This window comes from Propithecus coquereli, unplaced genomic scaffold (assembly GCF_000956105.1).
Source record: "Propithecus coquereli isolate 6110/MARCELLA unplaced genomic scaffold, Pcoq_1.0 Scaffold142, whole genome shotgun sequence".
Classification (NCBI taxonomy): domain Eukaryota; kingdom Metazoa; phylum Chordata; class Mammalia; order Primates; family Indriidae; genus Propithecus; species Propithecus coquereli.
Genome location: NW_012138525.1, coordinates 3,417,415 through 3,550,694, shown reverse-complemented (window position 1 = coordinate 3,550,694; position 133,280 = coordinate 3,417,415). Strand labels below are relative to the sequence as shown.

The 133,280-nt window shown below is 46.6% G+C and overlaps 5 protein-coding genes across 5 annotated transcripts in view; 2 read left to right on the top strand and 3 right to left on the bottom strand.

Annotated features, from left to right (window-relative positions):
* Positions 1–11,726: 11,726 nt before the first annotated feature.
* Positions 11,727–17,791, top strand: TOR1B (torsin family 1, member B (torsin B)). Its single transcript, XM_012639831.1, has 5 exons — positions 11,727–11,925; positions 12,608–12,873; positions 14,299–14,474; positions 14,942–15,069; positions 15,701–17,791. Exons 1-5 carry the CDS (start codon positions 11,727–11,729, stop codon positions 15,940–15,942), a joined length of 1,011 nt encoding a protein of 336 aa, XP_012495285.1. The 3' UTR covers positions 15,943–17,791.
* A 2,516-nt stretch (positions 17,792–20,307) lies between these two features.
* Positions 20,308–27,714, bottom strand: TOR1A (torsin family 1, member A (torsin A)). Its single transcript, XM_012639830.1, has 5 exons — positions 27,385–27,714; positions 26,450–26,715; positions 24,341–24,516; positions 24,124–24,251; positions 20,308–20,937 (listed from the first exon to the last, which is right to left on the bottom strand). Exons 1-5 carry the CDS (start codon positions 27,656–27,658, stop codon positions 20,687–20,689), a joined length of 1,095 nt encoding a protein of 364 aa, XP_012495284.1. The 5' UTR covers positions 27,659–27,714; the 3' UTR covers positions 20,308–20,686.
* Positions 27,715–29,287: 1,573 nt separating this feature from the next.
* LOC105806662 (chromosome unknown open reading frame, human C9orf78) lies at positions 29,288–35,054 on the bottom strand. Its single transcript, XM_012639861.1, has 9 exons — positions 34,870–35,054; positions 34,442–34,501; positions 33,395–33,446; positions 33,180–33,250; positions 32,280–32,357; positions 31,394–31,591; positions 30,558–30,694; positions 30,353–30,451; positions 29,288–29,880 (listed from the first exon to the last, which is right to left on the bottom strand). The coding sequence occupies exons 1-9, from the start codon at positions 34,950–34,952 to the stop codon at positions 29,789–29,791; spliced, it is 870 nt and encodes a 289-aa protein (XP_012495315.1). The 5' UTR covers positions 34,953–35,054; the 3' UTR covers positions 29,288–29,788.
* Positions 35,055–35,188: 134 nt separating this feature from the next.
* USP20 (ubiquitin specific peptidase 20) lies at positions 35,189–73,681 on the top strand. Its single transcript, XM_012639790.1, has 26 exons — positions 35,189–35,374; positions 46,175–46,275; positions 49,083–49,179; positions 52,855–52,908; positions 53,814–53,876; positions 54,245–54,376; positions 55,468–55,564; positions 56,062–56,131; positions 57,695–57,808; positions 59,171–59,249; positions 61,632–62,076; positions 62,458–62,595; positions 62,829–62,944; positions 63,196–63,368; positions 63,907–64,001; positions 66,209–66,242; positions 66,397–66,442; positions 66,954–67,134; positions 67,207–67,333; positions 67,692–67,861; positions 67,942–68,023; positions 69,011–69,119; positions 70,177–70,279; positions 71,165–71,236; positions 71,595–71,770; positions 72,243–73,681. The coding sequence occupies exons 3-25, from the start codon at positions 49,099–49,101 to the stop codon at positions 71,753–71,755; spliced, it is 2,742 nt and encodes a 913-aa protein (XP_012495244.1). The 5' UTR covers positions 35,189–35,374; positions 46,175–46,275; positions 49,083–49,098; the 3' UTR covers positions 71,756–71,770; positions 72,243–73,681.
* A 9,792-nt stretch (positions 73,682–83,473) lies between these two features.
* FNBP1 (formin binding protein 1) overlaps positions 83,474–133,280 on the bottom strand; it is a 115,504-nt gene continuing 65,697 nt past the window's right edge. Inside the window, exons 5-15 of the mRNA XM_012639789.1 lie at positions 130,602–130,664; positions 130,102–130,206; positions 108,922–109,050; positions 107,557–107,703; positions 103,959–104,156; positions 102,842–103,024; positions 93,387–93,496; positions 88,800–88,932; positions 87,263–87,384; positions 86,816–86,952; positions 83,474–83,657 (exon numbers count right to left, since the gene is read on the bottom strand). Of these exons, the coding sequence (XP_012495243.1) occupies positions 83,479–83,657; positions 86,816–86,952; positions 87,263–87,384; positions 88,800–88,932; positions 93,387–93,496; positions 102,842–103,024; positions 103,959–104,156; positions 107,557–107,703; positions 108,922–109,050; positions 130,102–130,206; positions 130,602–130,664 (1,506 nt within the window). The 3' untranslated portion in view covers positions 83,474–83,478. The remainder of the gene's footprint in view (positions 83,658–86,815; positions 86,953–87,262; positions 87,385–88,799; positions 88,933–93,386; positions 93,497–102,841; positions 103,025–103,958; positions 104,157–107,556; positions 107,704–108,921; positions 109,051–130,101; positions 130,207–130,601; positions 130,665–133,280) is intronic.

Genomic DNA, 133,280 nt, shown 5'->3' with positions numbered 1-133,280 from the left:
AAAAAAAAAAAAGAAAGAAACTGTGTATTACCGATACACAGCACACAAGAGAAGGAGAACACTAAATACCATGAAACCCAGGAAAGACCCTCTGTACAATACAGACATTAAAATTTGGATGAGGACAGGGCTTAATGTAAACAGTTGGCATTTTAAATAACCTAGCCTTTTGAGATTTTTCTAAGTCATTATTTTTCGTAACCACCGGAAGGTTACAGATAGTAAGTGACAGAATTGGGATTTGAACCGTCTGAGTCCTCAGACCTACAGCTCTCCAGCACCCCCTTGAGTCTCCTTGGTGTAAGCACATCAGGTCTCCCCGCCCGGGCAGCTTCCCAGCCCATCAGCGCGGGGACACCTCTCCTTGCAATTCCCAAGGCTCCTTGGGATACAGGTGTGGCCACAGGCGCTGTCTCTGGTCCTGAAAGTCTGAGCCGCGAAAGCCACGCGCAGAGCCCTATCCGCAGCCGCGTCACCCTTCCACACCTGTCCTGGCTCCTCTGCAATTTATGGCGGCCTGCAGGAGTCCAGCTGGTAGTTGTGAAAGTTTGGGGATCATCGGGTGAACAATGTAGGCCAAGCTCCACGAGCACAACTACAGCAAGAGTAAAGGAGGGTGGGAAGGGGTACTGTGAGGGAGGGCTGGCCTCCAGCCCCAGAGACAGGACAGCAGCCACCACGGGCTCAGATGATTTATGAAAACGAAATGTACAGTCTTAAAATAGAATGTGGACCTAAATACCCAGAATCGCCACCCTCTGTAAGATCTCTAACAAAAATCAACTTGCATGGAGTTAATCACTCTAACGTAGCAGTGAACGCAAGAGCCGCGCTGGTACTAGCAAGACAGCACACTTCACGCGACTCCAGAGTCGTCCTGCAAGAGCTCCAGCACCTGACGGTGGCCAAGGATGATGCAAAACTCCCCGGGCTGTCTAGCAGCGTCACAGCAGCTAATCAAAAAGAACCCCAGGCCCTTCCCTCCATTCGATTCAAGGGCAATTTATCTTAAGACACTACAGATGATACTAATTTTTGTCAATTTGAAATATACGTTGTTTTATTTTAAAATTTTAACTTTTTTAAAAGAGGGGGAAGGGGGCACAAGACGGTGTCAGGATCATTGTATCGTGGGGGAGGGGCAATTGCGGGGGTTCAGGTGCATCCAGGTGGCCCAGAGAGCCCTTTACGAGGGGTTTTGGGGGCCTTTGCCCTTGGTGCTGTCTTCTCACCCTCCCTGGATTTCAGAGGCAAATTTGGGATAAGTGATCAAATGAAAATCAGGAAATATTGACACTTTCAAGGAAACAAAATGTTATACAAGTATGTAGAGTAGCACAAACTGGGGGCAGGGGGTACCTAGTCATGACAATCCCCCAGCACATGGCTGGCTGATCCAAGGTCCCCTGACCCAGGTTGGGCCAATCGGATCCTCTCCACCAAGTTGAAAGTGAACCCAGGCACACGGGTGCGGGAAGTTGCCAAACCTGATCCACCTGTGGGCAGTGCCCAAGCAACAAGGCCCCCAGGCTTCTGTCACTGAGTCCTACATACCCGCCCCTGGGACCCTGCCCCTCCCAAGATGTGGTCAGTCAGCATCTTTTACATTTTCACGAGCCACCTGTATTCCTCTAACAAGTCCTGGAAAAGTCCCAGCCAGGGTCAGCTCCTGTTGCTTGGAAACAAAGAACCTCGACTGGTAGAGCAATTGGCAACCATAAACAGCAGGTGCTTGGGGAAATGGGGATTTGGAATTGATCACCGAGCCTAGGTGGAGACAAATGCAGGGAGGGCCCTCCTCTGCCACTGTCCCTCCCCCCCGGGACAGGAGCGTGTCACAGCCAGGTGACGAAGCAGCTAAGCAATACCACCTGGACTCCCCTGGTGACATGTGGCCCCCGAGGGGGGAGCTCCAGGGCCCTGGGAAGCTGCCCCCGCAGGCCAATGCAGGGGGTGGGGGTGAGAGACCCGAGACCCCCTCCCCACACCAGGGTAGGGCAGTGGCTCCGAGCAAGGGAAGTTGAAAGCCATCGAGGGTACCTGGGAATCTCTCTCTACATCTTGCCTACGAGACTCCCAGGCCTTTCTGTGAAGAATTGTCTGGAAAAATCTCCAACCTCATCCGAAAGGCTGAGACCTCTGGCAAACAAGTTCAGGGGCTGATCCTGTGGATGCTGAACTACTCACAGTTTAATTCCACTTCCCAGGCCCTTGGTCGAGAAGGAGCGGGATGTGGACGATCGGAGGAAGGACTCCCCGGGCACCTGGAGGGCGTGGCAGACCCAGAAGTCCAAGTGAGCTTGGAAACGCCCTTGCCGCTCTGCCTTCCCGAAGAGCAAAATTCCAAACTCGCCACCTACCCTGGCCCCAGCCCCTCTGGATCCCAGCCTCAGCCTTGGCCTGCCCTGGCGGAGGGGAAATGTAGGGTCCGAGTGGGACGGAGTCATCACCTCCAGCAGAAACTGTAGGAGTCCACAGTTTTGCATACTCAGGCTATGGGGCCTGAGAGCTATGGGTTCTGAAGGTTATTACCTGGCCAAGGAGGGCAGGCAGGAGTGAGGGGAGTGGGGACACGCAGGAGACTGCATGCGGAGGCCAGCTCAGGTGGACCAGCATCGGGGGGTCAGGCGGGTTTCAGGTTAATTAATGCACACCTGGGCCAAACACTGACCCAGTCCTGGGACATCCAAGGGCCCTTGGCATAAGCAGAGCAGGAGCCTGACGCCGCAGGATGTCCGGGTTCACACGGACTTCCCAAGTGCACAGCATGAGTGCGGTGGGGCGACCCCACGTCCATATGCTTGGTCCTCGCCAAATTCCCTCCTAGATCTGAACCGCCTGGCCTTTCCCATCTGCCTCTCACTCTGGGAAGAAAGGCCAGCTCTCAGCACCCAGCGCGGACCCCCGCGGGAGGGGAAATCGCAGCTGAGGGCATCTGCGGAGGCTCCTTCAACCAAGGCCCTTACTCACCCCCCGGCCACTTCACCCAGAGACATACTGATCATTTATCAAAGTTTTTTTTCTTTTTTTGTATTTTGGGGCACAAGTGAGAACCAAAGTTTTAAAAAACGTATCCGTAGCATTTGGCAAACTGTAACCATTGGAATGATGACTCAATCCAGAATTTTAACACTCAGAGGTTCATGGTCGTAGGCACTTAAAAATTTTTGTTTCGAATTGTTAATTGTGGTAACATACACATAACATAAAGTTTACCACCTTAATCGTTTTTTAACTGTTCATAAGAGTACAGTTCAGTAGCATTAACATTCGCTTTCTTGTGCAACATCACCACCAGGACTCTCTTTGTCTTGCAAAACTGAAGCTCTGTCCCCGTAAAACACTCGCTCCCTAGCTCCCCTCCTCCCAGCGCCTGGACGCCGCCATTCTACTTTCCGTCTCTGTGGGTTTGACTGCTCTAGGGACCTCATGTAGGTGGAACCATACAGGACTTGTTTTTTGTGACTGGCTTATTTCACTTAGCATAGTGATCATAGGAACTTTTGATACACTCTCAGATTTCACTACATATTTCTACTTTTGTTGCAGAGACGTTATTTTATTGCTTCATAATTAATATTGCTTCAAAATTATTTTATTGCTTCAAATATTTATTTTCATGGATGTAGAGTGAATAATTTATCCATTTCACATACAGTCGTTTGAGCATTTCTGCCCAAGTTCAATGTACACATTTTTTAAAATTTTATTTTTTTTAACTGACAAATAATAATTACACATATTCATGGAGAACAGAGTGATGTTTCAATACATATAATTTATAGTGATCAGATCAGAGTAATTAGTATATCCATCATCTCAAACATTTATCATTTCTTTGTGTTAGGAACATTCAATATCCTCCTCCTAATTATTTGAACTATATATTACTGTTAACTATGGATCATTCCACAGTAGTATAGAACACTAGAACTAATTCCTCCTATCTAGCTGTAATTTTGTATCCCCTAACAAATCTCTCCCTATCCCTCCCTTCCTCCTACCTCTCCCACCCTCTAGTATCCTCTGTGCTACTTTTTATTAATACTTCTATGAAATCAACTGTTTTTAGCTTCCACATGAATGAGAACATGCAGTGTTTAACTTTCTGTTCCCAGCTAATTTCACTTAATGCCCTCCAATTCCATCCACGTTACTAAAAATGACAGGATTTCATTTTTTTTTATGGCTGAGTAGTATTACGTGGTGTGCATGTATCCCCTTTTCTTTATCCACGCATCTGTTGTTGGACACCCGGGTTGATTCCGTATCTTGCCTACTGTGAACGGTGCTACAGTAAACATGGGGGTGCAGGTGTCTCTCCAGTACACTGATTTCTTTTCCTTCAGATGAAAAGCTCAGTAGTGGGATTGCTGGATCATATGGTAGTTCTATTTGTATTGATAGTTTCTTGAGGGACCTCCATACTGTTCTCCATAGTGGCTATACTAGTTTGCATCCCAACCAACAGCGTATAAGAGTTCCCTTTTCTCCACATCCTTACAAGCCTTTGGTTTTTTTGTTTGTTTTGTTTTGTTTTATGTAGGGACAGTCTCACTGTTGCCCAGGCAGGAGTACAGAGGTGCAATGATAGCTCACTGCGACCCCAAACTCTTGAGCTGAAGGATCCTCCTGCCTCAGCCTCCCGAGAAGCTGACTACAGGTGTGCACCACCACCACGCCCAGCTAATTAAAAAAAATTTTTTTGTGGATGAGGTCTTGCTCTGTTGCCCAGGCTTGTCTCAAACTCCTGGCCTCAAATGATTCTTCCATCTCAGGCTCCCAAAGTGCTGGGCTTACAGGTGTGAGCCACTGCACCCAGTCAATTTTTGTCTTTTTGATATTAATAATAGCCATCCTAACTGGGGTGAGATGATATCTCATTGTGGTTTTGACTTGCCTTTCTCTGATGATTAATGATGCTGAGCATTTTTTCATATATTTTTTGGCCATTTGTATGTCTTCTTTTGAGAAATGTCTGCTCAGATAATTTGCTTTTTTTGAGAAGAGTCTTGCTCTGTCACCCTGGGTAGAGTGAGTGCAGTGGCTCATCACAGCTCACCGCAACCTCAAACTCCTGAGCTCAAGCAGTCCTCTCGCCTCAGCCTCCTGAGTACCTGGGACTACAGGCGTATGCCACCACGCCTGGCTAATTTTTCTATTTTTAGTAGAGACGGGGTCTCGCTCTTGCTCAGGCTGTTCTCAAACTCCTGACCTCAAGTGATCCTCCCGCCTCGGCCTTCCACAGTGCTAGAATTACAGGCCTGAGCCACCGCGCCCAGCCATAAGTTGATTTTTGTATATGGTGAGAGGTCGGGCTCTAGTTTCATTCTTCTGCATGTGAATATCCAGTTTTCCCAGCACCGATATTAAAGAGACTGTCCTCAGCCTCCCAGTAAAGGCATTTTGTTATTTCTTTTTCTCCCTGTAGTGTTCTCACGCAGTATCTTCATGTTCCTAGAATTTGTGATAGAAAGAAAAATGTATATCCAATCAATAGCTTATGTTATTTTAATGTATTAATAAGTTCTTGGTGACTGGTTCAGTGGCTCACCTCTGTAATCCTAACACTTTGGGGGGGCCAAAGAAGGAGGATCACTTGAGGCCAGAAGTTCAAGACCAGCCTGGGCAACATAACAAGACCGCATCTCTACAAAAAATTTAAAAACTAGCCAGGTGTGGTGGAGCGTGCCTGTAATCCCAGCTACTGGGGAGGCTGAGGTAGGAGGATGGCTTGAGCCTAGGACTTTGGGACTGCAGTGAGCTATGATGGTGCCACTGCTCTCCATCCTGGGCTACAGAGCAAGGCTATATCACAAAAAAAGAAAAAAAGAAAGAAAAGTCTTTGTAATCAATTTAGGAACTACCTCCACTCGGAACTGCCGCCAATCAAAGCATACATTTTATGGCTGAGTAGTATCAGGTGGTGTGCATGTATCCCCTTTTCTTTATCCATGCATCTGTTGTTGAACACCCAGGTTGATTCCATATCTTGCCTACTGTGAACGGTGCTACAATAAACATGGGGGCAAGTTGAATCTACGCTCCCAGGTTATAGCCCTCAAACTTGGCCCAAATAACCTCAGTTTTTTCCTTTAGGTTGACATTTCTGGTATAAATTGGCAGGATTCAGGGTGACGCCCCCTCCAGCCGCCCATTGTTCCCTCTCAGACTTGGGGCCCGGCACCAGCACGAGCCCACTGCGTTCCTCCCGCTCCAGAGATTTCACTGTCTGCACAAGTGTCCTCCCGAACAGGGACCTCCCTTCTCTTTTCTGTTGAGGTCTAGATCGTATTTGGACTATTTTTCAAGCCCTTTCTTTCCTTTAAGATCGAGGGCTTTGGTCTCCGTCTCTGGGCTGGAGATTTGGGTAAAAAGCTCTGCGGAGAACCCCCTTCTCGCCTCTGCCTCGCGGCGAAGGTTCAGGTGAGGGTCGGGGCAGTCTGGCACCGGTGGTTTCACTCTTGTTGGCCTACAATTACATTCATGCTTTTAAAATTGCAGCTGCTTTTCATTGTTTGTAATTCGGACTTTTTTTTTTCATTTGTGACCAATTCCTGTTTGTTCCAAACTAAAAGGAGCATGAGGTGATTTCTCTGACCCATTTGGGTGCTACAGGTGACTAGACTTTGCAGAGGTGTCAGGACTGCTGTCCAGGACACGAAGTGGCCTCACGGGGCATTTCTCACCAAAAGAACCTTTTAGGGACTCTTGCTCATCTGGAAAAGTATAAACGAGAGACAGGTCACCCCATACCTGAGTATCTGCTGCCACCTGGTGGTTGCAGGCGGTCTGAGCCTCGTAAGCGGTGATTCACAGCTCTTGGGTGACACCTTGTGGAGTGGTACTCATAAGCAGCACATTTCCACCCAAAACAAATTTCCGGCCTTGGTCACGTTTGGGAAGTTCCTAAATTATGGGAAATCAAGGTCCAAAATCTGAGCGTTCTTTTAAGGGTCAACCTCCTTTGGAAACACCAGCTGGTTTCACGTACAACACTTTGGAATGCCCTCTTACAAATATCTAGGAAAATGGACCCACATTGAACCAAGATGGTCACAAGCGGCAATGTCCCAAATGCGGGTCCTTTGAAATGCCTAAAATAATTCATTTATACGCACAACTGGAAAAAGCCGGTTTTAGAACCAGACGAATTGAATGGGAGACATATCTTCTGTCTATCCTGGCTGAAATCTGATAATAAGAGATTCGAAAGTGTAACAGAGTAGTCACCCCTCCTCCCGTAGATATGGAAGAGAAATTCTGACACTGGGGAATATGTAACAGAGGGAAAGGCCTGAAAAAAATAAAAAAAGAAAAATATTTTCTGTCTCTTTAAAACATCCTCCATCCCTTTTTGAGAACTAAAGCCTGCATCCCTCTCCCAGGCCAGTGGCTGGAAGGGGCAGGGTAAATCTTTTGTTATCTGTCCAACAGGAGATGGCCCAGCCGACCTGGTAAAGGGAGGTCCTGGGCAGAGGTCACGAGATTCTCTTCAGCACAGACGGGATGATCAGAATCATCAACCGTAGTTGAACAGCAATTGCCTGAAGCTGAGAACCCAGCCTTTAAAAGGTCTGTATTTCTGCTAATTAGTAGGACACGGCATTTCAGGCAGTAGTCTCCATCCTTCTCCTTTGCTGGCAAAGTAATAAAACTTCTCTTTCCTTCTCCTCAAACTCCTTGTTCTTGTTCTTCTGATGCAGCCTCAAGGACAAGTGGCCGAGCTTTTGGTAACAAAAGTATTTTTTAAAAAAGGATCTCTGGCAGGGCATGGTGGCTCATGCCTGCAGTCTTGGCTACTCGGGAGGCTGAGGCAGGAGGCAGGAGGCTCGCTTGAGCCCAAGAGTTTGAGGTTGCTGTGAGCTATGCATTGCACTCTAGCCCCAGGTGACAGAGCAAGACCCTATCTCAAAAATAAATAAATAAATAAAAAGGAGCTCTATGGTCAGAAGTCAGCCTAATTTATTAAAAGCTGATATTTAAGCTCTCTCTATATATTTTAAAAAGCTTTTCTGGTTTTTCTCTTTTGGATCCTGTTTCTGGGATTTTTTTTTTTTGAATGAACGGAAACCCCTTTTTATTGTTTTATTTTATAATTTTATTTTTTTGTATTTTCAATCCATTTACTTTTGAAGCTATCAAATTTTCTCATTCAAGCCTCCTTTTCTGTGTACGTACATGCAGAGAGCCTTCTGAAAATCAACTAAAAGTCTTTGCCTTCTTCAATCTACTGACACTCTTGAGAACACTGGGATGTCTCCAGACAACCACTTTCTCCTGGGAACAGACTTCGGAACCTCCTCCCAAGGACCAGTGTTTTTCGGACATAACAAAATCCAACTCATTTGATCTAAGGTGAGACTTTTATTTGATAGCGTTCATGTCCCACTGCAAATATTTATCTAATGGAAGGTATTCTGTTGCCAGCTTCAGCTGTTTTGCCTCGGCTAGGGGTGTGCCTGGCTGCATATTCCTCTCAACAAAAGACACGACTGCGTACATTTTGTCACACTTGAAGGTGGTCATAACGTTAGGAGAATCCGCAGTTAAACATATAATACTGTCCTTTGGTGAAACCCCTTTTTTTAAAACAAATGTATGGTCCCTCTGCTTCCCATCTTGTTGGCATGATTTTTGCTGAGAAAATGTAAAACTTTATTGGCCTTTTTAAAGCTTAAAATCTCCCCACATTGGCTCTGGTAAGGCTTTTTCTTCTATTGCCTTCCACTTCTGCTCCTTCTTCCTTATGCCATCTTTGATACCACACGTTGAAATACGTAGAAATCTAAAGGGGACTTCCGGTGGCCCTGAGACACCCCTGAGGAACACAGAAAAAGCTGCCACATGCACACACACACACACACACACACACACACACACACACACACTTCGGGGGCTTCTGTCTCCCTCACAGACTCCCAAGAGTTGTGGGCAGACTTCTCTCAGGTTTAAAGCTCTGCTCGCTTTTGCATTGAGTTTCCTATCTCTTTGGCTTTTGGGGTACCAGGGATGACTTTGTATGCAAAAGATAACTTGATCTTTGTGTGTGTGATGCCTGGCAAGTCACATGGCCAGATCAGAGATCACTCTGGCTGCTGGGTTCATCAGGGATAGGCAGAGGACAGGGAACCAGTGAGGAGGCGGTTGTGGTGGTATTACTGAAAGTTCGGTACTTGTCCTCGAGGCCGAATCAGTGAGCACCAAGAACGAGGACAAGTCCTTTGAGGAAAAGGAAAGAGAAGTTTATTAATTTGCCGGCAAAGAGGAGGGCAGCAGACTATCATCTCAACAGACCAGCATCCTGTTTTAAAGCAGAAAAACGGGGATTTTTAAAAGGGGGTTTACAGTGGAAGCTGGGTTCGGGTCTGTGTGACCAGTGTCACATGTCGTGGCTTTGGGCTATTGTTGTTTAACTATAATTGGTGGCTTCCACAGACCTTGACTATGATCTTGTGACAATTCTGTTGAGCCATCTCTTGTGGTTTACAACACTAGGAAACAAACAGCAAAGAACATTTTTCTGCCCCTTTGATTACTGGCCTTGGGAAGGAATACAGATTTAATTCCCCAAATTGCGGGGGGGGAGGGGGAGACAACTCGGAAAACATTTCGTTGCCCTTTCTCTGACCTTTACCTCTGTTATAGTGGTCCAAGTAACCTTGGCACAGGCTTTGCCCAAATTGGTTGAGTTCATCCATCAGCCAATCTGTCAACAAACATTTAATGAACCCTGGCTCTGTGTCAGCCCCAGTGCTGTATGCTGGGGGTACAGCAGGGAAGGGGACAGACATGGTCCCTGCCTGCACAGAGTTCGCAGCCTAGTCAGGGACACAGCCAGGCAAGCAGGCAGCTTATGTCTGAGGAGGTCAGGGATGTGATGCAGAAAGCACAAGGTCTGCAGCGGGGAAAAGCTCTCCTCCTCCATATCTCAGCCGTGTCCTAAAGAATGACAAGTCACCCAAGAGGGGCCAGGCATGGTGGCTCCCGCCTATAATACCAACACTCTAGGAGGCTGGGAGGCAGGAGGATCATTTGAGGGCAGGAGTTCAAGACCAGCCTGGCCAAGATAGTTGAGACCTCATCTCTACAAAAAATAGAAAAATTAGCTGGTTCCTTGTCCTCTGCCTATCCCTTGTGAATCCAGCAGCCAGAATGATCTCTGATGTGACCATGTTACTCCCTGTGTAAAACTATCTGTGGCTCCCTATTACCCCCCAGAAGCCAAACTCCTTACTGCGCTAGCATGGCCTTCACCTTCTAGTCTCTGCCTGGTTCTCCAGCCCCATCTCTCACCACCCTCCACCATGTGAAATACTTTCAGTTCTTCAACCGGGCTGTTCTGTTCTCTGTGTAGACCACTCTACTCCTCACTTTTTGCCTGGCTAAACCCTTAGTTCCCAGCTGAGACAAAAGCCTTCCCTGCCCCACCGTTATGGAAACCGCAAGGGGGTTTCTGCCTAGGTCCAGTTGCTCATCACACGAACATCCAGTCATTGAGATTACGAGGACTGCCAAGGAAAAAGAGACTTTTTAATATGAAAGCTGTCTCGTTGGGAGAAGAGGAGAAGGTGCCTCAAAAAAGGAGGAGCCATGTGCCTTGGCAGATGGTGAGTCTTGGCTCAGGAAGTCTGCCCCGGGCCTTCAGAATCTCAACTCCTTTGTCTTGAAGAAAATCCATCAGTTCTAGGAAACAACTCAAAAAGTCAAGTAGTTAGTTACGGTAGAGCATTATAAAAAACATTTGAGGGTCATTGAAATTTGTTCATGGAGCGGATTACTCCACCTTCCCTGCACTTCCTCCACTCTCACGGTATGGGTCCTTGCTCCTTGCTCTGCCGCCCCCATAACCCACAAGCTCTGAGAGGGCAGGTCCCTCCTGCTGTCTTGCTGGCATCCAGCAAGGGGCTTGCCATGTAGCATGCTGCGTGAAGGAACTCTGGGTTTGAGTGTGGACGCCCCGGCAGGGCTGTCTTGGGGCCGCTGTGTCCGCAATGCTCAGCATAGGCCCAGCACCCAGAGCGCTCATTGTCCCAGGAAAAGGGCAGGCTGGTGGGCAAACGTGAGAAACGCTCATTATAGCTCAGGGGAGTGAAGTGAGGGACGGATGACGAAGCAAAGTCTGGGGGCTCTGGGAAACTCTTAATAAATTAAAACAAACCCGTAAAACCCCGGCGCGGTGGCTCACGCCTGTAATCCTAGCACTCTGGGAGGCAGAGGCGGGAGGACTGCTTGAGCTCAGGAGTTCAAGACCAGCCTGAGCAAGAGCGAGACCCCGTCTCTACTAAAAACAGAAAGAAATTAGCCAGGCAACTAAAAATGTATATATAAAAAACAATTAGCCGGGCATGGTGGCACACGCCTATAGTCCCAGCTACTGGGGAGGCTGAGGCAGAGGAGGATCGCTTGAGCCCAGCAGTTGGAGGTTGCTGTGAGCTAGGCTGACACTATGGCACTCCAGCCCGGGCAACAGAGCGAGACAGTGTCTCAAAGAAAAAAAAAAAAAATCCCGAGGTGGGGTCCCACTGAAGCTGAGTCACCAGATACGACCGGGCCACTCACAAAGATGGCGGCGAACGGCCCCCGCTCCCAGCTCCTTACTGACATGGCCGCCCTAAGGGTGGGTGAGTCTGCGAGTCGGAAGTGACGCAAACCGGAAGTCCGGCCTGCCGCTAGGCCGCCGGGGCGCTCAAGTCGGCGGCGGCAGCGGGTTGCGAGGCAGGGGGATGAGGCGGGCGGAGCGGCTCTGGGGCGCGGCGGTGCTGCAACTGCTGCTGGCCGCCCGAGTGGTGGCGGCGTTTGAGCCCATCAGCGTGGGCATCACCATCGGGGCCGTGTCGCTCCTCACCGGCTACCTGTCCTACAAGGACATCTACTGCCGCTTCTCCGAGTGCTGCCGCGAGGAGCAGCCGCTCAACGCCTCGGGTACGGCGGGGGCGCGGGTTCGAGGTCCGGCCCCGGGGCGCTCTGGGCCGGGCGGGGCACGCGCAGGGGCGGCTCCCGCGTACGCGTCGGGCGCGCGGCATCCAGCCGGCGGTCATCCCGATCGGGTGGGCGGGAGGACGGACGGGGCAGCCTGGCAGTCGTTCACGGGAACTCTGCCCGGACTCCAGCCCTGGCAGCAGTGCCTTCGGAAAGTCTCCAGATCGTGGGACTCTGCCCAAGTACCTTTCTAAATGTTTGCGTTCCTTGGGATCACCGGGCGAAGAGACTGAAGTAGCGTGGCCAGCCTTTCCGCGCCATGTCAGCTCTGTTAAGTAGGTTTCAGACGTGCGGAGTGGCCCAGGAAGCCCACATTTGGTCCTTGGTTTTCTTACAAGCCATCAGGGGTAACTGGGGAAATAGCATGCAGCTGAGTCGAGAGAGTTCATCCTTGGATGAATGAATGTATTTAGCTTCCTTATCGGACACTTCAGTGTTAAGAACGTGCACAGAATGCATTTCCTTGGAAGTGGCATCATTTGACTTTGCCTCAGTGTTGGCCCTGGGGTCTGGCTGAATCTGTCTCTAATCTGTGCCTCTCACTTTGGCCAGTTGGGAAGGTGCTGCTTTTCCAGTACATTTTTAATGTGTGTTTCTTTCTCTGTTCTGGGGCTGGCTCCTGCAGCGCTGAAGCTGGATTTGGAGGAGAAACTGTTTGGACAGCATGTGGCCACGGAAGTGATTCTCAAGGCGCTGACTGGCTTCAAGAACAACAAAAATCCCAAGAAACCACTGACCCTTTCCTTACACGGCTGGGCTGGCACAGGCAAGAATTTTGTCAGCCAAATTGTGGCTGAAAATCTTCACCCAAAAGGCCTGAAGAGTAACTTTGTCCACCTGTTTGTATCGACTCTGCACTTCCCTCACGAGCAGAAGATAAAACTGTACCAGGCAAGAGAACCCACTATTACCTAGTCCACAGGCCACTGGGACTGGCCTGGGCGACCTGCTCACTAGCTCTGGCTTCTGCTTCTCTTTCCTTTGCGTTGCAACAGCCCCAGGCTCCACGGAGTTAAGGCACACTTAGTCCAGGGTGGTTACGAAGCTCTCCTACAACTGTTTTCTTACTCGATTCCAAAATAATCCGGTGCGATAGGGGATATTATTTCTATTAAAAGATGGAGCCAAGAGAGGCGAGGTGATTTATCTTTGTGACTTTGTGGCAGAGCAAGAACTTGAACCCAGATCTCCCAGCTGCATGGTAGCCACCTTCTCCAGTGAGTGAAGGCACTCAGCATTCCCAGCCGAGAGCGCTGTGAGGTGGGGCAGTCTCAGGGGTGTGTTTGGGCGTGGCTTCGTTTAATGCTCCCCACCTATGGTACTGAGTGTCGCCTCTGCATTTTGCAATATAGATTTGAGGATTTTTTTTCTCCTAAACAGTTTTATTCCTTTTGTTTCTCCCTTCTTTCAAGTCCTTGGCGCTGCTTTCTTCAAAGAAAGACTCAGAGAACTTAAACCTTCAGACCATTCTCCTTTTGAGATGTTCTTTCCACATTTAATTTCTATAAAGTTGTCTAGGAAGGTTAATTCTCATTTAAGTGAATGTCATCCTTGTCAAGGTTAATAGTCCTGCTGTTAGGTGGGGACTGAAAAAAGAAATAGAAACTTAACTGAACAAGGAAGTGGAAGTGGGTGTTTGCCATACAAACTGTCCAGGCAGGGCAGATTACCAAAAGGAAGGAATAATTTTCTTGTTTTCCACATTCTTTCGCAAATCTCTAGAAATATAATAAGGTAGACAAGGGTGAGTCTGGGGGAGTTTCATGGTGATGGCCTTTCACATTTTAGGTTTAAGGGCTTGTTGCTTGTGTGTTTTTGTGTTTGTTTCAAGAAAGCATTGGAACAAATGCTTTTCACAAAATGTCATCTATGTCAGCTCCTTTGTTCATTGCACCAGTACAAGGCGTTGGGCTTGGGCGCTGTGCAGGTCTTAATCTAGTTCCTTATTCCTCAGTATGTCTGGTAATATTTGAGATTGAAATCCACAGTGAGATGAAAACTATGGGTTGGTTAACAGTGAATGATCATGGATCTTGTACCTTTTAAACCTTTAAAAAGTCACATTTACCATGTCATTTGAGTTAGGAAAAAACTCCTCTGCTTTTTGGCACTGATCTCTCTGCCAATTTCTACTTTTTATAGATAAGGTTTTGAAAAAGCTAATGAATGGGTTAGGGTGCAGTTTCTAAGAGCTCTTAGTTAAACCCCTGAGAGCTCTGATCTTGCCTTCGGTGCACAAGCAGCAGGGTAGCGCTTCTGCTCCTCTCGGAGCATCCTTTGAGCCTCTGCATCCTATTTCTTTTACGGTGAGTCTAGGACCAGTTGCAGAAGTGGATTCGTGGTAATGTGAGTGCATGCGCGAGCTCTGTTTTCATCTTTGACGAGATGGATAAATTGCACCCTGGGATCATCGATGCAATCAAGCCATTTCTAGACTACTACGAGCAGGTGGACGGAGTGTCTTACCGCAAAGCCATCTTCATCTTTCTCAGGTGAGCAGGCAGCCGTTTCCTGGGGGCACATAAGCCCTCATTCTCCCAATGCTGGGATGAAGTTCTGGCAAGCACCAGTATTTTGTTTGCCAGGACAAAAGTGCCAGCTTGGCAAAAGTCACTTGCCCACTTCTTTATTTTTTGGTTGCCAGTTTCAGCGTGGCACAGAACATGGGCAAACGAAATGAGTGAAAGAAATAATGGCTGATAACAAGCAATTTTATTCACTGTGCGTGTGTTTCTGAGGGTTATAAAAAGCCAGAGCTTTATCCCAGCAAGTTCTGAAGAAACAGATTTTAAATTCCTTCGGGGCAGATGCTTTTTTTTTTTTTTTTTTAATTTTTTTGTCTAGTAGCACATAGTAAATATTCCTTGATTAAGAATAAACCTTAGAGCAGTTTCATTTCCTGGTAAGATACAGAAGTCTTAATATGTGATTATAATTTTTGTTTCTCTGGCAAATTCAGCAACGCAGGTGGGGACCTTATAACTAAGACGGCTCTTGACTTTTGGCGGGCAGGAAAAAAGAGGGAAGACATTCAGCTGAAGGACCTGGAACCTGTGCTGTCTGTGGGAGTCTTCAATAATAAACACAGTGAGTCCACAAGAGTTAAGAGCCCCTTAACTCAGCCAGCAGAGAGCCGTCTCCTCTCTCACTGAGTGTTTCCCAAAGCCACAGACTCCCACTCACCTCAGTGGCTTTGCTAAAATAAAGTAGGGAATTTTCTTAGGGCGATTTTATTCTAGAAACCAGTTAGCAAGGTGTTTAGCTGAGTGTTATGTCAGCTTTTTGCACACTGACAAAAAGAATCTCTGGTCCAGGTGAGGTGGCTATGCCTGTAATCCTAGCACTTTGGGAGGCTGAGGTGGGAGGACTGCTTGAGGCCAGGAGTTTGAGACCGGCCTGAGCAAGAGTGAGACCCTGTCTCTGTTAAAAATAGAAAAATTAGCCGGGTGTGGTGGCCTGCACCTGTAATCCCAGCTACTCGGGAGGCTGAGGCAGGAGGATCCATTAAGCCGAGGGGGGTTGCTATGAGCTGGGCTGATGCCATGGCACTCTAGCCTGGGTGACAGAGCAAGACTCTGTCTCAAAAAAGAAAAAAAGAATCTCTGAAGGGGTAAGGACATGAAGAGAATGTACTGTGGGTCACGATCAGAGCGGCCCCATGAGAGCTTGGCCAAGTGGCCGTGATGGGCAGGAAACGTAGCTGTGTCTCGTTTCGCAGGTGGCCTGTGGCACAGTGGACTGATCGACAGGAACCTCATCGATTACTTTATCCCCTTCCTGCCCCTGGAATACAGACACGTGAAAATGTGTGTGCAGGCCGAGATGAGGGCCCGTGGTTCTGCCATAGATGAAGACATTGTCACGAGAGTGGCAGAGGAAATGACGTTTTTCCCCAAAGACGAGAAAATCTACTCAGACAAGGGCTGCAAGACTGTGCAGTCGCGGCTCGATTTCCACTGAGCTCTTACCCAGATGGTTTAAGAGGCAACAGGGAGGCTGAGCACACCAGGGCCCTGCCTTTCAGAAGCACTTTGAAGACTTCTTCAGGGTTTTGCACATTTGCACCTGTGGACTTTCGGGATAGAGAAGTTTCTAAGAGTTGAAATATGAAAATGTGCTAATCTGTCCCATCCACCTGTCGTTTTGCAACATGACAGAAGTCCAGCTGTTCTTCGCAGTTGAAGATGGACTTTTAAAATTCCCTTCACACTTAACGTTACCTTAACGAAAGTGCCTGAAGACAGCTGTGCGAGGCAGGCCCAGGGATCCTTGGCGACCCATGGAACCCACAGCTCAGCAGCTCCTGGGGGGGCGGCAGCCGAGGCGCATTCGGTCTCCTGCTGAAAACACTCTAGCTGTTTCGTTTTCTTTGCACAGGGAACCTTCACTGACTTGGAGTATTTTCAGTTGGGATAGGTGGTTTCTGCAGGTGCAGATGGTAGCACTCTTTTTTTTTTATCAGATAGCATTCTTATTTCAATTGCCATTTTTAACATCAGTGGTTTTAAGACTGCCTCAAAGCTTTTAGCATTTGGCCAGTTTTAACTCACACCCACGCTAGTCTTTCCCTCTTCCTCGCTGAATTAGTTATGAAAGGTAAAGTTTGTTCAACTGTGAATTGCTAATTGTCAAATCCATGCCTTCTCCCTGTTAAAGAAACAGATAAGGTGATTGCATAGATGGCCTAAGCCGTCTGCTGAATTTGCTCAAATGCAGATTACCCCATCGCACTCCTACTCCCTGCTGAATTGCGTTTTGAAGGGTGGAGCTCAGAGAGACATCTGAACACAGACAAGCTCCTCAGAAATTCTGAACCACGGCCCCTAAATCTACCAAACCACCTAACCTTGGAAAGCAAAATCAGCTGCATTGTTTTTGACAAAATGTTTTGGTAAAGGCTTCTTCAGGCCGAGGGGGAAATTCTACATTTTTCCAGTCTGCGCCATCCAGCGAGGGGAGAGCAGCTACAGAGGCGAGCGCAAGCTGGGCGCCCCAAGCCTTCCTGGGAAACGCGAACAGGCCTTGTCTTCTGATGGTAAAGAACTTCAGGATCAGGGCCCAATGGACACTGGGCAGACTTACTCAACCCTAATTGTGCAAAGAACCACCTTCTCTGACCCCCTCTTTGGCCTTTTCCAGGGCTACAGGCAGCACCCCCGCCCAGGGTCTCTCGTGGGGCTTCTAGCCGGCAGCCTCTGGATGAGGAGAGCAGGGCCCACTGGACCGTCACGGACGTCACAGCGCGTGCACAGCAACCGCTGAGCACTCTTGACCTGTGCTGAACTGTCCCCATGGGCTGGGGGTTCGACCTGAGGCCTCTGCAGCAGACAGGACAGACAGGTCCCTTCCTCCTGTCCTTTCTCTGGCTGCTGATTCCAGCCCTGGTCGTGGGATTCCTCGCCCATCTCACAGTGTCAGCCCCAGCCTGCCTTGGACCACACCTTGTCCTGAAGTTCACTCGCTGCTGGATTTCTCCAGCCATATCACAGAGTGAATCAGAGTGAGACCACTGGCTTTGAGTTTGAGTCCTTGGTTCCCATGGTGAGCACTTGTCTGTTATACTTTATATGTGGGTCAGTCTCTCACTGTTGGAAATCTGCACACCATGCTCATTCTCCATGATTGACATGTGCCCACACTGAGCAGCAGTCAGCTGCAGATTCTGCATTGCCAAAGAAGTGCGAGTACTGTACGCTAGAAATGCTGGAGTTCGCAAGGATGTGTATGTTTTTATAATGTCTTCTGAACCTCAGATAATAGAAATATAGGAAATTGCTAATTTTATAATAAAACACGGGAAGGACATAAAATGGAATAACTGCTTATTCCTTTCTCAGATATTCTTAAATGGCATGAATGTTGTTGAATGTGTGGCAACGTACGGTCACAATCATAGATCAAACAGGGTCATTTGATAAGGATGCCCTATGTGGCAGCGCCAGGCGGGACTGCCCTGATCACTGGGCAGTAAGACTAAGGTTCCACCGAGTGCGACTCATCCTGTGTCCCTCCTATAGTCACAATGCAGCTGCAGACACGCCCTTAGAACAGTGCAGCATTTTCATGTATAAAGTGTGGTAAGAGTGAATTTTTGACATGCAACTGCCATATAGGGTATCACAGTCTGAAAAACACCAAGGGTAAAGCTTAAAATTTTTAGTACATATTCTCAAATTGGAACTAAGTTACATTTCTTTTATAACCTTTTGGATATCTGGTCGAGCAGAGACAAGATTTCCGTTTACAGTGACACGATAAACTCAACACGTGTTGGCCACCTTTGGACTGGTACTGACTGTAGCTTGAAAAGGCCACGGCCCAGCCTCCCCCACCCCTCATAAAATATGGACAAGAGTTTGAATTGACCTGGATATAAAATACTATAATAAAGCCTAGATTTTATGATATGAGATGTCCCTTGCTAACTTCCCCCCCCTAGTTTATTTGGTAACAAAGTTTGGAATAAAGATGTCAACAGCTCAGGTGTTGTTAGACTTACCGTACCCTGGACGTGCAGGTTGGCAGCCTTTGCATCCTACAGAATCAGTATTTACCTTAAAGGCTGTTAGCCCCAAATAGGAAGTTAAATTGGATTAGGTGATGATATTTTCACCAGAGTGATGGACTTTCTAAAAAATATATTCTGAAATTAATGTAGGAAGGAAATTGAGGCACTGGGAAAATACGACTCACCTGACATTCATTCTCCCATCCAAGTTCTAACCAGGCCTGACTCTGCTTAGCCTCTGAGATCAGAAGACATTGGGCGCGTTCAGGGTCTTTTGGCCGTAGACGCTGACATGCTGAACTGATCTCAGATAAGGAAACCTAACTGCCTCGTGTTCCCACCCCAAACTGGTAAATAGCGGAATCCTAGTCATGTTAACCCAGTCTCAGCTCAATCACAGCTAACCTGGTCTGTCTCGTCAGTGAATTGCTAACACCGACCCTCTTCGCAGGACTAAGGATTAGCTGATTTATTATTAAATAGGAAGTTCAAACCCTTCTCACCAACCCCCTTAATTTCTCATCTGAAGGTTCTTGAGCCCCATGAGGCCACCTTCCCAGCTCTGGTTCTCAGCCTAATGCAGTTTCTACTCCACCCCACACTGCCTCATCTACAAAGACTGAACTTAACAAAATTGTCAGGAGACCCGTGTTCCCTAATTAGGGGCTCCCAGGTGCCGGGGCTGCAATTTTCAAATAAGAGGTTAAACCTAATCTGATCCCTGGGGACATGGCAGTCCAGCTTTAGCTCAACACCAAGAGCTTTCTAAGACTTGGAGCCTGGGCCTCCCTAGAAGAACCCCGTCCAGGCTGGGTAGCTGAGAGGCAGAGGGGTCCTGCGTTAGACCTGCAACCGGGGTGCCAACTCAGCTTCTGTGCCTGCAAAGTTGTCCCTACCAGCACTCTGCACAGCAGCCACGCCATGGAGCCCTGCCCATTTGCAGGCACACACGTTACGTAAAACAAGGTAGGTTTAGTCTCCTACAGCTCCGTACTCCTGGCATCTCAGCTGGACTTGAACTCCACAGCTGGTGTCCAGAGCTCCATGAGCCCCAGTAACAAGAGTGCGATTCCCGTGCAGCTGGGCGAGGGGCCAGAGCTGTCCTAGGGTCCTCAGAGTCCTGCATGAGACTTCGTTTCATTCCGACCTGAACTGCACCTGCTCGGTCCTCATCACAGCTTGAGCTCACAGGGCCTTGTGGGGGGGGTCGGGGGGTCTCTCCCCCTTAAAAAATGTATTCACAAGTTTTCACACACAGAATTTTATTGCAAAATGGTATCTGTTTGCATTTAGAAATGAAAACACTGTTCTCAGAAGGGTCAGCTAAGCTTTCCTAGGTTTGGGGTGGGTCCTGATTCAACTTAACTAGCGATAAATGAGGAAAAATGTTTCAATATGGCAAAATTCACCGCGTGATGGTTTGAATCCAGCAGAGAACGCGCAGGGCTCACGGCTCGCCCGGGAGCGGAAAGTGGAGACGGGCCTGCCCCTGCAAAGCCGAGCACTGGCAAGCGCCGAGCTGGAAATACTTTTCTCCCAAAAGACTCCGGTTCTGACAAATGCTCACAGCGTTGCCGCGACCACTCCCTTGGAAAGGACATTGCGGGTTCGTCTGTGGTGCTGAGCGCGTCCTCTTACTTGTCCCTTTATCCAAGCACCGTGCTGCCCCTGGGCAGGTCTGGCCAGTGCTCCAGCCTTGTCCCCAGGAATGCCGTCCTACAGAATCCACGCCAGGGACTCATGCTTGGGCTTTTTTGCAGTAAAGATATCACAGTGTATGTTATAATGACGGGAACATAAAAGACACACAAAGCCAATTACTTAGAATCTGAGAAGTTTCTCATAATGTTAAAAACCATTTTAAATAAAGGTATCACATTTTCAATAAAACTTATTTGTCCCTCCTTGAAACAGAAATACTTGAAATTAAAACATAATTTTAAAAAAATCAGGAGCCCTGGAATGGGTGTGCTGGGAGCTGGCTCTGTCCTCTGAAGGCTCTGGAGGCCTCATGTCCCACCCCTGGTCCCTAAGGTGCGATGGCCTGCAGGCTCCGGGTGAAAACAGCGCCCAGGCGCAGCCCTGCCACACAGCGCAGGGAACCCCCATCCCACTCCTCTCCCAGGGACAGGAGCGGGAGGCGTGGGGAAGGACTGAGTGTCGTTTCTTCAGCTCGAAGCAGTGACTCCCGGGCTGTCAGTCATCATAATAATAATCTAACTTGGTGAACACAGTTTTGCAGCCTTTATCAGAGAAAACTCTCTCCTCTTTGGGGAAAAATGTCATCTCCTCAGCCACTCTGCTTATAATGTCCTCGTCAATTTCATAGCCTCGAGACTGCATTTCGACTCGGATGCACATTTTCAGGTGCTTGTATTCCAGCAGGAGGAAGGGGACAAAATAATCAATGAGGTTCCGGTCAATTAAGCTGCTGTGCCAGAAGCCACCTGGGGAAAGAGAAGAGGTGCTGGTCATGCGCGTCCATCCACGCCCCGCCCACCACACAGCTGCGGGGGTCGCCTCCTGGGCGTCACCCCGCCCACCACACATCTACTGGGTGTCACCCACCATGAGTCTACTAGGTGTGCGCTGTCCCCGGCTGGGCGGGGGCCCTGGAGGTAGAGCAGTGCACCCTGCCCAGGGCAGCGCCGGATCCAGAGAGGAAGGCGATGTTGCCAGGGGACCTCACCAACAGACATCTCTGTGTTGTGACACTTCTGTGACGGCAAAGGGCAGGGTGACGCCACAGAGTGCAAAGGGACACCTGTACACTGTGGGCTCGGGAAAGCCTCCAAGGTGTGCCTTAGCGAGGGCAGGTGGCAAGGGTCACAGCAGGGTGGGGAGGGACACAGGTTCACGGGCTGGCAGAGCCTCAAAAGAGCGAAAGCGAGAAGAGCTCCCAGGGACGGCCTCTACTGGCCACGCCCCTCCATGCTGGAAACTCGCCTGCAGGGCATCTGCGGGACCCAAGCCGGACTCAAGAGTGACGGTGTGTGGAGACAACACCACTATTCCTGGTTCCTGGAACTCCTGAGCCAGGACCTGCTCCCTCCTGAGACGACACGGCACCCGGTGGGTCACCCCTGAGGCCATAATGTGTCTTTGCATGAAACGTTTCCCTTCCACTTTGCCATTTAATTCTGCGACTCAGCTCCCAGATGCCTGGGTGCTTTTCCTTCCCAATAGTGCTTTGCTCACAGCTGGTGCTCAGTAAGTGCTGGGCTGACTGGGCGGGGTGAAGGGTATGGATTGTGAACAGTAACAAGCGAGACAGCTCACTCCTGAAGGCCTACTCTGTGCCGGGTCGCCTTGGGCCTGGACACGGCCCTCATGGGTTTACCATCCCACGTGAGGAGACACTCGCAGACGGTGAACACCATGAAGCGGACAGGCGAGGACAGCAGAAGAACAAGGGCCAGGTGGTCAGGCCAGGCCCGGCTGAGGGCTGCCTCTGAGCAGAGACTGAATGAGGACGACCCGGCCATGCGGTGGCCGGGCTGGAGTGTTCCGGCAAGACAAGGGACCTCAGACTTGAGGCTTTAAAAACCATCTACTGCCCCTCGGCCCGAATGCCTCCCTGGAGCTCCACTGGAAGGTCCAACCACCTGCTCCATATCCCTGCTCAGATGCCCCCAACACGTCATCCTCACTGAACATGCCCGTCCCCAAACACGCCCGTCCTGCCCTCCGTTCCCCCCAACGGCAGTGCCCCCTTCCAGTCCCTCAAGCCAGATCCTTGCTCCTTCTGTCTCATTCCCACATACGACCCTGCAGGAAATCCTCTCGTTTCCACCTTCAAAACACAGCCAGAATCCACTTTGTCTCGCCACCCACCGCTGCCACGCTGGGCTCCCTTCAGTCCACTCCCCACCCGAAAGCCAGCAAGGTCCTGCTAACGCCCGTCCGATCGTGTGGCTGCCTGCTCAGAACCCCACAGGGGCTCGCTCTCAACTTGAATAAACCCATGGCTCACCACGGGCCCCCAGGCTCTCCACGACCTGCACCCACCCCAAATCTCCTCTTATCTCACCTCCCGTTCCTCTCCTGTTCATCCTGGAGCAGCCACAGGGACCCCAAGGACATGCTCACCTCAGGCCCTGGTACCAGGACGTAAGCTCTACAGGACAAGAATTTCTGTTTTTGTGCACTGCTGTGTCCCTACTCCCTGACACCCCGTAGATGCTCAGTAAATATCTGTTGCACCAATGTTCAGCCACCTGCCTGAGGCCTCGGTTAGGGAGCTGCTGAGCCAGGTCTGCCCAATTCCCAAGCTTGTGCTCTTAAATCATTTCGCCACCTCCCACAGTGTGGATTCCAGGAACCTGGCCTCACCTGCCACAGTATTGGGCTAAGGTTTCTGTTTCATATGTTCATATTTTTTGGCAAGCTGAGAAACTATTCAACATATTGCACAAGTTTACATAAAATACCCCACACCGTTCACTTGACTCTAGTATGAATTTCTTGGCGAGTCCGTTTTAAATGCGAACTTTTGTTTTGCCACCTCAGGAACATGAGCAACGGCGTGCACGGCCAGCCTGCCCGACTCCCAGGTTTTAGCCAGTGAGTCAGCCTCCCTCACGATGGCTCTCCACCTCCCAGGGTTTCAGGTCAAAAGTCTGTGATGTTCACGGGAGAAGCAGTGGGCTAAAAGTTAAAAGCTCAGGTTCTGGAATCAGAGACACCTACCAGCTGAAAGGCCCTGGGCCAGCTGCTACATCTCCCAGAGTCTCGGTTTCTCCCCTACCAGGTTATTGTGACAATTACATGAAACATGCAGGGAGAGTGCTTCACACGGTGCCCAGCCACTGTGTGGCTGCTGTTCTTGGGCAACGCAAAGAAAGGGAGGGACCTAACAGGATAATGAGCTGCACACAGCAGCCTTTCTCGTTCAACTACCTACTTTTCTTCTACAAAAAAAATCATTTAGCTGAAGAAAATGGGGGAACTAATTTTCAAGATCTTGATGATGAACAATTTCCCTCTATTTACATTTTTTTGTTTGTTTTGAAACAGGTTCTCACTCTGTGGCCCAGGCATGAGGGCAGTGGTGTGACCATAGCTCGCTGCAACCTCAAAGTCCTGGGCTCAAGTGATCCTCCCACCTCAGCCTCCCAATGAGCTGAGACTACAGGTGCACACCACCATGCCTAGCTAATTTTTAAATTTTTTGTAGAGATGGGCTCTTGCTATCTTGCTCAGGCTGGTCTTGAACTCTTGACCTCAAGTAATCCTTGACCTCCCAAAGTGCTAGGATTACAGGTGTGAGCCACCAAACCCAAACTAAATTTTTTTTATTATAGAGCCAGGGTCTTGCTATTTTGCCCAGGCTAGCCTCAAACTCCCAGCCTCAAGAAATCCTCCTGCCTTGGCCTCCCAAAGTGCTGGAATTACAGGTATAAGCCACCACGCTCTCCTTCTATTTAGAACAGTGCTTCTCAAACGTTAGTGTTATAAAACCACCTGGAGTTTGTTAGCATGCAATCCCTTCAGGAATTCTGACTCAGGAAGAGCCTGAGAATTTGCATTTCTACTCAGCTGCCAGGTGATGGTGACAGAGACACTGACGCGTTAACACTTAGGGTACAGGAGTGTGAACAAGATGGGGTTGAGAAGCAACCCCAAGCACTTACTGTTCTTGTTATTGAAGACCGACACAGACAAGGCATGCTCAATGTCCTTAAGCTTGATTTCTTCCCTCTGCTTGCCACTCCTCCAGAAGTCCAAAGCCACATCCGTGATCCTTTCTGCTCCAGCATTGCTGCAAGACAGTTCCCGTGAGTAAGGACTGGGTTTTCTCCTGGAGCCTCAGCCTCGGAGCCCTTGAATCATGTCCTACCCTGATCTTACCTGAGAAATATGAAGATCGCTTTCTGGTAGGAGACCCCATCCACCAGGTCGTAATAGTCTAGGAAAGGCTTGATGGCATCTATGAGGCCTGCGTGCATCTTATCCATTTCATCAAATATGAAGATGGACCTCGCACAGGCACTCACGTTGCCTCGAATCCACAGCTGTAACTGATCCTGAATTATAAGGGGAAAGCCAACACAAAGTTCTCAGCAAGGGCCATCGTAACAACTCTTTCTACCACTAAATACAATGGCCGCACTTAGAGTGCTGGGTGCTCAGTGCTAAGAACTTCACATGAACAAGCTCTTCTGTCCCTAATGACCATACGTGGGCCATTATGATGCTCTTTTACAGATGAGGAAAATGAGGCAGAGAGAGCTTACTCGACTTGCCCAGGATTATAAAATTAGTATGTGGCAGAGCTGGGATCTGAACCCAGCCCTGACTGATTCCAAAGCCCCACACTTAGATTATAATTCCTGTGCTGAGAGATACCACATAGATGCTATGTCAGAGTTGCTGGCCTTCTGTCATCAAAATGGCAATGTTAATGTTAACACATATCCTGTGTACACCAGTCTTCTTGGAAGAAGGCAGGGGCCAAGTGACGCACTCTCTCATTCAATCCACAGAACCGCCCGGAGCAGGTGCTCCAACTCTCAGATGGGAAAAGTAGTGAACACAGGTTCACTTAAGCCAAGTAGCTTTACTTGAGAGCTCTCACGCTCATGAGCCCGGTGAGGTCACACTTGAGTTCCTGGAACAATGCCTGGAGGTTTCCGAAATAAATTTGTCTAACCAGAAATATTCCACAAGAACAGATATTTCCTTCTTCTTCTGTCCTTGGCCATAAGAACATATTTAGGTATTTCTTATAATACTAAGCAATCACAGTAAGGAGAAAAGACTTCTGGAAGCCTTTTAATCAGAAAATGGAAAATCTATTTAATCTATATATTTTTTTCCCCTCACAGTCAGGTAGGGAAATTAGCTATTTGTTTTCTAAGACTCTGGAAGTTACACTGTAGGTCTTGACCTACTATTATTTTGGTTTTTACTTGGCTACTATGGCACATGGTTACAATGTTCTAGGTGTGTATCTAACGTAAGCAATAATTTTGCTCTGTAGGTACGGACTAGCCTGGATTTACAGAGGAAACTCAGGAAAGCTGAAGTGGTTGCTGAGGCCATGAGGTGAGTCATTGTTTACACAAGGATTCACTCACGCCTGCTGGGCTCCAACAGCCAAGGTTTTCGCGCTCTGCCACCCTGCTTTACATGCAATCGCAGAGAACATGTAATCTAAACACTGTTCATGTAACATTTTACTGTGACCTCCCCAAACCCATCAAGGTAGTTACTATTGTGTACCCTCTTTCATAGATGAGGAAATTGAGGCACAGAGAGGTTAAGTAACTTGCCCAAAGTCACACAGTTATCAAATTAGTGGAGCCACAATCCTAACTAGGATAACCAACTCATCTTGATCTGTTACACAGATCCTAAAAGGCAACAATGAATTTATTTGAACATTTATGTGCCCGGCACCATATTACATCTTGACTGACAGAGCTCATTGAATTCTCACAAGCACCAATTTGTAATGAAGAATGTGAGTCTCAGGGTGGGCAACTTTCCCAAGACTACAAAGCTGCTAGATGGGAGACTTAGGACCCAAATCCAGGTGTGTCTGCCGCCAAAGCCCAGGCTATTAACCAGTGAGTTAAACAGTCAAAGCAGTTTGCAACAGTTATGATAAACGAAATTCAGGCCTCTACAGAAGTGTTTCCTCTTTCACAAAATGAGTAAGATTTGATGATCTTTAATTTGGATTATGTCCATATCTAAAACTCTATGACCCCACTAACTCAACTGAGTATCACTGGGCCTATTTTCAGAAGCCTCCACAGAGCTTCAGTGGTGTGATTGCTCTGTGCATCTCAAACCCTCTGGAACTTCACTTCCCCACCTTTCAAAGGGGAACTGACACGTGGAGCCATTTTCAGGGCTAACTCATTTCAACATGGAATTCCCAAATCCCATCCCACAGCAAAGGAACCTCAAACCTGGCGTCATCCAGGAAGGATTCCAAATGTCTGCCCTTGCCTTGTACAGGGTGATATTCGAAGCATGTGGAAAGTGCAGCGTGGCCACAAACAGGTGGACATAGTCACTGTTCAGACCACCCTCATAAATATTCTCTGCGATGATCTTGCTGACAAAATTTTTGCCAGTGCCTGTCCACCCGTGTAGGGAGAGGGTGAGAGGTTTCTTGGGCTTCGGGTTGTTTATGAAACCAGACACAGCATTTAAGATGATTTTCTTTGCAAGATGCTGTCCAAAGAGCTTGCTGTCCAGATCCTTCTGCAGCGCTGGGAAAGACAAAGCCAGTCAGGAGGGAAAAGAAACAGCTGGCAAAATGTAGCCACATTTACAGGCCCTTGGGAAAGCCAGCAGAGCCAGGTAAGCCCTCTTCATGCACCTTGTGAAACGCTGGGGTACGGTGGGCTCTAAGCACTTGGCCCAGAGGGGAACCGTGGTCCAGGGAGCCCTCCCTTTGCTGGTCCCGCCTGTTCTAAAGCCCTTCCCCATCCTTCCTGAAAAGGCCCCGGGCTCCACTGCAGCTGCCTGCAGTTTGCACCTCTAACCCCTGCGTGGCTCCTCCCACCCCAAGGCAGGGCAGGGACAGAGTGCAGCTTGACCACCTCTGCTCTGCTCCGGAAGGGTCCCCACCATCCTTCCTGTCTCCAGCTAGGAAGGTGGCTGAACTGTCTTCAGAGGACGTTTACAACCGGTCCACCCCCAGTTCTGCTTGGAGAAGCCCAACCTGCAGCTTGTGTCCCCAAGCCTCCGACCAAAGTCCGGCCTGTCTGTGGTCGTGGCCAAGAAGCCAGGCCCCATCCTGCAGCCCGAGCCGCTAGGCTTCCTGGGTCCGGCTCCCTCCGGGCTGGGCTCTGCCCAGGTCTGGCCCTTACCCCCGGACCTTACCCCCGACCCCAGTCCGGCCCTCATGCCAGCCCCCTGCCCCGGCCCCAACCTACCCTCCCGGCTGAGGCTTGGCTTCTGGCTGCAGCACTCGGTGAAGAGGCAGAAGAGGCGCGGGTAGATGTAGCCGGTGAGGACGCCGGCCAGGGCCAAGCCCAGGCTGATGGGCTCCACCGCCCGCACCACCGAAGGCGCCAGCAGCAGCAGGCCCAGCGCGGCCCGGCCCAGCTTCATGCCCGGAACCGCGCTGCCCTGCGCGTTCTCGAGCTTACCGCGCACCCGCGCTACCGCCAGACTCGCGCTTCCGGTTCCTGCCGTCGTGGTGGCCATCTTTGTTTGGGGCAGGCCATTTCCAGACGTCAGAGGCCGCCATCTTTGTTCCGGGCAGAGACATTTTCTGCTTGTCAGTTCTCAGAAGCCCTAGTTGGCCACGGGTTTTTTATGGTTGTTTTTTGTTTTTGTTTTTTTTTAAATAATAGATTTTTTTTTTAAAGAACAGTTTTAGATTTCGAGAAAAGTTGAGAATAGTACAGAGAGTTCCCATATACCACCTCCTGCACAGTTTCCCCATTACTAAAATCTTATTGTACATTAGTATGCTACATTTGTTACAATTAATGAAACACTGTTGCTATGTTATTATTAACTAAAGTCCATAGTTTATTCAGATTTCCTTACTTAATGTCATTTTCTGCTCCAGGTTTCCATCCAGGATACCACGTTACATTTAGTTGTCATGTCTCTTTAGACTCCTTCAGGTTGTGACAGGTTCTCAGACTTTCCTTATTTTTCATGACCTTGATAGTTTGAGGAGTACCGGTCAAATTTTTTGCAGGATGTCCCTCTATTGGATCTTGTTTGACATTTTTCTCAGGATTAGATTAGGGCTATGGGTTTTGGAGGGACGATCGCAGAGGTAAAGTGCTGTTTTCCCAAGTGTAGGCACTATCAACATGCCTTAGCACTGCTAATGTTGACCTTGGTCACTGGACTGAAGTAGTATTTGTCATGTTTCTCCGCTGTAAAGTTACTCTTCTCCTCACCCCTCCTTTCCATACTGTACTCTTTGGAAGGAAGTCACTGTGCAGAGCTCATACCTAAGGAGTGGGGAGTTTTGCTCCACCAGAAATTATTTGGAATTCTTCAGCATGGGAGATTGTCTCTTCTCCTCCATTTATATTTATTTATTAAACCATTTATATGAGGATGGACCCATGGTTATTTACTTTATACTTTGGGTAATAATCTAATACTACTATTTTTTTTTAAATTCGTCATGGTTATCCTTGCATGTTGTGGGGACCTGATAAATGTGTGTTGAAATATTCTGGAAACATTTTTAATGCTCTACTTTTTCACACTGTATATTAAGAGTTTTACACACCTATCATAAGCCAAACGCTGCATATAGGGATCATTCATTCACCCATATCTTTGAGGATTACCTATGTGTCATTATGTGCTATGGCCTAGGGATTCAAAGAAAAATTGAGGCACACCTGGTTCCTGCCTTCACTGAGCTTACATTCTAGTGGAGGAAAAAAAAACATATTTCATTCTACAGATGAGAAAACTGAAGTTAAGAGGAAAAGGGATTTGTCCAAGTACACAGTTGTGAGCAGGACTCAGATCTGACTTCAGAGCCAAACCTCTGTAACCATAATCCCTGCTGTAAGTCGGCCCAGAAGTCAAACGACCTACTCTTTCTTCATCCCAGCCCTGTAAATGCCTCAGGAAAAATGACTTGACAGCCAGCAGGTTGGAGCACATCTATGACTTTTGAACTTAATGAGAAAATCTCTCTCAGTAATTCAGTTCTATATTTGAGCTAACCAAACTCTAGGCTTTGAAAACATCATCTGATGTTGGTATAAAGAAACACAATACAAACAATAAGGTTAGATTCATCTCGTATTTAATAATTAAATTCTAAAAGTGGTAAGAAATGTAGCTTTTGTTTTTACTTTTTTAAAGAAACAGATAACTTAGTAAAAATCAGAAAATACCGGTATCACTTGGATCCCACCCTAGATTTTTTTGCCATCACCTGGACCCACCCTAAACAATCAAGGATGCGTTTCTGACACCCATTTCAAATACGCGAAACTGAAAGACATGATTGTGTATATAATAATAAAATCACTATCTAAAGGGGATTATCACACTATGTACACATAGTTGTTTCCTTCTGACTCAGAATATTAAGAGAAAGTCAACATATTCATAAACAAGTTTTAATAACTCTCACCATAGAGTTTGCCCCCAAATAGGAAAACTACACATTGTTTCATTTCAAAAAGTTACAAGTTTAGTGCTTGGAAAATCCAGCAGGTAAGCAGCCGGACTAATCAGAGTCTGTTTTTGGAACTGCCTGCTAGCAAATGAGCAGGCTTCTGTCCAGGAAGCCTTTCCTGAGAGGGAGGGAGACGAAGGTGCTATTTACATGCCAGTCTGGATGCCTCAGTACCGCCTGTTCATCTTCTTGAACTTTTCATAGTGATAGTCATCAGTGGCCTTCTCGTTAGCAGGGCGCTTGCGGTTAGGAGGGGACCCTGAGAAGGAAAAGAACAGCAAAGGCTGTTGGCCTGCTGGAACCCATTGCTAGACTCTACTGCACACAGGCAAGGACCATGCCGGTCTTGTTCCCCACGAGAGCCCCGTGCCCAACCCAGAGCACAAGAACACAGTATAGCCTCAGTAAATACCTCTTATTTATGAGTAACTTTTAATTTATTTCTGTTTATTGAAAATTTTTAACTTCTTGGGTCTCTGCTGTGCTTGATAGCCCAGTGGATCCTCATGGCAACCCCAAGAGGTAGGTTCTATTACTATCCCCATTTTATAGATGAAGAAACCAATGCTTGGCAAGGGGAAGGCACACGGTCAGGGTCTAGAGCTTGGACTGGAACCCAGATGTCCTGGCTTCAAAGCTCAAGCTCCGCCCCTGCCCAGCCCCACTCTGCCTCCATGGGGCCCCAGAGCACTGACCACTCTGGGCAGCCCTGAGGCCTCAGGTATACTCACGTTCAGGCTCTGGCTTCTCTGTGTCACCCACTCTCAAGGGTCGGGCTTTGGGCTCTTCTTTGTTTCTCCGTATGGGAGCATTGAGCTCCTCATGATAAACTGGACCAAAAGAGACCAGAGGACACATCAGACAGAATATGGAGTTCCCGGGACCTCAATCCAAACAGGGGAAGAAGGGCGGGGTTGCATTTCCTGAGACGCTTACACCGGTTGTGCTGCACATAATTCACAGCCATGTTGGTAGGCACAAAGGATGTCTCACTGTCTTTCTTCTTGTTTTGCTGCTCTGCCAGCAGACGGGCCTTGGCATCCTCCGTGGAAATGATATTTTTTATTTTAGCACTATGGGGAGAAAGAAACCACACCACATTTTAGATCACAGCATCTTTAGTACTCGATGGAATTAAGTGTTGAGGCTGGCAGCCCACCGCTGCATAAGGAAAGCATCTGTCCTAGGGCACAGCTCTCTGTAGTTTACCAAGCACCCGTGAAGTCACATTCTTAAGGCACTCCCATAGCCATCCAAGAACTGGAGTTTTTTCTCTCCTGATCAAGAGGAAATGAAGCCTCAGAGAAGTAAAGAGAACTGCCTAAGTCTTAAAGCTAGTGAGAAAAGAGGGAACCCAGAAGTCTCCTAACTTTCTACTGTACCCAAAGATGATTCTGACCATTGTATTTCTCCCATGACAACCCCCTTTACAGATGTTTTGTAGTTAAATGAAAGGAGGATCATGGGGGAGGGGTGGGTGAGCCTTTAACATGGCTCCTGCTAGAAGAAACCGAAGAATAAAGGGCCTGATTAGAACAACTGAACAGCTGTGAACAAAGGCTAAAGAAACACTTCTGCTTTCATTGGTCAGGGTCCCCTGAGTCTCTTCAATTCCTCTGACCAAGCCTTCAGAGTAACTCCTGGTGACAATCTGCCAGAGAGATTCTAGTTTTTATTTGTAGGTTCCCAAGGACACAGGTAAGAAACTGTGTCTGTAACTTTTAACTGGAAAGCAGAGAGCTCTTCCTTTTGCCTAGGGGTCTGCAACATACTCAATGCCGAGGTCCACCTCGGGGATGCCACTCAGCATCTGGTTGGAAAGCATCTCCTCAGTCTTCTTTGCTGAGGAAACGCGGATGTTTTCCGGAAGTTCATAAAGACAGTCCTCTGCATTCTTTGGCTTGACTTTCTGCTCCTCATGTTCCACAATCCCTTTCCTCTTCTTTAGCTCTGTCTCAATGTACTTCATCCTGAAATGAGAAACCCACAGGTCTCAGAGAGGAACAGGAAGGTCACAGCAGCTGTCTTCTAAATTAGTGGTCCCCGACACTGGCCCATAGACAGGTGACAGTCCACAGAGAAATGAGAAAAATAAAAACAACTTTTTTCATTAAGTTGGAAATTTTCGACTTAAAACACCAACCTATATTGTGAGATTATGTCCTACTAATCTATTGGTGTTATCGCATATAAACTTCTTTGAAGACAGAAAGATGGTGGTTGTTTAACAGCCTTGTTGGCAAAATAACAAGTGGGCGAGTCCATGTTTATCCCTGCAATGTTTGGGGGAAATATTACTAGCCATGGAATCTAAAATCCCAAGAACTACCCTTTTAAAAAACTTAAAAAAAAATTTTTTTTGTAGAGACAGGGTGTCACTATGTTGCTTAGGCTGGTCTTGAACTCCTGGGCTCAGGCAATCCTTCCCCCTCAGCCTCCTAAAGGGCTGGGATTACAGGTGTGAGCCACCATGCTTGGCCCCTTTTAAAGAACTTTTAAGAGGTTTTCAAAGTTCTCAGGCGTGGGAGGTAGGGAGAGAGGGGACAATTTTGACATCTTTTAGACAATTCTAGAAATGTCATCTGTGACTATATATCTTGGACCTATCTGACTAGAGCCCAGCTCCAATCACTCACGACCAGACAGACTGACACTTACATGTCTGCATCCTCATCTCTTCGGTTGGTTTCTGCAGAAAATGAAGTCCCCAGGTGAAGGTCTTCCTCTTCACTGATCCTGAAGGGAGAGAACAATGAGGCAGAGCTTTCAAGTCACAACTCATTGAGGCTGAGTTTTATTTCCTACGGAAAAAACAAGGACACAACCAAAAATTATAATATCTGTTTATGGCTCGGAGAAAATATACGATATGGTATGATATATAAATAGAAGCAGTTCTAGAAATATATGCAAGCAAACTGTTGGCCTCCAGTGATACTTCTGAGGAATGAGTGAGTGGACACAGCTGTCTCTTGGTATCTGTTCTAGAACTCCTTGAGGATGCCAAATCTGTTGATGGTCAAGTCCCTTATATAAACTGGTGTACTATTTGCATATAACCTATGCATATCCTCCCATATACTTTAAATCATCTCCAGGTTACCTATCATTCCTAATACAATGTAAATGCTATGTAAGTAACTGTTATACTGTACCCTTTAATTTATATTATTTTTTACTGTTGTATTGTTTTTTATTTTTTCTGAATATTTTCAATTTGCATTTGGTTGAATCCACAAATGAAGTACCAGTGGAGGTAGAGGGCGGACTGTACTTTTATTTTTTAAACTTTGTAATTGTGTTTTTATACAAAACTTACACATGGGTTTGTAAAAAGTAACGTACTTTTACAGATGGAGTCTTTCTACTGCTCAGCTCTAAGCTAAATTTTAAAGAGTTTTTGTCTTCTTTTGTTTTTAAGTAAGATACTCTTTGCAAAACACAAAGGCTACTTCAGGATGGCCCATGCACACTGCTGCTGCAGGCCCAGCTCTCGGAGGACAAACAGACCCTGGCAGGGACAAGGTGAGTTTGCATCTCACCCTGTTCTGCACTTACTTATCTTTGCCCCTTTCCTTCAGTTTCTTCATATCCACCATACCACCTGTCTTCATTTGAAAGGGATCATCCTGCAGAAAACAAACATAGCTTAGAAGAAGTATCTACACAAATGGCAGTGGAATTTTTTTTTTTTTTTAAAAGCACAATCACCCAACTGAAGAGCAGCCACAGGAAGGACTCCCATAACTGCCAGAGAAGACTCCATAACTTACCACTAGTGTGGTTTCCTCTTGTACCTTCTCTCCCACCAGCAGGGCCACAGCACTAAGCAAAACCAAACGAGGAGGAGAGAGAGAGAAAAACGGCACAATTCAGAGATGAGGAGGAACACTTAGGAGGTTTGCAGGTTGCAATGTTAGTGCAAGGGGGGAATGAGGGGTAGGCAAGAAAGCCAGCTGGAAAAGCCCATAAGAATAAAATGGGGCTCAACGAGCACTGCAGATGTTGGGGTGGGGGATGCAATGGCAGTGAGTGAAGTGCTACACTTTCCTGCAAAGCCATTTGGCATTATCTTGGCCTAGAAATCTCATTTCTAAGATTTTGCCATCAGGGAAAATGCAGCTAAAGTCAAATGTAAGAGAATATCTACTGCTGCTTTATTTGATGGTGAAAATTTACAAAATGACCTACATGTCCCAAAATAGGGGATTTGTTAACAAATTATGGTACATACATCTGGTGGAATATTATTAAAAAGGCCATTATTCTGCCATCCTTGTGAAATAGAAAAAAAGGAGCAATTTTTGAAAAATATTCCACAATATGGGTGAATGCCCACAATATCAGAATGAGTTGAGAATAGCAGGGAATAAAAGTATATATAAAGTTGCTCACAATCTTTACAAAAAAGAGAGAATGAGAGAGAGAGGAAACAAATTGGAAAAAATATTAAATATTAACACTGGTTATCTCAGGGATGGCAGAATTATGGGTGTTTATTTTCTTGATTAAACCTTTCTAAAATTTTCAAACTCTTAAAGATCAACGTGCATTTCACAATTAATCGGATGCAATAATAGCATGAGATAATGACCTGTTTCTGTATCTCTGGAGCACACCCCAAGACCACATGGCTCAGGGCATGTCCTGGTTAAACATCTGCAAAAAACGCTGGTTCCCTCTTCAGGCAGTGGAAGGCGTATAGTGTGTCAAAAGAAGAAGCTATGTCTGTGGAAGCATTTATGACAGCTACCCGGGCGGGGAGGTGTCCGTCATCCCCGCTTCCTCCTACCCCTTCCCCCGTCCTCCGCAGTACCCACCTCACTCCGTTGGGTCTTTTCCTCAAGTTCTGCACCTCTCTGGTCTCTTCTAGTTTTAATCTGAAAAGAAAACGGCAATGCATAGGTAGGCTAAGAGATCCTCCGCGGAACCCAGAGCCAACAGGCAGCTTTGAGGGCATCCCTGCCCCGCTCGCTGTTGACCTGCCAGAACAGTGGTCCAGAGGGCGAGCCTGCGCCTAGACCCACCGGGAGTCAGATCCACTGCGCATCCCGGGGGCATCTCTACCAACCGTGCGGCCTCGGGGCGGCGGCCTCATCCCCCAGAGGTCTCAATTTCTATGTCCGCAGAAGGGACAACAATCCCGGCTCACACTTAATAATAATGTCAGCGAAGGACCTGGGGGGTGGTGAGTGCCCCAACGCAGTCTCTCTTCTCCTGGCCTCTGGAAACCCTGCCCCAAACGCACCGAACCTCCTCTGAGTCCTGCTCATCTTCCTCCGACTCCGAGTCGGCTCGGCGCCGACGGAACGTCTTCCCGGTGGCCGGCATGGTGGCGCAGATCCCGCGGTGCAGCCGCCACTCCGCTGCGCCGTGGCGCGGGATGCTTCCGGCGCGCCGCAGTGCAGTCAGAGCGCCAGTACCGCCTGGCCCCGCCCCACGCCCGCCCGGTCCCGCCCCTCAAACGAACTGCCCGCCTGGCCACGCCCTCCACGTCCATGACGTAAACGTCTCCCGATTGGACGGCCGAGAGGAGGAGGCGGGGCGAGGTGGCCAGATCCCACGGCCCTGCGCTGCGCAGCGGAGGATGCGCTTGACTGACAGGCGGCGGCGGCGCGGCTGCGACGGCAGGTGGGTTCCGGGCCGCAGCCGGCTGCTTCTGGGGGCCGGGCCTTTCCGCACAGAGACGACCCCAGCCCGACTGCGAGCTGGCGGGGCCTGGCCCTGCTAGGTACGCCGGACGTCGCGGTCAGGTGAGCGGAGCCCGGGACCCCTGGCCGCCGGCCCTCTCCCCTCCTCCAGTCGGTGCCCAGGGGGCCACTGGGGCCCTGGCACCCACTTCGAGCCCCTTGGGGGCTCGCGGTTTCTCCGGAACAGGGGCCGCCCATCGTTTTCATTTCTGCCGGGCCTGTCCCAGCGTTGGAAGCATGCGTGTGGCGTCTCCGGGCGCTGACTTTTATCTCCTCAGGCTTCTCAGCCCTGACGTGCATTTTTTTCTTTAGGAACAAAAGATGACCACTTCTTTGCGGTGGCGAATTAAAGTCCCAACGCCGACTGCCCCGCAAATAATGGCCTCCAGCTTCTTCCCAAGGAGAGGCGCGTCTGATGTTTTGAAGCCACTCAGGAGGGTTTGAGGCCGGAGGGCTCCTCCTCGGTGCTTGCCTGCCGCCTCCCTGGACCTTCACGGGTCTTGTTTTCCTCCGTTTGTCAGGAGGACCGTCGCTCTGCCCTCCGCCCCTTCCACCCCAAAGATGCTGTGAGCATAAAGTTTATTTGAAAAACGGTTAGGAGCAAACATTTAGGAAATAACTAAATGCATAAATAGCGGCTTCTAGGACTTTTAGGGACCCTTTAAATAATAACAGTTTTCCTTTTTTTAATATGGACTGGCCCTTTACTTTGAAAATAACTACCTCTTATTAAGAACTTACTATGTAGCACGGCACAGGGCTAAGCATTATTTCATTGGATTCTCCCGACAATCCTAGGAGGCAGATTTAGTTTCTCATTTTACAAATGAGGGTGCGGAAGCTCACGGGCATATGTGTCTCCAGTTTCACAGCTAGAAGGTGGAGCAGGGATCAATCACGGCTCCGTCTGGGCTGCACGGTTGGCACAGAACCTGGCACAGTAGGAGTTGAGTAAATGTTTGCTGCTGCGGCCACTATTACAGCTCTTTGGCCGGGGGGAGGGGCTGATGGAGACAGTTTTTGGTTTCCTCTTCTGGAAGACCATTCTGAAGCAGAGCAGCATTTCTGGAATGCCTTTCTCTGCAACAGTCTCCTCTGAGATTGTTGTTCTCTCGGAACAGCCTTTTGTCTTTGGTCAAAAGCCATATATTAAAAGTCTCAGGCTGGGTGTGGTGGTGGCCCGTAATACTAGCCCTCTGGAAGGTGAGGCGGGAAGATCCCTTGAGCTCAGGAGTTCAAGACCAGCCTGAGCAAAATTGAGACCCTGTCTCTACTAAAATTAGAAAAAATTAGCTGGGTGCAGTGGTGTGTACCTGTAGTCCTAGCTACTGAGGAGGCTGAGGCAGAAGGATCGCTCGAGCCCAGGAGTTTGAGGTTGCTATGAGCTAGGCTAACACCATGGCACTCTAGCCCGGGCAACAGAGTGAGACTTTGTCTCAAAAAAAAAAAAAAGTCTCAAAGTCTTGCTCTCAGCAGACCGGTTCAGCCAAACCCAGATGCACATGGCACTCACTGGACACCATGTCCCTGTCAACTGATGGAGAGCCTCCTTGGAGTTGCTTAGGAACCCAGGGAGTCAATGTTGGCAGCTTTCACACTCTGAGGTGGCTTTGATTTGCCCACCCAGCAGCCCTCCCACCAGGGAGTACTGGACACCACTAAGGAAAGTGCCAGAAGGCCAGCGACATTTCTGGACTCCTCATTTGAAGTCCCAGGGGAGAACATCTGGTACAAATGAGCTGCCCCACTCCTACTCCGTGAGGCCAGAGTGCCCACTGATAACTCCCCACCTGTGCTGTGGCATGCCCAATTGAGTTGTTTGGGAGAGTAATGCTGAAAACATGGCAGTGGTGAATCTAGCAGTGGGTGGCTGTGTTGAGAGACTGCAGCCCCTCTAAGTCTTGCTGGGCCCTTTTAGGTGTGGGATGAGACTGCCTCTCAGAAGAAGCTTCCAGGAAATACAGGTTTTGTGCATTTCAAAGATGAGTCTTATGTTTTAGTTTTGTTAGGGGCTTTAGTTGTTTTAAGGAAATGTATAGGTTTGGTTTGGTTTGCTAGCTCCTTTCTGGAGCCAGATGAAATGCTGGCATATTTCAGGGTTTGGAGAGCATTAATGTCTGAGTGGATTAATGCAAAGTGATACAGTTCATAGCCCAACCATAGATAGTATTTCACAAATGCTTGTTGGACCAATTTATTTATTCAACAGATATTTACTAAGCATTTACCATACGAAGCAGGCACTGTTGTAGGTGCTTGAAATGCATCAGTGAGCAAAAGAGACAAAAGATTTAGTGGAGTTTATGTTCTAATAACTTAAAGTATGTAAAATGTGTTAGGTGATAAGTGCTATGGAAAAGAGAAAAAATAGAACAAGGCAAGGGAATCAGCAGTGGGAGGGAGGATTGGGTCTCAAATTTTAATTAGCGTATTCTGGTTTGTGATTTGGTTGGTAACATGACAGATGAAGCAGTGGACTGAATTATAGGCTCTGGGTCCCAGTTCTGCCAGCTTGCCATGTGACTGTGGGCAGGAGCCTTGCCTTCCCTGAGCCGCCGCCTCTATCACAATCCCTGTTCTGCCATTTACTGGCTTTGTTGCACTTGGTGTGAAGCTCTCTCACCCTCAGCTGCCGGTGGTTTGAGGGGTCTTGAACTTTTTAATTAATACTTTACAGAAGCATGTATGTATTTACATTGAGCTCAAGTCCTGATAGTGGGATATAAAACAGTGATGAAAGAGTCAAGCTCTTAGTGTTTTTTTTTGTTTGTTTGTTTGTTTTTTGAGACAGGATCTTGCTCTCTTGCTCAGGCTGGAGTGCAGTGGTGCAATCATAGTTCACTGTCACCTCAAACTCTTGGGCTCAAGTGATCCAGGTAGCTGGGACTACAGCTGTATACCACCACCACCCTTGGCTAGTGTTTTTTGTTTCTGTTTTTTGGTAGAGATTGGGTGGGGGTGGGGGGTCTCACTATATTGACCAGGCTGGTCTTGAACTTCTGGCCTTAGGTAATCCTACCACCTTAGCCTCCCAAAGTGCTGGGATTACAGGTGTGAGCCACTGCACCTGGCCTTCTTAGCTTTTCATCTTATCAAGATAATAAAGAAAAATCCAGCTGGTTCACATTAGTGTAAAGAGAATACACTTGGAGAAGACATGAACATTCACAACAAATATTTAAAGACATAGAAAAGTTGACAAGTCTCTTTGGTTCCAGTGAGCAGTAATAGATCAATACATAGAAATTTCAGAAAAGCCAATTTCCATTTATAATAAAGACTGACTTGAAACAACTGCAGCTGCCCTCTCGGAAAAGGGCGATTTTTATCATCAATTACTGTGCTCAACTGGGTTTGGACAACTGATCGACAGGGCTTTTGCAGAGCAGAGTCCTTCCTTATGAGGAAGATGAATTATCGAAGATTGCATGGCAGGAGCTGGTAGCGGATCATGATACCTGGAAAGGGAGGATCTGATTTCAGGCCCTAGAAATCATGATTTTCCTGGCCCTTAGTTTCCATATCTATGAATTTAGATTATTCCCAACATTTCTGGGTCTGAATGTCAGTTTCTGCTTCTGCTTACATCCCATAGAGTGTGAGGCTTCCTGTGACCTAGGCTAGTCACTGCTGCCAGCCTGGTGTAGCCCCAAATCCACATCCTCTCCAGTTAAGTGGCTCTTACAGAGCCCAGAGCAGAGGCAGTATCAGGCTTTGGGCTCACAGAGATACCATCCTAGACTTAAGATAGTTAAGTTGAGCAGAAAAATGCCGTGTGAAGAATGACTCAGAACAGGCTCTTGTGAGCAGGCGTCCCTTGGAGTGTGGGTGTTTGGATCTGGGGAGGTGAAGATCATTGCCCATGCCAGGCTGGCTGGGGCTGTTTGGGACATTGTGGAGCCGACAGGTCTGAGCGCTGACTTTAGGGCAGGGAGTTGTGGGTTTGAGCTCTGGTTTGCAGCTCAGTAGCTGGGCGACCTCAGCGAGTTATTCCACCTCTGAGCCTCAGTTTCTCCATCTTTAGTGATGGAGATGGATTTGGCTTGGAATGTTACTCCCTCCCAGGGTGGCTGTAGGGCTCCAGTGAGGTCACAGGTGAGAGCTCACGACTGAGCTGTGGTGTCAGTTCCAGTACTCAGGCCAACAAGGCAGGTGGCAAGTGGGTCAGGCCTGGGCAGATGAGACTTGGAGGTATGTGGGAAGCAAGGCTTGGCCAGGCTTGGAGGGGGCCTGAGGGTTCTGCTTTACGAGTCAGAAGGAAGATGGAGTCTTAGGGAGTTCAGACTGGGTGAAGCGAAGGGGTGAGCTGTGTTTGTGACTTAGAACGGAGAGAAGACAGCAGGAGGGAGAGAAAGGGCATGTGTTCTCAGGGACACCGGGGAGCATGAAGGGGTGCAGGGATGGGCGTGTGGAGAGTGGGATGGCTGATGTGGTGAGGATCTGCGTGGGCAGGGCTGGTGGGCATCCTTGCGTGGGCGGGAGGCTAAGTAGCATCCCCTTCCCTATCCTGAGGGACTGGTCCTCGCTGGGAGGACCAGGATGGAGCCAGCACCTCCTGGAAAGTGATGAGTAATGGCGCGTGTGGCAGCCAGGCGCAGATGCGCTGCAGGCCTGCCCCTTCTCAGGCCCTGCCCTCAGCTTTGCCCCTGTGGGGTGGCCCAGGGAGAGAAGAGTGCCTGCCCTCACTCAGGGTGACGCATCCTGGAAGTCTCACCCAGGGCCAGGAGTGGTGGGCTCTTTGCCAGAGGTACCTGCCTTCCTCCTCGCGCAGGGTCTGGTGGGCCAGGTGCCTCGCTGGCTCGCACAGCTGGTCTGGCTGCGCTCGAGGGGCTTGTCCCCGGGACCTTGTTCTCCCTTTCAGCCTTTGTTCAGTGCCTGCTGTGCACACTGCATTTCTGTGCACGGAGGCACAGGTGGGAAGGGCGTGAAGGCAGACACAACCTGTTCACTTCCAGCTGTGTCACTTCCTCGCCATGTGATGTCAGGCAGTGGCTTCTGTCTCAGAGCCTCGTTGTTGCTCTGTGAGATGAGAAACAGCCATCCTTGCCTGGGAGGGATGGGTGAGCGTTTCACAAAACGTGTGGTCAAAGTGCTGGGCACTGCACCCGGCTCAGCTAGGTCCTGGATCCTGTGAGTGGGTTGCCTTTTCCAGAAGATCCCCTCCTGCCCCCTCCTCAAATGAGAGAAAGGGAATCTTTTAAAAACTTTCTATTTTGAAAAAGAATTTACAGAATAGTTACAACAATAATACAATAGCTGCATGGTGTAGTATGTGCCTACCGTGTAGTCCCAGCTACTCCAAAGGCTGAGGTGGGAGGATCACTTTAGCCCAGGACTTCGAGTCTAGCCTGGGCAACATAGCCCTGTCTCTTAAAAAAATAAAAGAATAATGCAGTGAACTGCCATTTATCCCTCACTTAGATTCAATAATAAGGCAATTAATATGTTTGCCTTATTTATTGTAACTCTCTATTTACAGACTTACTGTTGCCGATGCAGATGAGAGTCAGCTGCAGACATCGTGGCCCTTCACCCCTAAACATTTCAGGGCAATCATCCAAGAATAAGGATGTTACCGTACATAACCAGAGAATGACTTTCATCTGCAGAAACTTTAACGTCGACGTAATACCGTATTTGTTTTCCCGGGCTGCCATGACAAAATACCACAGATGGGGTGGCTTCAACAATAAATTTATTTTCTCACAATTCTGGAGGCCGGAAGTCTAAGGTGAAGGCGTCAGTGGGTTTGGTTTCCCCTGAGGCCTCTGTCCTTGGCCTGCAGATGGCCGCCTTCCCAGCTCTGTCCTTGCCTGGTCTTTGTGTGTGCGTGCGCCCAGCCTCTGTGTGCACAGATCTCCTCGTCTCATAAAGATGCCCGTAAGATTAGATTAGGGCCTACCCCAAAGATCTCGTTTTAACTTGATTACCTCTCTAAAGATGTATCTCCACACATGATTGCATTCTGAGATACTGGTGGTTAGGACGTCAACATACAAATTGGGGGTGGGGCACAATTCAGTCCACAACAAATACTATCATCTAATATGTAGTCCTTACTCAAATTTGCCAGTTGTCCCAATAATATTCTTTGTGGCATTTCCCCCTCCCATCCGTGATCCAATTTTTTTTTTTTTTTTTTTTGAGACAGAGTCTTGCTTTGTCTCCCCAGGTAGAGTACGGTGGTGTCATCATAGCTCACTGCAACCTCAAACTCCTAAGCTCAATAAATCCTCCTCTCTCAGCCTCCCGAGTAGCTGGGATTACAGGCGTGTATCATGACGCCTGCCCGGCTAATTTTTCTATTTTTAGTAGTGACAGGGTCTTGCTTTGCTCAGGCTGGTCCCGAATTCCTGAGCTCAAACAATCCTCCCACCTTGACCTCCCAGAGTGCTAGGATTACAGGTGGGAGCCACTGTGCCCGGCAGAAAGGTGTGTTTTAAGATGTCCAGGTTGCAGCCTTCAGGCTCTGGGCCCACTCAGGTACTACTGCCCCTTCTCTGAAAACCGCACTGTGTAGGCCCAGGGCAGTGCTTGGTGCAGGGGACTGGGGAGCTCCAGGGCACGGAGGCTCTGTCCCCAGAGTGCCCTTGGGGGGCCTGGGGCCTGGGGAGTCTACCAAGGAGGCCAGATGCACGCTCTTCTTATTTTCTTGTTTTAGAAACTTTAAAAATAATTAAAAGTAACCTGTTAGGTTACTTATTACAAAAGCAACGCAAGTTCATTATAGAAAATGCAGACAAGCAAAAAGAGGAAATAAAAATCACTTGACTCTATGCTTACAGGAATGATAATAGTATCCTTTCTCTAGGTGTAAAACACATTATTTCACCAAAATGGGATTTTACTGTAATAGTGTTTTATAACTTTTTACTTTTGATCCGTTCAGCACGTATTTTTTGAGAAGTTACTACGTTCCAGGTGTTTCAGGTACTTGGGATATAGCAATGAGCAAAACAGATACCTGCCCTCAGGGGGCTTATGTTTTTGAGATGAAATAGACATTAGACAAGAAAACAGATAAATGACCAAAATGATGACAGAGCATGCCAACTATGGGTCAGGGTGGACAGAGAGTCTTCCTTGGGAGAGGGAGTAGTGGTGTAAGGTGTGGCTGGGTTCCACGGGGTGGCCACTCTGGTCAGGGGACAGTGAAGCTGACACCTGCAGGATGAGAAAGGACAGAGATACAGTGACCAGCATCTGCTCTGGTCATTGAGTATTTCACTTTATAATAATCCCCCCTTTTTCAAATCTTTTTGATGTTATACTATATCCTTCAACTCTTTTTGTCAAATATTGCCTTTTTGCAGCCGATCTTCCTCTCTCCATCCTAGCTCCAGGCAACCACTGAACTGCTTTCTGTCACTATAAATTAGTTTGCATTTTCTAGAATTTTAAAAAATTGATATGTAATTATGCATATTTATAGGGTACCTGTGAAATTTTGATATGTGCATACCATGTGTAGAATTTCAGGTAAATGGAGTCATACACTCTATTCTTTTTGGTCGGGGTGCTGGGTTTTTGCACTTAGCATTACTGTTCTGAAATTCACCCCTGTCGTGCTTATCAGCAGCTGACCTTTGATGGACGAGTCATATTCCACTGTACAGACATAGCGCCATTTGTCCATTCACCAGTTAGGACATTTGGGTTGTTTTCAGTTTTTATCTGTTTTGATTTAAAATCCTTTTAATCAACTTTATTGAGATATAATTTACATACAATAAAATGCATATACTTCAAAAATATGGTTCATAAGGTTTGATACATGTATAGACCTGATTAAACCCCACCCCAATCAAGATCTAGAACATTCCAGCACCACAGTACAGTCCCTCTTGCCTCTTTGCAGTGTAGCCCCACCCTTTCCCCAAGGCAACCACTGATCCAATTTCTATTGTCTGTTTTGAAATTTTATATAAATAGAATATGTAGTATATATTCTTTTGTATCTGATTTTTTTTTTGCTTAGTTTGATGTTTCTAAAATTTATCCATGTTGGGTATATAGTAGTTCTTTTTTATTATCATGTACTATTCCATGGTATAGCAGTAATTTACTTCAGTTTCCTGTTGGACATTTGAGTTGATTCCAGGTTTTAGCTCTTATGTCTAAAATTGCTGTGAATGTGTACAAGTGTGTGTGTACACATATGCTTTAATTTCTCCTCAGCAGATATCTAAGAGTGGAATTGCAGGGTCACAAAAGTGTATGTTTAACTTTGTGGGAAACTGCCAAACAATTTCCCAAAGCTTTTCGTACCATTTTAACTCCCATCAGAATATGTGAGAATTTGTCACATCTTCAGCAGCACTTGGTATAGTAGATCCTTCTAGTTTTAGATCTTTTAGGGGATGTGAGATGTTACCTCATTGTTTTAACTTGCATTTCTCTGACTAATGTTGTAAAGCGTATTTTCATGAGCTTATTGGCCATTCTTAATTGGTGAAGTAGCTGTTCAACCATTTGCCCATTTTAAAAAATTAGATTGTTCTTTTTTGGGTTATAAGAGTTCTTTATACATTTATAGTTTGAATATAAGCTTTTTGTCAGATATAAGTATCGTGAATGTATTCTCCCTGTCTGTGGCTTGCCTTTTCATTTTTTTAAGTGTCTTTTGAAAAGAAAACAGTTTTAATTTTGATGAAGTCTAATTTATCAATGTTTCTTTTTACTATTAATGCCTTTTATGTCCTTACTCCAAAGTTGCAAAGATTTTTTGATATATTTTTCTCGTGAAGTTTTAGAGTTTTACTTTTTTTAAAGTCTGTGATCCATTTCTAATTAATTTTTAATGTATGATATGAAGTAAGCATTAAAGTTAATTTTTTCCCATGTGGATATCATTGTTCCAGTACCATTTGTTGAAAAGATCATCTTTTGCCCATTGAATTTGCATTGTTGAAAATCAATTAGCCATCTGTGTGCAAGTCTAATTCTAGACTCTGTTCTGTTACATTGAGCTGATACCACACTGTGTTGATTGTCGTAGCTTTGTAGACAGTCTTGAAGTCAGGTGATGTTAGTCTTCCAACTTTGTTCTTTTTCAAAATTGTTTTGGCTATTCTAGGTTTTTGTGTTTCCATATACATTTTAGAATCAGCTTGACAGTTTCTATAAAAAAGCCTGCCAGGGTTTTCATTGAGATTGCCATGAATCTGTAGACCAATTTGTGGAGAACGGACCTCTTAACAATATTGAGTCTGCTAATCCATGAACATTGTGTATCTCTCTATTTATTTAGATCTAATTTAATTTCATGGATAGGAATATTCAATATTAATCATCATTTTTAATGACCGTTTAGTACAATAGTGTGTTGTGTCATTTATTCAATTGCCTATTGTCCATTCAGATTACATCCAGTTTCCCCCCATTTTAAACAGTACTACAGTGAATATCTTTGTGCTGTTTTTTGCACACAACCTTGATTATTTACTTGGAATAAATCTGGAGCCAAGTTAACCCTCTTGACTGTTCTTCGCTATTTGCCTTATACTGTTGGTAATTTGTTGCAGTTGGATGTGGAGTACCAATGACCTAGGCTTGCTTTCAGGAGGCCCATCAGCATGGTGATTTAGAACGGGTTGGCAAACTATGGCAGCTGGCTAGGCTTGTTTTATATGGCCCTCAAATTAAGAATTTTTAAGGATTTAGAAAAAAAGATTGTGTGACAAAGGTTGATGTGACCCATAAAGCTTAAGAAATTTATCATATGGTCCTTTGAAAATTGTCACTCTCAGATTTAGAGCCAGGCTCTGCAGGGGACAGAGCTGATTGCCCCCCCTAATCCCCTCCCATTGCTAACTGGCCAGGTGATTGACTTTGGCCAGGTTCCTTCATTACTTAAAACTCCAGGTCTGTTTCTTCATCTGTAAAATGGCGGTAGTGAGAGTGCATTGAGGGTTGGTAGCCACAGGCTTTTCTTCCTCCTCTTGGGTGTTGCAGAAACTTAAGTTGATTACACATGTGAATCAAGATTGGGCCTGTCACTGTCATCCTAGTCTGGGCTCCAAGGTCACCACCTGGCTCCTGCCCTCCCAGCCATCCAGCTGGAGAGGTGGGGCACATACCAAAGACAGCAAACAAACCCACACACTGCAGCTTAAAATAGTACAGGATTAGTGCCAACCCAGGGCACTTGGCCTCAGCAGAAACAAGGGAAAAAAAAGTAAAAGCCCAGCTTCAAGTGAGGAGGTTTGGACTTTAGAATCTCGAACCCATCATTGTCTTGTGCCTATTTTAAATGTTAGCTTCTAACTGCCTCTCCCCCTTTGAACTGCCCACATCTGGGATAGTGTGGCCCATCAAGGATGGGGGGTAGTGGTGATATGTGGATGAACCTGGTTGGGCCTGTAGCTTGGGGTTGCCTAAGACTTGGGAGTTGGGGGTTCTGAGTAGCAGGGGGTCCTTGAGAGGCTTGAAGGATGATCTAAGGGGCCCAGTGTCATGCATGGAAGGGGCCAGGCCTTCCTGTTCAGAGGGTCAACAGGCTATGGCAGCCTGAGGGGGCAATAGGAGAGGCCCCGAGTCCCCTCCTGCAGACCCTTGAAGGTTTCCTCTCGGGGGATCACAAAGGTAATGTCCCTGCAGTGACTAGGAAAGGTCCGGTGGCCCCTAGGAGGGGCCGACCCTGTTTGCCAGCTCTGCCCAAGCCTTCTGTAGCTGTCGCAGCAGTAATGTGTTTTTACTGTCCCTGCGGATGCACTGGGGAGTGTGTCTAGCACGTGGACATCCCACACAGAGATTCACTTGCCCCTCCTAGGAGGAATTCTGGGCTATTTTTAGCCTCTAGTTGGTGCTAAGAGTGATTTTGAAATAACGGAACTGTGTGATATGCACTGGCTCATCCCCCAGGTTCCTTGCAGAGGCTTCCACTCGCTCTAGACCACGGCAGCCCGTCCCTGTCAGCTGTCGAGGAGGATGCAAGTGCTGGCTGCTGGCTGCTTTACCCAGAGGTAAGCCCACCTCCTCCCCTCAGCTGGAGCCCTGAACACGGACTGAGGAGGAAGTGTGGGTTTTTCTCTTTAGGCGAAATGATGGAATTGTGGTTATGGAATGGGTTTTTTTTTTTTTTAAGTTCTTACTTCTTAGAAAAGTATATATGAATGGAATGTAATTTCACACGTCTGGGATTCGCTACAAAAGCAAGAGGAGGTAGGAGGTTGAGAAGAAGTAAGATTGGCCGTGGTTCTTCATCGATGAATCTAGGGACACGAGAGTGCGTCATACACTTCTGCCTACTTTTGCATGTTTACATTTTCCGTAAGTTAAAAAGAGCAACTGAGTGAGGCCTTAAGAACCTGACGAGCTTGGCCTTAGCTCTGACGTTCCCATCTATGAGACCTTAAACAAGGAGCCCCTGTTTCTTGGTCTGTGAAGTGGGGCTAGTCACAGGTGCCTCAGAGATAGCTGGGAAGGTCGTTAATGAAATAATGCACGAAGGCACTGAGCTCGGTTTCTGGCACCCAGTCGGCCCAATAACTTGTGTTCTGGCCGGGAGTCTGGCTGGTTGACCCCTGACTATTTGGGGGTGGGGAGGGGGATTACAGGAGGATCAGGTGGGCACAGTTTGGCTTCCTTGATTAAACCACTCTTGGTTCCATTTACATTTTTAGTTGGTTTGGAACTTGGCAGCAGTTTGGAACTTTAATCAGTCAGATTCCTGGATATGACTCTGCTAAAATATCAAATAGCTGAAGCATTTGTTTAGTTATGTATTTTTAAATGTTTTTTTTTTTAAATAATCATAGATTCACAGGAAGTTGCAAAAAATTTACCTGGAGGTCCTGTGTACCCTTCACCTCGTTTCCCCTAATAGTAACACATCTTTGATATGTCTGTAGTGCAGCCAGTAAAATGACGTTGGCACACTCCGCAGAGCGTATTCCCATTTGACCAGTTCTGCAGGCTGGTGTGTGAGCTGTGCATGTGTTCAGTTCTGTGCACTTTAGCACACACGCAGATCCACGTAGCCACTGTGACAATCAAGATACAGAGCTGTCCACCACCGAGGAGCTCCCTTGACTGAAACGTTATTTTTCAAGATAGAAATCGTTTCTTTTTCTGATTTAAAAGAGAAAGGAATTACATGCAGTAGAATATCAAGAAAGATACTTGCACCGTGTCATCAGCGATTTATTTTACATTACTTTGTTCTTTCTTATATCATCTTAGTTTTTATCATGAACGTGTATCTTTTTTTGAGACAGAGTCTCGCTCCGTCACCCAGGCTAGAGTGCCGAGCATCAGCCTAGCTCACAGCAACCTCAAACTCCTGGGCTCAGGTGATCCGCCTGCCTCAGCCTTCCAAGTAGCTGGGACTACAGGCATGCACCGCCATGGCCAGCTAGTTTTTCTATTTTTGGTAGAGACGGGGTCTTGCTCTTGCTCAGGCTGGTCTCGAACTCCTGACCTCGGGTAATCCTCCTGCCTTAGCGTCCCAGAGTGCTAGGACTACAAGCATGAGTCACCACGCCCGGCCTGTGTATCATTTCAACAACAGCAACAAAGCTATTTTTTTCATCACTTGAAGCCCTTCACCCCCACACACCCCTATTGATGTTTTGGTGAACACATTTCCAGACCCCTCCAGGTTGCTTGCCTGCCTCTCTGACTTCCTCTTTGCTCTCAAAGGCATTCTCAGGAGGCAGCGCCACATCGCCTGCTTCCCTGCCGGTCCAGTGTTCAACTGTTCTGCAGGTGGGGGCGCCTACAGGAAGTGAGATAGTGGCCTGTTGGGCATTGGCTTGCCAGCGGCTCTCGAGAAGACCTCAGTCTTCTGGCTGCCTTTCCATACCGCCCCTCGTCTGCCTGTCTCTCTAGACGGAGTGAGCTCCCAGACATCGGTTTGGCTTCCTTCTAACAAAGCACCCGCGGTTTTGGATTCTCTGGCATGCAGCTCCATGAACTCAGGCTGGACTCTTGCATCTTTCCTACCAATAATTCTGATCATCGCACCTGATGCTTGCCGGCTACTCTCCCTGTGCCAGGCATCTGATGTACTTTTTTTTTTTTTTGAGACAAAGTGTTGCTCTGTCACCCTGGATAGAGTGCAGTGGCATCGTCATAGCTCACTGCAATGTCCAACTCCTGGGCTCAAGTGATCCTCCTGCCTCAGCCTTCCAAGTACTGGGACTATACGCTCAAGCTACCGTGCCCAGCTAATTTTTCTATTTTTAGTATACACAGGGTCTCGCTTTTGCTCAGACTGGTCTTTTTTTTTTTTTTGAGACAGAGTCTCGCTCCGTCACCCAGGCTAGAGTGCCGAGCATCGTCATAGCTCACTGCAATGTCCAACTCCTGGGCTCAAGTGATCCTCCTGCCTCAGCCTCCCGAGTAGCTGGGACTATAGGCAGGTGCCACCATGCCCGGCTAATTTTTTCTATTTTTAGTTGTTTGGCCAATTTCTTTCTATTTTTAGTAGAGACAGGGTCTCGCTCTTGCTCAGGCTGGTCTCGAACTCCTGAGCTCAAACGATCCACCCGCCTCGGCCTCCCAGAGTGCTAGGATTACAGGCGTGAGCCACCATGCCCAGCCCTGACATACATTGTCTCTGTGAATTCTTGGAGCAACCCACTAGGGTAGCCATTGTCTTCTCAGACAAGGAGAGTGAGGCTCAGAGAGGTTAAGCCATTTCCTTGGATCGCTGGTTGGTTTGTGGCAGACCCTGACTCAAGGCCAAAATGAGCACTTAACCACTGCCTCTCCGCCTCCCACCAACAGTGGCTGCCATTAATGCAGGACTGCTTGTGTCTTCCCATAGGTGAGTCCAGGCCAGAATGGGGGACTCCAGGGACCTTTGCCCTCACGTTGACTCCATAGGGGAGGTGACCAAAGAGGACTTGCTGCTCAAATCTAAGGTAAAAGATCAGACCCTCTGGGGTGGAGGCCCACACCCAGGGCTACTGCTTTCCTGGGGTTTGGATGTTTCTGACACAGCGGAACTGGCTCCCTGACAGTCTCTGCTCAGGCTTTTGTGCAAATGGAAACACTGGCGTCTGTTTGGGGGGCCTTGTTCCGGAGGCTGTGTCTTCACGGCCGTTAATTATAGTTTAGACCAGGCCATTTGGGAGCCGCTGATGGTCTCTGTCCATTAGCTGTTGGGGCGGGTGCCCAGAGCCTCTGCAAAGCAGGGAGCGAATGCTGCTTTCAGAATCCAGGAGCGTGTTGACAAATGTGACCTGAAGAGGGCCCAGGGAGGCCTGAGTGGGAGGCTGAGCCTCTTCTCTGAGTAGGAGGATGTGTTGTCATTGTCTCCTTTTGTTGTTAAATTAAAATTTTTTGGAAAAGCAACACTATCATGTGGTGGAAAAATGAAACAATTTCGGAACATAAATGTCAAGAAATTCCCCCCCATCCCAGCGCCCACCCTCCTTGTCTCACACTTAGGTGATCACATTGTTGGCTTCTTTTGTATCTTTTCCGTTTCTTTATGTGAATACGAGGAGGTATGCGTATTTTAAATTTTGCCCTTTCTTGCATAAAAGATGGTGTACTATGATCGCTGTTTTGTAACTTGCTTTATTCACCTAGCGATGTATTGGAGCTCTTTCAACTTCAGGACAGAGACAGCTTTCTCGTTCTTTGTCTGGAAGTTGCATCATATTTCATCGTGTGGGCACGATAACTGACCCTCTACGGGCTGATGCTTGGACTCTGCAGCTTCTTGCCAGTACAAACAATGCTGCAGCGAATGGCCTCAGAGAAATGTCATTGTGTCCACGAGAGCTATGTGCAGGCACATTCCCAGGAGTGGGCTAATTGGGTCAGATTCCTAGACATATTGCTGAGTCGTCTTTCTAGTCACCTAATGCCGGTCATTTGGCCTCACTGCATCAGCGGGTTCTTGGTGGCCTTTGGCCTGAGCTGGTTAGTCATGGGCCTGGGTGTGGGAGCAGTTCTTCAAAGTGTCCATAGCTGCTTTTGAAGTGATTTTGCGTCTCTCGTGGTGCTGAGTCTGCTCAGCAGAGTGAGCCTTGGGTGCAGGCACTGTCTGATGCTGGGTTTCTTCTGAGTCTAGGGGAGTCTGAGAGCAGAGGGGAAGTGAGGCGGGTGGGAGGAGGAAGGCAGGACGTGGCAGGGTTCAGGCTGGGATTGGCACCCTTTCAGAAGCACGTTAGTGCCTCTGGAGCAGAGACCAAATGTATCTGGGGCACTCTGGGCCTGTGTGTCAGAAAGCACATCTTTGGCACCTCTCTGAGTATCTGGAAAGTTACAAAACAAAACCACTGTTTTAAAATACTCAGAAGAAAAAGGGTATGAGCAGGTAGCTCACAGTGAAATGCAAATGGACAAGAAACTTTTAGAAAAGGATGCTTAACTTTACCAGTGGTCAAGGATATTGCTAATGGAAACAGGATGATACCATTTTTCAGATAGGCAAAAACAGACTGAGCCCATTCACAGCTGGAGAAAATGGACTACTCGTATTGTGATGGGAATTACTGTAACCTTTAGGGAAACAGTTCTGCTGCTGGGAATTTATCCAGCAGAAATGTAAGTACCAGTTATAAAGAGACGGATACAGCAGGATTTATTGAGCATTATTTGTAAAAAGGAAAGACTGGTGGCAGCCAAATACTCATCAAGAAGGGAATGGGCGGATACATTCTGGTGTGTCCATAATGTGAGACACTGTGCAGTTATTGCAAAGATGAGATGTGGCGTCTGTGTACAGACTTAGAAAAGTGACCATAAGTAGGTGACAAATGCATGCTACAAAGAAGTGTATATCGTATGATCTTATTTTTACTAAAAATCCCCCCCCAAGATCTATGCGTATATGTTTGTATTAGAATGAATGGAGGGATGTGCTTCAATTGTTACAGCATATCATATCACATATAGCATATATGTAGCATATGTATCACATATAGCATACAATTTGAATTGCTACAGCCAGCATGTAATACTTTCCTAAATCAAATGACTGAAATGAAAATAAAAAGCTGGGAAGATGGGAGTGAAATGTGAAATTAAAAACTCACAAGCGATTATAATTCAGAAGGCCAGGGGCTGTTCTGAGTCTGCTCAGCAGACAGGCTGATCTCCTCCCGCCCTGCAGCATCCCCAGTGAGACCCTAAATCACAGACTGCAGATCTCAGGCCCGTTGTATGGCATCAGCTGCTTCTCCTCAACACTGTCGAGGGTTCTGTGTTCAGGCTCTTCACAAACACAGCCGGCATCTGCATTTAGCGAGCAGGAGGAGTCCCCCTGGAGGACTGGGGGCCAGCATGGCTACACACAGGGGGAAACCAGCCTTTCCTGGGGGGAGCTTTAAGGGACCTTGCTGCTCAGGGGCCCAGGCTCCTGGGCTTCACCTTCTGACCTTGTTCTGCAACAGTGGTGTGACCTCTCTGAGCCCCGTTTCTCATCTGTGCAAAGGGGATCTTGGTGGGACCTCTGGACAGACTGTGGTGGGGATCACGTGAGCAACGTGTAAAGAACTTGGCTGGAGGTTCGGCTCATTGCGGTCCCTCACCAGGTGTCCGTCTTCACTCTGATAGAGCCTGGCACTGTGACTGCAGCAGAGATCGTCACATAGAATTCATCTCACAACTGATGGGAGCACGGCAGATGCTGTAGGATCTCAGTTGAGGACTGCTGTTCTAGACATGCACAGACAAAATTAGTTAGGGCACAGTTTAAGTTTCTGTAACAAAGAGACCCTGAAATACAGTAGCTTAAATGAGATAGAAGTTTATTTTTCTCTCATAGAACAGACCAGAGGTAGGTAGGGCTGGTAGAGTGGCATTGCCATTCTTAACATGTGGCTTTCATCTCTGAGTCCAAGGTGGTTGCTTCAGCTCCTGCCATCACATCCACATTCCAGCGAATGGTAAGAGGAGAAAGAGCAAGGGTGGCATACAGTTCAGAAATGGCGCACATGACTTTTGCTGTCATCTCATTGGGTAGAACAGCCACATGATCACAGTGGAGGCTGGGAAACAGTCTGTAGCTGGCTGGCCATATGCTCAGCTAGAATTCATGTGTTCTATTATTAAAGCAGGAAAGGGGGAGAAAGGATCTTGGTAGACAAGGAGCAGGTTCTGTCAGAACCTGGGTGTTTTCAGTGGTTGACAGGTATATTGATCTCCTCATTCATAGCAGGCCCTGTAAATTCACAGGGGTAGGTCAAATAGACCATCCCTCTTGCATGGAGTCCAGAGTCTAAATGAGGAGAAAGGCTTAAATAAATAAGTTCCATGGAGGCAGAGTAGAAGAGGTGATGAGAGAGTATATTAAGGGGTCCGTTTAAGTTTTAAATGATTTTATTTGAAAATGTTTTTATAGGCACATAATAAAAATTCAAACAGTGAGATAAAAAGTGCCTCCGTGAGGATCCCGACTTAGATGTGTAAACTGGCGAAGGCCTTTCTGAGGCAGGGCTTTGAAGCTGAGCCTTTAGGGTGTGTCAGCCAGGTGGAGCCAGGTGGAGCCAGGTGTGGGCACCCTCCAGGTGGGAGCAGCCCCTGTGCTCAGCCCCGATAGGCTGCTCACACTTGTTCTTTCTCTCTCACCTTAACTCTCACAGGGAACCTGCCAGTCTTGTGGTGTCAGTGGACCAAACCTGTGGGCCTGTCTCCAGGTAAAGGATCCTTGAGGCCATTGAGGGTACGGAGCTCACTCTGGACTCTGGGTTGGGAACGTCTGTCCCTATGGGCGCTGCCAGAAGCCTTGGGCAGGGACACAGGGCTCCAGAGACAGCAAGTCCCTGGGCTGGACACTCTGAAAGCCATTAAAAATGACAGGATAAAAGCAAGTTGGAGAAGACTCTGGACTGAATGGTCCCATCTTGACAAGAGGCAAGATTCTATAGGGCACATGTATGAGAGGCAACGTGGGCGTCTTGGCTTTGAGGCTTAGCAATCTCTCCCTGGGCCAGTCTGGTCTCTTCCCTGGGCCTTCGTTTCCCCATGTCCCCGTACTGGCACACTGACAGCTGTCCCTGCCTCCCGGGTTGGGGTGTGACTTACAGGACAGATGCCTGTGATGGACGCAGCATGGTGCGAGGCCCGGAGACAATGTCCAGGAGAATCTGGAAATGCTTTGATTCCTTTTACTCTTTTTAATAAGCAGTAGATGTGGCAAAACATGACAGTTTTTTCTGGGAGGTAGAATTACAGGTAATTTTCTCTTTTTTTTTGTAGTATCTTAAAATTTTTCTATACATATGTATTTTTATAATCATACTAAAAATGACTGTTACTTAAAATTTCTTTTTTACCAAACCTCACAAATACAAGCAAAAAAGAGCTGGGGAGTCAGTCTTTGCAGAAGACGCAGGGGCAATGTTTACAATGGCCGTCCCTGCCCAATGTGAGCTTCAGGTGTAGGGACCTGTGTTCCTTTGGGGTGGTAGAGCCTCAATCCCTTGTGGGTCATGTTTGGTAGAGTTGGGGGACACTGACTGATGTTGGGGTGGAGTCAGAGACACTGCTTTGACACTGTGCTCTTCGCCAGTCCCAGTCCCCTCTCTTTTCCTCTCCCCAGGTTGCCTGCCCCTACGTTGGCTGCGGAGAGTCCTTTGCTGACCACAGCACCATCCACGCGCAGGTGAGTGTGGTAGTCGAGAGCATGGGCCCTGCAGCCAGACCGCCTGGGGCTCAAACCCCAGCTCCAGCCACCTCCCAGCTCCATCTGCCTGCTCTGGGCCTCAGTGGCTGGGCTGCAAAATGCGGTAATCATAGCAGGGGTGCTGCAAAGAAGCAGGGGAGTGAGGGTGAAAGCATTTTGCATGTGTACCTGTCTGATAAATGGCAGCCTTTGGTTTCCTGGCTGGAGGGCGAGCAAAAACTGAGCTTCCAGCCTCTGTCCTGACGGGGCCTCCTACTGAGGCTGAGGAGCAGAGGCAGCCCCGGTGCACGCCGGGGCACCTAGTAGGCCAGTGTAACTCCGCCCTTATTTAGGTTCCTTCCCTTTAGGCAAAAAATCACAACCTGACAGTGAACCTGACCACGTTCCGCGTGTGGTGTTATGCCTGTGAGAAGGAGGTGTTCCTGGAGCAGCGGCTCGCAGCCCACCCACCGGGCTCCTCACCCAAGTTCTCGGAGCAGGTAACAGATGCAGCGGGATCTCTTTGGTGGTTGGCGACACTGTCAAGGACCGGGGCAGTGTGACCGGTGCATTGGTGGAACGTGGGTCCGTGGGTCTCAGACGTAGCCTGTTCCCGGGTTGGTGTGTGTGCAGGTGACTTTGAGGAGCTCGTGTCAGCAAATGCTCCCTGAGCCTGACCAGGTGCCAAGGCTCGTGTGAGGCTGTGAGGTGCAGAGGTGACTAAGGGTGGCACCTCCTTCAAGGAGTGCAGAGGGTGTGGGGCAGCCACATGGAAGTGCAGGGTTGGGGTGGGCTCAGGGTCACGGCGTGAGTGTAGACCCTTCCAGACCTTGTGGAAAGGGCTAACAAGGTCACAGCCCTGGCAGTCCCGGATCCAAAATGTTTCCTGAGAGAATCCCGAGTAGTGACCACAGTGCCCTTCTCTGGGCAGCACTGGACAACACCTGGGTGGCATGCTGGCCAGAGAGCAGGAGGGTGCTGTGCAGCCCCTGGGGATGGCAGGCCGGCAAGCCACTCCCTGCAGGGCCCCACGCCCGGCCCCTGGGGAACGGTCCGTCAGCCCAGCGGTCACTTGGGCCCTGGAGTGGCGGAGGCTGGGACGCGGGGACGGTGCGCACGTGCGTTGCCGTCTCCTCCCCATTAGGACGGTCTGAGAGGTGCTAGATAAGTGCTTACTGAATACATTTGTGAACCTGGTGGATATTTCTGAGTTTTTACAAAAGCTATAGAATAATACATACAATACCCTGTTTTTATGTATATACGGCTGTATTAACAGTTAAGTCTACACATATGCATACAGACTATTAACCGTGGTTCTCTCAGGAAAATGGGGTTGCATGTTTTTCTGTTTCTGTTTTTTCCCAAATTATAAATAAATTATTATTTTCATTATTGCAAATAAAAAATACAAGTCAGGGAGTTCCCAGGGTGAGGCCACCAACCCCACAGAGTCCTCTGCTCAGATGGACTGATTCAGCCCGGCGTGGGGCTTCGGGGCTTCCCTCCCTCGGGGTGGGGGGCACGTGGGCCTCTGACCCCAGCCCCTCTCCTTCTCCCTCCCCGTTTTTCCTCTGGGTCTTTAACACAGGACTCTCCGCCACCCTCCCACCCTCTGAAAGCTGTTCCCATCGCCGTGGCTGACGAAGGAGAGTCCGAGTCAGAGGACGATGACCTGAAACCTCGAGGTAACGGCCCCCAGAACGGGGCAAGCTTTGGGGCCAGGCTGGGACAAAGCACCAGGGTCTCATCTCCGTCTCTGCTGGTGCCGTGCTGCCGGGGCCCGGAAGGGCAGGGTGGTGGGTGAGCTGTCCAGCGTGGTGGCGTCCCTCAGAGAGCCGGCCGGCCTAGCTGAGGTCCTGGAGACCTGGCCTTTGTTCCTCTCTCAGCCATGTGACCCTGGGCAGGTGGCCCCTTTGCCCCTGGGCCTCCTCATCCGTATGGCATGGACAGCGGGCCTTGCGGGGTTTGGGGGACAAAGGAGCCTGTCTGTTAAATACACTCAGGTAACTGTAGCCATGTGAGCAGGAACCACGTTAACTTACTTGGAAGATTTCTGGGGTTGAACACCTCCACCCATGTCCTCTGCTTGGGTCCCGGGGGGCTGAGAGCCACAGCTGAGTGTGACTTGCAGGGTCTCCTCCAGGGCACTCACCTCCCCTCCCTTGTCACGTTTGTTCCCCAGGCCTGACGGGCATGAAGAACCTTGGGAACTCCTGCTACATGAACGCTGCCCTGCAGGCCCTGTCCAATTGGTAGGTGTCAGTTGTCTGGGGGTAGCCACGGGGGACTGACCCTGGCCAAGCCCTGGGAGCAGCAGCAGCCCCCAAGCTGTGTTGCACGTGTTGCCCACAGATGCATCAATCCCTAAAATCAGGCATGTCCCAGCAGTCCCTCTTGTCGGAATTTATCCTAAGAGATACCAAGAAAGTTGTTTATTCCAGGATGCTCGTTGCTCTGTTGTTTATTAGAAATAATTTAAAGGCCCAACTGCAAGGGGTACAGATTCATTGTAGCCCAGCCTCACAGTGAATGCAGGGAAGACGGTGCAGGGCGGCAGGTGCTACAACGGAAGGGTTCGGACGCTGGCAAGCGTGGGACAAAGGCTGTGAGGCTGTGTGTGGCACAGTCTCACCATGGGGGAATGTGATTTTTCCTCCGAGGATGAGCCGTCAGCTGTGAGGCCTGGGATGTCCCCTGTGTCTGAAATCACAGGGCACAGTGGCCTCGAGCTCCTGGTCTCCTACCGAGCGGGGATTCAGTGTATATATGTTAAGGGAAAGAGGGAGGGAATGGATAAGTATGCGTAGAAAAGTCTGGAAGGATAAAGGTGAATTATGTTGTTTGCGTATTTATATCTTCTACTTTTCTTACAATAAATGTGTTTTTCTTACGTAACAAGATAACTTTAAAAAACACAAGGGCTGGGTGCAGTGGCGCACACCTGTGGTCCCAGCTACCTGGGAGGGTGAAGCAGGAATGCTTGAGCGCAGGAGTTCAAGGCGGTTGTGCGCTATGATTACACCTGGGAACGGCCACTGCGCTCCAGCCCAGGCAACAGAGTGAGACCCTGTCTCTTAAATAAATAAATACATAATAAGGAAAAGAGGAGTGGGGTGATGTCTTCAGCTGGGGAGACGCCTTCTGCAGAATGGGCCGTTGGAGGAGGAGGAGCTGGTCCCTCTCTTGTTCATGCCACAGCCGTCCCTGGCCTGTGGGCTGCCATCAGGAAATCCGCAGCTAACCTAGGAGAGAAAGGGGGCGTTTTTGTTTCCTGGGGCAGCCACTGCAAAGTACCACAGACCAGGTGGCTTCAACAACAGAAACTCACTGTCTCTGAGCTCTGGGGGCCGGAAGTCTGCCGTCAAGGTGTCGGCAGGGTTGGTTCCTTCCGGGGCCTCTTTCCTTGGCTTGTAGACCCACCTTCTCCCTGGGTCCTCACGTGTTCCTTCTTCTGCGTGCACGTGTATCGGGCGTCTCCCTTGTGTGTCCAAGCTTCCTCTTCTTAGAAGAATGGTCATGTTGGATTAGAATCCACCCTAACAGCCTCATTGTGACTTAGTCACCACCTTAAAGTCCCTGTCTCCAAAGATGCTGACATGCTGGGAGTTAGGTCTTCAACCTCGGGATTTTAGGGGGACACAAGCCAGGCCATACAGGTGGGATCCTCTTAGTCACCTGCAGGCATTTCTGGGTCCAGGGGCCCTCTGTGTGTCCCTGCACAAGCGCTTGGGCTCTTGCTTCCGTACCTAGCTCTTCATAAACAATGCCACACGCCTCTTCCCCTCCTGACCCGGCTCCCTCTCCCCTGCCCCTAGCCCGCCGCTGACCCAGTTCTTCCTGGAGTGTGGAGGCCTGGTGCGCACGGACAAGAAGCCGGCCCTGTGCAAGAGTTACCAGAAGCTGGTCTCTGAGGTCTGGCACAAGAAACGGTGAGTGACGGAGGCCCTGACCTTGGGCAGTGTGTGGGGACCGGGTTTTCTGTCAGCAGCCTTGATTGAGCACTTCCTATGGATTTGGCCCCGAGTCCAGCGCTTGCCTTGCTTTGTCCCAGGTGATGCTTTGGCAAATGCTTGCCCTAGCAAGCCTGTGGGGTATGGCGTGCACCCAACCCTGTTTTACAAATGGAGAAACCAAGGTGCAGAGAGCTTTAAGTATCTTGCTCAAGGTCACTCGGCCTGCGAAAGGGAAGCCAGAATTTGAGCCAGGTGTTGACCCTGGCTGGCAGCCAGCCACTGCGCAGCGTCTGTGCCGAGAGACATGCGTGACCAGTGCTGGGCCTCGGCCCCGACTCTGCACGTGTGGAGCTGGGCCGGGATATCTGGCATGGTGTGAAATGAGTTTAAAGACCAGAAACTTGGACTACATCCGTTTCTCCAGGAAATGTCAAAGTCGGCCATAATTTAAAATGAGTGCATAGAAATGTATTAAGTATAGAAGCAGATTAAAAAACATACAATACAGTGTAATTCCAATTGTGTCAGAAGCCAAGTTTAAGTGTTTACCTGTATGTACTTTTGTTTGTGTTTTCACAGAATAATCTAGAAATCTTTTTTTTTTGAGACAGAGTCTCACTTTTGCCTCGGCTAGAGTGCCGTGGCGTCAGCCTAGCTCACAGCAACCTCAAACTCCTGGGCTCAAGCGATCCTCCTGCCTCAGCCTCCCGAGTAGCTGGGACTACAGGCATGTGCCACTATGCCTGGCTAATTTTTTATATATATATATTTTTAGTTGTCCAGCTAATTTCTTTCTATTTCTAGTAGTGACGGGGTCTCGTTCTTGCTCAGGCTGGTCTCGAACTCCTGAGCTCAGAACGATCTGCCCGCCTCGGCCTCCCAGAGTGCTAGGATTACAGGCGTGAGCCACCATGCCCAGCCTAATCTAGAAATCTTAATGGTAGTTATCTTGGTGTGGTACCATCAGTGATAGTGTTTCTTTGTGTGCTTTTCTGAAATTTTAGATTTTTTGATAATGAACATAAGACTTTTGAAATGAGAAAAACCACAATAAATATTTTAGAATGAAAACAGCGTTTAAAGTGGGCTTGTCACGGACTAGTAGGAAATGATGCCATCCCGGTCAAGAGCTCCCTGCCTGGGCAAGGCCGCCGTGACTTGATGCTTTCTTTCTTGTCCCTGGAGTTGTGTGAGCCTGCTGGTGCCCCTGGCCAGGGAGGCCCTTCCCCAAACCTCAGGAAACACCTCTGAGTCTGTCCAGCTTCCTGGCTGTCTGCTTCTCTCAGGGGTGGATGGCCCCACGAGGCCGCCTGCACTGACAGTGTGGTCTTCCTACAGGCCAAGCTACGTGGTCCCCACCAGCCTGTCTCACGGGATCAAGTTGGTCAACCCAATGTTTCGAGGCTATGCCCAGCAGGTAAGGGGACACCTAAGCCATTCCAAGGCCTGTCTGTGAAGCCAAAGCCAGAGTGGAAAGTGGCAGCAGGAGCTGAGCACCCAGCAGGCCCCGTGGACCAGGCTCTCACGCCTAACTCGTCATGTGTGCGGGGACATTGGAGCCTCCCAGCAACCTGCTGGTGTTTATCCCCACCTTACAGGTGGGGAGACTGAGGCCCAGGGGACCAAGTCCCGTGCCCAGGTCACACCACTGGTACATGACGGGAAGTTTGAACTCAGGCAGCCCAGCCTGAGTCCATGTCCCTCAGCGCTGCACCCAGAACGGCACGTGGTTTCTTATTCTCCAAACCACAGGCAAAATTTCACTTTATTAATATAAAAACTTTGATTAAAAAAGGTTTTTAATCTGGTAAACACCTTTGAAACCAACCATGTTTTTCTAGTGAATAAAATTACAAGACCAAGACAAAGCAGAATGCAGCCGCGCCTCAGCCTCGGCCCCGGGCTGGCGGTCCCTGCGGCGCGGTGCTCACGCGAGACTGCTCCACGGCCGGGCCTTTGTCTGCTGGGCCTGCGAGCAGAGCTGGACCTGTCTGGGTTGCCTCTGCTGCTGCCTGATGTGGGACCACGATGGAGAGGTGGTCACTTGGGGGGTGCCTTTGGCCCTCTCCTTCTGCCCCCATCACCCTGCCGGCTGTCCTGTCCCGGGGTGAGATCTGCTGGGCATTTGACTCCTGTCCAAGAAGTCCAGGGCTGTCTGAAGCACCTCTTTTTGAGGAATAATAACATCTACAATGGTCCAAATGTACTGTGGTCTGTTTATTAGTAGTCATGATTTGCCATGTAAACGCGGCCCTTTTAATCCTCACAGAATTCTCATGAAGTGGGTACTGTTGTCACCCACATGCATGTTACAGGTAAGGAGCTGAGGCTTAGAGAGGTTCTACACCTCACTCAGGTCACACAGCGCACAGTAGGAAGGATGGGATTCAGGCGTGGCTGAGCCCACCCCTCACCACCGTGCTACCCTGACCCTGCACGAGGCACCCTGCCGGGCCTTGGCCCTGGGTGAGGACGCCATTAAGTAGGGCCACGTGGTACCCGTCTGGACTGCAGCAGAAGTACCTTTCTCTGGTTCTCGGGCATAATGTAGGGGGCTTTTCTGAGTCTGAAACGTAGACGCAGCTGTGGGCCTTCTTAATGGCCAGAGGATGGTTTCGTGCTTCCGCATGGATTAAATTTGGCAAGAAACACAGTACTTTTGTTAAAAGGAAGAACCAGAAAGAGAAGTAGATGGCCTATGAAAGCCTTGTTCTTAAAAGGGCTTTTCAGTACGCCTGACAAAGGACACGTGTCCCTCTCCCTAATACAACGTAGCTGGTGCTCAGTTCCGCTGATCTTGGCACCTGACTCTTTGCCCAGGGAAACGCATCCTGACCCCTGCCTTTTCCTGCACGAGAACTGGGCCAGGTTCTGCGCTCCAGCCGTGACTCGAGGCTGGCTCTGGGGCTGCCTGACCACCCTCCCTATCAGGACTTGGGCTGGGGCCTGCTTCTGACATGGGCAGAGCTGGCCTTGGAACCTAGGTCCTCCTTCATGGCCTGCCGCCACCACAGGTGCCGCCAGCTGTCCAGGTTGGCGCCGTTGCCGCCTTCTGACCTTGCATAGCACTTCCTGCCCTGGCTTCCTGCTGGGCTGGTGAGAATAAAACTGTCACCGCTGTGATTTGAGACCCAGCCAAGCCTGCAGAGGCAGCTTAGCCCAAGTCATACTCAGGTCTGTGGGAAGTGAGAGCCGCCTCCAGGCCTGTACTCAGGCCCCCGTGTCGCAAGGGCAGATTCAGGCACGCAGGCTGAGGGGCACAAGAGAGGTACATGGGGGCTAACAGAGGGACTGGTAGAGAAGCGGGAGGCAGAGGAAGGGTGGATCATGGAGGTGGCCTGACCTGTGGGTGGTGTCACTCGGTGCGGGGTTTGGCCGAGCCTTCCCAGTTAGTGTCACGCTCCCTCATCCTTCCCTGGGCTCCCCCACCTTTAGGGAACAGGGTGACTCTCGGGCTGAATGTGATACCTCCCCTCTCTCCTCCTACGCTGAGCTCACGGCTGTTGTAGGTGATTCAGAGCATGAGCCAGGGAGTCGGATGAACCCAGGTGCACATCTGGCCCTCCCGTTTTACAGCTGTGTGCCCTGGGAGGCATCCCTTAGCCTCTCTGAGCCTCAGCATCCTCAGCAGAATGGTGTTAAGACAGACCGTCCTTGGAGGCTGCTGTGGGGCTGAGCAGCCCATCCCTGTGAGCACCCACTAGGCAGGGGCTGGGTCCTCTAGCAGAAGCAGCGGGCGCTTGAGGCTGGTTCCTCCTGTGCCCCGGGCAAGGCCTGTTGACGCAGCACCTGGTTCCAGGACACCCAGGAGTTCCTGCGCTGCCTGATGGACCAGCTGCATGAGGAGCTTAAAGAGCCAGTGGTGGCCACAGTGACACTGACAGAGGCTCGGGACTCAGACTCGAGTGACACGGATGAGAAGCGGGAGGGCGACCGGAGCCCATCAGAGGACGAGTTCCTATCCTGCGACTCGAGCAGCGACCGGGGTGAGGGTGACGGGCAGGGGCGTGGCGGGGGCGGCTCGCAGGCCGAGACAGAGCTGCTGATCCCGGACGAGGCGGGCCGCGCCATCTCCGAGAAGGAGCGGATGAAGGACCGCAAGTTCTCCTGGGGCCAGCAGCGCACAAACTCGGAGCAAGTGGATGAGGACGCGGACGTGGACACGACCATGGCTGCCCTTGACAACCAGCCCACAGAGGCGCGGCCACCATCACCACAGTCCACAAGCCCCTGCCGGACGCCAGGTATTAGGTGGCCAAGGGCCACTGGGAGAAATCACAGCCCGGTCTGCCTGGTCCCTGCCGTATGCCACACACCGACACACGATAGCCCACCTGGGGGTGGGTTCTTCCACTAGACCCAGCTTGCAGGTGGGAAGTCAGCCACGGAGCAGCCCATGTGACCAGGTTCACGTAGCTGACTGACAGCCCTGCGCTGGCACCCTGAGCCATCAGTTGTAAACAGAAAGGACAGCTCTGTTCTGGAGTGTCTGTTGGGGCCAGGGGTGGGCACAGGACAGAGGAGACACGTTGGGTTCAGCCTTCATCCTGTTAGGAGGTGCTGGCAGGTGTTCTTCCTGCCGAGGCCTAGATGCCCTGGCGCAGCACGGTCCCCTCTGCCCCCAGAGCCGGACAATGATGCCCACCTGCGCAGCTCCTCCCGCCCCTGCAGCCCCGTCCACCAGGAGGGCCACGCCAAGCTCTCCAGCAGCCCTCCTCGCGCAAGCCCCGTGAGGATGGGGCCGTCTTACATGCTAAAGAAAGGTTTGTGGGGTGGCCGGGAGGGAAGACCGTCCGGGGCTAGGAGTGTAAGCCATGCCTGTGGCTGCCGTCTTTGAGCACCTGCCAGGGGCTGTGCTGTGTGCTCATGTCATCTCTGAACCTTTATAGCACTGTGGGACACAAGTGGGGAGCCCCATTTGCAGACACCCCAGTGTCCATGCCTTACCCCAGCCAGGCGGCTGGAGGCTGGGCCTAGTCCTGTGCCGTGTCTCCAGCTCAGGTCATGAGCTCTGGCAGCCGGAGGCGGAAGGAGCAGCGCTACCGCAGCGTCATCTCAGACATCTTCGATGGCTCCATCCTCAGCCTCGTGCAGTGTCTCACCTGTGACCGGGTGGGTGCCCCAAGGATGGGGAGAGCCAGACCAGGCTGCCAACGGCCCAGTGGCCCAGCGGCCCTTGCTCTGGTCGGGGTGGGCTGGGCTCTCCATCAGTTCTCCCACCTTTCTCCAGGGGAGGGCACTGGTGTGGGGCTTCTGTGTCTGGGGCCTGGGGAGCAGGCCCTCCTGTCCTTCACCTGCCAGCTGGGATTTGGGGTGCAGGTGCTGCCATAAGGTGGACACCAGGCTGACCTTCAACCCCATAGGTGTCCACCACGGTGGAGACATTCCAGGACCTGTCACTGCCCATTCCTGGCAAGGAGGACCTGGCCAAGCTCCACTCAGCCATCTACCAGAATGTGCCGGCCAAGCCGGGTGCCTGTGGGGACAGCTATGCTGCCCAGGGCTGGCTGGCCTTCATCATGGAGTACATCCGACGGTGCGCACACCTTCCCACCAGCTGGGGACATAAGCTGGGCCCTGTCCTGGCTTTCCTGGGCCAGAGATAGACTACACAGTGAAGTCCCAGTGTTTTCAGGGACCAGGGAGAGTCTGGAGGAGCTGGAGGCGAAGCTATGTGGGAGTTTGCTAGATGGCAGGGACGGGGCTCCTTGGCAATTTTGGGGAGGCCAGGATTGGATGGTCCCACAGAGCTGAAGGGCAGTGAGAGCAGGGAGGTGACCATGTGGCGGGTATAAGGGAGGGCAGCAGCAAGACGCAGGCCTGGCCAGTGGGAAGGGCAGCTGCAGCTTTCTAAGGGCTGCCTTGCCTGCCTGATGCCAGACACCCGTCGTCACAGATGGGGAAGTCCAGACTCAGGGAAAGGGGACATCACTCGCCCAAGGACACGGAGTTGTCTGGCTCCGGGTCTCTGCCCCCACCGGCCGTGCCAGCGTACCTTTCTGGGCCTTCAGGGTCCTTTTGGGGCTCAGATCTGAGCAGCCCTGGCAGCACCTGGTTCCCTTTTCTGTCTCTAGGTTTGTGGTGTCCTGTACCCCCAGCTGGTTTTGGGGGCCTGTCGTCACTCTGGAGGACTGCCTCGCTGCCTTCTTCGCCGCTGATGAGCTGAAGGGTGAGTGGCCTGGCTGGGCGGTCACGTGCAGGCAAGTGTGCAGCCCAGGGCTTGTAGGATGCTCGACTGGACTTTGCTTCCAGAGTTAGATTCCCACTCCTGCTGCCTGCCAAGCTAGGACTGTGTGTTCTCCCAGTCCCACCGCCTTGTGATTCTTGGGTGTTAAACTATTTTTATTTTTTTACCAATTTGGTGGGCAAAAATTATGTGCTTAAATTTTGCATTTCCTTGATTATTGCTGAGTTTTAACACTTTTTGTTAAGTGTAGTGGCTGTTTTTATTTCTTTTCTTTTTTTTTTTTTTTTTTGAGACAGAGTCTCACTGTGTTGCCCCGGCTAGAGTGCCGTGGCGTCGTCTTAGCTCACAGCAACCTCAAACTTCTAGGCTCAAGCGATCCTCCTGGCTCAGCTTCCCTAGTAGCTGGGACTACAGGTGTGCACCACCACTCCCAGCTAATTTTTTCTATTTATAGTAGAGATGGGGTCTCGCTCTTTCTTAGGCTGGCCTCGAACTCCTGTCCTCAAGCGATCCTCCCGCCTCAGCCTCCCAAAGTGCTGGGATCACAGTGTGAGCCACGGCACCCAGCCACTACCATAACCATTTTTAATGTTATTTTTAACATATAACGTGTATAGTTCAGTGGCATCAAGTTCATGCACATTGTTGTGCAACCATCACCACCCTCCATCTCCAGAACTTTTTCGTCCTACAGAACTGAAACTTTGTATCTATTAAACAGCCCCCTCCTTCCCCCTCCCCTCCTCCCAGGCACCCGCCATTCTGCTCTTTGTCTCTGTGACTTTGATTACTCTAGATGCCTCATGGGAGTGGGAGCATGCAATACTTGTCTTTTTGTGACTTCTTTTACTGAGCATAATGTCCTCAAGGTTTATCCACATTGTAGCATGTGCCAGAATTTTGTTTTTCAGGCTGGATAATATTCTATTGTATGGCTATACCACATTTTGTCTATACGTCCATCCCTCAACCAACACTGAGGTTGCTTGCACGTCTTAGGTGTTGAGGATGATGCTGCCGTGAACACGGGTGCATAAATGTCTCAGCCCTTTTGGTATGTGCCAAGAAGTGGAATCGTCAGGTCTCGTGGCAGTTCTATCTTTAATTCTTGCGGAGCCACCGTACCGTCTTCCATGGTGGCCGCCCCATCTTGCATTCTTACCGACAGCGTACAGGGTTCCAGTTTACCCACGTCCTCATCGACAGTTGCTGTTTTGTGGGGATTTTTGGACAGCAGCCATCCTGACGGGCGTGAGGGGGCATGTCATCGTGGCTTTGACTGACAGTTCCCTAAGGCGTAGTCAAGTTGAGCACCTTTCCATGTGTGCATTGGCCGTTCCGATATCATCCCTGGAATAATGTCTATTTCAGATCCTTTGCCCGTTTTGTAATTAGGTTATTTTGTTGTTTGGGTTGCCGGGGTTCTTTATGTAGTCAAGATGTTGACGCCTTGTCAGATATATGATTCGTAAATCATCTCCCCCATTCTGTAGGTTGCTTTTCACTCTGTCAGTTGTGTCCTTCGAGTCACAGAGTTTGGATTTTGATGTAGCCCAGTTTATCTATTTTTGCTTTTGTAGCCTGTGCTTTTGGTGTTGTAGCCAAGAAATCACTGCCAAATCTAATGTCATGAAGCTTTTCTCTGTTCTATCCTAAGAATTTTACAGTTTTAACTCTTATATTTAGATCTTTGATCTATTTTGAGTTAATTTTTGTAGCTAGAGGTAAGGGGGAAGCTCTTTATACAGTAAGATTTTGGTCAGACGTGACAGCTCACACCTGTAATCTCAGCACTTTGGGAGGCCTGGGCAGGAGGATCGCTCGAGCCCAGGAGTTCGAGGCTGCAGTGAGCTATGATCATACCATCGTCCTCCAGCTTGGTGGCAGAGCAAGACCCTGTTTAAAAAAAAAAAAAAAGATTTTAATACATTCTGTCTTCAATGTTGTATTTCCCTCCCATTTTGCCTTTTAATTTTGTTTTGGTGATATCTATACAGGCATTGAAGTGTTTATAGAATCAAATATATCCATTTTTTCCTTTTTATGGATTCTGTGTTTGGGGTTCCAGCCCAGGCCTTCCGTCTCGTACCTCTTGGGTTTCATTCCTTAAGCGTAAATCATTATGTTTGCTTTTTTGCTCCCCATTTCCCTTCCCTGCTAACTTTTGACCCTTTGTTTTACCGCCCCAGGTGACAACATGTACAGCTGTGAGCGGTGCAAGAAGTAAGTGCGCATTCGGGGCTTTTCCCACGTTTCCCCGGGTTCCCCCAGAGAGCGCGACCCAGACCTCCTAGCAGCGCCCCGGGTGGGAGAGCTGCTCCCCGCCCCGCGCCCCACACCGACACGACACTGAGCCTTGCCCACGCTCCCTCCCCAGGCTGCGGAATGGGGTGAAGTACTGCAAGGTCCTGCGGCTGCCCGAGGTGAGTGGGGGGCTCGTCAGGCTCCTCCATGCCGACGTCTCATGGTGCACTGGGCGGCTGGCAGTGCCGGCCCCTCGCCGCTCCAGAGCTGCCGTGCTGAGGGGCCCGAGGAGCGTCCATTGCTTTGGCTGAGAGACCTCCTGGGCAGGGTGGCAGAGGGGACGTTTTTCAATTTGTGACTTAGTGCCCTCTCTCTTCGTGGCCTCAGCTCATTGTCACTCAGCATGTTTTGTGAGGACCCATCGGGAGGCAGGCGTGGGGGTGCTGAGGTGCCACCTCAAGTAAGACAGCCGTGGGTTCCTGCTGCTAGTGGGGGACGGTTCCTCTCAGCAGGGAGCCTGAAAGTGACCGTGTGGTTTAGAGTGAGCCTGGCGTGGCTCCCACGTGGAATTCTTTTGTTCTCATGGGGTCAGCTGGCTGAGGCCTCTGTGCCAGGCTTTAAGTGCCAGGGTTCCTGTTGTTTCCACCAGGTGACCCTGGCATGACCAGCACCCTCCCCTCCTCCCCGCAGATCCTGTGCGTCCACCTGAAGCGCTTTCGGCACGAGGTGACGTACTCGTTCAAGATCAATAGCCACGTCTCCTTCCCCCTCGAGGGGCTCGACCTGCGCCCCTTCCTGGCCAAGGAGTGCACGTCCCAGATCACCACCTACGACCTGCTCTCAGTCATCTGCCACCACGGCACGGCAGGCAGTGAGTGGCACCTCCTCCCCCACCCTCCCCGCCTCCCAGGGTCCCCGTAACCCGCCTGCTCTGCCGCTGCAGGTGGGCACTACATCGCCTACTGCCAGAACGTGATCAATGGGCAGTGGTACGAGTTCGACGACCAGTATGTCACCGAGGTCCACGAGACGGTGGTGCAGAACACCGAGGGCTACGTGCTCTTCTACAGGTGGGCGCTGGGCAGGGCTGTGAGGGACAGCAGTCGTCCCGGTCCCCTGGGACCTGTGGGCCTGGACGTCCTGCCACTGCTTCCAGGGCATTCCCCTGCGTGTGGCGGGTGGAGGGGCCTGGAAGGGTTTGAGCTGAGGGTGGAGTATGGATTTGGGTTTTTAAGAAAGAGCCCTTTGGCTGCTGTGGGGAACCCAAGGAGGCAGAGTTAAGCCTTCTGCGGGGTCCCGTGGCACAGGGCGGGGCAGTCACCAAGGGGTTCAACAGATGGTGGGCAGTGCTGGGCAGGTACGCTGGGGTGGGGGTGGCTCTGTACACGCCTGGCAGCGGCCTTGGCATAGCGGCTCCCCCCACCCCAGGAAGAGCAGCGAGGAGGCAGTGCGTGAGCGGCAGCAGGTGGTGTCCCTGGCTGCTATGCGGGAGCCCAGCCTGCTGCGCTTCTATGTGTCCCGAGAGTGGCTCAACAAGTTCAACACCTTCGCTGAGCCGGGGCCTATCACCAACCAGACCTTCCTCTGCTCCCACGGAGGTGAGGCGCCCTTCCCGTGGGGGCAGTGCATGGCAGGCGGGCCGAGCCCCCAGCCCTTCCCTCCTGTGCTCCTTCCCCAGGCATCCCGCCCAACAAATACCACTACATCGACGACCTGGTCGTCATCCTGCCCCAGAATGTCTGGGAGCACCTCTACAACAGGTAAGGTGCCCACGAGGCCAGCCTGCCTCAGTCCTAGCCGGGGCCCAGCTGCGCGGGGAAGGAGGCAGGGGAGGAACGCCGCCAGGACCCCTGCGCGGTCTCCTCCCTGGCAGAGGCAGCCCCTGCCTCCAGGTGCCTTGTGGAAAAGACACGTGGCTTGTGGGAACCCAGTAGGATCCTTCCAGTCACAAGGGACAGGAAACTGGCCCAAGCAAAAGCGAGCATATTAGCCTATTGCACGGAAAGTCCTGGGGCACTGGCCGCAGGGCAGGGGCTGGCAGGGGGCCAGGCCTCTCTCCTCTACCTTGTGCCCGGCTCAGGTGGCTTTTGGCTTGGGCCGCAGGATGGGGGCAGCTGCTCTAGCCTGGGGCTTCTAGGTTGAAGTCTGTCAAGACCAAGGGCGCTCCCCCCAGCCCAGGCCTGGGTCACTCTGCAGCCAGGGGGTGGGGTCTGTCACAGCCGAGCATGTGGTCATACAGGCTGGGAGGGGCCCACTGCATCTCCCTGGAGCGGCCCTGCTGCACCCAGTTGCGAGTCAGGAGCAGCCTTCTCCCTGTCCAGCTGCCAGTGGGTGGGTCAGAAACTCCGGGAGATGCGCCCCCAAATCCTGTGGGGGTCCTCCAGGCTTGGGACACTTACCCTCCTACCTGCAACCTCCTTGTGATGTCGTCCTCAGGGTCTGGCTGGGGCAGCTCTCGGCCAGCACGGCTCTGCCCGGTAGCCAGCAGATGCGGCGAGAGCCCCAGTCTGTCCTCCAGCCATGGAGCAGGTGCTCCCCTGGGCCCTGTGCACACGCAGGTGCCCGCCGGCTCCGTGGCTCACAGCCTAGTGAGGACGACAGATCGGCAGCACACGCCCGAAGGGTGCTGAGGAGGGGCGGGAGCGGCCGCCAAGTGGAGAGTGGTGATCGCTCGCCAGCAGTCCTGCTGCCCCCCTCGCCTGGCCCTCCCTTCAGGGCTTGTTTCTCTCCTCCCGCCCTGGGTGCAGGTTTGGGGGCGGCCCCGCCGTGAACCACCTGTACGTGTGCTCCATCTGCCAGGTGGAGATTGAGGCGCTGGCCAAGCGCAGGAGGACAGAGATCGACACCTTCATCAAGGTGCACACGGGAGGGTGGCTTGGGGGACATATGGGGACTTGAGGACAAAAGAGCCCTGAGCAGTCAGACTCTGTTTGGAAGACATGTTCTGTAGGCGAGTAGACCGTCAGACGTTTAAGAGGACTTTTCCCGGGTTTAGCGAGTGAAGGCCCATCACTTGGCACCTATGGAAAGAAGAGAGTAGATGTGTCCTGTCCTCAACCTTGGCTCTGTGATTTTGGGCTAATAATTCTTTATTATGGGGCTGTCCCGTGTTGTAGGTTGTTTAGCAGCAGCCCTGGCCTCTACCCACTAGATGCCGGTGACAACCAAAATGACCTCTAGACATTGCCAAGGGTCCCCTGGGGGTGGCAGAGTCCCCCCGGTTTAGAACCAGCGGGCTGTACGGACGGGTGTGGGAAGGTGCCCGAGATAAGCTGCGAGCGAAGACGGCAAGCTACGTGGCGGGCCTCCGATCCCGTTTGGAGGAGGGATCTCTGCCACAGCCATGTTTGAGCACGCGGCTCCCGGGCTCATGCCCGCCCTGCAGCGCTGCTCTCACCGGGGACCTGCCACTACAGTGGAGGGGGAAGGGCGGGTGGGCTGAGGGGCCTTCGCAGAGGCCAAGCCCCTGGACCGTCTGCTCAGCCCCCGGACCTGGACTCTCGGCCCGACTCTAAGCCGGTGTCTCCTACTCGAGATGGGCAGAGCAGAGGGTCGAGACCATCTGCTGGGTAGAGGCCGAGGGACTCGCGCTCTGTGGGCATCGGGAAATCCCGTGAGAACAGTCAATGATGTGAGCAAATGGCACGTTGTAGTAAGTGGGGGAGATGGCGTCTCCCATGTGACCTTAATTGGGTTAAAAAGTTGTCAGAGAGAGAGTCACAGAGTGTTACCAGCAGCCCTCTAGTGGTGGGATCCTTCATTTTCTTCGAATGCGTCCGGGAGCTCTAAGTTTTCTACTTTGAGCGTCAGATGTTCTTGTAGGAGCCAGAGGTGAGGGATTGGGGTGGGGCCCTTGGGAAATGCATGCTGAGGGTGAAGGAGAGGCTGACCCCCCCCCCCGGCCCCTGCGCAGCTGAACAAGGCGTTCCAGGCCGAGGAGTCTCCCAGCGTCATCTACTGCATCAGCATGCAGTGGTTCCGCGAGTGGGAGGCCTTCGTCAAGGGCAAGGACAGCGGTGAGTTGGCTGGGGCCTGGCGCCCACCCCGGGAGGCCGCGTGCTGGAAGATGAGGGGTGGTGTGAGGGGGCTCTTGGATCCTCTCGGGGTGCCTGGGGCCTGTGCCCCTCTCCCGTGGCGAGCAGAGCGCCTGGGTGCTCCTGCAGCCCCGAGGTGGGACCGCCGATCGCCGCAGAGCCTGCTGCAGGGGATGACGGGAGGCCGTTCCTGCTCTGCCCTGTCCCTTCCCTCTCCACCCCCTGCAGGTGCCCAGGGCAGGCTGCTGTCTCTGGGGCCCTTTCCGTAGGGGATTCGTTGCCCTAGATTATAGGTTTCAGTCGACAGATGGTTTCAGACTCTCAGGGAGTGACTTGGGCTGTGTCGTCTGACCCCTTGGATTGACAGAGGCGGAAACAGGCCCCATCACGAGGGACCCCCAGGCTCCCCCAAGTCCCCAGCAAAGAGCGGCAGGGTGGCAGAGCCGGCGGGTTCCGCTCACGGGATGTGGACCGCTGCGCAGACATGGGCACCACCCAGGATGCAGTTGCTGAGGGTTAAATGAGACAGTGGGGTGCCCGGGAGGGGCTGAGCCAGGGCAGCTGTGTCAGATGAGGACGTTGCCACTTGCCTCTGGCTCCCACTGCAACACACTGGAGTCTGAAACTGTCACGTGTGTCCTAGAAATTCCCTCTGGGCGGGGTCCAAGGATGCCTCGAGCCCCTCCCAACTCCGGTAGAGGCGCGTGTGGTGCCCCAGGCGCCACCCAGTTAAGACTTCATGCTCACCGGGGGGGCCCGGGGCAGCCTCTGTGGCCCACGGGTGCTGGTGTCTCACCCGAGAATGGCTCTGCCTTCGGAGGCGTGGAGGGGCCCAGAGGCGCTGAGCGCGAGCTGTGTCTGTTCCAGAGCCTCCTGGGCCCATTGACAACAGCAGGATCGCGCAGGTCAAAGGCAGCGGCCACGTCCAGCTGAAGCAAGGTGAGTCTCACGGCCCCAGCCCTGGCGGCTCCCTCTGCCCTTCCGGCCGCTGGGGAGCTGCCTCGTCCCGGCCTGTCCCAGAGTCAGGCTGAGAGTCCAGGCCCCTCAGCCCAGCCCGCCTCTTCCACCTGCCGCTGGCCTTGCCTGCCCTGCCCGTTGTCAACCCCACGCCTGGGAAACAAGGGACACAGCCAGAGATGGGTCCTCTGGGGCCTCTGAGGCAAAACGGATGTTCCTGGAAAGTTCTGAGACTTGCATTTGACAGCTTTGTGTAGATGCCCTTGGTTGTCCTCCCACCCCTTTGGGGCCTGGCACTCTGAAGCCCCCTGCCCAGCTGTGCTGCCTCTGTGCCCTGCAGGAGCTGACTACGGGCAGATTTCTGAGGAGACCTGGACTTACCTGAACAACCTATATGGCGGCGGCCCCGAGATCGCCATCCGGCAGACCGTGTCCCAGCTGCAGGACCTGGAGAGCCTACATGGGGAGCAAAAAATCGAAGCCGAGACCCGGGCCATATGACTTGCGGGTCAGCCTGTAAGTTGTCCTGGCCATGCCCCTCCAGGGGACTCAGGCCCTCTCCTGTCCCCTTGAGTGTCCAAAGAGCACATCCCGGAACACACCTTCCGGGAGGCTGGGGAGGAAGCCTGGGTGTGCCAGCTGCGTGCCGGCTGCTCCTGCAGGCCCCGCGTTTGCCCCTCCCTGCGCGGGGTGCACCTGCCCGCAGCAGAGCCGGCCTCTGTGGAGAGCCCGCTGCGGAAACAGCGGGCAAGCGGTTTGGTGCAGCGAGTGACACTATCGCTAGGAAACGTGCTCACTTAAGGCTTGTCTAAAGGACCCAGACCAGTGACATTTGGGTCTTTGTCCTGGCAGTGCCCATGTCAACTGTCGTCGTTGTGTCCCCCAAACCTGCCCTCTTGCTAGCTTGGGCCCAGCTTTTGTTCCTGGAGCCCAATGCCACCCTCAGTCAGAGCCTGTGACCTGGGACAGAGTTGCTGATGCTTTGCAGGTGTTGTCCCCAAAGATGCGCAGAGGGAGTGGTCGGAGCTGGCATGGAGCGGCTGAAAGCTCCGGGCAGCGAGGGGCTCATCCTTGTCCTTCCTGGTGGCCCCGCTTCACCCTGCATCTCCTGCTCGTCACCAGGAAGGCTCCTGAAGCTCTGGGCACTTGCGTTTCCTGCAGACTAAAGACTCTGGACTCGGTGATTGGGACGCGGGTGGCTGGATTTGCCAGTCGGGGATGTTTTGGAGGCAGCTGGGCCCGTCCCCCCTGCTGCTGAGCCTGCCCCCGGATTGGCCGTCATGCGCCTCGCAGTTCAGCAGACCCTCCTCGTGGACTGTTTGCCAAGCCCCCACCAGGGACCCAGATGGTGACACAGAAATACCTCACACTGCTGGCGTTTGCTGCTGATGCAGCTTCCCCGGGGCTGACGCTGGAAAAGACATTTCCCTTCCGCCCCACGAGGCCGGGCAGGGCCCGCCCTGGGGACTGAGCGCCGGGGCAGCTCCCACAAGTAGGTCCTTGGAAGCGCTGAGGCTGAGGCTTGTTCCCAGGGCATCCCGGCCCCCAGGGCGAGGTCCTCACCTCATGAGGGAAAAGCAGATGGGGGTGGGGAAGGGGTCCTGGAGCCGAGCCCCCAAACTGCTGTGGCCTTGTGTGTGTGGAGAAGCAGATGCTGGTGAATTCCAGCAGGCAGTCCGAGCAGGCCCCAAGCCTCACTCCTGGGATCTTGCTGTACCGGGACCCTGCTCCTTCCCGCCCAGTCGGGCCGCCTCTGGTGGAGTTTCTTGACATTGGCCATGGTCTTCTCAGAGCTGCCACCGCAGAGCCCTTGCGGTGCCCGTTGCACTGTTGGCCGTGGAGTCCACTGTGCAGGTTGTGACTGCCCCAGGTCTGCGAGGTCCAGCTTGTGCTCAGAATGTCGCAATAAACACAGACGCATCCCCTGCAGCCCGCACGGTTGCCTCTGCGCCCACTGCAGTTAACTCTGTCACTGGAGGGAAAAGTGAAGCCCCCTGACCCATGGGGCGGGGTGGAAGGGTCTTCTGTCCTCAGGTCTGTAGAGCCATGGTGGTCACGTTACAAATGACCGGCGTGGGAGGGGGCTTTGCGCAGGGCTTTCTGAAGCCAGGGCCCATCTGGATGGAGGCTGCCAGGGCTGGGGGACACGAAGGCCAGGCCACTTTTGACACCCGTCAGCACCTTGCCTTTCCTGGAACCAGCTCCTGCCCAGAGAAACAGGGCCAGGTGTGGGCAGTGGCTGAAGCCAGCACCTCCTACAGGCTGGTACCCCACTGGCCACCCAGACAGGTGTCCGCCACCTCCCAGGCCCTGGGCTCCTGGCGAGGGCGGCCTTTCCTCGCTGCAGCCTCTGCTGTCAGTGCTGGGGGCTCCCCGATGCTGGTGTTCTATGGTCCTGCCTTTTTCATGGGGTTTTTACTTTTTGGGTTTTTGGGGGGCAGAAGAATATGAGATTTTATGTATTACTTTAAAAACACTTGTACAATCCCATCAGATATGAGCATAGAGAAACAGGTTCAACATAAAGAATGAGAAGATGGGTGACAAGGGCCTGCCCCGGGGCTGACCCCACCCGAGCGTCTCCTTGCCTGCGTGTCACTCAGACCTGTTATTTTCAGCTTCGCTCACATTTGAAGGTTATATACGTATGAAGTGCCGTGTACATGTTTTGTGACTGACTTTTCTGTAACGTGAAAGATGAGAATGAATTTTGGAGGATTTATTTCGCAGGTTTGGAGACATTTCTTGCACTATAGGAAGGTGAGAGAAATAGGTACCAATTTGTCTCAGTGTTTCCGTTATACTTGAGACACCTGGCTTTCAAGGGGCTCAGTCAGACTCAGATGCTGGAGTCTGTGGTGGTTCACCTCAGACAAGCGGGGCAGGAAATGCTTGGCGCCCCAGCTCTGTCCCCACGCGCTGCTCTGTGGCTGGGCGTGGCACCCGGCGCCTGTCGGGGGGGGGGGGGGCCAGGAAGCCACCCTGCAGCGTGGGGGCATCTGCGGGTGACCTGCTGCATTCGGCAGGCGCCGGCCTCTCCGCCTGCCTGTGGTTCTTCTCACAAACCGGCCCCAGAAAACATTTGCAAGGTGCAGCCGCTCGGAAAGAGTAGTCTCCTACCTCAGTTCTATTGCAAATTCAGTGCCAACGTAAATTATCCCAAGAATCTCACGCTGCCTCATTCTGGGGCGTAGCAAGTGGGCTTTGGGAATCGCACCTCCCTCTGGCTATTCCCTGCTGCAGCTTTACCTACTGACGCACAAACTTGTTTGCTGTAGCAAGGGCAAGACGGGTGCATAGGAAATTTTTTTTTAAGAGAGATTAAGTCTTGCTCTGTCACCCAGGCTGCAGTGCAGTGGCGTGATCAGAGCTCGCTACAGCCTCCAACCAACTCCTGGCCTCAAGCCATCCTCTGGCATCCGCCTCCCACCCCAGCCTCCGGAGTGGCTGGGACTACAGGCAGCTCAAGTGCAGAAGTGATTAACACCGTGGGGAAAGCTATGAAAAAGCAGCAAACATCGTGGGCGAATTATGTTCTGGAAAGCGGTCTCAGGGATGTAGCCTCCAGTCCTTCCTTCGATCTGACCCCAGCGACCAGCACAGAGCTGGAACTGGAGGGGGTTTTGAAGGACATGGGCAGGGCCCCGCCCAGCGCAGCAGCGGGAGGACGACACACCCCTGCGCCTGTCCTGGGCAGAGTCGATCCTCCCCACTCCCCAGCAGGGGAGGGTGGATCCCGGTGAGCGTTTCTCCCCACGGCTTTTGGCCCCTTAGCACTAAGGACAAAGGTACCTGGGGGCCTTTCCGTGCTTCGGTACCTTTTGTGGCCCAGAGGTGTCCCCAGCTGACGTCTGGATAGAGCAGTGTTCAAATCAAGGCCTAATGGGCGCTTGGTGCAACGCTGGAGAATAGTTCCTGACATGCGCAGAGGGCGCCGAGTGCCAGCTGGCAGCCCTCACGCGTTACTCCTGGGTCTGAGGGTGCTGGCCACACAGCACACCCCTGCCCTTCCCGGGAAAGGGCACGGGGCCGGAGACGAGGCCTCATCTAGGTGGGGCTCGCTGCTTGGGCCCTGCTCTTTCCCTCCGCTGTCCGTCTTTGGCAGCAGCAGTTCAGAGTTCGATTTTCAGGCCGTCTGATGGATTGCAAAGTTTCAGAATCTTTTGCTTTAATAAAAACAAAAGGGAGAGGCGTATCTGAACCCCCAGTCACTGTCCCCTTCCATTTCATTCCTGGTCATCCCTGGGGGCCTCCTCCCTTTCCTCTCCACACGCTGCCTCCTGCTACCACAAGGGGGCACCACTGCCCATGTGGACAAACCGCCACCAGGCCCGGGCACGCCCAGGGCAGGCGGGGGTGGCGGGGGTGGCCGGGCAGGCTGGTATTTCCTGACCTACCGGAGGAGCCTGGCCCACAGGTCTGTGCCTCTCCGGAGCCTGAGTCAGAGTTTCCTGCCGTTTGAAGCTATGGCTTCAAGAGGCTTCCTCAGTGCACCCCAAAAGGAATTGTGTGGCAACACATCACCCAGTGGCCCCCACTGTTCCCAAGCTATGAGAAATGGCGTCCACACCCGAGGAAACGGAGACCCCAAATCAGCAAATGCAGCTCCAGGCGCCTCAGCGTGGAGGCGAGGCTCTTCGCAGCAGGCAGGCCCGGGGGAGACAGTTGGGAACACCCCATCTCCTGCCCGCGGCTGTCGGTGTCCAGGAGGAACATGCTGACGACCTAGACAGGTGGTTCCAGTACGACGATAGATCGACCTTGCCCCGGGCACCACACCGGCCCTCGCTGAGGACCAGCAGCCGCGGCCCAGCCCATCCTCCCCAGGTGCTCACGAAGCGGGCCACGTGCACCCGCGGGAGGAGGCGCCGCCCCCGACCTGTGTTGACCGTGCCTCGCGCGGGGCTGCCCTGCCCACGCTTGCTGTGGCTGCTAATATTTCATTCTCTGGAGAACTGTCTTCCTGTAACAGCTCTGAAACACCTTAGGAAACACAAGCGTGCACAAAAACCATCATATCTTCCCCCAAAAGGCTGGGGTGAAATTCTCAAACCTGGTTATGGAAACGGCCTCCTGCTAGTGGCACACGCCATGCGGGTGCCAGGCCCACCCTTATTTATAGTTGTCCCGAAACCGCTCCCTGCTGCCTGCAGCTTCACAGACACTGGTGGTTCCAGCCGAGCTACCAAGAGCACGGGCTTGAGCGCTGGTGACACCAGGTCATCATGGAACTCAGGCATGCTCACATCCCACCACCTCCCGCCACCCCTGCCCAAGCAACAGTGCCCCCCGAAAGGCTAGAGTGGCTACCAGCTGAATATGCTAAAAAAAGGAGCCTCCCCCAAACCTTGCACCCAAATATCCCATCAGTGTCCGCCAGCCTTCCCCTCAGTGGCTGGGGCTGGCATTTAGAGCTGTCTAGGTCTCCAGCCCAAGGGACTTCTGACAACACTAGGCTGCTGGCACAATTAGTCGCCTCTTCATGCAACAAAACAGTCCCATGACACTGTGCCAGATGTTACACTTTTATTTAACATTTAAGGATGAACATATAGTTACAAGGTCAATAGAAGCCTTCCAATGGAAGCACTTTATTTGGTTTAATTCCATCTCCAGAGACAAATGGGCAATCCCAGGACCTTCACGATGGCGACGGGCCTTCACAACGGTGGAATGCCTCCAAACGTGACAGTTAGTGCAACACACATAAAAAGTTTAAAGGTGCTCAACATCAGGTTAAAACAGAATTTTGGATCTTTTTTTTAAAAGAAGTTCTTGGATGACACAAGCACGGCAGGCAGAGCCAATAAGAAACATGAAACCAAATTTCTGGAAAAATACTTAATATTAACATGACTCTTTTACGTTGTGTAAACTTTCTTCTGTAATGACAGATGTTACCAAAAGGCATCAGAGGCCCTTGTGCTATGCTGGTTAGACAAGCTACAGGCTTATCTCCAAGACGAGCGTGATAAAAGCCCGGAGGGAAAGCCCGCTACGGCTTCCCAGGCATTTTCATTTCTCCCATCCTGCAATGGAAAAACTGGGTAAATGACAAGTTCCTCTCTTTTCCTTGCGTTTTTAAGTCATTTTCAGGGCAGGTTCTTTTAAAATTAGTCATCTCACGACACACTATTCTAGCACTGGCAGAGGAATGGCAGGCCGTGGCCGGGGTGGGGAGAAGCTCCCGGGAAAGCCCGCGCTCCTGCTCCGTGCGCTGCGCGAGGGCTCGCGGTAACGTGTAGGGGTTTCGCAGCAGGATTCCCAGAGCGAATGACGTGCCTCGACCACCGCAGAGTAACTCGTCTCCTCTAATAAGCCCAGCGGGGACAGCGCTGCTCTCCCCTCGCAGCCACGCAGACTGGCAGGGAAGCAGGCGCCAGGGTCAAACGCTGGCAAGCACTCGTCGTCCGTTCTCTTTTGGACACAGGTGGTACAGAAGGTTAAAGAAGGACGCGGGGACAGGAGGATACGAGCATATCCTATATTGGATGTGACAGACATTCAGAGAACAGATCACTACAGCTTATCCCTTTTTCCCTATGTTGCAAGAAACTAATCTATTCGGACCCACAACAGGAAAGATGCGACGCACATGCATTCCCGAGGTTCTAAAACCAGATTTAAAAAACCCACTGAGCATCCGTGTGGGTGGAGAGTGGTCAGCCTGACCTGGCAGAGCTCAGGAGTCCCTGGAGACACCTGTGCACCCTGTTGACAGAGGAGCCCCTTCTTGGAGCGCGGGCCCCGCCGTGCCGGCCACGACCTGCTGGCTTGCAGGGACGGAGGTGAGGCCCTTCAGTACCCCGGTTTCATCCGCCGAGCCGCTCTCTCCCGTGACTGGGGAGTGTGCCACAGCCGGGTCGCCTGTGGCAGGGGCGGGAGCCCCGAGACTTCGAGGCCGCGGAGGCTCTCCAGCCGGCAGCGGTCAGTCCCCGGGCTTAGCCTCGCTTGGGGGGAAGAAAGAGCGGGCGAAGGCTCACGCTCGCTCACTTCTTAAACCTGACGCCATTTCCTCTGCAGCCGCTCACCCCTGGCGCGTCCTTGCCGTGGAGTCCGGTTCCCGAGGGTCAACTGCGCTCTCCTGAAGCGTGCTGCGCGGTCGCCCTGGCTTGCTGAGAGGAGCGGTCGCCCGGTTTCCACGCACGGGAGGAGCCATGGACAAAGACAGGCCCGACGCTCAGGACCTGGCGCCTCCGTCCCTGTCCCTCTGGCCGCTGTGGGACTTCCTTGTCTTAGATTCACAGACGTCAAGGAGAATCGAGGATGCTCGGGGTGACCGCCTAGTTACAAAGCCCAGCGGAAGAGTGAAGCTGCCTGGTTCACCCTTCCGCTCCCGCCGGCCCGGCCGTCTGGTTCACAGAAGCTCAGCCGACGGTTTCGCCTGGCTGTCTGCGCCGAGGGAGAGGACAGGCTGAGCTGCTCTAAGGCGTGGGGGCCACGGGCTACACGACCTCGGTTTCTCCTCAAAGATCCGTAAGGGGAAGGAAACTTAGCTCCGAACGCAAACTCCGCTAATTCCGCACGACCCGAAGAGCGCGTGATAAAATGCAGAAGCGGTGGCCGCAGGACACTGCAGGACCAGAGGCACAGGTCTTTGGTGGCGACTGCGCTGTAATGCTAAGATGCTCTGCAGTGAGCTGGCGCAGACGTGAAGCTGGCTCATGGCGCACGCCCCGCGGGCCTCAGGGACAGGGAGACAGGGAGGGCGGGCCGAGGCGCTCCTTGTGAAAGGTGGACACAGGCAAGACGGCAGGCCGGCGCCCGGGGACAGGGCTCCCGACAAAACGGTGCGTGTCCCCTGTGCCCGCCAGGCGCTGAGGCCGAGCCCAGAATCAGAGAAGAACCACTGAATACTTAAGGGTCTTGGGGAAGGAGGAAGTATTTCCTAAGGTGATCGTCCCGGACATGTCAGTGACAGCTGGGAGCTCAGTCCACCTGGTGCGTGTCTGACCCTCCAGGTCCTGTCCTGTCAGTCTCCCCGGGAGAACGGTGGCGAAGTTTCCACAGAAGGCACAGTGTGAAATGCGGAAGGACCAGCCAGCACGAGCCCAGGTGGACTGAGGGCCCAGGAAGGAGCAAGGGAGGGGTGGGCGCGTGTGTCCCACCATCTTGGTGGCCTGCGAGGGTGGGGAGGGGAGCGATGAGGATGACCCTGCTGTGGGGGGGTGTGGGGGAGAGGCCTGGCCCCCCACAAGGTGGCCGGACAGGCCGTGGGAGGAGCTGGGCCACGAGTAGCATGCTGCAAAGAGAGGACAGGGAAAGGCCAGCACCACAGGCGGGGCTGCGGCCGCAGGTGGGGGCCGCCCCCCAGCAGCGTGGGCAGGGCAATGTGGCCACAGGGCGCTGGGGGCTGTGGAGACAAGCAGGCCAGGCCGAGGGGTTTCTCCTGGGAAGGCTCACCGAGGCTCGCACAGGCGCACACCACCTTTAGGAATCTAGAACACAAAAGAAAAAGAGAAACCCTCTGTTAGAGAAGAAGGCAGCAGGTTAGAGGCGGGCATTTTGCTCCGGGCTGCAAACTGCACCGCCCTGGGCGGGGGGAGGGGACGAGGGAGGGGAGGGAGGAGGAGAGGAGGGGGTTTAGAGCAATAGGTTACCACAGGGGACATCCCAGATAAGGAACTTTCACGGTTTAACTCGGACCCTTAGATAGTCTTTTCTTTATGATTAAGAGAGGCCCAAGACGGAGGCCGATGCAGCCGTCCATCCCGACTCTTGTTTCCATGAGTTGAGTTTCAAGAGAAAGAAATGGATGTTTCTCATAATGGTGCAAGGAACATGAACCTGATTCCCTCTCTGACACTCCTGGTTCTTTGGCCACACAATGTAGAATCCTTGTAGAAAAGGAAAACTGGTCACTCCATGTTCACTCAGCAATAAACAGTGAAAGTTCTTTACCGCGGGGCGGGAGGAGAGAAACGCGACACACAGACTTTTCAGGCCCTCAGTCCACACAGGTAAGAAACGGAAGATGTCATCATTGAAAAGGGGGCGGAAGGCAGAATTTTTAAAAAGCATTTGGCCAGAAAATTCCCCATTACTAAAGATGAAAGAGTTAAGTATTCATATTACACAGGATAATTTTCTTGGAAAGGTGAAAAATCACTTAAAATACACAACACTGAGGAAAAATATAACGTTTATTAGAGAGGCAGATACGAGGGTACAACTAGAAGATGCCAGACAGATTCTTTTCTTTTAGGATAAGAATAGAAAGAAACAATCATTTTGGCCACATTAAAACAAAACTTACTCAGAACCCAAGTGTTTATAATAAACTCAGTGCAGAGCAGCCGGCAGGAGCCTCGCTACCAGCTACCGGCGCAGGAGGCCATGCGGCTTCCCAGCAGTTACGAAAACAAAAAGGTCATTAGGCAGCAGAATCACCAATAAAACAAACAGATAAAAGAGTAAAACGTGAAATCAATTAAGTCAAGTACTCCTTTTAGTTTTTAAATTGCAGTATATACAAATATATTCTGTGGAGGGAATTGCGGACATGTTTAACAGAAAGCAATTTGAAAAAACAAAAACAAAACCACAAAAAAAGAAAGTCACAATCCAGTTGACCAATTGGAAGTTACTCTAGTCTAAATAGTTCGGTGATTATTAAATAAGCACGTTGTAGACACCACACACACACACACACACACACACAGTGCACGGCATTACTGAACATACAACAAGCGCTCCCGGCTACGGGCAGCAGACAGCAGCAGCCCTGCTCAGGCTGGAGGCATCTAAGGGTGTTTCCGGGGAGGTCGGACAGATTCGTACGGAAGGTCGGGAGGAAAGGCTTCTACATACATTTTATTAATCTCTCAGCGTAGCTGTCAAGTAAAAGGGGAAAACTTGATCAACAGCTGAGATTTTGCTTCTTTTATTTTTAACAGAGAACTGTTGGAAGAAAACTAGTATACTTGGGGTGGAAGTGGAGATTCCTGACTCTTTGGGAATTGTTCCAACGTTTTCTAATACTTCACGCATGGACTAAATGGAACCGAAACTACAAAATATCTTCACTGTTTAGTCAATATTATATAGATTCATCTGTTATAGTTACTGAGGCATACAGCTTAATAATTGTAAATTTATGTGTCCAAACCAACATCCCCTCCTCACAAACCAAGTGGGCTATTTTCTGAATCAAATTTGCATAACTCTAAAGAAAAAAAAACACAACTTGACAGAATGCCCTATTTTCAGAGCAGGTTTTTGAAAGGCTAATGTTGTTTTACCCCATTTTAGACTTTTTCAGCGTCTAGTTGGCTTTCCCCGTAGTACATGGGCTGGAAATGAGTTCATCATCGGATAGAAAGGTCAGATTTTAGTATCTTAGGTCTCCTGTTCACTTGGTTACGCACAGAAAGCTGGAAACTTCCTACTGCTCATTAAAACTAATCCCTGTTGTCAAAGGGTCAGCTGATTTTCTTTTCTTGCTGCAATTCTTACAAAGGAGAACTGAAACACTCCCCCCAAAGAGGCCTGGGGTCAGGAGGAGTGGCTTTATGGATATTATGTAAGGAAAAGTATTCCAAAGAAATTTTAATTACAAAATTCACATATATTTTAAAAATCATGCTGACCAACGATGGCTTCCTGCTTTTGATACGGCGCCGTAGCTGTGTAAGATACAGCCACTGGGGAAACAGGTGCAGGCTGCCTGGGACCTCTCTGTACTGTCTTTGCAACGCCCGCGAGTCTGTCATTATTTCCAAATGAAGAGTGTGTTTGAAAAAAAATCAGGCTGTCGTTAAGTAAAGATGACTAAATTCCATTTTGGCGGCCCTTGTGAAATTTAAGGGAATTTACTGCTGGAATCTTAAAACACAGCAACAAGCACCTATCACTCCTGCCAGGTTCTAGAGCCTGGATGTGCAGCTATCGCTTTGAAAAAGCAGCTCGAAATTTACTTGAGCTTATAAAATAAGGCAAGAAGCTAATTTCCTACTTAAAAGTAAGAAGGACACACATAAAGAATTTTCAAAGTCAAATTAAAAGAGAATCTTAACCCAACACCTTCATTCTGACCCATGTATAACTGGTTCTCTGTGATCTCGGTGTAGATTCCAGCAATGGACACAGTCAAATTCTGGGCTTGGTAACCGTCACTCCTTAGTGCCAATTTAAAAATGTAAATTCCCAAGTGGCCCAGATTCTTTAAAGATGATGAAACATTTTATTTTAATCTGGCTACAGTTAATTATATAAAATGAGCCAGACATTCTAAAACAATTTCCAGGAAATTCAAATATTGCCAATGATTTAAAAAAAAAAAAACCCCTTTGAAAAGTGACGTGCCTGTGTGTAGAAGCAGCTGCTGCCATACCAAGCTCTATTTACAGCCCCGCCTGGGCAAGTCTGAGCTGAGTATGCTCTACTTGCCACAAAACTCCAATAGAACCAACTGTGAGAAAACCACAGCCACAGGGAGCTGGGGCGTAGCCATGACCTGCTTTCAGATAAGCTGATCTGGACGGCACTGGCGTATCTGATCAACTGTCGATTTGGTGGAGCTTGGAAGATCAGTAATGTCTTGTGAAAATCAACTGGCTAATTGACCAAATTTTTCCAGATTTCAATTGGGTGTTTGGGATCATATAGACATTATCGGATGATCACGATGATCTAACAATGATTTAACCCTGTTTAAGTAAAAATACATACTTTGGGACCAATATAAGAATCTTATTTACTTCTTTACTCAAGAAGGGGGACATTTTATTCTAATTATGACTTCCTCCCAAGTGAATGATTATAAAATTTAACAAACTAGCATAGTTTAATTTATTAAGTTACAAAATGTAACCTCCTAACATAACTCAATTTATGGTGGACACCAGATAGAAATGAGAGAACTGCCCTCTTCTGCCCCCACGTGACATGTGTGGGCTTTTTAATTCAGAAATATTGATCAGAAGTCAGAATGCAACTTTGTTATCTACAGATGCTGCCAAAGGAAGAAATGCTTATCGGTTTTGAATGACACGGTTGTAAATTGGCAGTTGGCAGCTTTCCACATAAAATTTCACCAGCGAGAAACTTGGTCACAGTCAAACCTAGACAAGGCAATTCAGGCGCAGGGAGCCTGCGAGTCCACCGGGAGACTACACGGAACACGCCCGCGGCGCTCTCCGTCCAGGCTCGTGAAGAACTGCCTGTAACAGCCACAGTTGTGGGAAGAAACAACTCCAATTTTTTAAAGTTTTTTCTAAGTGGTATTAAATATAAGTCTTAGCACCTTTGGCATTTTTGTCCAAATAGACTTCAACGTATGAAGTGGGGACGTAACCCTCTTCATCTTCATTTCTCCGAATGCGGGTCCACCCGTCACCTTTGTCTTCCTCTATGACATACAGTGTTTCTCCTTCAACTACAGAGATGGTTCCTTCATTCTGACCTGAAAAAGCAATATTGGAATCGTTTAGGGGTCTTGTCAAATTCAGGTAGAAAGCAAGCAGCGATCTTTGTGATGGATCGAGTGCAGTAAAAGATGAGGCCTGGCCGGGTGTGGTGACTCACGCCTGTCATCCCAGCACTTTTGGGAGGCTGAGGTGGGAGGATTGCTTGAAGGCCAGGACAAGACCAGCCTGAGCAACATAGCGAGTCCCCATATCTACAAAAAGTGAAAAAATTAGCTGGGTGGCGCACGCCTGTAGTCCCAGCTACTCAGGAGGCTGAGGCAGGAGGATCCCTTGAGCCCAGGAGGTCGAGGCTGTAAGTGATCTATGATTACGCGACAGAACAAGACTCTGCCTCAAAAAAAAAAAAAAAAAAAAAGATGAGGTCTGTACAGAACTCATCCCCCTTGGACCTCTGAGATGCACTGACCCCTCACTCTGCCCTGACACTGCCTCCCCCACACGTGAACTCCCAGGTCTCCCTAGGGACCCTTCTCTAAGTCCTGCAGAATGGCAAGTACGCCCCCCCGGGGTGAATCCTGTCTCTCTTGGAGGGACAGTGGCCCCATGGCTTCAACTGCACCCCTCTAAACAGCGTCCTCACATCTCTTTCTCCTACTCTGTCATTTTTCTGCAGCGAAGATTCCTCCTTTCCTAGTACCTGCGGTGCACTTCCACCTTGATGTGGCCCCACACTAGAAATGCAACATGAGTGAACCTGAATTCATTGTTTTTCCTCCCAAGCTAGGTCCTCCTTCTGCTCCCCCATTTCTTTGGACACTCCATTGTCCCAGGAATGCAACTTGGGACCCATGTTTGATTTCCTCTCCTTTTCTTTTCCAACTTCCAACCAGCCCTGAAGTTTAACTTCGGTGTCTCTGTTGTGTCCTTAACTGAGGCCCCCCCACCAGGCCATTTGCTAAGATCGTACAAAAGCCACCACTCCCCAAATAGTTTTCAGGAAGGCAAATTATTTTTTTTGTTTGTTTGTTTGAGACAGAGTCTCGCTTTTGTTGCCTGGGCTAGAGCGAGTGCCGTGGCGTCAGCCTAGCTCACAGCAACCTCAAACTCCTGGGCTCAAGCGATCCTCCTGCCTCAGCCTCCGGAGTAGCTGGGACTACAGGCGTGAGCCACCATGCCCGGCTAATTTTTTATTTCTATTTTAGTTGACTTGCTAATTTTTTCTATTTTTAGTAGAGACGGGGTCTCACTCTTGCTCAGAGCTGGTCTGGAACTCCTGAGCTCAAGCGATCCTCCTGCCTCGGCCTCCCAGAGTGCTAGGATTACAGGCGTGAGCCACCCCGCCAGGCCCAGGAAGGCAAATTATTTAGAGAGCTGTTAACAGGGAAAGCAGGGAGTGAGAGGGCAGAGGAGGGCGGGGGAAGAGGGTGCTTAGATGTGAAGTAAAACTGGGAACATTTAACCTGGCAATTCTTTCTTGTTTTGTCACAATCAACATTTAGTCTGTTAAAGGTTCTGAAAAGTCCTGTGGTAAAGAAATCTGTAAAATCCATTTATCTCAGGGCTTCCAAGACTTACTCGAGCTCTGATAGCTTTTTTTTTTTTTTTTTGAGACAGAGTCTTACTGTGTTGCCCGGGCTAGAGTGCTGTGGCATCATCCTAGCTCACAGCAACCTCTAACTCCTGGGCTCAAGCGATCCTCCTGCCTCAGCCTCCCGAGTAGCTGGGACTACAGGCATGCGCCACCATGCCTGGCTAGTTTTTTCTATATATTTTTAGTTGTCCAATTAATTTCTTTCTATTTTTAGTAGAGATGGGGTCTCGCTCTTGCTCAGGCTAGTTTCGAACTCCTGAGCTCAAACAATCCGCCCGCGTTGGCCTCCCAGAGAGCTAGGATTACAGGCGTGAGCCACCGCACCCAGCCTCTGATAGCTTTTTTCACAGCGTCCTCGTTAACACTCTCGGACGTGGTGTGCAGGCTCGTCAGTTTAGAAACACTAGGCTAGTCTTCCTGCCCACCCTCCCTGTTTCCTAACTGATCCTACATGTGCCAATAAATCCCTAAGGATACAGGAAATGTTGTGTTATTCTTGCGGCCTTGATATTCAGGGTGAATTGTAAGATATAAATTTTTATGAGATTTCAAAGATTAAGACTATTTTAATAACATTATTTACAGATTTAAAAGATGTGGTTATCACAAGTCTGTTGAGGCGGAAAACTGCATAAAATAACTAACGTGGAATAAATATTCTGCATCAGTTAAAAAAAGAAATCTCCTAAGGTACAGCTCTGTGCACACCCACACTCGCTCAGGTACTTTCAACGGCTCCTCGACGTCTGCCAAATAAAATCCAAAGGTTCTCTTATCCCCCTGCCCCAACAGTGGCACTTGCCACTTTCTATGGGCGTCTTCCACTATGACCACTTGAGACCTCTGAGCTCTGGCCACACGACCCCCATGTTGGCAGCACCCAGGCCATGGCGGGTTGTCCAAACTTCCTCAAGGAAGTGGTCTCATTCTCCCGTGAGCTCCCCGTCACTCTGGAGCCCTCCTCGGGTAAACACTGCAAGCTGTCCTCCTGATTTCCCCATGGGCAAGTGCCCCGCCACACCGCCTACGTCCCACCCCTTCTCTGGCCTTGACGAGACAGATGCTCTGTAAGTATTAAATGAATGGTGATGACACAACTATTATTCCATCCCTAGGAAAAAAATACTATTCCATTTCCTCCACTCTGAAAGCTCTTAAATTATACAAATCAAAGTTAGAATACACAGCCATCAACCAAATAATAGTAACAGGTTTTGGGAGGCTGAGGGGGGAGGATTGCTTGATGCTAGGAGTTTGAGACCAGCCTCGGCAACATAGCAAGACCCCGTCTCTACAGAAAAAAAAAAATTAGCCAGGTGTGGCCGCATGCGCCTCCAGCCCCAGCTACTCGGGAGGCTGAGAAAGGAGGATCGCTTGCGCCCAGGAGTTCAAGGCTGCAGTGAGCTAGGACCTCACTGCTGCACTCCAGCCTGGTGACAAAGCGAGACCCTGTCTCTAGGAAAGTACTACTATGAGTAGGACAAAGGCATGGCTGAGAAAGAGCTGCCAGGCTTCTGAGGAAAGGTCTGGTCACAGAAAGAGAAGAGTGACTCAGACACAGTTTATAAAAGGCAGGGGAATCCAGCTGACATGAAGTGTCACCTTCAAACGTGTAGAGAGCTTTGCAAGTCCCTATGGCAGGAAGGGGCTCCTCGTCATCAAACTCGTCATCGAAATCCGTGGCCAGCACTTTCACCTCACTCTCCTGGCTTTGCTCCTCTGTGTAACTGCCATCTGGGCTGCTCAAGAAAGGAAAACACACAGCAACTATAGCGACCGACCCCCCAGGGAGGACTCGAGTTTAGTCCTGGGACCGCATGCAACCCCCTCCAGTGTTGTCATTAAGACTGTTTTAAATCATCCCACACGCTTAGATCACCACCCATGTTCAATTATAAATCTGCACCATGGGGAGAATCAGAGGTCAATCCTAACAGATATGTTGGCATCTAACAAGTGCCTTATGCTCATTTCCAAATTCTGGAATTTAGAAATGAATGCAAAGCAAATTTCCTCTGCCAGAGCGCAGGCGCCACACAGATACTGTACCTCTCCCGGTCTTGTGCGCAGTTGTTGACCGTTGGTGGGTTCTGGCTGTCGTACAGGCCGCTCTGCCGCCGGGCCTGCTCGCTGCGTGCGGGGAGTCGACCTTCAACCTCAGCCAGCCAGGCCTGGAAACAGAGCAATGAAAGACGCTGGCCTAAGTTCACCTGAAGCCCAGACTATGGAGTCTTAAGGCTGCAAATGCAGGGGCTGCTCCTCGGTCATTTAAACTGATGCAAGAAGGTCCACACGGGGACAGAGTGTTTATGTCACCCACATTCAACCGTATGGATGTACTCAAAGGTAGCTGCTTCGATTTCACTCGAAGTTGGAGAAGTGGAAGCAAACTCATGTTTATGCAATTGCCCACTGCGTGGCAGAAAGAACACTGTTCTGTTTTATACCCTTGTGCTTTACGCAGCCGAGTGATCTTGGATAAGTCTTTTCTAGTTCCTTCTGTTTCCAAAAATTCTGTGATCATGAGGTCACCCTGGGATACCCGAGCGTACAGCCACACTTATGCACTGACTCGATCTGAAAGCCACACTTCCCATTTTTCAGGAGTGCAGCACAATTTTTTTTAGTAGTGATTAAACCTGTACGTAGGAAATCGAAGTGGATAAAATTATCTTCAGCATTATTTGAAATAGTTTAAAGAAGGCAAAGGAATAAAAATGATCAGAAAAGGATATTTCTAGGTTTCAAAAGCTCAAAGGAACATTAATAACTTAGTGATGGATTCTAAAAAGAATGAAAAAAAAAGCCATATTTGACCCTTCATTGCTAGAAACAATCTATTCCAATTAGAATCAGCAGTTGCTAATTTATTTTTCCATGCTCTCTAAGTCTCTTTTTTTTGGAGACAGGGTCTTGCTCTGTCACCCAGGATAGAGTGCAGTGGCATCACCCTAGCTCACAGCAACCTCAAAGTCCTCGGCTCAAGCGATCCTCCTGCCTCAGCCTCCCAAACTGCTGGGATTACAGGACTGAGTCACTGCCTCCAGCCGCTCTTTAGTCCTTAAATCTGGTGGGGGTAGTGGGTTTATAGCTTTTGAGTGTTTCTCTCTTTCCCTAACACGTTTATTATTTGTGTTTCCTACCTATTTTTACACATATAACCTTTCCATAATAGGTCCTCTGAAAGAATGATAACATATTTCAGTTGATTTTTTTTCATTGCCTTTTTGAATCACTAAGCTGATGGATGGCTCAATACTCCCAATTATATTAACATCAGATGAAGCAGGACAAACTTAAGCGAAACACTTAACTTAAAAGACAATACTGTATACAAATACGACTTTCGACACAGTCACTTTTAAGAGACACAATTAGAATTGGATATGCTGAAAAGCAGAGCACTGGGCAGGTAACGGTGCATTTTTTCTTTTACTGTAACCCATGGAACAGCCTGGCAGTCCCAGCTGCGACCTGCCCAACGAAAGAGCTGCTGGTGTCTGCACAGATACACGCAGAGCAGCACCTGTTCCTCTTTCTGTCGCCTTGTGTCCAACAAAGCTTTTCAACAACAGAGTTTTCATACCTCAAATTTCTGGGTCTCTAGTCTCAGTTTTTCTATATTTTGGCTGACTTCGGCTAATTTGTGATCCAAACTGGCTGGGTCTCCCATTTGAGGATTCTTTAGGTAGACATCTTTCATTTTTGTTATGGCATCTCTGAAAAAAAGAAAGGGCAGAACAGTAAAGGTTGCTGTTGTCAGCCAATTATATTCCACCGCTTTGACGGCCGTATGAACGGAAATGTGGGAAGACTGGATCTGAGCGTGGATTTGAAGGGACTACCAGGCCAGCTTTCATTCTAGAAATTCTCTATAAGAATTCTGCTACAAGGTCCGTATAATCCGGTGGTTGATTTTTATTAATACATTTCATTTGCCTTTTCTGAATGCTATTTCCCTATTATCTCCAGCAAATGAGAAACATAAATCAATCCTGCCCCTCCCTTTGCCCCAAACAATAAGGAAAACAAAGAACTCCTGAGTATTTCCATGTGTACATTCTTCACGCAAACCAAAGCTACAACCGGCATCCTGGCTCTTGTGGGTTGCAATATGTTTGCCTCATAAAGAAGCACGGTGAATTGCCTTGGAAATTTTGTTACACACCATTGCAACTGTTAAGAAACTGAATCCACAGTTGGTATCCACAACAGGCAGACAACGAGCTTTAAGCCGCATATTGCAAGACTGCACCTCTTTCCTGAAATCATGTTTTGGAAGCTGCCCCCAGGAGCCCGAGCAGGCATCCCCAGAGAAGTTTGCAGGCATGTTGGGGTTTACCTTTAGGACCAAAGAGCTCTACTAACTTTCACCCTAGCTTTAGGTACTTCCGGTAGGCTTTGAGTTGTTAAAAGTTTAGAGCAAATGACTTTTTTTTTTTTTTTTTTTTTGAGACAGTCTCACTTTGTTGCCCGGGCTAGAGTGCCGTGGCGTCAGCCTAGCTCACAGCAACCTCAAACTCCTGAGCTCAAACAATCCGCCCGCCTCGGCCTCCCAGAGTGCTAGGATTACAGACGTGAGCCACCGCGCCTGGCTGCAAATGACTCTTTGCAGAGGTAAGGAGCCAACTTTAATGTGCTTCAGCAAAATAAAATTCAAACCAATCATACAATACAAGGCCTTCAAACACACCGAAAGATATATTTTGGGTCATGGGAAATAGTTTAACTGAAAATATAGAAATAACAGGAATAGAATTTTCACAAGTCCTCACTACCCTTCTCCCTGAATACTTGTATCTGAGCCCACACATTCTGCCCCCATCCACTGGCACTGACAAACTGTCAGCTCCTCCCTAGGGTCACCCCTCCACCAGAGGGTGAGATCCACTTGGACTTCCTCCCTTCCTTCCTTTCTTCCTCCCCTCCCACCCATAGCAAGAATCACTTTCCAACATTGTGTGATTCATTTATTTTTGTGTTTATTATTTACTGTCTTTCTCCTCCCATAAGAATGGAAGCTCTTGGAGGAAGCTCTGTGAGTTCCCAAGTGTCAGGACAGTCCCTGGCACATAGTAGATGCTCATTAAATATCTGTTGACTGAACAAATATTTTTACAAGAAGCAGACTGTGATGCTATCCTTATCATGCACTTTACAAAATCCCTCTCTTGACTCCATGGCAGACACCTCCCTCCAGCCACCTCCCTATTTCTTAGCAAAACTCAAAAGAGTTGAACCAACTTTTGGATCTGTTGGTCCTCTCTGTTGAATTGTACATTTTCAAATTTAATTCATTTATGCTGTTTCTTTTGTTATTTCCTCTCTTCTATTTTCTTTGGGTTTGATTTGGCTATTCTTTTTACAACTTTTTTTTTTTTTTTTTGAGGCAGAGTCTCACTCTGTGCCTGGGCTAGAATGCAGTGGCGTCTGCCTAGCTCACAGCAACCTCAAACTCCTGGGCTCAGGCGATCCTCCTGCCTCAGCCTCCCGAGTAGCTGGGACTACAGGTGCACACCATAATGCCCAGCTAATTTTTATATTTTTAGTAGAGATGGGGTCTCACTCTTGCTCAGGCTGGTCTCAAACTCCTGAGCTCCAGCAATCCTCCCACCTTGGCCTCCCAGAGTGCTAGGATTACAGGCGTAAGCCACCACACCCAGCCTTTTCCTAACTTCTTAAGATGGATCCTTAGCTCACTGGTTTTTAGCTTTCTTTTCTTTTCTTTCTTTCTTTTTTTTTTTTTTTTTTTTGAGACAGAGTCTCACTCTGTTGCCCTGGCTAGAGTGCAGTGGTATCATCATACCACACAGCAACCTCAAGCGATCCTCCTGCCTTAGCCTCCTGAGTAGCTGGGACTACAGGTGCACCTCACCACACCTAGCTAATTTTTTCTATTTTTTTTTTTTTTTTTTGGTAGAGGCAGCGTCTTGCTCTTGCTCAGGCTGGTCTTAAACTCCTGGCCTCAAGTGATCCTCTGATCTTAGGATTGCAGGCATGAGCCATGGTACCCCTCTTTTTAATTTTTCTTTTTTGAGACAGGGTCTGGCTCTGTCGTCCAGGCTAGAGTGCAGTGGCATCACCGTACCTCATTGCAACCTCAAGCTCCTGGGCTCAAGTGATCCTCCCGCCTCAGCCTCCCAAGTGCTAGGATTACAAGCATGAGCCACTGCACCTGGCCCCACTTTCTTTGTTTTTAATATGCATCCAGAGCTATAAATTTCTCTTTGTAACCATGGCTTTAATGACATCCCAGAAATTGATATGTAGAATATATGTTTAAGTTCAGTTCTGTTTCATAAACTTTCTAGTATCTATTATGATTTCTTCTTTAGTCTATGGGTTATAAAAGAGTGTATTTCTTAATTTCTAAATTTTTGTTATTGGTATCCAGCTTAATTGTAGAGTTCAGATAATATACCTTGAATGATATCTACCCTTTGACGTTTGTTGAGATTTACTTTATGAAACCAGGATATGCGCAGTTTTGGAAGTGTTCTTATGTGGGCATGAAAAAAATGTGTACACTGCAGTTGTGAGATGTATGTTTTACTCATTGTATTATTCAAATATTCTATACTTTGATTAGATTTTTTTATTTTCCTGCCTGTTCTATATCTTTTCCTCTCCTTTTCTTGCCTTTTCAAAATTGATTTTTTTAAAAAAATCCCAGATCATGCTAATTTTCTGCTCAAAGTCTTTTTATTTATTTTGTTTTTCCTGCGCAAAATATAAGTTGCCCAAGAACAAAGGTTTTTGTACGTTTGGTTCATTGCTTTATCCTCAGTGCCTAGAATACTTCCTTGCACACAGTGAGTGTTCAATAAGCAGTTGTTAAGTGAATAGCTGAACGATTCACCTTATTACCAGCGAGGGCTGTCGCAGAGTTTCAAAGGTTAACCAGGTTCCACGGCCACAACTCAAATGACAGAGAAAACTGTCTACATGATATTGGACAATTAGAAAGAAAGGGTAGCTCTGTTCTAAGTCTGTCAACAACCTCTAAAATGTCATTTCGAATACTCAAATCCTAACTTCTTATTCCTGTAGAAAATATAACTGCTCATTTATTAAAAAGCATGCAGTTTATAATACATTAACCCTTTTTATATTTGGTTCCAGATGTAATAAAAAGTACAAAGCAAAATTTCCATTTTATGAAGTATATTTCTAATACGAAACTAGAACAAAATCAATTACATGTGTTCCTACATTTTATATGCTATAAAAATGTTTATAAAACAACCTATTTTTAAAGGAGTTGCTCTATTGGGATAAAAGAATTTAAAAAACCCAGACTTTTCTGTTGCATGCACTTAACTTATACTGCCTTACCAATGTTGGCTGGAGGCTTATTTTTTGCATAACCAAATTTTAACCCAGCTTCAATATAACTAAATTGTATGTAGGATCACCATTTGACCTATTTATTGAGAGCACAAACTCTCAAGTTATCTTTTAAGTTCAAATCTCAAAAAAAATCAATGACTCACCTAATTCACTCAGTGAGAACACATAAACTAAGAGCCAATAAAGTGGCTTTTCAATCAGGATTATTAGCAAACATCCCCAAAATGATGTGAAAGTACTATAGGATACAAATGTGGGAAGAGAAACTCAAGTGAGAAGAGACAGTAAATCTGTTGTACCTTTTTTTTTTGGCACGTGCACCAACCTACCACGCCTAAGAGCAAACTTGCAAAACAGCTCAGAAATCTGGGAACCCTGCAGCGGGAGCCTCCTGCAGTGGAGCATCCGATAAGACGTCCTGTGATTTGTTTTCTAGACACCATCGATACACTCTATGAAAAGCCTCGAGAACCTACTCCAGGAAGCTGTTGTGTACTTGTCCTCAAATAGAGGAAGGAACTTTTGGACCCAAAGCGAGGATGTGGGGCGAGGGACAGGGTGACGGCCATGCTGCTTTTCTCCTCCTCATCTGTGCAAATAAGCCCCTATTCACTCTTGATAAAAGAGAGCCAAAGGTACTTTGCTCCTCAAACTCTGAATAAAACCTACTTGTAAATAGGGATCTCACAGAGCATAATAAAGCGATTCAGTAAACTATCTGAGACAAAACACACCGTGAAAATCTCTATTAAATCTATTTAAGACCTCCCCTCTCTCCAAACTGAATGTGAATTTCTTCATAAGTCATGCTGATCCACTATACCTTTGATCCATCTCCTTTTGAATTTCTTTATTTAGTTCACAGACTTTCTGCTGTAGCTTCTTCCTTCTTTGTTCAGGTGGGAGGTTGCTAAAATCCTCTGGTGTCGTGCCCTGCAGATGCAAATACAAATGAGAAGCCAGAAGGCCCGGAGGTACTCCTGGATAGAAGATCCCAAGCAAAGCCTGCAGACACAGGAGATGCAGCCGTCTGCATGTGGCTTCACAAAATAAATTAAGCCCTTTCCCATACACCCAGCTGAGACGCAAAAATCAATGCATGCAAACTGCAGAAGTCCCGCAAACCATCCCATACTCCATTTACACTGGCCGAGACGCCTCTGAAAAGGCAGGGGCAATGCCCCAGGAAGGAGAGAGAGGAAGAGACACTTCTGACTCCAGTGAGAATCCATGAAAAACAAATTTTGAGCCAGATTCTTCTTCATTTCCTTACAAAGTGTTACCGTCAGTGTCTGGGGCAACACTGCCGCGTTAGGGAAGTTTACGTTTCCTAAATGGGATCCCATCAATGCTGGGCTCCGCGTCCGGCTATTCCCCAAGTCTGAGTATTTCTTCCTGTCTCTGCATAAGAGGCCGAGGCCAAAAGTTTCCATCCCTGTGAAGTGACAGCTGGGACACCACGTTCCTCAGAGAATGTGGGTGAGAAGAACATTTGAAAATATACCTCCCTCCCCTGTCCCCATGCCCGCTTCCCTAACCTCTGAAAGGCTGGTCACTTCTTTTTGGCACCTTTAGGGTGGTCCCCGAGGATCCAGATAGAATGCCCTCCCGACCTCAAAATCAACTTCCCACAGTGTGCAAAACTGACCTCTCCTGGGTTCAAACTGTCAGAAGAAGTGTATTTCAAAATCTCAATTCCCTTTTCAAAAGCAATTGTTGTCTTTCTGTGTAAGTGCTTTGAGCAGAAAACATCAACAGCGAGTCTCCAGACTTCGGCCTATGCTTACTCGTTAGAAAGCTGTGGCTAAGTTGTGGTATCACGTGCTTTTACTTAAGTGAAGCTATTTTCATAAAGAAAGAGAAATTTATTCAACTAACCAGGGATAAGCCAAGGACTTTAGAAAAAAGATTTTTCTTTAAAACCCCAATTCCTGGCCGGGCGCGGTGGCTCACGCCTGTAATCCTAGCACTCTGGGAGGCCGAGGCAGGCGGATCACTTAAGGTCAGGAGTTTGAGACCAGCCTGAGCAAGAGTGAGACCCCCTCTCTACTAAAAATAGAAAGAAATTATCTGGACAACTAAATATATACATATATATAGAAAAAAAAATTAGCCGGGCATGGTGGCACATGCCTGTAGTCCCAGCTACTCGGGAGGCTGAGGCAGGAGGATCGCTTGAGCCCAGGAGTTTGAGGTTGCTGTGAGCTAGGCTGAAGCCACGGCACTCTAGCCCGGGCAACAGAGTGAGACTCTGTCTCAAAAAAAAAACAAAAACACCCAATTCTTTTAAAACAAGGGCAAGACTGGCTTGGGGCTGGGTAGAAAGAAGGGACCCAGTTAACATCATTCCAGAATCAAGCTGAACTTGCCAAGTAGCTTACATGGGGGCTTGTGATTGAGTCCCTGGGCTGATTATCATAAAATACTAGGCTTGCTGTGCTGGGAAGTGTGTGATTCAGCAAGAGTTGAACACAAAGGCCACGCAGAGACCTTTCAGCTAATGTTCTCAAAGACGCACCTGTAAGACACACTGGTTGCTTTCACTCTAGTGCATGCCTATGTGTGCATGTGTGTGTGTGAGAGAGGAGAGAGGATTTGAGTGGAACCAGAATGGAAGAGCCTACTTCTTATATCACATGAAAGAAGATTAATTTGACTCTAAAACTAATATGAAGCAAAACTAATCTTCAGTATAAAAATAAATAAGATTTATTTTTTCTTTTCCATATACAATCGTGTTAAAATATTTGAAACCTGAGCTATTATTGGCTTTTCAATTTGTTCAATTCAATCATTGAGGTCAAAAGAAAACAGTTTGTGCTCATGCTGAATTTACTTCAAAGAGATCAGCACTGTGATAGTATGACATATATATACGGGTTTTGTACCCAGTTCCTGGCTCCCATAACCCTGGTTACGGTCTTCTGCTATAATGCTGGGTGCTTAAGCAGGCCTCAGAAAACCGAATCTCTCTGACCTTTCCTTGCCCATCTTTCACCTGCCCAAGGCAGGACGCGAATCTGATTGCGGTCACAAGACCCTCATTCTAGAGAGGGGCCTGCCCCGTAGCCTGGATGAAGGATGCTGCACAGACAGGCCTTGCTGGGCTTCCCCACTCGGTATCTGTAGATCGTACACTTTTTGTCCTGTCACTTTCCAACACGGCTGTCCATGCTTCAACCATGCCTAGCCAGTGACGCCTCCCTAAAAGGTCCAAGAGGACAGGGTCTGGGGAGCTCCAGACAGCTGAACACGTGGAGGTTCCTGGAGGGTGGCCCCATCCCCATACCTCACCCTGGGCATCTCTTCATCTGTATCCTTTGTCATATCCTTTATAATAAACCAGTAATGTAGGTGTTTCCCTGAGTTCTGTGAGCCGCTCTAGCAAATTCATCAAACCCAAAGAGGGGGTTGTGGAAACCCCAACTTGGAGATGGTTTGTCAGAAGTTCTGTATGTATATACCTATCCACATATAAATGTGTACATAAAAATCACCATAAAATACTGTCCTAGGCTATCGACAGCAGTGCACACACTGCTGATCTCGCTCCTGGTTGAATCGCTACAGTTCATCATTGTCTATTATTTTAGGATATTCTCAACTGTAGCATTTGAGAAGACTATGCAACTCTTATACATATTTGGAGTATAGTTATGGGTTATGTTGGTTAAGTTTTCTTTTAATAAATTTAATGATTAGTTTGTCTACTAGGACTATACAATTAAGTAGAAACAACGCAAAACACTAAGTAAATAGTTCTAAAAAGGCCTAGGAGGCTCCTTTTACTGTCCGTGGAATCATTCTATGGCCTCTTGAGTCAGCTATGTGCAAGGTACCAACGTACGTATGTAGTAGCTGGAAGATACCACATTCTTCCATTCTCGCAGGCTGCCCGAGAGCTGAGCAGCTGCTGCAGGCTGGAATCATTACTGCCTGTCTCCTCCTGGTTCCCAGAGTTTTTCATTTACTTCTGTGGCTCCCAGAGAGGAACATTATCAAATTTACTTTTATTCAAAATGTTCCAATAAATATCTCCTCAAGATTTAATATTTATAGAGACAATTTATCAACATTTTTCATCCTCTTAAGGCCCCAATAATAAAGAAAACCAAGTCATGAGTTAAGTGTTAATTTTCTTAGCAACTTGAAAAGATTAAGATCACCTCTATGAGATTCCAGACCTTTGTATTCCAAAGGTCTGATCAAGAAACACCAACAAAGCACACATAAGAGAAACACAAATCAACAGTTAACTTGGAAGGTCTGGTGCGCAGGGCATGGCATCCACAAACACACCAAAAACCTGATTAGACTCAGGACATGCAGGAAATAATTGTGCTTACCAGCTTGAGAGAAAGCTTCATGGAAAAATTGAAGAGGTAACAGTAAAAGGAGAGAGAGAGAAAGAAAGAGAGAAAAAAAACAACACATCAGAATAAGAGGAATGTGGTCAGTTCCACCATATTAAAATAAGACATAAATTCACCTGTTGACTTATGAAAATGACTTGTAGCAGATCTGTGCAAAAGTTCACAAGAAAGGCTGGTCCCTAATGAAACATTTTTGAGGCTGCCACGTTGCCAGAGCAAAGATAGCAAAGGAGAGCCTCTGCTGCAATTTTGTACTGCTCGCCTCAGCCTCGACGTAAACTAAACCAAGTGTGCAGTTGGTGCTATATAATGACTGTAAAAGACAAATATAATCACAAAGCCCGGTTCATTAAATTTCCCGTGGAAAGTTTTACATAAACTAAAGAGAATCTGAACACCAATTACTTCCATGACATACATGCAATATTTTTATCTTAAGGAACATGGACATTTCTTAAAGGCACGAGGCAAACTCTGAAATTGGTGAATGGGTAACCAAAGACTAGAAGGTGCTCTAAGAAACTACGGCCAGTGCCACAAAGCCTCTCAGCACAGGCTAGAAGAAGAGACAGTGCTTCCTCCCACCTGAGAACCAGCGACCTTCGCCGGAGGGGACTTTCAGGCTTTCCACGGAGCTCTGTGCCCTCTCCACAGGGGCTACGCAGCATTTGGAGAATTATTAGGAGTAAAGGTATTGTGATTATTGGACCCCAAACAGAGTAAAGGGTATCTCAAAATTAGAAAAAGAAACATCTGGCTCTTCATTAACAGGTGAGACCTGCTCCATGGCTATAAAGCAGTACTTTGAGAGTTCAGTGCATGATCCTCATGTAGCTGCCATCAATACTAAAAGTTCAGGCAATGTGTAGTAGGATCCAAAAATACTTTGGAGATAAAGTAGTAAAGAACGTGCCCTTTGATTTTGAACTGGGTAGGTGCAGGGCCATTTAAAACTTCCTTAACTGAATTTTTAAAATTTAGTTCTTAAGATTGACTCAAAAGTTGATACTTCTTTGTAAATAGAGAATAACTTTTTTAAAGAAATTGTCCCTATGAGGAAAAACAAGATTTTTAAGGAAAGAGGTAGCAAGACAAACTTTTTGGGGAAAAAAAAGGTATTTACAGTCACACTCCTAACTTCTTTGATGTGGGCAGTCTACAACTATTTAAGCCCTCCTGTGAACTTTAGCATAGATCTATTCATCGCAATTTGAGTTTGTCATACATACAGACAACACTTATGGCGCACAGCAGAAAACTTTCCAAACATCTTTCCTACAAGGCACACTAACATATACAAATATTCTCTCACACATTATTATCTAAACATTGCTAATTCAAATAACCAACATTTCAACTAGGTACACTATTTTGCTATTTGGCTACTTTTGTTACTTGAAATTATATATTCTTTGTCAAGCATCCCAAACACAGAATTCTAACATCAAAATATTGTATAGGAAGATTACCACTTCATAATAAAAACAAGTCATTAGGATTGAATATAAATCCCAATAGAAATAGGAAATACCAAATTCTCAGGCAAATCCAATTTTCTGAAGTGGACAATGGCAGTCATCTACAAGAAGCACAGTATAGGGAGTTCTTTTTTAACAGTTATAAACTGGTTTCCAGTCTTAAGTTGTAAGCCAACCAATTAGCTCACTTAAAACTAGAAAGCTAATCATTGGCTAAAAGAATAATTTTGCAGATTCCATTAAGTACATTGCTAGACACCTGAAGAATTAAAAAGCTGTCAGTTCCAGGCGACAATCAAAGAGCCTTGGGAGCCACAGGCATCAATAACACATGCGGGACACAGAGCTAGCGAGTCCATGTGTTATTGGACAGTCACAGGTACTAACCTCAAGTACAAAGAAAGGGGACAGTGAGAATAAATATAGAAGTGTTTATATTTAAGTAAAATCGTTCTACTACTCTATGAAATTGCTCATGCTTCATTGATTTCCTTTTTCTTTTGTTCTCCGAGTGTTCTGGCGTAATTCCCTTATAGGTCCATTTGTTACAAACATGGATGAGGATAATCGTGCCACACAACTGCCGTCTGCAAGAGCGTCATTCTCCTGTGACCACGCTCTGCGGCCGTCTTTCATGGGTGGGATTTTGCTGTAAAATCATACCCAACAACATCTCGGACAGCAGTCACAATCCCTTTAAAGACTTTGCCAGAACTAGAATGAAAAGGGAAAATAACAACAAGCTCAGCTCACTGATGTTATTAGAAAGTTTGATTATTATTAGGAAGTTTGGTTCCTTTTTTCATGCAAGTTTTCCAGATGAAGTAGCCTAAGGTTGAATTTATACAGTTAGACTTTTTTTTTCCTGCTGTCCAGTTCTCTCAATTAAGAATTTCATTTCGTGCTGCGGAAGCATAACAGCGTGCACCTGGGTCCCCAGTCTTGGTGCTCGGAATGGGGTTAGTGGCTGTGCCGTGACTGCATGACCTGGCCGTCACAGGTGAACTTACAACATAGTCCCTAGCCTCAAAGGCATACGTGGGTTTCCCTATTGTCCTCTTCATGAGTTCTTTGTGAAAACAGAAAGATTGAGTCTGCCAATAACCAGCAAGAAAACAAGATAAAATAAATAAAATTAAAGTAAGCATAAGACTTTAACATCTGACAAACAATTGGTAAGGATCTTCAAAATTTTTTGATCAACTTTGATGGTATTTTTCCATACAATTAAAATATGGAAAAAAATGTCCATATTTTAGATATAGAAATCTCTGACACAGGCCAGAAAATGAAATCGTAATTTAAGGCAATAAAATAACATTTTGTAGATTGCAAATTGGCAACATACTGTCTAGTTTCATTTTTCTTTGATGTATGTAAATATGAAATAATGGTTAATGCTCTGGTGGCATCTTTAAAGATGTTCAGTGAAACAAAATTTTCTTACAAATGTCAACAGCTTACAACAAAAAATATTTCACCGAGTTTAATTATTTAGAAACAAAATCAGCTATGCGGAGAAGTATTTGTATAGGACTTATATACTCTGATAACAGAAACAAATTATTGAAACTGAATCCAAAAGTTGCAAAACATGATAAGTTAAAAGGCATAGATTTGCTATTCTTTTAGGAACTTTCCTAATTAAATTATCTTAGGCATAATAGTCTTTTTAAATATATTTTTTAATTTGCCTCCATTCCCTGATGATGAGACATAATTGTCTTAAGTTAAAAAGTAGAATAAATGAAATGGTAGCAAGGACTGTATCATTTTGGTCATGGAGCCTGTAAACCATGCACCTTCTATGTTGAGATTGCTTAAGAGTCAAATCTATTTCTCCAAACTATAGATTTGTTTTTTGAACTTTTTTCTTTTACACTGCTACTTCCTGGAGGAAAGAACAGCAAATCTGACCCTCAGTAAGAACAGATGGACCAGAAATGAAGGATATTTTTCTACCTCTTTACTAATGCTGCTAATGGGTATATATATGTGGTTTACCCTCAGGAAAACATAATCACCATTTAGGAAATTTTTCTTAACAAAGATTTGCTGAGCAGAGATTTGAGGAGTAGGAAATAAAATTCATATTGCTGATTATGGTTAAAAAAAGGGATCTTCTGTAAATCATCAAAATAACTAGTTTCCCATTTCATGGTTTTTTTAAGTGTTACATTTTTTCTAACCATCTTTTTCTTATACTTATTGATTACTGAATTCTTTGGTCTTTTCCTAAACATTTTTAGAATATCATGAAACACAGATTCAGAAACTATTTGTAATCAACAGACTGTGCAATGTTCAGAGACCAGAATAGACACATAAATAAATGCTAAACAATCATGAACATTCAACATAACTCATCATGACAGTCCAAAAGACAAATGCAGAGATATTTATTATAAATATAATACATGAGTGCTTTGTAAAGATTTTAGAAGTGGCAGAGGTGGGTTAGCTTATTTACAGTTAACATAAAACCTTACAGTCTAGCAAAAACACCCTTATTATATGTTGGAAATTCCTTGATGAACAATGAGTGGAGTTCTAAAATAATCAAGCTCCGACGCTGCAGCTTCCTCCGTAAGTCCTAATAATAGAGCTCAGCACAATCCATCATCCACTTGTGAAGCTATGCTCTGCCTTCTAACAATGGCTCTCTTCACATCTTTAGGAAATTAAATTTCTAATTCTTAATCTGATATTCTGGGTAGCCTTAAAACAAGATAATTCTACCAACTGTATTCTTTGCATAAAACTTTGTGATTCTCTTATTAAAGGAACTCTGCCTATAAAGAAATGTTTTGTCCCTTATTTTAAAAGGTGACAATTTATTATCATTTATAGTTATCTATTATATATTTATATTCTTTTTTACCCAAAGTACTTTTTGTGGACTCAAAGAAATATGATTGTCAGGTTAACGATGAGTACCACTATTCTCTTACTGGTAATCAGCTGTTGGTTCCAAATCTGAGAAGGACACCTCTCATCTAATTAAGAAGTTATGGTTTAGAATCTCTTCCTATATCCATGTATCAGCTGACACTCAAGAAAAAAACCAAAACTCAAGAATTTTTAGTTTAGAACTAATGCTGGGCTTGCCTTTACCTGCAAATGCAGCTTATTAGCCTAAAGACTGACATCCAGCTCTGGCTTTAGGGATAACTTAACTATGAGGCACTGCTTGGGAAGAAGTAACCCAACTCTCAGTTGGCTGTAGATCCCAGTAAACAGGAAAAATAAAAATCATGTTTGTAAAAGAAAGCATTCCACTAGAGCTGTATTACAACTCCCACGGGACAGGACTAAAAAAAAAAAACCAATCTTACTGGATATGTTAATGCACTAAATACCTCTTTGCTCTTGATTACCAAATACCATTCTTCATTAGAAAGGATAGTCTGGGAAGGCTTAGGCTAGATTGACCGCTTAGATTGATTTAGGAGGCTACAAATGACTTTATTGCAACCTTTTTCTGTAAACCAAACCGGTATCTATGTTGGATGGCTGTATCAAGCTCTGTGCCTTAAGCACATCAATCTTAATTATAACATCAAATTGGAGTCTTAATAAGATCCACTTATGAGTCCACTATAATACTTTTCCCCTGAATGTGGATGCCACAGAATCCCAGACTCTATGAACAGACTCCCTGGCTTTAAATCCCGGCTCTACATCTTCCTAACTTCGTCTTTTTATGCTTCAATTTCCCTAGCAGTAACAAAATAAGGAAATATTAGTGCCACCTAGCCTTCACAGGGTGGTCGAAAAACTGTAAATGAGCACACAGAACAGAGCAGGGCACGTAGTAAGTGCTCAATAAATGTCGACCGCTTTTATTATTTCACCCTTTAAAGGGAAATACTGAATTAGGCCTTTTCCAGTTAACAGATATTTTATCAACTTCTTATAATTTCACCAAAATAGCAAATGAAACCACTGTGACCATTCCCCTTTGAACCCTGAGGCATAGCTCAGGGAAGTGTCACACTCGCATTGCTGTAGTAATTATTAAGCGAATACTTTCTGACTACACAGTCACTTCCAATTCCTCATCTCATATGCTGCTGGTTTTAGGAATGGAATCTAAGTTTCCTTTTTTGGTAAAATCAAGGTAAAAAATTAATGACTTGGACACTTTAAAGGGGAAGTGGGGTAAAGTCCTTTCAAAATGTACCAGAGACAGAAAGAACTCTGGGCTGGCTGGCTTGCTTTCTCTTTCCTTCCATCCATCCTGCTTCCCTCTTTCTTCCCTCCTCTTTCTTTCTTCTTCTTTCTAGCTACAAAGAATCATAGGTTCCTATTTTTTTTTTTATGTTATGGGAAAACACAATGGATTCATTCACAAACAAAATAAGTTATGCAGAACAAAACATGCCACAAAGCGCTCAAGAGAGACAGGATTCCAGAGCAGAACTTACCCCACGCTTTAGGCTCCTGAAGCAGTGGATTTTGGGTTTGGAGGTCATGAACTCGTTGAAGCGGTGGGAGAGGGGTTCCTTTTGCTGCTTGGGAGACTGGGGGCCGTTGGGAACAGCAGAGGGTGAGGCAGAGGCAGGGGGAGGAGGGGGAGGCTGATGGGGGGATGTTAAAAGGGACACAAGCTACGTGTAAGAGATGGAGCAGTGATAGAGTGAAAATCAGAAACAAGAAGACACAAAACAAAAATAAGCATCAAATAATATTTGAAATCCAAAGCAAGAAAAACACAAACAATTAAATATTTAGGCCATGGTCCAAAAGAAAACATGTAGAACATGTTAAATGAAGAATGTGATGAAAGTGGGAGGTTTCGTAAGTAATGCAACAGAACAAGAGCAAGAAATAGTTGACAAGAAGCTCATGCAGACTTTCACATGCAAACTATAACTCTAATTAGTTATTCTAAACCAGTATAAGCCAGGAGGGTAAATATTTCTATACCGCCTAAACTAACATAGCTCAATGGGAGAAAATGAAAACCCTTAAATGCTAAGGTTATGAAAACTGCAAGACAGTCTCTTAAAATTAAGTATTAAATCATCCTAAGGTTAAAGCAGTAATGTTGCCTTGATCATATTTTATGTCCCCAGGTTAATGCTGTCATGCACCTGTTTATCACACTATGAAAAGAAAACGAAAAATGTTCATGGAAACACACGTTAACATGAATTCAAAACCAAGTTCTAAACATGGTAACAACTTCAATTAGATGCACTGATACGTTGTTAAATTTTGCGCCATATGCTCTCTCCCAGCCAAGGTACGCAGCAGCCTAGGAGATTTTGGGGTGATAAGCATGATGCAGAACGGCTGAGAGGTCAGTAATCTGTTAGTGTGGGTGACACGGTACAAGTGATAATGCATCTGAAATAAGACAAAGGGCCATGGCAAACCACCACCAAAAAGAAAGACCTTTAAGATAAAATAGCACACTAGCTTTTTTTTCCTTTCTGAAACTACAGGTTTAGGATCTTAGTTTTTTTCAAGACTAAAAGATAAAGTAAAAATCTCCACACCTTATAAAAGTCATTTCACACAGGATCCAACCATCAGTACCTTATTTTTCTTGATGAACGGCCATAACTTTCCTTTGGATTTGCCACCAAACTTGAGCTCCGGTTTGCCTTCTCCTCTGGAATTTGAAAGGCTGTTGTCTGACACAGTGCGTTTCATTGGCTGAGTGTAATCCTCAAATTCAATGTCTCCGGGAGGCTCAAACCCTGATTTATAAGCTTCTATTACCAGTTGTGAATCCTGAAATTATACCCATGAACATACAAATACATTAAAATGCATGCAAATACTTTTTACACAATGTATTATGATGAGCTCATACAGACGATATTCTAAGGGAACTACATTGATTAATACTAGTTTTTTTCCTAGTAACGCTTTTATCACGAGGAGTATCATCTGTAAACTGATATCTCTAGTTAAGATGTGAAGATACCTTCAATAATTATTTTTCTACAACTGGAGAAAATAAATATTAGTTAAGAGCTCGTTTATTAAAAGCTGAAGAATCAGTGGGCCATGATTTGCAATTCCCTTGAAAAATATACAAAAATTTGGTTCCCATCAGAGGTTCTTAAAGCAATTCAGCAGATACAAAGTCAAATCAACACCACCCCATGCAGGCACTTCTTATCATCTTTTTCCACTTTATCTTTTCCAAAATGTTCATGTTTTCAACTCTAAATAATGTTTTCATTAATTTTATTATTGTCTGTCTCCCCCTTTAGAATAGTGCCTGGCACTTGTGAATAAGTGAGCAGATTCAAATATGTGCCCAAAACTCTTGTTTTAGAAATAAAAAGAGCAATGTGGTGGGGCTTAGAGGAAAGAACTTGGGCTTTGGAGCCAGATGGACGTATCACTATGCGACTCTGGGCAAGGCTGTGACCCCTTGAGTTTGGGGTTCTCCTCAGCAGGTCATGGTGAGGACGACAGGCCTGGAATAAAGCAGGTGTTCGCTAAATACTCAGTGAACCACTTTCTAAGACAACTTTTCTCAAAATGAATTTTTTAAAACGGATACAAATAACAGCATTTAAACATGAATAGGCAGAGATAAAATGGGTACAATGAAATGAAAACTACAATAAAAATACCTAAGATCAAAGCAGCAAGACCATAATTAACTTTGCCAAGAATGGAATCTGCAAAAGAAGAGAAACTTGAAAAACCATCTGAAACATAAAAGGAGTATTTGGAAAGGGGAAGGGAATATGCAAGGAATGACGACCTATAGGGATTAAGAAAGATCTCATCTTCGAATTCTCAAAGTTACAGCAAAATCAAACTTGTCCATTCAAGTAAAGACCCAAAGGAGATACGAGGTAAGAGTGAGCCACACAGAAACCCAGGGGAGGAGCATCCCGGGCAGAGGAAAAGCATGGCAGGAGCATGCCTGCAGTTTTCAAGGAATACCAAGGTGGCCACTGCAGCATCTGGGAGAACAGAGCAAAGATAAACAGGGGAGTGGGAGGGTTCCAGATGCTTTAGGGCTTTGCAGCCCCAGGTGACTTTGGCTTTTCCTCTGAGCGAGAAGGACACTCCGGGAGGGTTCTGAGCAGAGGAGGGACGTGGTCTGACTTATTTTAAAGGGCTCTATCTCTCTGGCCTCTGTGTTAAGAAAGTACTGGCGGGGGCAGGAGGCATAAATGCAAAGGTGGGGAGACTAGTCAGATGCCTCTGCAGTGACCCAGGCTCCTCCTGCATAATCCAAGACGAAAGGGCCTTGGATCAGGAGGGTAACAGTGGCTGTGGCCAGAGCTGGTTTGGTTCTGCATGTATTTTGAAGGTAGAGCCAACAAAATCGGCTGCAAACTGATACGGGTGTGAGAAAAAGGGAGGTATCAAGGATGATTCCAAGACCGAGCAACTGAAAAGATGGAAGTGCCATCAACTGAGGCAGTGAAGAGTGGGAGGAGAGGAGGCAGGGCAGGAGCTCCATTTGGACATGTTCAGTCTGAGGTACCTGTTAGACCTCCACATGCAAAGGCCACTGGTAATTGAATATATGAAGCTGCAGTGTGCAGCAGAGGTAGGGGCTGGAAAAGTAGAATCTGCAAATCAGTGTTGAGATGGGACCTAATGCTCCAAGAGTCTACAGATCACCTAAAGGAGTGAAAGTGGAGAATAAAAGACACCTGAGATCTAAGCCCTGGAGCACCATAAAATTAAATGGAGGGAAGAAGAACATGCAAAGGAAATGAAGACCCATGAGAAGGGAAAAAGCCACCGCAGTGGCTTCCTGGGAACCAAGAGAAGGAGAAGCAGGTAAGAGGGTGGGCAAGCGGGGGCAGTGCTGTCGAAAGCTCAGGTAAGAAGACCTAGAATGGACCCTTGCCTTTAGCACCATAAGGATCATGGGTGAAGAACAATTATCAGTGATGTGATGGAAAACTAGGCTCCCATAATGGGAAGTAAAATCCTATAAATCTAGGTGGCTTATAATTTCCCAGATAAAACTGATAGAGGGAAAACATCACTCAGACATAATACTGTGAAACTGCAAGGTTTCAAGGGAAATTTCCAGGCTTCTAACACAAGAAATTAATATCAGCCTTCTTCAGATTTTAATCAATGCAGATTTTAAGTCAATGAAGCCAAAAGAAAAGTCAAGAATCACACAGAGATGACCTCATCTTTCAAAGCATAACTTATAAACCCTACTATTAGTCTCTCCCTTTAAAAGATTCACTCTCAATGTAATTTATTAATGACTATTGAAATTTTCAATAGGGTGATCAGAGAAAGCCTCACTGAGACTATTTCTTCCGAGATGTTTATAACAGTTAAAGAAAACCATCAAATAAAAAAATTTTCAGCTCACAAAAAGGATAGTTTGATCATTTCTAGAAGAAAACTTACTGGTGTAATATAGTTTGGGGTGGGGTGCCAATAATTCAAGAGCATCGATAATTTTTCTCTAAAAAGTTAGCTGAAATCACTGAAGAAGAAGGCTCTAGGTTAATAGGTATTAACAAAATAAGGAGCAAGAAATGCTGAAATCACACAGAAACAAAACAAAACAAAAAACACAAACTGCTACCAGGCATCTATTCTTCCTACAAACAGCTACCATTTAACATGTTTGGAAGCATTCGTGCACGTTGAATTGACAAAAACTTTATACACAAATGGTCTTAAATGTTGTTACACATCAAATGCTCTTGAGGCAATGAAGAATCTGAACATTAGAGGCCAGAGACACTGCTAAACATTCTGCAATGCATACGACAGCTCCCCACAGTAAAGAATTACCTGGCCTAACATGTCAAAAGTGCCCTAAAGAAACCCTGCCCCAGAGGAAACAAAGGCTTTGCCTTCTTCTAGAAATCAATCAGATCCCAAGCTGGGGAGTTTACTCAGTCAAATGACAAAAAAACACTTCGATTTAATTCTGTAATGTCTTGGACAATTTACCACTTAAATGTGTTCTCCGCAAAAGGAATCAGAGAGCTAAATCCAAACACAGAGGGCTGAATCAAAGAACTCTCAAGTGGTGTAGCCAGTATCGAAAAGCACTGTGAGCACCGAATGCACCCACCTCCCACGAGACAACTAAATGGCGCAGCACGGAGGGGGGAGGGGGAGAAATAATGGAACCACAAACAGTTGTCAATTAAGCCCAAATGACAATACCTACATTTTTCTGATCAATTGATTCAGCTGCCTTTACTATGCCGTCCAAGCATTTCCCGATGATGGGGATCACCTGCCGATCCACCTCCGCGTACGTCTTCATGGACTCTCCAATTTTCACTATCCTCCTTTCCTCCATCTCCTGTATTTTCTGTAACATTAGATTTTGTAAAAAACGAATTTGGCCCACTGTTACTTAAGGAAGCTGTTTTTCGGCAACATTGTTACCTCTAACAAATTCTCTAGGAGGCAAAGCGGTTAGGGTTAGAGCAGCCTGAGTTTATTGTGCCTCTGTATCAGCCAGCTGTATAAATATCTTATAAATTGTTAGGCTGCCAAATATACACTTTACACAACTCCATTTCAATTTCAGTAAGAATCCCCAAACTCGGTAGTTTTATCATTAACACTATTTGGTAATATACTCAAACACCTTCTCCACCTTTGATCCACTTTAACCTTCACCAAAAACACAGTATTCAGTTAACTGTCTCAACCCAGCACAGGCTGAGATATAACTAGTGTACCTTCCACTACAACTTTGGAAGTTCTTGTTTGCTGTGTGTAGACACCAAGAAACAAATATTTTTTTCTACAACCAGACTAAAAGTCATAAAAGATTCCCAAAATGGGAGGACATGTGTATATCTTTTCTCATACCATTTTTGACAACCTGAGGAACCAAAAGAAAAAAATCCAAAAGAAAGAACTATCATTTGTTGAAATCCTACAACTGTATGAATGCTGCTTTGACTCCTAAAATTGGCATTTTTATAACCAGAATCATCTTTTTAGCAATGACAGCATTAATTGGAGAATCACAGTTTAAGACTGGCGAAAAAAATGGTTGCAGGTACAAACTGTGGAAGTTTACAAAGGCTCCTAATTAATCTTGAGATTAATAATATATTTCATTCTTATTGATAGTCAATACTTGATCTAGATTCTCTAAAAAATGACTTAGTGGGCAGAGTGCAGTGGCTCATGCCTGTAATCCCAACACTTTGGGAGGCCTAGGCCAAGGCAGGAGGATCACTTGAGGCTGGGACTTTGAGACCAGCCTGGGGGGAAAAAAAAAAGGATTTAGAAGAGGCTGGGCACCATGACACCTACAATCCCAGCTACTTGGGAGACTGAGGAGGGAGGACCCCTTGAAGCCAGAAGTTTAAGGCCATCGATGATCGAGCCTGTGAATAGCCACTACACTTCAACCTGGGCAACAAAGTGAGACCCAGTCTCTTTAAAAAAAAATTTAGCAGAAATTTGGAATTATATAAACCCTTAGAATACAAGCCCAGCAATCTTGATTCAGAAGCAATGTGTTTCTAAGGAAAACAAAACCTGAAAGCTGAAAGGTTGAACGGCTTACCTGAAAGATGTTAGGTATGTGAGTATGGTAATATTCATGCTGCTCGTGGTTGAATTTCTGAAGAATTGATGAGTAATCTGCTTTGCTGTCCTCTGCCATTTGGTGACGTATTTGAGCTTGTTGTCGGGCCTTAGGACAAAAACGAGGATACCCCCACATTCATACATCATAAATAAAAGCATGGACATAATAAATAAAAGCCTGGAACTGCACAATGGGGCACCTAGGGGCCAAATTTACCTCAAATTATTGTATTTTGCAGATGCTATTTTTTAAAAAAATGTTTTGTGTTTGAATTTACTTAGGTAAGGAATGTATATCCTAGTTTTCTCAAACCTCGCCATCCTCTATTGTCTTAATGTGGCACTTTGGCCAATTCACATGTTTATGTTACCTGGATGACCCTGTGGCAACCTCTGTTCACATATTATATATATATATATTTTTTTTTTTTTGAGGAAGGGAGGGGAAATTCATACTTTTTATTTTATTTATTTATTTATTTATTTTAAGACAGAGTCTGGCTCTGTTGCCCGGGCTAGAGTGCCATGGCGTCAGCCTAGCTCACAGCAACCTCAAACTCCTGGGCTCAAGTGATCCTCCTGCCTCAGCCTCCTGAGTAGCTGGGACAACAGGCATGTGCCACCATGCCCGGCTAATTTTTTCTATGTTTAGTTGTTTGGCTAATTTCTTCCTATTTTTTGTACAGACAGGGTCTCACCCTTGCTCAGGCTGGTTTGGTAGGGTCTTAATAAATACTATCTCAAGAATCTCTAACACAATCTGAGGTCCACAGAGCACAAAACTACCCCTTGCCAGATGAAGATATAGCTCGGTCCTTAGGTGACTTGGCAAACTCACTGCATTGAGCCAAAACACAACAGGAAAAGGGCTGTGTTCCAACATAACCAAGGCAACCTTTTGTTTGCTTGCTTGTTTTTGTTTTGTTTTACTGAACCAATGTTATAGAAAATTAAGACCTAATAGTCAAAGAAAGAAAGCACATAGAAACATTCTCGTATAAACACAAAGAAGATATGCTGACGTCATTTGTCCTACTTTCTGTCTGATGGTAACATCTACTATTGGCTTTTGTCTATCTCAACGTTCTTTATTGACTTCCTGCCTATGTGACTTGAAGACTTAACCTGATTCTCACTTCGCATTTCACTCATGCATACTGGCAAAAGCCCAAGGTGGTAATTCATAGTTGCTTCCTTTATTTTCTTCCCTATTCTTACATGAACACTTCCCAAATGAAGGTAACAATATCAATATCTCCAACCTAATTTCCTCATTACTGAGGTTTTTTAGTTTCTTAAGGCCTTTAGGTATCTCGATACCATTTTATCCACTTTTCATCTACCCTTGGTTTATTTTAGCTGCCACATTCTTCCTCTTTGTTGGCAGCCTGTTAACTCCCTTCCTGACATATGCTTTGGCTTCCGCTTCTTACTGTGTCCATTAGTAAATATATTACTCTAGTCCCCAAAATGTCAAGTACCCAGCTATCCTCAAAAATCCATCCCGGTGCACAGTAGCCCTCCCTTGTTTAAGCAATAGCTTCCCACCTGCAGGTACTCCGTCTGTTCCCCTAGGCACCGAACACAAAACCCCATTAACTCTTCCAGTGCTGTCAGTTTCACCATTTATCACTTTGTTATGAATATGAAAAAAAAAAAAAACCAAGGAAATTCCCATAGAGACCTCAAATTTCTAAAATATTCTCTATTTCATTCACAAACCTTCCTCAAAAAGTCTCACAAAAATCCAAGGGGGGATTTCCTCATTTCTTATGTAAAAAACAGTAACAAGTGACAAGATAGAGTGCTCCCTTATTTATTTTAGAGATTCTTAGTGAATCTGAAACAGAGATCAGAATGTCATTGTAATATGTAACACGTACGCATGTATGTACACACACACGCACACACACACACCACCACATGAGCAGATAAAAACTTCCTGACAATAAACCCGCTTATCCCAACAGTGGGATATTTGACTTGTGAGAGCTGGTGTCACAGGCGCCCCAGCGCCCTTTGGTTGGAAGTGCCCGTGATCCTCTTCCTCTTGGCTCCACAGAATCCCTAATAGAATGTTTTAGCTTTGGCTGTACAGCTGCTTTTGTAAGCATATTAACTCCTAATACTTTCATGCTGCCCTTTACCCTGTTTATATGCAGTAATCCTGAAATATATTATAACTAGAGACCACTAGGTGTGAACCATGGAAGAAGATGAATAAAGAATGACAGGTCTAAAATCTAGCCTGGAAAGACAGCCGAGCAGCAGAAAATAAACCAGACAAACAAAACTTCAGAGGGAACAGGTCTACTTTTCATGTTAAAGAAGCATTATCTCTCTGGGAGTTTTTCTTGAATGCAAAAGCTTGTACATATGATTGCAAAAGCCCATCTATTTCCACGGTCTCTCTCCCTTCCCTGCCAAAAGGACAGGGAAATGCTTAAAAGCAGCAAAATATGGTTGTATGTCAAATTCTGCAAAGCCACAGCAGGACAACAGGACTGTCTTTTTCTCAGTTCCTATACCCAGCTGCTTTGAATTAATATCCACGTTTGAAACTCTGGCCTAGGAATGTGCCATTGTTCTAACCAAGTTTCACTATGTAAAGTCTATTTTTGATTAGTAAACTGTTATTACTTATTATTACAAAAATATTTTGAAAAACTTATCTGGAGTAACTGTTAAGTAACTATATATTTTAGAGACTGTATTTCCTACATCTAAAGCTCAATGAAGATTATAAGCATCATGATTTCTCATCTCTTTTTAGGTCAGTCTATTTCCATTCTAAACCAGACCATAAGCTATTTCTTTTAATTAAATTTCGCATTCTAAAAATAAAAGATGCTGCAACTATAGCAACATTACTATAGGGCAGAAAGACGTACAGAGGGTTGGTTTGTTTTGTCTTGTTTTAAATGAGTCAGAGTCAAAATTTAGAAATAATGTTCTAAGTAGTGCAGAATGACCACAGTTGTCCGAGGCTGTAAGTCACAGACATCTTTGAATAAGATCTAGATCACTTTCGTGTTCAACAGAAAGACTGCATTTAAACTTTAGAATTTCTTTAACAAACCCTTGGGAATCTCCCCAAATAAATCCAAATAGGCCTAAGTATGTACTGCTTACACATGACTTCACTTCTTGGTAATCCTTAACATACTCCATTCTCAATGTCCTTGTGGAAGTAAAACTGTACTGCCTAAAAGGTCAGTTTCTAAATAAAGAAAACAATATTTTAGAAACTAAACTGTAGCCCAATACTTTAAAATCCTAACGGTTTAAAGATAAAAATACCATAATCCATTTAGTAGGTTTTTAAGTATAAAATGACTGATTTTGTTAAGTACTAACTTTGACGGTTGGTATCTCTGAGCAGCAATTTTTGTGATATTTTGTGAAACCATGGTTAAGTAAAAAATTCGTGTTATTTTCGAATACGAGTTCCGTCGTGGAACCAATGCAGTGCAGACAGCTCAAAATATCAACAAGGTGTTTGGGAAGGATGTGGCTAATGAACACACAGTACATCGATGGTTTGAGAAGTTCTGTTCTAGTGATTTTAATCTTGAAAATGAGCCACATGGGCGACCTGACACCAAGGTAGATAATGATAAGTTGAAAGCTGTAGTGGAAGCAAATCCATCTCAACCTACACGTGCAACCTATGCATGAATTAGCAGCAAGGTTTGACGTTACTATTCCAACAATATTGGACCATTTGAAATAAATCCGCAAGGTAAAGAAGCTGGATAGATGGGTACCACATGAATTAAACGAGCATCAGAGGAGAAATCGTCTCAAAGCTTGCCTTTCTTTGCTGTCACAACATAAAGGCGAACCGTTTCTATACTGTATTGTTATGTGTCATGAAAAATGGATTCTTTTTGACAATTGCAAGTGTTCAGCACAATGGTTGGGATAAAGAGGAAGTGCCAAAACACAGTCCAAAACTGAATATTAATCAAAAAAAGCTAATGGTGTGTGTTTGGTGGTCCAATGTTATTATCCACTACAGCTACATGTAACCTGGTCAGTAGATTACAGCAGATGTCTACCACAACCAGTTGGGTGAAATGATGAGGATGCTTGCGATTAAGCAGCTGAGATTGGTCAATAGAGACAGGCCAATCCTCTTGCAAGACAACACTCCAACACATGTGGCACAAACAACGCTGCTCAAACCACAGAAACTGGACTTGGAAATTCTCTGTCACCCACCATGTTCATCAGACCTTGCACTAACTGACTAGCACTTCTTCCAGGCTTTGGACCCCTTCTTACAAGGAAAACTATTCAGTTCTCGACAAGCTGTGGAAAATGCCTTTGATGATATAATAAACTATACTTTTGATTTGAAATATTTAATTTAATATTTAAATATTTAATGATCTAATAGCTCAATTTAGATTATTAGCATGGTCAAAGTATATAGCTATTTTTGGCTTAATTCCATATTACTTTTTCCTTAATATTTCAAAATATTAAGGAGAATAACATTGCTGGCTGAATCTCGACTATCATAGACAGCGAATACACAGTGTACTAAGACACTTCCCCGTGGGGAACACGGTAGGTTTGCTTACTAAGTTATACCCTTGCATCTTTTTTTCATGGCTTTTGATCTCTAACAAAATGAGTAAATATGGACTAGTTCCACTAAAAATCCACTGAATAAATAAAATAATAAGATTTATTAATTTTTTGAACATGGCCTTGGACTTCTCAGAATTTTATATATTGATATTCCTTAAATAGTAAACTATTTAATGCAGCAGTGTCCAGAACTTTTAAAGAAGTCACTTTTCCCTTGTTAAAGGATATAACACATTATAAATGCCCATCTTTTATTACGAAAAGTTTGGGGAGAGCAATGAGGAATATTTTACAGTTATTACTGGTTGCCTAAACAACAGTGAATGTTTTCTGGAACAGCTGCACTTTCGATATTGCATTTCATTATTATCATAAGAAGAGACCAGTTGTATTTTAGGCTGGATGGAAAAGGGGTTTCAATCTAGATTTTATTCACTTTCATCTAAGAATGTTCTATTTTGCACCGCAGATAGGACGCCCGAATTGTCATCCAATAACCAGCAACCTGCAGCCACTCTGCTTAGCTGGCAGATGGGCCTGGCCACCACCCACAGGCTAGAGCCACAGCACGAATCCAGCACACACAGCACTTGACTCCACGTCCTCACTCCTTGAACTACCTGAGCTACTGACTTCACACTGTAGATAAAATCAAACTTATTAATGCAACAAACTGGGTTATCTGGCTGCCTTTCCCATCTTTTGTTCTTTTCTCTCCTGATTACAAAAATCTGTTTGCTGTAAATAATTCAAACTCACAGAACTATATGGTTTAAAAAGTAAAGGCTCTTGCACATTCCACTTCCTGAAAACCAGAGGATCCTGACTTTTGGATGTGGCCAGATAAATGAGAAGAAAGCACAGTATTTTTGTAGCATACAAGTGAGGCAGAGGGTGCTGGATATTATTCACTATTTTCTACATATTTTTGTTTGTTTCTTTCCCTCCTCTACTCTGAAGGAATATTTTCTAGGTATTTCTGAGATCAGAAAAACAGCAACCTGTTGGGAATCCCTTGAAAACCCTAAGTGGTATATTAGATTTCTGTAGGATCTGTCAATGGTTAGGAGTAAAATTAATTTTACCCTCATCTTTGACCTAGCAATTCTATTTCAGAGAATTTATCCTAATGAAATAATCACAAAAGATACCCATCACAGTATTGTTCATAATAGCTATTAGTTTGAAATAATAATTTGAAACAAATGATTGGTTAAATATTATGTCATACCCTCGATGGACTAATGTATAGCCAATGTGAAGGAATATTTAATGAAAAAGGGAAATAAAAACTATATGAAACTATTTTTAAAAATTTTTAAAGTTTTCAAAACAGTATTTATGGCCTAATCCCATTATTGTAAAAACGAAACATCAATAATGGTCATTCCTGAAAAGAGTGATTAAGGAATATTTTCTTTTGCCAAAAATATTAGTAAAGGAGACACTTTCTATTGCTGAATCCCAGAATTGGTGAAAGACTTAAGAGGTATGGCTTGCCTTTGAGGTCCAGTTGAAAAAAAAGCTCTGAAAAGCTAATGGAGTAGGAAGGACACTAACAAAGGAAGAGATGAAAAAGCTCTTTGTCTGGAGCAATGTTGTCACACGATAAATGGCATTGTTTAAATTTCCCAGCACACTGGAGCATCTAGAATACATTTTCAAGTTCGAGACTAAGAATGCATTTAAAAATTCCTATTCAGACAGAGTGCTGTGAGTTTTTGTTGGAGATCTCCAGGCCAGGGGCTTGCCAAAACAATGAGTCTGTCTTTGATAAATTTATAAGGGCAGCTAAAATACAAAACAGAGAAAAACTTCAAAATAAGTTAACCAAAGAAATATGCTTGAAATATTCCAGCAATTTCCTGACTTTTTCTTCCCTTTTTTTTTTTTTTTAACAGTCTTATAACTTTCTAGCCCCAGTGTTATAGGTGTCAGTGGCTGAAACAGAAGGAGAGAATTTGGAAAAGATAGCAAATGAGACCAGCATCTCAATCCTGCACAGGCCATTCACTTGCTAAACAGTTTTAAGAAAAGCCCTTCTGTTTCCCTATACCCTGGTTGCCTTACTTGAAAAGTAGAATTGGAAATATTTATTTACTCAAGGTGAGTGACAATTTCTACTAAGGGAGAAGCAGCCAATGTTGATATTGTGCATCTTGATGTTGGCAAATCTCCAAGGTAGGCCAGTGAAAACAAGTTCAGTATGAGCTCAGAGCTCTTGGTAAGATATAAATCATGGTTTCCAAGACTCGGCCCCTCCTCCTCCCTGGTTTCTAATGCGTTGCCATTGGCTATAGAGACTTGAGTTTTTCTGTTATGGTGGGTTTGAAGCTGCTTATTCCTCTCCCTTAGCCCAGAATATGACACTCACAAGGTTTCATATATGTACAGCTGAAGACAATAGCCTGAATTCTGGCTCAAAGTTAATGTCCATATGATCACCATTCTCCATTGCCACGGAGTTACTATGAAGTACAGAGATGCCTAAAGCAATTTTTAAAGTGCAGTTCTAGAAAAGACATGTTCCTTAGTAAAGTAAAAAAAATCAGTCATGTTACACAACCCAAGGAAAGAAATGAAATACCATACTTCCATTTCTGAAGAAATCTGAGGTGTTTGGTAGTAGGTTAGCAGCTGTTCACCCTTAGTCTCCAAGTCACAACAGATGTTTAATCAAGAATGTTTAATATTAAAATCTTACCTACATTACTCAGTAATATACTATCAGTGAGGCCAAGATTAAGAGTACATATAGGCGCTTCCTCCATTTAACCTTAATGTTAGTTTTTCTGCTTTCTTTAAGCTGGGCAATGCCTGGCAAAACTTTTCCTGGTTACCAGAGAAGATAACAAGGAAGCTTGTTTAGGTCTCAGGCTATGGAGTGGAATGGGGGGAGAGTGTCCTCTGAAAAACAAAACCTTAAGCCTGTGCATACTATACAGATGGTGCAAGAATCCTCAAGCCAAGAAATTAACATAAAAATTAGTTCCAGGTTGTCTGGCAGAAACGATATAAGACCTTGCTGGGAGAGTACTTCCATAATACTGCTTTAATACGATTCCCAGAGGAAAAAACAATCTCTGGTTGAAGTTATGCTCACACAAAAAAGATAATAATAATATAAATGCACAAGGAAATAAATCACCATGAAAACTGATGCAATAAGAGAGAAAAAATTAGAACTTCAGCTAAAAAAACAATTTGAAAGAAAATATAAAAAGAGAACATTTAAAAGGATAAAGGAAATAAAAGTAGCAACAGAAATCACAAGAAAATAATAAGATGCTCTAAATAAAGATCAGGCATATCTGCAGAAGAATCAAGTAGAGCTTCTAGAAATGAAAAATGAAGTCACTGAAATTTAAAAAAAACTCATTAGATGGGTTAAATAACAGAATAATTTGAAGAGTATTTATGAAGTAGCTGAGGAAGTTACACAAAATGTAATATACAGAGATAACAAAATGGAATGTATGAAAAAGTTAAGAGGCATGAGAACAGATTGAGAAGTTTCACACACATCTAATATGAGCTCCAGAACCAACAATATTAATGACAATGGTTAATATTTGAAGTGTCAATGTCTGAGAGTTTTCCTCAGAGTAAATTAAAAATAAAAAGTCTATACTTTGAAACATCATAGTGACAACATGGAACACCAAAGGCAAATACAAGGTCTTAACAACTAGAGAAGAAAGTCAAATATCTACAAAGAAATGCAATTAAATAGAAAGCCACCTTCCAAGAGGAACAACTGACAATGAAAGAAAGACAATGGAATGATATTTTCAAAATATTTAGAGAAAATAATTGCCAGTCTAGAATTCTATTTTTCTTTTTTTTCTTTCTTTCTATTTTTTTTAAGAGACAGGGTCTCGCTCTGACACTCAGGCTGGAGTACAGTGGTGCGATCATATCTCACTGCAACCTCAAACTCCTGGGCTCAAGTGATCTTCCTGCCTCAGCCTCCAAAGTAGCTGGGACAACAGGTGCAAGGCACTGTACCAGGCAAGAATTCTATATCTAGCTAAACTATCAATTAGACTAAGGACAAAATAAAGATATTTCAAACCAATAGAAAAAAGAAAATTTACCACTCACAAACCCTCTTGGAAAAAAAATTAAAACAACCTATCATCCAGGAAGAAGGAAATTTAACTCAGAAAGAATGGGACACCAGAAGTAACATCACTTGATCTGCAGTATCACATGGCACCAGCTATGTAAACAGATGGTGCACAATGGCTACCCCCTTTAGATGGGACCTATGCTTCCTCGTCCAGTAAGGGCCGCACCTCTCCATACTAGGTCCTGATAATGAGGCCTCGTGCTAATAGCTGTCACCTTACCCCAATCCACCAGTTTCACACATGTCCATTAGCCTGCCTAATTCTGTAGGCAGGAGCCACGGCTAAGAGTAAGGAGCTCATTTATAGTAATATAATCCTACCAAGATATGGGCTTAAAAAAAAAGAAAAAAATATTTATATAATCCAGTAGCAAAGCCGTGTGGTCAAGAACACTGCACTTGGACACAGAAACGTGTTTCAGTCGTGGCTGTACCATATCTAGCAGGGCCACTTTAGGCTAATGGTAATTTATCATTTTATAGTCTTACCCTTTTTATCTATAAAGGGATAAAAGAATTATGGAGAGGATTAAAAACCCTTTGGAAAATATAAAACACTTTTCCAGTGTACGTTTTTGAGGAGTAGGTTTAATAACATTTCATCAGGGTCATGTTCATGCCACCATTTGGCCTTTCACATTCTTCATAAACCACTGCCATCTCACTTCTCCAGATGGACCCTGGGGAGGCCCTGTCCTGGTGGGCAGGTCGACGCCCTCAACACGTGCCCTGAATGAGGGGCTCCCCACCTCACCTGCTCTCCCTGCTCCATCTTTTCCATTTTCACCCATCCTTCTGTTCAAGTCAAGAGGCTCCTGCGGGCCTCTCCCAGCAGCCCATAATCGGCACAGACCTTTTCCACATGCAGAATCCATAAGCAACTCTTGAACTCCTAGTGTTTGCTCATCATGGGACCAGATGATTGCATGTATGAGGGACCTCATTAATTGTCTTCTAACTGCTATTATTCTGATTATCTTCACCACACAATTAGCATGTTACTTTTGATGCTCTTATTCTCCGTTGACTCACGTTTTCCTTGCCTCTCCATCTCATCATTTTTGCTCCCTGGGGCCCTCGTGAAAGGTATCTGTTATAATCCCATGGGTGCTCTGCATGCTTCCTCTAAATAATATTCTTGTTGAATGCCTAGAATGTTAACAGTGGATAGAAGTGGAAGAACTGAGGAGGGAGGAGCCAAGAGTAACCCAAAGAGAAGGACACAAACCGGCAAAATGTAGATGACAACAACAGTGTCCGCCAACTAACTGCAGTACAAAAATAGGGCACCACTTTACATGCATCACATACCACTGAACCCTCACAGCCAGCCCCGAAGTGTAGCATTGTACTCCTATTTTACAGAATACAAAACAGACTCAGAGATGAAATAAATTGCCTCATCATACCATTTGTAAGTGGTAGAAACAAGATCTGAACCCACTTCTGTGTAACACTGAGATTAGGAAAAACCTCTTGGCCAAGGACTAGGCCATTTACTATCAGTGAAAATTAAAATACGTTTTTGTTTTTTTTTTCTTGAGACAGAGTCTTGCTCTGTTGCCTTGGGCTAGAGTGCTGTGGCATCAGCCTACCTCACAGCAACCTCACACTCCTGGGCTCAAGCAATCCTTCTGCCTCAGCCTCCCAAGTAGCTGGAACTATAGGCATGCGCCACCATGCGCGGCTAATTTTTTCTATATATTTTCAGTTGTCCAGCTAATTTCTTTCTATTTTTTTTTTTAGTAGAGACGAGGTCTCGCTCTTGCTCAGGCTGGTCTCAAACTCCTGAGCTCAAACGATCCACCGGCCTCGGCCTCCCAGAGTGCTAGGATTACAGGCATGAGCCACCACGCCCGGCCAAAATTAAAATACTTTATTAAATGAGTTACCATTTGAAAGCCTTTAGAGCACTTTGGGGCACATAGTAAGTGCTAAGTGTGACAGCTGAACACACACAAATAAATAAATGTCTCAATGAATTCACATCTATCTTCAGATCTAGGGTATGAGAATGACCTATCATTTCCCTCTGCTCTATTGCTATTTTGCACATTAACTTACAGGTTTGTTAATGATTATGCTATTAGGAGTAAATATAAATTCCAGAGAGATGACTGCTTACAGGGTAGACATTAAAACAAGAGAACAACAAAAGTGTCTGTTCTAGAAATTTTGATTTGAACATTGATACACTCATAACAGCACAGTCATAGCAACAATATCCATTTTTGATAAGACCTTTTTAATTCTATATATTTTTTCTCATTTAAAATAAAAAGCATTTTAAACTTTTTAAGCCTAAAAGATTAAGCTGCAGTTGCAAAATTTATTTCCTGCATTCATACTAACCACTTCCTCTTTATGAAAAAAATTTGTTCTCTAAATTGTTGCAGTGAACAATTCCTTCAGCTAACTAGAGTCAGACATTTTACGTGAAAAAGAAATCTGGGGAAAGCACTAGCGTTATTAACATGTTCAACAAAGATGTTAACCTAGTAGTTACAGCAACGCACACAAAAAATTTGATAGTACAATTCCTTATATGTACAATAACTAAAGTGGTCATCTTGCTGGAGACTGTTTCCCCAAATGGTAAAAAAATTTAACACTCTGCTACTCAGCTGGCTTCAGTTAGGATAGAACCAACTCCCTCCTGCCCGTGCTTCACAGAGCCTGCAAGCCTGATTCCAACTGAAGAAAACTTCCTAAACTACTAAATTTCATTTGTTTTCTTGAGGTAATTATCAAACTGATAATTATTCAAAGTAAATTCTTGCTTAAAATTGCCAAGATTGGCAAGCTGTAGTAAGATTCCTTACCCCAATTTTATTTTTCTCTTTAAAATATTCTACTATATATGACACATAAAGAGTACAAGTATATTTTATCATAATTATAAACATGAAATTTCATCTTTTATCACATACTTCTTAGAATTCTACCTTAATTCATAAATCACTGAAGATTTCCTATTCTTCTTCATCATAGGAACATCTATGTAGAATTAAAAAGCTACTAACATTCAAAACCAAATGTTTTTAGAAGTCATAATATTATACAAAAACTGGAAGGCAAACTCCCCAAGAAACCATGCTATTCAGTACTTATGGTCAGGATTGAATTGGGTTATATAATAAAAATTCATAATTAAGCCAGAAATAAGTGAACCTCTCACATTGTATAGAAACTCTTCCGGTTACTTGACATTCAGAATTGCAATGAATTTTAACTAAAAAGTCCTGTTAACTTTTCATGGAAAACGGCCACTCATAAATTGAGACTCTAGCAGTAAAAGAATCATCCAAGTTAAATGAAACTAGACCTACAAGGAAAGGAAGAAATTGTTACTGGAGTTTAAAAAACATAACTTGAACTCAACTAACAATTTCTGCAGCTGTTTGTAACCACGAACTGCAGTTTCTGTTAAACAATATCCTATTTTGCATTTAGAAATTATGTAAGAGCCAACAGTCACAAGGCCAGGGTGAATTAGAGAAAGGGAATTATTCATTGCCTGACATGGATGAACTCAGTTTAATGCATGCATTTAGAAAACACTGTTCTCTCTGTTCAGAAATATTAGTTCACATTCCATTCATTTTGATAACCTTTTCCTTTTTCATCCCAATACCACAATAAACCAACCACAGCACTATCAGAACACAAAGATTAGGTACTGCCTCTCATCCAACTTTGTCTAGTATGGTATTATTCCAAAGCAGAGTGACAGACAAACCTTGATTTTAAAGTCTTTGTCACGGAAATGTCATTCAGCTGTTCACTATAGGGCAAATGGGAAAATTCACAACACAGTAAACTAAGCATTAGGAAGAAAAGGAAAGGCAAGTTCCTCAAAGCCAGGGATTGCGTGATTGTATGTTGGTATCTGCGCCGCCTCCACACCTCAGCAGATAGTCAATGAACAATGAGTGAGGGAATGAATGAGAACACCTCGCAACTTAAGAATTCCGTCAAAGGCCCCCAGTGGCTCACACCTGTAATCCTAGCACTCTGGGAGGCCGAGGGGAGTGGATCGTTTGAGCTCAGGAGTTCGAGACCAGCCTAAGCAAGAGCGAGACCCGTATCCACCAAAAAAAAAAAAAAAAATAGAAAGAAATTGGCCAAACTAAAAATAGAAAAAATTAGCTAGGCATGGTGGCGTGTGCCTGTAGTCCCAGCTACTCGGGAGGCTGAGGAAGGAGGATCACTTGAGCCCAGGAGTTTGAGGTTGCTGTGAGCTAGGCTGATGCCACGGCACTCTAGCCTGGGCAAGACAGTGAGACTCTGTCTCAAAAAAAAAAAAAAAAAAGAATTCCATCAACAAGCTAAGTATTTTTTAAAAATCAGAAGCAGACTATGAAGTCATGATTCTATTATGATCCCCTTAAATTAAAGAAAAATATTTTGGGGGCTACGTGAAAACAGAAATAGACAAATTCAGAATTTAGTTGGATACAAAGCTGTACCAAGCAGAAGCAAACTGTAAGCAAAAAAAAAAAAATTGTTAGAAACATTTTTATAAAATAAATCAGTGGTTACCTAGAACTCTGGTTCTCATCTTCAAAAAAAAAAATCTGCAAATTATAAAGCTTGAACTGTTGACTCTACTAAAAAAAGTCTCCTATCCACTTCTCCAAATCCACAAAAAATAATCAAGAACACCTGAAGAGTTAATTGCTCAAGGTGACAATGAACAATGTCCTTTGCTGCCAGGTCAATTCTGATGTCACTGGGCTTCTGAGAAAGGAGGTTGCAGAGAGGCGGGGCTCTCCATACTCCTGAGGATGATCATTATAAACATGTGACGTGGACACTATCACATTCTGGTTGTCTAGGACTTTCCAATTGCACAATATTTTGATAGCAATGATGAAAATTTTCAAATAAATGATCACCCGAATGTCAACTAAAGGCATACCAAAAGGGTTTATTGGGGTAAGATTAAAAAAAAAAATACATCCATGTATTTTTTACACATGAAATTAAAGATCGGTATATTGGACTTTATTAAAATTGAGAACTTCTGTTCATAAAAAGAAGCCAGAACAAAAGCAAACAGTATGATACACATGCACACACACTCATATTTAGAATGTATGGGGAACATCTTCAAGTCAGAAAGAAAAAAAATCTATTTGAAAATGAACAAAAGATTTGGGCTCCTCACAAAAGAGGCTATTCAAATGGCAGATAATGGCATATGAAAAGATGTTCAACATCATTTTTCACGAAGGAAATACAAATGCAAATTAAAACCACCACAAGAGCACAGTGGCCCACACATATAATCCTAGCACTCTGGAAGGCTGAGACAGGAGGATTGCTTGAGGCCAGGAGTTTGAGACCAGCCTGAGCAACAGCGAGACCCTGCCTCTGCCAAAAAAATAAATAAAGAAAACCACCACAAGATTCCATTCTATGCCCATCAAAAGGCTAAAATAAAAAGACTAACAATACCAAGTGCTGGTGAGGATGAGGAGCAACTGCTGCAGGGAGCATCAACAGGTATAACCACTTTGTCAAGCTTTTCAACAGGATCTACCAAAGCTAAACATACCTGTGACCCAGCAACTCTACTCATAGGTATACAACCAAAAAAAAATGAGACACCACGTCCACCAAGAGACACGTATAAGAATTTTCACAGTAGCTTTAGTCTTAATACCCCCAAATTGGAAAGAACTCAAATGCCCATCAACAGGAGAGTGCATAAACAAATTACAGTATATCCACACAATGGAATGCCATGTGACAATTAAAGATGGGCAACACAAAACACCATTATATGCAACAAAAATATGACTCTCCCAAACATTATGTTGAGTTAAAGAAGTCAGACACAAAACATATATTGTATAATTTATATGAAGTACAGAAACAGGCAAAACTAATATGTGATAGAAGTCAGAATAACAGTTACCACTGGGGCGGGGTGTTCACTGGATCCTGCTGGGGCCCTAAAATGTCCCCTATCTTGGTTGGTGGTACACGATTTCATACATACATAAAAATTCATTGAGATATCCACCTAAGAGGTGGCCACTTAACTGTATGTAAATTACACCTTGATAACAACCTATTTTAAAAAGGTCCAGAAGGATACAAACCAAGGAATAAGAGTAATTATGCTTGAGGAGGATAGCAAAGAATACTTTAGCTTTATCTCAGTGTTTTAAGTTTCTATTTTTACAAGAAAATCCTACATTTGAGTAAGACTACATGGTTTAAGTTTCCCACGTTCCCTTGCAGTCCTTCAGCTTCTCAATATTGCAAAACAGACGGTAAGGTTACCTTCCTTTCCACCTCACTTTCAGCTCAAACACCTGGGACACGAGCCAGGGGATGACCTACTCTAACACATATTGGTTAACACATTTACAAACCCAGATTAACTAATTCCAAACCACTTCAAGCTCACTGGAAGTCTTCAAATTTAAAACTCTATGACAGCCGCATCTTGGCAAAGGAAGAGACTGCATAGTTCCTTGAGTTTTCATTGCCAATAAAGACCATTCAATTAAGCATATTTCCTTCCTTCATTGTTCCTCTAAGGCTGCCGTCCCCAATCCCTGGGCTGAGGACCTGTAGTGGTCCAAGGCTTGTTAGGGACAGCCACAAAGCTCCACCACCCCCCACCCCCACCGTCCGTGGAAAAATTGTCTTCCATGAAACTGGTCCCTCGTACCAAAAAGGTTGGGGACCGCTGCTCTAAGGAACATGGCATGCTCATACATCCAAGTATGCACTCTTGCCCAGAGATAAAACTGCCAGTTTTTTCTTGTATAGTTTATACATATAAACAGCATCTACTCTTAGTTAACCTGGGTGCCTCAAGGATGATACACACCCTCTTGTAAGGGACGAGTTTAGGTGATCTGAACACAGCACTTGTGAAAAGTGTGGTTTCAATCCATACGTGGGACATTTAACTTCAGAAAGAAAAGATCAGGTTCGTCGCAGATCCTAAAGGATTTAGAAAATGCACGCCTGCATGGAGGTCACATCAGCTGTATTGTCAAGCACCAAACACAGTTGAGAAAAGTCCACCCTACAGCTACATGTCTTTGTAAGTGCAGGCTTATTCCAGGGCTAGTGTGGCTTGCTGCCAGGAAAAGGAGGATGAGCCATTTCAAATGCAATTAGATAATTCAATCATTTTCAGAAACTAGGGGGAAAGACAGCGATGTTAGATTCAAGGACTGTCAGAAATCATGGTGGGAAATGACATTAAGCAATGATAAAAACTGAAACATTGCCTCCATTTATCTTGATACTGACACGGCTTCACAGGCAATAAAGCAAAACACTGATAGAAAAAACTACTGGGTGTTTTGGGAAATTGTAGAGTTTCAAGTCACATTCGAAACAAAATAACTTAAGAATGTCAATGTTTAGACACTGCTCTATCAGCTTCAATGTTTGTAATGCCAAAATTGAGTAGCTTATCATATCCTTGGGGAGGAGGTATGTAGTACTTTCACAAAAATTACAAAATGATGCTCTCAGTATAAGGAAAAAACACTAGATCTTTTGAAATATTCACATAGTTGAGGATAGCAATTCAATTTGGAAGTACACAATCAAAGCGCTAACATTGCCTTTGGATCCAGCAAGTGTACTTTTTTTTACGTTACCTGCTTTAGAGCTGACCTAAGGGAGAAAAATGGAGGAAAAAAGTCATCCTGGAAATTTCTGAACTACAAAGCGGCCAGAATTCATAGAGCCATGTGTGGACCCCATATCCTAAGTGGAAAATTTACATTGATGCAGCTTGGTAGTGCCCCCAAGTACGCCTGCTTCCTGGAGAACCCACTTTCAAGGCCTCCATCACCACAGATAAATTTCTAAGAAACACACTTTCATAATCACTCACAATCTGCTCTGGACCTCACACGTGTCTCTGCTGTGACTTGTACCATCTTATAAGACTGAAATATGGAGAATGATGTAGCATAACACAGAAGTCTTGTTGGTCTGTATGCAATTTCTCACAGCACATTATGAGTAAGTTTTCTCTTTAGCAATATCATGACGATCTTAAGAAAAGGGCTAAAAATGTATAGAGCTGCCAGTGGTGGCTGGCTTAGTGATTTCTCTGTTATGTTGGAGTATGAATGCAAAAGTTGGGACGATATTTCCCTCTACAGTAAAACAATGGGTGAATGCAGACAGCTATACCCTGGATCAGGTTTTCAATTTTGATGAAACGAGTCTCTATCAAAAGTGTTCTCATGGACCTGTATCTCCAAGCAAGGAGGGCAAAGACATTAATGCCCAGTACAGTGAGGGTAAGAGGGAAGGAAACAGAAAAAGTGACACCAACGGAAGAGACGAAATAAGATGGTGTTCGTGACTCCAGACTCTCTGGGGGAAACACAGAGATTGTCAGAAATCAGCCATATGCCATTTGCAAGAGACACATCTAAATACAAGGACAAAGAAAAGTGTGAAGTCAAAAAGTATAGGAAACATTTGCCAGGCAGTGTCAACCTAAAGAAATCTGGTCTATATCAGGCAAAACAGACCCTGGGGCATAAAGCATAACTGGAGAAAGAGGACTGCTATACACTGATGAGAAATTAAATCATACCAAAGATATTAAAATTTTTAACTTTGTTTGATAGAAAAACTTCATAATAAAAGAGCAAAGTTGACAGAAAACAACAAATTCTCCACCATTGTCATCATAATAGTTAACTTATGGATCACTGGTTGCATCTTATAAATGGTTCTGAGTACCGTTTACATATTAACTCAATTAATACTCGCATTAGTCCTGTTCCTCAGAGTTCATTTCTCTTAGCAAATGTTAAAACAAGCTGATAAAAAAATCCTTAGTGATAGGAACATCTGGATAACACAATCAACAAGTTTGGCCTAATGAAAATATGTAGAACTCTACAACTAAGAACTGGAGAACACATATTTTTTTCAACTACTTATATAACATTTATAAAAATGCAACCAGGCCATAAAATAGTCTCAACAAATATAGAAGACTCAAACTCATACAGACTTCCTAGGACCATAATGTGATTTAATTAGAAATTAATAACACAAAGCTAAGTTTAAATAGGTCATACATTTGGAAATTTAAAACCATGCTTCTAAATAAATCATAGGTAAGAGATTAAATAGTAAAAGAAATGAATAATATCTAGAAATGAACAACATTAATAACACTACACATCAAAATTTGTGGGATGCAGGCAAGTAGGAGGTTTGTAATCTTAATATTTGGATTAGAAAAGAAGAAAGGTTGAGGTAAGCGTCTGGAGAAAGAACTTTTTGAAAGGATAATGAAAGGGTAATGGACTGGGAGAGGTGGCTCACGCCTATAATCCCAGCACTTTGGGAGGCGGAGGCGGGAGGATCTCTTGAATCCACAAGTTTGAAACCAGCCTGGGCAACATAGTGAGACCCCATATCTACAAAAAAATTTTTAAAAATTAGCGAGGCATGGTGCACATGCCTATAGTCCTAGCCACTCGGAAGGCTGGGCAAGAAGGATCACTTGAATCCTGGAGTTAAGGCTGCTGAGCTATGATCACACCACTGCTCTCCAGCTTGGGTAAGAGAGTGACTCTGTCTCTAAAAAAATAAATAAAGTTAAAAAAAAAAAAGGCAATGGAATAAAACCAAGACAATGACAGAGGAGGAGGAAAAAGCAAGGAAGGGGGAGGGGAGGAGGAGAGGCAGGAAGAGGAAGGGAAGAAGAACTTAAAAAAAAAATAGAAGATAAAAATAGAAAAGAGAGGCTCCATAAAGATAAAAATTTGATTTTTAGGTTCTTAGAAAACACTAATAAAAATGATATTTAAAAAACTAATCCAGCAAAAAGAAAAAAGTATAAATAAACAATTAGGAATATTACGAATAAATAGTGGGGATATAACATATGCAGCAAAAATTAAAGTGAGAGTATATAATGGGCAACTTTTTGCCACTACGTTTAAAAACTTATGATGAAATAGATATATTTCTACAGAAATATAACCCACTAGGATCAACCCAGAAGAAGTAGACAATAAAAAATTAGATCAGTAGTTAGAAGCTTTCCCACAAAGAAGTATCATAAAACATTTAAGAAATAGTTAATTTTATTATATATATATCATTTCAGAAAAGGAACAAACACACCAAAACTCACAAGTAAGGCAAAGTAGAACAGACAGGAAAGGAAAATTATAGACCAATTTCAATGAATATAGACCATTTCTGTGAAAAATTTTAAGTAAAATATTAACAAAACAACTTCAGCTATGTATAAAAAAAATACATCATAATCTAGTTGAGTTTGTCCCAGGAACGCCAATTTGGTTCAATGTAAGAAAACTGATAAATGTAATTTGTCACTTAATGAATTAAAGGAAGCAGAAAAAATATGTAATGATATTCTGTATCAAGTTAGACTTAAAAAAACAAACCTCTTGGCAAAATAGGAAAAGAAGGAAAATTCTTTAATCCAATGAAGGGTATATTAAAATCATTCAGAACGGGGAAATATTTGAAGCACTCTCTTTGTAATCGCGAACAAGATAAGAAAGTCCACAATGACTGTCTCTCCTCAGCATACTGGAGGTCATAGCCAGCAAAGTAAGATAAGCAAAATAAATAAAAGGCATAAAGATTGGAAAAGAAGAAATAAAACGATCATTATTTGCTGGTGATATGATTGTCTCTATAGAAAAACCAAAATAAAAGTGAAAAGATAGTTTAGGAAGGCACCTGGCTCTGAAATTTTTTTTTTTTTTTTGAGACAGGGTCCTGTTCTGTTGCCCAGCCTGGAGTGCAGGGGCATCTTCATAGCTCACTGCAGCCTCCAGTATATATTTATATATAAAAGTCATGTATTCTACACTCCACATAAATTAAGTCTCAAAAATCTAGTGTTGAATGAAAGAAAATCAAATTAGAAAAAAATTAATAAAATATGATTTTGTTTATATAAACATGAAAAAGAGACAAAATTATAACAATTTACCCATTGGTGACACATACACAGGTGCTAAAGCTATGAATAATAATTAACACCAAATTCAGGATAAATTTTACCTCTGTGGTGGAAATTAGGAGAAGGATGACTTCATCCTTCTCCCAATTATAAATATATTAATATATATATTTAGCACAAACGTATGCAGCACAATATATACATGACACATATACTGATTTTACCTCATTTAACCTAAAATATTTTTTAGATAAACCTTGATTCAATCAAACTTATTTTAGTTGAATAACATTTTAAATAATTTGGGGAGCTGGCCATTTAATGGAAACTTATGGTGAATTTATGATAATTGTGGTAACTTTATCAGCAAATTAATATGTCTTTTGGTAAAATAAAGAGCCCCATTTTGAGATCAAACACAGATATAGGGAATACGTCTTGCTATGTTGCTCAGGCTAGACTTGAACTCTTGGGCTTAAGCAACCATCCTGCCTCAGCCTCCTGAATAGCTGGGACTACAGGCATGAGGCACCACGCCTAGTGAGAATATGTATTTTAATATATTAAATAATTTTACAGAAAGGTATACTAATATATACCTAATCTTTAAGTGAGGTATTTAGCAGACTTGGGCAAATATTAATTCACACTGTTACCTAACTAAACTCATCTCCAACTAATCTGGCAAAAGCAAAGAAATCTATGAAAACAGAGGGCTTTCACCCATGTGCAGCACGAGGCTATGAATGTCCGAGCAGCCCTGGGCAGTAATGAATGAATCCTGTTATGTAACAGCCTAATTTTGTTTACACTGTATTGATGACTTTTATAAAAAGAAAACTCAGCTTCTAGGGAAAAAATACATATTGCGCCACGAGAAAATACAGTGCAAGCTTTATAATACCCTTAATTGCCTGTGCAAGTCCATTTAGAGAAAAGCTTGAGAGGACTTACAAATGCACGCCTTCAGCTACACCCTCCCTGCTAGAACCTGCAGGAATCAATTAGAAGCCAGGCAGGCAGTGTGAGGCTCTTCATCTTTTTAAAGGAAACATTATGAGCAGCCAAGCTCTTCCAGATGGCCCGAACCGTCTCCTCGGCTCTCAAGAAATTGACTTTCTCTTTGAAAAGCCATTAAGAAAGAGCTACAACCTCCTGAAACCACCGTCCTACATCTGCTCATGATCTAAGTCTCCACATTATTGTCCTGGTGACTAAACAGATAAACTTCTCAAATTCTAACACTGAAAATTCCCCCCAAATTTAGCTTCTGGTCCCCACCATGGCTAACACAAAATGAAAGCTACTCTGGCTATCACCGGAGTGGGTTACTGGGGGGAAGACACGGCTGCAGGCAGCCCCAGCTGGGTGCCCTTTCGTGACCACATCAGAAGGGGAAGTTGGGGACAGGCTGTCTGTGTCGAGCACTCACAAGGGAAATGAGAGAGAGACTCCCGCTTGCACCTCACCTTTTCAACATCTGCTTTTGTGACATTGATGTCAGCATCCATTTTCTCAAAGTACTGCTGTGCTCGGTCAGCCTCTTTGCAGTCTCGTTCAAATCGTCTTTTACTCTAAAATCAGAGGAAAATAATTATTTATGAAACCGTGAGATTCCTATGAGAAGATATAACTTTACCTAAACTCCAAAAAAAATTCTTCTCTGAATTGATTTATATCATATATTCTGAAAGTGATTTTTAAAACTGCATTTATTTCCATCAAAACTGTCTAATTGTTGTTCTTTCCATATGACTTATAGAAAAAGACTCTACTTGAGCTCTTCTGGCTCAAATTTTAAATAACAATTCAGGAAACAAACTAAATTCAAACAGGAAAAATCCACAAGGACGCCTCTGTAGTGTTTGTCTTTGTATGTTTTTTGCTTACTGATCAACTCAAGCTCAAATTAAATCCAAATTAGAAAATCTATAAGGACGTTTTTTTCAGCTGCTTGTTTTTCACTTACGGATTCGAGCTGCTTCCAGCAAGTCTCTATGTGCTGCTGCGCTTTACGCCCATCATGAAAGTTCTGGGAAGGGAAAACACACCAGTGATGAGTACCCCTCTTTCTCATACGAACACAGATGAACAAATTTTCATCCACTTAAATAACATTTAAATGTTGAACATCTAGTATGCGCAGTCCTAAGAAATTTAAGAGTAAAAACATAAAGAGGAAATGAAAAGAATAGTCATCACAGATAAAATGGGTTTTACTTGGAGGAAAAAAATAGTCACAGAGTTCCCTTTAAAACTTCAGATGCAATAATACTGAATTAGAAGGCTTATACATACCACTTGTAAAAACAGGAATGTTTTATTAAGACAGCAATCACTTTGATCATCTTTTTAATTGCTGTGAGATATAATTCACTACTATATGATTCACTCATTCAAATTGTGCAATTCAGTGGTTTTTAGTTGCAAAACTGTGCAACCATCACAACCAATTTTAGAATATTTTCATCACCCCAAAAAGAAACCCTATACCTCTTAGCTGTTACCTTCCGGTTCCACCCCTCCACTCCCACCTCCCCCCGTCCTAGGCAGCCACCGTTTTCTCTCTGTCTCTATGGATCTGCTTACTGTGGAAGTTTCGTACGAATGGAATCACGCAGTGTGAGGACTTCTGTGACTGGCATGTTTTCGCTATCTATGATGTTCACTTAGTATGATGTTTTCAAGGTCCATCCACACCATCACATGTACCAGTACTTTATTCCTTTTTATTGCCAAATGATTATTCCATTACGTGGCTATACCATGTTTTTTTTAATCCATTCATCAGCTGATGGACATTTGGGTTTGGGTTATTATGAATAATGCTGCATTTGTGTAAGATTTTGTATGGATGGATGTTTTCATTACTTAGATCTCTTTTTTATTTTATTTGTTTTCTAGAAACGGGGTCTGGCTACATTGCCCAGGCCAGAGTGCAGTGGCTATTCACAGGCACGATCCCATTCCTGATCAGCACAGGAGTTTTGACCTGCTCTGTTTCTGACCTGGGCCAGCTCAGCCCTCCTTAGGCAACCTGGTGGTCCCCCACTCCCAGGAGGTCACTGTATTGATGCTGAGCTTAGTGCAGACACCCGAGTGGCATAGCGCACCACAGCCTAGAACTAATGCCTGGACTCAAGTGAACCTCCTGCCTCAGCCTCTGGGACTACAGGTATGCACCACTGCACCTGGCTTAGATGTTTTTAAATGTAAAGTCACCTCCTTGCTATATGCAAAGGCCCTGAGGCAGGCCCTCGTGTGGTGTTAGCCAGCAAGGACATCAGGGACCTAGATGCAGGTGAGCCTCATGGAGAATATTAGGATATAAGGCCAGAGAAGAAAGGGGAGACGTGCAGGATCTCGCAGGCCTTTCTGTCTGAATGAGCTGAGCCAATGGGTGACTCTGAGTATAGGTGTTGTGAAGGGAAGATTCCAGAAAGGAGGCTGTTGTAGCAATCCCAGACATGACGGTGCCGCAGATCAAATGGTGGTAGTGCAGGGAAGGGGGGGGAGTTCAGATTCTGGGTGTCTATTGATCAAACCACCAGGATTTTCTGGGGGATGAGATCAGATATGAGAAAATGAGATGCCCAGAGTGACTTTGAGATTGTTGGTCTGAGCTTTAGAAGGAGAGGGAAGTCTCAGAGAAATGGGTCCGAGGAGGGAAGATCAGACACATAGTTTTAGATGGGGTAAGGTTGATATTTCTGTGAGTCTCCCAAGTAGGAAGCCTAACACGTAGTTGGTTGCATGAATTTGAGTTCAGCAAGGGGTCAGCACCAAAGACGTCTGGGAGCATAAAATGGGTCGTTAAAGCCAGGAGATGGGATGAGATCACCAAGGAAGACAAAGATCCCAAGGAAAGAAATGCTAGAAATATACAGAAATACTAAGAAAACGATGACTTTTTTTATTCAGTGACCTAAAATCACCAGTTCCCTAAATCCTTTAATATCCTTCCACTGTGACCTCACTGTCTTGGGCAATGTACTGGGGATTTCCCAGACCCGCTCTCCACCCTGCTCCGTGTCCCCAGAGGCTGGCTTGCTTGGACCTCGCGAATGGGCTCCCTCGCCCTCTGGCTGGATTAGATTTGCCACAGAGAGGTTCCCGCCTGTCGCCTGTCGCCTGTCGGAGGGCAGGAATGTGTACCTGCAGCCTCCCGTAGCTGAGATGTTACAGGTTGGCTGGGTCCCTAGACCTTGCACACACCTCAGCTATGAGGCTCCTGCAAGGCTCCCCCCTGCCCTCTGAGGCCTGGGGGCCACAGCAGCTCCCCACTGTGCCTGGCCCCAGGGTGCTGCACCATCCCTTACTACTTTTCCTGAACCCGCAACCTCGTAAATGCTCCTTTCAATAAGCGGCCGTCCTTCAGTTCCTGGCTTGAATGTGCCGTCTGTTTTCTGGCTGACGAGGCAGGCACTGGTGGTAGGGTGCTGCGGAGAAGGTCAGGTGACAGAAGGTCCCCTAAGTCTGCCTGACCTCGTCAGAACCTACGACTTAGAGAGTCAGGAAAGAGAGCTGACTACTGGGAAGGCAAGGGAGGAGGAGACAACATCAGATTTTTTTTTTTAAGAACAGTGCTCCTTTATAAGGGAATGTTTTCTTGCCTCTCTTTGGAGGTCAAGTTTCACTGTTTTAAGAG

What these genes read in the sequence shown, in the direction of transcription:
- TOR1A (XM_012639830.1), bottom strand. Translation starts at nt 27,658, where the DNA reads ATGGCCACCACGACGGCAGGAACCGGAAGCGCGAGTCTGGCGGTAGCG. An exon ending in GCCAAGCCTCAGCCGGGAGG is followed by an intron (nt 26,716 to 27,384) that starts GTAGGTTGGGGC and finishes TGTCTTTCCCAG; the next exon opens with CGCTGCAGAAGGATCTGGAC. An exon ending in GCGATCTTCATATTTCTCAG is followed by an intron (nt 24,252 to 24,340) that starts GTAAGATCAGGG and finishes ACTGTCTTGCAG; the next exon opens with CAATGCTGGAGCAGAAAGGA.
- LOC105806662 (XM_012639861.1), bottom strand. Translation starts at nt 34,952, where the DNA reads ATGCCGGCCACCGGGAAGACGTTCCGTCGGCGCCGAGCCGACTCGGAG. An exon ending in CAGGACTCAGAGGAGGTTCG is followed by an intron (nt 34,502 to 34,869) that starts GTGCGTTTGGGG and finishes TTTTCTTTTCAG; the next exon opens with ATTAAAACTAGAAGAGACCA. An exon ending in AGAGAAGCCAGAGCCTGAAC is followed by an intron (nt 29,881 to 30,352) that starts GTGAGTATACCT and finishes TTTCCTTCTCAG; the next exon opens with GGTCCCCTCCTAACCGCAAG.
- USP20 (XM_012639790.1), top strand. Translation starts at nt 49,099, where the DNA reads ATGGGGGACTCCAGGGACCTTTGCCCTCACGTTGACTCCATAGGGGAG. An exon ending in CCACCACGGCACGGCAGGCA is followed by an intron (nt 67,135 to 67,206) that starts GTGAGTGGCACC and finishes CTGCCGCTGCAG; the next exon opens with GTGGGCACTACATCGCCTAC. An exon ending in AGATCGACACCTTCATCAAG is followed by an intron (nt 69,120 to 70,176) that starts GTGCACACGGGA and finishes GCCCCTGCGCAG; the next exon opens with CTGAACAAGGCGTTCCAGGC.
- TOR1B (XM_012639831.1), top strand. Translation starts at nt 11,727, where the DNA reads ATGAGGCGGGCGGAGCGGCTCTGGGGCGCGGCGGTGCTGCAACTGCTG. An exon ending in GCAGCCGCTCAACGCCTCGG is followed by an intron (nt 11,926 to 12,607) that starts GTACGGCGGGGG and finishes TGGCTCCTGCAG; the next exon opens with CGCTGAAGCTGGATTTGGAG. An exon ending in AGAAGATAAAACTGTACCAG is followed by an intron (nt 12,874 to 14,298) that starts GCAAGAGAACCC and finishes CGGTGAGTCTAG; the next exon opens with GACCAGTTGCAGAAGTGGAT.